General features: G+C 50.6%; 2 protein-coding genes and 1 non-coding gene across 3 annotated transcripts; all 3 read right to left on the reverse strand.

Moving 5' to 3' along the window:
- Positions 1–4,283: 4,283 nt before the first annotated feature.
- Positions 4,284–11,262, reverse strand: LOC129673363 (apolipoprotein L2-like). The gene is made up of 4 exons (XM_055603127.1): positions 11,219–11,262; positions 7,701–7,787; positions 7,296–7,422; positions 4,284–5,330 (listed from the first exon to the last, which is right to left on the reverse strand). The coding sequence occupies exons 2-4, from the start codon at positions 7,756–7,758 to the stop codon at positions 4,454–4,456; spliced, it is 1,062 nt and encodes a 353-aa protein (XP_055459102.1). The 5' UTR covers positions 7,759–7,787; positions 11,219–11,262; the 3' UTR covers positions 4,284–4,453.
- A 3,246-nt stretch (positions 11,263–14,508) lies between these two features.
- Positions 14,509–97,943, reverse strand: Myh9 (myosin heavy chain 9). The gene is made up of 41 exons (XM_055602932.1): positions 97,715–97,943; positions 68,420–68,771; positions 63,427–63,583; positions 52,161–52,188; positions 51,259–51,352; positions 47,535–47,627; positions 46,931–46,994; positions 46,304–46,402; positions 45,883–46,026; positions 44,993–45,088; positions 44,071–44,189; positions 42,580–42,732; positions 41,532–41,705; positions 39,848–40,021; positions 38,056–38,170; positions 35,942–36,135; positions 35,736–35,857; positions 34,575–34,644; positions 32,390–32,550; positions 31,514–31,622; positions 30,416–30,547; positions 29,429–29,635; positions 28,887–29,024; positions 28,223–28,346; positions 27,551–27,722; positions 26,025–26,237; positions 25,352–25,496; positions 23,646–23,852; positions 23,380–23,484; positions 23,065–23,217; positions 22,642–22,890; positions 21,214–21,426; positions 20,896–21,108; positions 20,514–20,675; positions 19,300–19,428; positions 18,356–18,444; positions 18,151–18,274; positions 17,669–17,877; positions 17,088–17,196; positions 16,830–17,002; positions 14,509–15,948 (listed from the first exon to the last, which is right to left on the reverse strand). The coding sequence occupies exons 2-41, from the start codon at positions 68,750–68,752 to the stop codon at positions 15,831–15,833; spliced, it is 5,883 nt and encodes a 1,960-aa protein (XP_055458907.1). The 5' UTR covers positions 68,753–68,771; positions 97,715–97,943; the 3' UTR covers positions 14,509–15,830.
- On the reverse strand, positions 96,403–96,505 carry LOC129673377 (U6 spliceosomal RNA). Its single transcript, XR_008719651.1, has one exon. It is a non-coding gene; the product is annotated as a U6 spliceosomal RNA (small nuclear RNA).
- Positions 97,944–142,304: the final 44,361 nt, after the last annotated feature.

A 142,304-nucleotide genomic window follows, 5' to 3' on the forward strand; every position in this document is an offset into this window, starting at 1 on the left:
AGCCCTTGCTCACTGTTGTCTGTGCGTTTCACTCATCACACTCTGAAACCCAGATGGCGAGCTGGCTTCTGGGGTTAGCTGCCCTGCTGCTCTGTTTTTATACATCTCTTTATTTATTCTTTGGCAATTTTATATGTGTAGACTATTATATTGATTATATCCGTCCTCAGTCCCCTCAACTCTCCCCAGACACCCCAACCACATACCCCTTCTACCTTTGTTTTTTTTTTTAACCCACTGAGTCCAATTAGTGCTCCCTGCTGGCACCTTGACTGAGCTAACAGCTGCAATGAGTTCGTGAGAGCAACAGCCCTGTCATACGTCCAGAAGAGAGCATTTCGCAGCTTCCCCACCCCCAGCCCTTTTCTCTTACATTTGTGGACCCAGTTCACCAAAAGTCAACTGAGACTGTGACTCTCAAGTTCATTTTCTGACGTCGATAACGATTAATGACATGGGCACACACACAGGAGCAAGAACGAGCAGATTTTGCTAAGGAAAAGTTAACATGAGAGAAATTCCTGAGAATAGGAGGGGTCCCAAGAAGAAAAAGCAAAGAGCCGCTTGCTTGGTGTGTGGTGGGGCGGGGGGTGGGGCTTTTCATGCAACTGATGACAAGAACTGGACAGAACTGGATGGGAGGAACTGAGCTCATTTTTCTTGAGATTGGTTAATTTCCTTGGCATATCAAGGGCCAAGCCAATGGTGTCCCAAATGCTCTTGGCATGCCCCCTTGGCCCAATTGGAGAGATAGATGATTACACGGTGTTGTCTCTAACAAAAATGCCTAAAACAAAATTAACAGCAGCTTGATTGACAGGCTCATTGTATCAGTGAGGCTCAAAAGGAAGTAACAGGGACACCCATGACACAGGGACTCAACTCTCTGGCTTGACCAGTGCTCAGCAGTGATGTGTCTTGGGAAACAAAGGCACGAGCTCATTAATGCCCTTAGTCTGAAGCAATACTCCAGTTACCATTCCAAAGTTGATCCTGTTAATTAGCACAAATAAGGCAGCCTTGGGCTCTTGGTGGCTACCAATCAGCAATCTTGGCAAGAAGCCAATTGACAAAATCGATTATTTTTATGAGGAAAACAGCAATAAATGTGTTTGGATGGCATCTAAGGTGCCCCGAATCAGCAGGAAGCTTGAGAAAAGGCTTGGGAAAGAAAGATAAGCTAAAAAAAAAAAAAAAAAAAAAAGCCACATGGAATCTAAGGCAGAACACAGACACCCCATCACCACCACCACCCCTTAGAGAAGGTCAGGCACTGTCACTGAGAATGTGTTCCAACACCCTTGGGCATTTCCATACTTGCTCCAGGTTTGGGAGCCCAAGTTGGAGCGGTCATTTACCCATTACCAGGACAAAGATGGCGAGGAGGCATCTCATTTGTTTTCACATAGGAAAAATGGGCCCAGCCTCTCTTAGTGACATCACGTGTCACTAAGAGGAGAGGAGAGCAGTGGTGGAACAGCTGTCGTGTGAAACAGACCCATCATACCCCGGAGCCCCAAGCATGAATGACCTTGCTTAGAATAGGCAGCTGCAAATCTTCAGTTTGAAAAACATTGAGTGTAGTGGAAATGTTAGATTCTTTATAAACTCAGTTATGTTATATGAACAGGTTTTTGTTTTAATCCCGAGTGTGGGGTATGCAGTTGTTTTTAGTTTGTCCACAGCTGAGAACAGCCTCATGTTGGCTTTGAGAGGGGCGTGGTCTTTGCCAGTTGGAGTTAGTTTAACTCTGAGGACTCTGAGAGGATATAAATACCAGTGCCCAGAGAGAGGAAGGTACTTCAAGGAGATGGATGGAGGAAGAAGGCGGCTGCTTATTCGTCCTTCTGTATTTGCTGTTTGCTGTTGCTAGACTGCTAGATACCCTGATGACTGACATTCATTGGTATTTTCCCAAAGAACCTGACAACCCTCACCAGCCAGAAATAAGTCTAAAAAGGGCTATATCCCCTGTCCCTTCTAACCTTTCTAACCTATGATCGGGAGGTTGGAAGGGAGGTAGAGGAATAAGTAACCCCAAATAAAATATAGTTTAAAAAGGATGCTACACTTGAGAGTTGAATGAGCGGGCACCGAGTGTCCTGAGAGAGGACCATGAAGGTTGGATTCAAATTCAAACACCTGGCTGCTGGTGTTCAGCCCTGCTCAGACACTCTGGAGTCTTGCCCCAACACAGGCTGTAGCTAGCACTGGCGAGCTGGGGTCACCAGCTAGAGGTGATCCTGATAAGCAGAGAGCATCTCCCCATCTTCTCTATCTGGAAGGGTCCTCTGCATTGTGTCCTGGATATCAGCAAAGGGTCTGGCTGGAGTTCAGCCCTCCAATAGGAATAGGTCTAGAGGTTAACAGAAACTTAGGGGAGAGATAATGGCACCAAAATGAGGCCAGAGTTAAAACAAAACAAAACAAACAAAACAAACAACCCTCCTGTCCCATGTGAATGCTCTCCTGAAAAGCTCTACTACCTAAGGAGCCCTTTTGTTGAGTGGTGGGTGAGACTGAGTCTCACTATGTAGCTCTGTCTGTCTTGAAATCCACTCTGTTGGCCAGGCTGGTCTCCAACTCAGAGATCCGCCTGCCTCTGCCTCTCAAGTGCTGGGATTACAGGTGTGTGCTACATGCCCAGCCCTATTAAACTCTTTATGCTCAGAGGAAGAACAAGCCTTTGTGGCCACCAGGCCTCTGCCCTCCCCAGTAGCCTGGTGTTTCCAAAGATGTTTTGGAACCACATGGCAGGGAGAGAGGCTGTGCTTATCCACATATCACGGCCCGCGCCCCACCAAGGCTGCTGCTTAGTGACTCTCAACCCCAGAAGTGACCACATGGGACACTACTGAAATGGCCAGAAGGGTATTCAGCATGGGTAAGCTGGGAGATGCCAGCTTGAAGACAGAGTGCCACCTTGTGGGACAGGCCTTTGTGGCGATCTCTGAAGCCACATGACCAGTAGAGTAACAATCCACAAGAGGCAAGAAAGGTGATTTGTCTCAGCACGACTAAGTAGCCAGGGTTGGTTCAAACTTCAGGAGTCTGACCCCGAAGCAGTTTATTTTAGGCATAGTTACACACAGCGCAGGTTGGTGAACACTTTCTTGGTGGTAAGAACTCAATAAAGCTTAAGACATGACTGCATCAGACTCTTTCTGTAACGTGACATCTTTCATAAAGATGGTTTCGACAGACGGACAAATTCACAGTAAGGGTCGGGGGGGCAGTGGAGGATCTGGTATGGTCTTGGGCACAAAGAAAGCACAGGAAATCACCAAACTGTTACAATTGCCTGCTTCCAACCTCATGGGCAGATAACAGGTTATCCCTTCCTTGTTGTTGAAGGAACAACCCTGATGCTAACATTCCTGGTCCCCCCACCCCCACCCCCATGCTCACCTGTGAGCGCAAGGACCTCTGTGTCTCCCGAAAGGCTGTGCTCCACACCTGAACAAGGCCATTGCCTCCTAGAAGGAATTGTGGATACAGCTGTTCGGAGGTTAGGATGAGCGTGAGTGCTCTCTAATCACAGGCCCTGAGCCATGTTCCAAGGTTTTGTTTTCCTTACCTGTGATTTTGGGATCACCAGGCTAGGAGGCCCCAGTTCCCTAGAATAGCTGGTTAATATTCATTGAACTAAAGTCTATGGAACACAAGATGGAAGAGAAAGATAAGCAGAGAGGTGGACTTGTCCACCACTCCCCAGCCCAACCCCCCACCCCAGCTGTGGCTCTGAGAAGGGGTATCTCTTAACCACAGGCTGACTGCCCTCAACACACCACAAAGTTTCACAAAGTTTCAGTTTGTTTTCACTCCCCTCTGTGCCACTCCCCAGCCCTAAACCAACCACTATTCCCAGCACTGTCTCCTGAGTGTCACTGGAATTTCACTGGTCCTCTAGGGTACCCTGGTCCCTTGACGACTGTTGTGCCCGCTCTGTCATCACCACCACCCCTGTTTCCACCACCCCTGTCATCCTAGGAAGTCTCTGCGGCTCCTCTACATACAGAACTCTCCCTCTGGCTTTCCCCATCCCCCATACTCTCTAGTCCCTTCTGGCCCCTTGTTTAAGCCTCTCATTGTTTTCTCTTTGCTCCAGTAGCTACCTGCATTGATCCTACAGTGGTCGGCCACAAAAAGGCCAAGCCCTGGCTAGAAAGGTGGCTCAGCAATTAAAAGCACTAGCTGTCCTGGTGAGGCAGCTGACAACCTCCTGTAACTCCAGCTCCAGGAGATCTGATGCCCTCTTCTGGCCTCTAAGGGCACCTACACCCAGATGCTCAGATACACACATACACATATAAATAAAACCACAACAAAGTTTTTGGAAAGAAGAAATGCCTAAGTCCTGAACACCATGGACTTAACCCCCTTTCGCAAAATGCCTCTGTCTCTATCCAAACACCTCCCTGGACTTCTACACTACTCCGGGAAAGGAAGGGTGTTACTGAGCTGAGCCTGACTGCAAACTGTCGTGGATCTGGATGAGCACTTGCAACTTCTCCTCCAGCTCCTGAGCCTGCTGCCTCAGCTCCTCAGCAGACTTTGCTTTGGCCCTCTTGTGCAGATGCTTGGACTCGTTTACAAGGTTGATCACATCTGAAATGAGGGACACACCTGCAATGGCTATACCCATGATCCAGGTTCTTCTGCTCATTGCCAGGGTGGTGCCCTGAAAGCCTTTCTTCACCTGCTTGCTGCTTTGGGCAGAGATGCTCCCCATGGTCATGAGGCGTTTGGCACTGGCTGCTAAGGCGGGGTTGGCTTTGGTGAGCTTGATGGCATAGATGCTCTGCTCAATGCATCGCAGGACTCGGTAGCAGTTCTCAGACAAGGAATAGATTTGGGATCCTGAGTGAGCCACGGCCCCTGCAACCATCTTCACTTTGGCCATGCTGGTTGACACTAGGTGGCTGGCTTCCGTTTTGGCTGATGACTCATTCACAGAGTCCACAATGCAAGTAGAGACACTAGTCACAGCTGCTGCTGCTCCCAGTCCCATCCCTGTTGCCAAGAGCACCAGACTGACCCCAGCTGTCACGGGTACCAGGGTGAGGCCAAGGAGGGTCAGGACCCCAGACACAGCACTGGTGGAGCCGGCCACCACCTTGGAGATGGTACAGTCTTTGTGAATCTTGTCAACCTTGTCTGCAAGGGCACGGAGCTTCCTGATGTGGGCCTCCAGCTCCATTTTCACCTGAGGAAACACATCCATAAACCTCTCCGTGTCCCGCAGGTCACGTTGGAGCCTATCCTGGTCTTCCACAGCCATGTTTTCTGTGAGTGAATTGAGGGCGTCCCGTAATTTACCTTCATCAGCTCTGTAATAGGTATCAAGTGATTAAGAGAGAGATAGTTTAACTAGAAATTTAGACCAATGGTAGAGTTCTTATGTAATACGTATGGGGCCCTCATTTCCATCCCCAAACAAACAAACAAACAAACAAAACAAAACAAATAAGCAGTTTGTTATAGGGCTCCATAACTTGTGGCTGCCCAGATGTCAGCATGCTTCCTTTGGCTCAGGAGGGGTTTTACAGACATACAGAATCTTTCTTTTGATGATGAACACGTGGCAATTATTAAGGGTCCTTTGTCAGTACAGGATAATGAGTAAGAAAATCAGAGGGGCTGAAGAACTGGCTCCCTAAATGAGTGTGCTTGGTGCACTTGGAGAGAACCGGAATCTGGAAAAGTCTTGTTTGTTGGTTTAAGATGCTCTTGCTCTTGCAGCTGGAAAGGTTGACTCAGCAGCTAAGAGCACTGTCTGCTCTTCCAGAGCTCGCAGGTGAGATGCCCAGTGCCCACGTGGGAGCTTACAATTGCCTGTAACTCCAGTTCTAGGAGCTCCAGTACCTTCTTCTGGCTTCTGTGGGCACCATGTCATGCAGGCATGACTCATACATATAAAATAAAAATAAATAAGTCCTTTAAAAAAAAGACTTTCTGTATGGGCAAGGATTAGCACAGTAGGTAAGGTGCTTGCCTAGCATGCATGAGGCCCTGGAGCCTAACACTGCATAAAAACATAAAAGCATAAAAGCAATACTGGAATTACACACCCGTAATTCCAGTACTTTGCAAGAGGATCAGAAGTTCAAGGTCAGCTTTGGTTATGTCTGAGTTCAAGGCCAAAGTGGAACACATCAGACCTTGTCAAACAAACACTCTAGTGTCAGGCATTTGATAAAGATGCCCTCTTACCAAGGGCATCACCGTGGCCATCAGCACATTTGTTGGGGGTGGGGAGAGCAAAGGGGAGGGGACGCTGCTGCTGAACACAGGCAAGCCGGAATGGAGCGTAAGTCACGCTTAATTTGTGGAATGTTGGCTAGTGTGTCATGAAGTGTCTTCCTTTTGCCTTTGGCTGCTGAGATACGCTCGGGAGGCCTGCCAGGACTATCTGCCTGTGGCGGGGGACATTGGCTGGAGGCTCATTGGAGCTGAAAAGCCCTGAGTGAATATTCTGAATGTGGAAGGCGCCGAAAAATGGAGTCTTCCAAGCCATGTCTTGATGCCACAGTGGAAAGTCCCATAGCGGACCTCAAGGGACAAGCCACACTGAAACACAAGGGCATGAAACAGAGCAACGAGGACCAGGGTTCGATTCTCAGCACCCACATGGCAACTCACGACTGTCTGTGACGCCAGTTCCAGGGGATCTGGCATCCTCACAGTTGTACATGCAGGAAAAACATTGATAATAAAAATAAATAAAGATAATGATAAAAATAAGCAAATCCTAAAGATAAACATAAACAAATCCTAAAAAGAATTAAAAAGAGCATGAAAAATTAAGATGTGTGCGAGGTGTGAAAAAAAAAAATCACAGTTTTATTTCATGTTGAGACTTGGATCTCATCCCCACAGTATATCACAGTTGAAAACATTTTAAAATCAGAAAAATCCAGGGTCCAAAACATTCTGTTCCCAGGCATGTCCTGGAGAGGGGACTCAGTCTTTGCCATGCGGCATGTGGTGGGGGCTCGGGTGTCATTTCTGACCCCTCAGGGACCTGGAGACTAAAGGTGTTGATCTCCAGGAGAGTGAGAAACCCCGGGTCTGCCTGAGGGACAGTGTGTGTCCCGCCTTTGGATGGCCCTCAGCTTCACTGGGAGCCTCTGGGACATTCAAGAAGCACAATTCTGGGTGTGTGTGGAGGGCACTGGTGTGTGAACAAGGACACTGGGTGGAGAGGAGACACCGGACGGTGAACGAGGCGGTACCCTCCACAGGTAGGAGAAGAGAACCCACAAACAGGACGGAAGTGCCTAACCGCAGCTGACCTGGACAGCTCAGCCTCAGCCACGAAGGCCTCCCAGGCTCCGTCTTCAGTCAGCAGCAGCCTCAGGTCTGCCCTGCTCAACGTGTGCTGCAGATACTCCTTGACTTCCTCGATGAAGTTTCTGCTCGCTACTTGGAAAGGAGAATGGGGTCAGAGGACAGAATGGAAAAGCCCAGAGTCAGCCCCCCGAGGCTGTACTGGTCCCACATGAGGAGGCAGGATGGGGAGGAGGTGAGTCCTAGCTGTACTCCCTAGGATGGGGCCAGGAAGAGACCCCTGGAGAGCTGGTGTTGGGAGAATACAGTAGTCCCCCTTGGGAGGGGACCCCCTTTCTGTCCTCAATTTCTCCACACTCAGTATGGAGGTCTAGGCCACAAGCAAGAAGCAGCCAGGGGGATGTAACTACCTGGGGTGTCCTCGCGGTCTGATGGGTCCATGGTGTCCTCGCGGTCTGATGGGTCCATGGTGTCAAATGCAGGGTCTCTGGTCCAAGCTGCAGGGAGGAGGAAACAGAGTGTGTGGTGGGGGAAGTGGGAAAGGCGGGGAAACAGCCTCAAGGAAGACAAACAGCTAAGGGCTGCAAGCCACAGCCCCTTCCACAGTGTCTGCCAAGGACCAGACGGTATCCAGAGTGTTTCTCCTCCCTGGCCTCCGCAGAAACCAGCTAGTCATTTGGCTCTAACTGTCCACCCTGAGTCCGCCTCTCCAGCCAAGGCAAAGGCCTCCTGTCCCATTAGGACCAACCCATGATGCACCTGTGGGAAATAATTGAATTTGTATACAGAAGGCAAAAGGAGGAGGGGTGTTCTGGCAGTTGTCTGAGGAAAGGAACACATGGGAGGGAATGATAGGAACGGGTGTTTACCATCTGGGATGCACAGGGATCCTTAGATATACACCTCATTAGGTGATCACACACACAGACCATGAGATGAGGAGCACAGTGGCCCCATCTTAATGTAGAAGAAGGCTAGCCACCATCCCCAGTCTTCGAAACGGTTAGAGCCAGCACATGAACCCAAACCATTCTGAGCCACGTCTCAAGCTCTGGTAACTGAGCGTGGGTCTCTTAAACATTCAACAGGATGCCCTCCGTATGCAGTGTATTGCAAATGGCTTCCCATCCACAGTGATGCTGTGTCCTTCAGGGTACAAATTCACCAGCACCCAGGGCCCTCCCAAGGCCCTCACACTCTTCGCTTCTGCAGGATCCGGCATCTAACCGGGCCTAGAATCCTGCTGCATCCTGTCTCTTTTACTGTACATGCTCTGTGCTGCCCATCTGCCAACCACTGAACCTCATGTCATAGCCAATGCTTTGTGTAAATAGTATGGTGCAAAGAACATTCTCCTTGCATAGAACTTTGCCTGCATTTCAGCTTTTTTCCCCCCTCAAGATCTGTCTAGAGCTCTGGCAAAATGGTTAAGGGTGCTTGTGGCTGAGGCTGATGGACCAGAGTTCAATCCCAGTCCCACACAGGGAAAAGAGGGAGCTGACTCCCATAAGTGGTCCTTTGGCTTACACACACACACACACACACACACTACATATATGCATATTTGAAAAATAAGTCTAGGCTGCTGTGGTGACACATGCCTTTAATCCCAGCATTCTAGAGGCAGAGGCAAGTGGATCCCTTTAAGTTTAAGGCCAGCCTGGTCTACATAGCAAGTTTCAAGCCAGCCAGGGCTACACAGTAAGAACCTATTTCCAAAAACAAAACAAAACTAAAACTAAAAAGAAAAGTAATTTAAAAAAAATAAGAAGAAACTTACTTCCTAGGCAGAAAGCTAAAGTTAAAAGCAGTTCCATTCCACCAAGGGCGGCATGGCTGAGCACTCAGTGAGAATCACTTTTTAGGGTATTTTCCAGGCGCAAAAAGGCCTGGCAGAAACAGTGAGCATCCTGCACCCGGTGAGATGAATCCTGGCACTCCCTGCCCTTTCGGTGTGTCTGTCCCTTTTCTACCTTCTCCTTCAGACTCGATCCTGCTCTGCTCTGCATGTACACTTGGTGCACTGAGGCACATTTGGTCCAGCACTCCATCCCAGGGTTAACTTCCACAGGGCTAATTTAACTTGCCTAGTTCCCCCACCACCTCTTTGGAGCTGTCACAGGCTCCTACCAGCTGCCACGACAGAAAACCCCTATTCCTGCCAGAAGCAACAAAAAGAGGAGGCCCTAGAGTTCCTAGTGTTTCTCAGTAGGTTCTCAGAAGGTTCATTAATATTCTTCACCTTCATAACCAGATAAAGACTCCTCCCTTCTTGGTTATTCTTGTTTTTTCTGTGACGACTCAGTCTCCCTGAGCAGAGAAATTGATATGCAAGGAAAGGCCCCATTCTCCATTCTTTGGCCCCTCCGTAAAGCCTTGCACTAACCTCGTTGTATGATGCAGCTGGGTGCTAATGTGGGCACGGTGGACCTCTTGACAGGGGCTGTGACTCAGTTCATAGGAAAAACAGAGGCCACACTGGGGGAAGTGGAGATGGAGTTGGCCCTGCCCTTCTCCTGGCCAGATGTGCTGCCCTGATAGGAGCCCTCTTCTCCCCAGCTGGAGCCTGAGCAGAGTCTAGCAAAGCCCTGCCTGTCCAGCAACTTCAGGGCATCCTCCTTGGGCAGGGAAGGAAGGAGTGAAGACAGCCTGCTCCTTTTAAGGAGCCCTTGATGACTTCTCAAGGTCAAGTTGAAACTCCTTTTAGTCAGCGCTCCAGTTCTCAAGCCTGCTGCGGCCCTCCCTTCCTCCCAACCATACACCTTCAATGCCAGCCTGCCTCAATGACCATGACATCTCCATGTCTTTGCCACGGCTGACCCTGTAGTGCCTGTTGTTCCTGCTCCCTCACCTTCCCGCAGTCCCCATGGCACCTGGCTCCTGATGTCTCCAGCTCCCACTACAGAGACTCCAAACCCAGCCCACAGGTGGGCAGTGGCCACTGGGGGTCAACAGCACAGGTGACCAAGCCATCTATTAAAAACACAGGTTCACAGTGGAGGCCAGCACTGGCCCATTCACGCAGAGACTGAAGCACTAAGTGTGACCTTAAAAAGCCACATTAGTGGCACAAACCTAGAATCCTGGCACTCCAGAGGCCAGGTGAAAAGATGACGAGTTTAAAGCCAGAGTAGGCTACACGGGAAGTTCCAGGCCAGTCTGGGATTCCTAGGCAGATGCTGTCTCAAAAAAACAAGAAAACAAACAAACAAAAAAGCTTTATGTTGGCCCGGAAAGCCTCTCTTCACATTCACAGTCTCTCCCCCCACACCCATGGTCTACCCAGTGAGCTTAGATTACAGAGCTGGGATGGCTCTGTGGATAATGTTTGGCAGTGTGCCCCTCCAGTCCTACAACCTTGCCTCCTTCCTATCCAGATGCCCAGAACAGCTTCTGCCTCCATCCGCCACGTAGTGATGCCAAGACTCAGAGGAGATGCTGGCCTGTGGTCAGCTGACCAGTCTAGAACCCTTGGCAACTCACCCTACTATTGGGCCCTCAGTTTCCCCCACAGAACCTGAAACAGAGTAGATGCTCAAGAAGAGGACCGAATGTTAGCTCTCTGGGCCCTTTGTACCTCAGGAGTCAGACTCTGTCCCTGTCAGACAAGATTCAAACTGAGATAGACAAACATTCTGACATATGAAACTTGTCATTCCTCATTTCTGCCTATGGTTATTTGGGGGTCATTTTTTTTTCCTCTATAATTTCCCTTCCATCAAGTCTTCCCCCTTAACCAGGTTTGACATTAATATTAACTCAACAGCTAAATAAAACTACTTCAGGGTACAGAACCAGGTAAATGCATATATGAGCAGTGAGCCAGCAGTGGTGGGGACCTTCTGATCAGAGTGTGGAAGAGAGAGAGCTGAACATGGTCCCTCAAACTGTCTTGGGTGAAGCAGCCTGGACTGGACTGCAGACTCACTTGGCAGGTTAGGGCATAGAGATCTTGAACCTCAGAAACTCCCGGACATCTGAAGATCTGCTTACACCACAGCTCAGTTTGACGGGTGACACCCAAAGCAAGTCTCCCAGGATGTCCGCAGCCAGCACAAGGACCGGCATCTCAGCCCAGATCTTTGGCAATGACAGCCCTTGGGATCCTAACTGCAAAGGAAACAACCCTGAAACTGCAGAGCGAGTCAGGCAGAATACAGCACCACCTAGTGGAGGGTGGAGGGATCGGCAGCCAAAGCACCTGGCTGCCCTGGTCACCCCCACCCCAGCACACACTGCGGGGGACCCTAGGCTCAGACAAGCTGGATGCTACACAGGATGCCCCTGAGAATGCAGGAGAGGGCAGGGCTCGTCCAACTGAGCACGTGACACTGGGTGTCACCTCAGACAAACCTGCCAAGGACTGCAAAACACAGAAAAGGGAACCACATCCCTCACCGACAGCCCTAGATGACAGCCTGGGAGGGCAGCCGTTTGCTCCCAGCCTCTGAAGCCTGCCCACCGACCTCACTCAGAGGACGGTCTCGTCTTTGTTCAGATGGGACATCACGTCTCCGAAGATATTGGCTTCAAGGTTTAGAGCTAAGTATAAAGACGACAGGATCTAAGTCGCGGTTACCAAGCTTTCGTGGTGCGACGCAGGTAACGCTGCCCTCGGTTTGATGCGTCAGACACATCGGCTGAGCGAACACAGCAGCCTTGGGATTCTGATTTCGAACAGGACGAGTAACTGACTCAAGAGGCTGGAGTTCTCAAAACTCTGCTGAGTGCTGAGGGCATGGTTGCTGAGCTCTAACCGGAGAGGATCCAGCTTCAAGTTTAGCAGTTTCCCAGATAGGAGGTGGGAGGGGCCTGGGAGCCACCCCGCTAGGCAGGTCTGCAGTAGTGCTCAGGGTGTCACCAAGGAGGGCTGGCTGATGCCACTGTCGTGTTACAGCATGGCCTGGAGAGTCCTAGCACCTGGCTGCTATAGGCAGAATGGAGGCTGCAGTGGGATGTAGCTGGTCTTGGCTACTTTGTGGATTCCTCTTTCCCCCACCTTTTATCCTCCCTGGTTTTATCCCGTCACTAGATAGGAAATGAGGATAGAGATCTCTGAATGTAATTCCTTCCCTTTCATTTCTTCTTTGAGCATGACTACTAAAAAGCTGCACCCAAGGCCCCTGAATGCCCAACAACCTCCAACCCTACCTCTCAGAGACCTAGCATTTATGTACCCTCTGAAAAGTTCCCAGAATTCTACACAATCACAGAAACTATCTGCAGCTGGCAGAAACATGTCTTTGCCAGAGCACAAGGCAACTCATAATCCACTGCTATGAACAGTAAGGAGCAGTCCCATATCCCCATACCTGAGATTAAAACAAAAACGTCAGAATTTTCACTACCATGGGATGATGATAGAGCCTCTAAACTAAGAACCTAGTATTCCTTGTGTGGACTTTAAAGTGAATGCCAACTGCCCTTTTAACAGGCACACAAGAGAGGCTGGCAAGATGGCTCAGTGAGAGAAGACGTACACACACACAGATGGAGCAGTGGAGACCGACAAACAGAGACAGAGAGTCTAATTTTTTTAAGTTTTCAGGGCCTACAAAGATGGCTCAGTGGCTTCAAGTACTTGTCTTGCAGAGGGCTGGCATGCAATTCCCAGCACCCACATGGCGGCTGACAACCATGTGACTCCAGATCCAGGGGCAATCTGATGCCTTCTTCCGACCACCGTGGCACCAGACATGCAAGCGAAACACAAGCATGCCCAAGACAAATCATTCATACATACACGTACAACATCATTTTTTTTTTTTTTCGAGATAAGGTTTCTCTGTGTAGCCTTGGCTGTCCTGGACTTTGTAGACCAGGCTGGCCTCAAACTCAGAGCAGTGCCTGCCTCTGCCTCTCTGAGTGCTGGGATTAAAGGATATTTTATCTTTTAAAAAAAAATTCTTTTTTTGAAGCAGGCCGCGTGAAGACAAAACAGATACTGGAATGGCGCTGCTACAAGCCACAGAATATGTGGACCAACCAGACTCTCCCTGGAGCCGACACCTTGGCTTTGAACTTGAGAGCAGCTCTGTTGTAAGCTACCTGGCACGAGATAATGCTATGGTAACCCCAGGAAAGGAAGAACCAACATGGGCTATTCTGGGAGTACAACTTCCCACTTCGTCCAGCCTGGACACCCTTGAAGGTCCCACCTGAACCCTCTGGAGGGCTGGCGGCACCCTCCGCCATGGTTAAGAACGTACACTCTCAGAGGGCAGGAGAGAGTGCTCGAGAGGCTAAGAGTACCGGAGAACACCGAGGTTCTATTCGCAATCGAACAGCACACAGCTGCCATGAACTCCAGTGTCAGGGAATCTGATGATCTCTTCTGACCTCCATGAAGACCAGCTACATACGTGGTAAACAGATACACATGCAGGCAATAAAATTCATACAATAAAATTAAAAACAAAACAAAAAAAAAAGGTTATGTCAGATGTGTGGCCAGGCTGGGGCTCCACACAGAGCTGCTGGCTCAGCCAGGCCAGCTCTCACCCGCCAAAAACTTCCTTCACAGAACTTGACAGGCGAAATCAACACTCCACTCACAGTGGAGGGTTGGAGAGCTGATCTTGTGAACAAGCATGAAGCCCAAGATTCCAAGCCCAATGCTGCAAATAAATACAAATAACAAGTAAAGGCAGAACATGAAGAGCTGCGTTTAGTAACGAGCCGGTGACTTGTGAAAATAGCAGGGAGGAGCGTAAAAAGCCTCTTGTAAATCCAGCAGGATCCAGGCTGCTCTTGGGCGTGGCCATCAGAACTCGATGGTCTGAGGGAGTGTCTCCCAGGCTTTCCCGTTTCTCCACGGCGGCACTGTTGATCTGACACATTCTGGGTTCTTATAGCTTTCTTTCCTGTAGCATGGATACTGAGTGCTGGGCGCACAGCACTCCTCCCTGGAGACTTCTGCTCGCCACCCACTCCTCCCCCTTTCTGCCTCTAGAGCTGCAGCACCTCAGTCCAGAATCTCGGTGACCCTGGCATGTGGAAGGAGAGGGGTGCCTGAGCCAGCCCAGGCCCATGGCTGCCCAGCCTCTTAGCCCGTGTGGAGGGTGGTCGCCCCTGATGTCTAGGGCTGTGAGCCCCTGACGCTGCCTGGGATTTCTCAGAGCCCTCTTGGTCAAATTGCTAACTAAACAGGCCCAACTGCGGCTGGCCCAGCCCTTCCAGGCCCTCTTCTGCTGTGGACAGACACCCAGACACCAGAGAGAAGGACATAGTACTTTTTATTGTGACGCTCAGTGGAAACATCTGTAAACCAGCTTACTGTGGTGGTGACAGCTGCGACACATGCTAAGGCACTTTTATTATATAAAAAAAGGGGTGTGAGTCCCACTCACTCCTTTGTGGCAGCAACTGGAACCTGAATTCAGAGCTTTTCTGGCATATGTAACTTCATGATTTGAATGTTTTGTTTTTCCTTTAAAAAAAAAAAGAGCCTTCTTGCCATAAGGGAGTCTAAATGCAAATACAGCATTTACAAAACAGTGAGGCGCACAGGGAAATTCAGTGACCAGTGTAGACCGTTGTGGGACAGGCTACTCTTTTCTAAACATGGTTCCATGGCAAAGGCAGCATAAACACCCAGAACTGTAGCACTTACTACAAGAAGGGGGAAAAAAAAAAAAAAAAGAAACCTTTTTTCTCTCTCTCAAAAGCATCCATGTAGAAGGCAGCTCTGAAGCTGTGGAGTGGGCTGCGCAGCTCAGCCACCCTCGGCCCCAGTCCTAGGAGAGGCACAAGAGCACACAGTGGGCCCAGCCCTTTGCTATTCTGGCTGCCAGGCCTGCGAGTCCCTTAACCATTAAATACATTTGGTCCCCTAGAGTGCTGGGAGAAGCCACCGGAGGACTGTTGGCCTTTCCAGAGTGGCCCTGATGCCCTGTCTGGTTTGCTTCGGTGCCAGGGCAGTCTGCCCTCGGCAGGGGAGGGGCACTGCACTGAGACATTTTGCAGAAGGAGCACAGGCACCAGTGATACATAGAAGGGAGTGGGGGAGTTCCCAGAGCACCCCATGCTCTGCACCCAGCACAGAGGCGCAAGCCCTAAACTGCTCCTTCTGGACCAGGAAAGGCCCAGGGAAGGGGGCCACAGGGCAGGCGTGAGGTCACCATGTGTGATTGCCAACAGCAGAGGAAGGAGTGGGGAGAACTGGCAGCAAAGGTAGGGGAAGTAGACGGTACTTCTAGAGCGCCTGAGCTATCAAAATCTTTATCTGACGAAAAAAATAGATTCATAGAAAACTCTCGTGCCCGCTCCCATGGCCGTCCTCTTTGCCCACCAGCTGTGTTTTTTTCAGCAAGTGGGGTAAGACCTCGCCGGTCATCCGGCTTGAGCCAGCCTGAACTCTTTGGTATCAGATTCTTGAAGGGTATGGAGGACTGAAAGGGCTGCAGCAGAGGAAGCCAATGCCCTCAGTAAGGCGTGGGAGGAGGGGGTATGGTCAGAGCAGTTTCGAGGTGGGAATGTGGAGGGCTGGGGAGGGGAGGTGGAACCGTCTGTCCATCTGTCTTGAGCATCAGGAGAAGATCCTATTCAGCTGCCTTGGCCTCAGCCCCATCTGCTTTACCGTCGACCTCCTCATCTGAGCAGTCGCCAGTGCCTTTCCGGACAATCCGGCGGCTCACGACAAATGGCAGGTCCCCACGCCTGTGGACAGAGACAGAGGATCAGTAAGGCCAGCTAAGGAGGGATGGGCAGCCCAGTATGTAGATTTTAGAGGGACCAAGGCCAGGACGACCTCTGCCAGGGGAAGTGAGCCATCGGAGCAATGGCAAGCTTCCACCTCCCAGTTGTCTTTACTGCACACCACCAGCAGGGGGCAAGTGAGCGGAGGCAGGTGGAGCTGTCTTCTGCAGCAGGCCGGTGCTCAAGCCTCAAACAGGCAGAGTGAGTTCCGAGCAGCTCAGGGGCAGAACACATGGCCCCCAAGTTCCATCCCAGCGACATAAAACAAAACAAGTGGACTCAGAAGCTCAAGGAACAACTGTTCACACAGAAGTTGGGGGCAATCATGTTAATAAACACAAATGGAATTCTCAGTGAAGTCTTACTGTCATGCTTCCGAAAGAGTCCCTCTGATTGGAGGATGAACAGCGACTCTGACTCTCTAAGATCTGCTGCCGTCGGCGAGGCTCTAACACTAACAGGACCTAGTTTCCCTTCATGCCGGATAGTGATGCCACCATTCCCTCTTGGACATCTCCTGGGGGTGCAGGCTCAGGCCACAAGGCCTCTTGCAGCCATTTCAAAAACCCCAGCATGGAAACACCCCCACAGGGCTTGGAGCTGCAAGATGGGACTAATAAAATAGGCTGGAAATGAACTGCCAAGAATCTGCATTTCATTCAAGAGCCTGGCTAAGTCCCAGCGGGAAGGAGACCCTGAAAGGGCACGCTAGGCTGGGCGCCCTCTGCATCTGTCCTTTGCCCCTCCGCCTTGCCCACTGGCTCTAGAAGGAAATGACTTTCTGCCATGTGCTCACAACTAGCCTGACAAGAATAAGGTGAGGGGATAGGAGGCTGGCTCACCTCAATTTGTTCTTCAGGGAGCTGACCTCCCTGTTCATGGCATCCGCTGTCTCTGTGGCATCCTCCAGCTCACGCTGCAGCTTCCGGCGTGAGGCGTTGGCCCTCTGGGCCTCCTCTTCAGCCTCCTCTAGCTGCCGCTTAAGCTGCTTCAGGCGGGTGGACGCCTTGTCGGCCTGCAGAGACAGGTGGCCAGGGGCCCTGGTGAGAAGCTCTGAGAGCGCAGCCCACCCGGAACCGGGAATCTGCCTGAGCACACACCTGGTCCTTGAACTGCTCCGCATTCCTCCGCTCGTCTTCCACCTGCAGCAGCACATCCTTCAGCCTCTTCTCGGTCCGGCGCACCTGCTTGGAGGCTGCCTGGCGCTCCCTGGATAGGACAGAAATGGTGACTGAAATAGTGACCTCCCACAGATAGCACAGGCGGCAAGATGGCAGCTGGAACCTCCAATCCCTGGGGCCACACGGAGGCCTGGAGGCTGGGGTGATCAGTCTTTTCGGGACACCCAGGAGCTGCCGTCTCGGGATGGGACCTGGGCTGACCCATGAGGCCAGTGATCCAGGAAGCCGGTCTGTGGAGAAACCTACTGAGGCTTGGGACCCAGAATGATCCTACCACCTCCCAGTCTTAGTTCTGCTGAGCCCAGAGACAACTAGACAGGCTCTCTCACTAGAACCAGCTCTCACAGACCCCAGTTCTGGGTGTGAGCCACTGGTTTCCATTCAGATGCCACATACTTCTCAGCAAATGAAGGTGGCTTGTGGGGCCTGGAAGACAGAGCTGGCTCCTGACCCAGCCTGAGTGGACAGGAAGACCCCCATTGTGCTGGTGGGCCACTTACTTGGTCTCGTTGTCCAGTTGTTCCTCCAGCTGTGCAATCTTGGCCTCCAAGGCAGCAATGGAGGCTTTGTATTTGGACTTGACAGCACTCTCCATTTCCTGAAGCTTGGCCCTGAGCTCCTTGTTCTGGCGTTCTAGCTGCTGCCGCGCGTTCTCGTTCTTCTGCGCGTGGCTGCGCTCCAGGTTCAGGTCGGTGTTTATTTGGTCGATCTGCGGGAAGGGAGCACGGTGACCTCCAGGGAGCCGGATCCCAGCTGCAGGGGCATGCAGGGGCCCACCAAACATCCCAGTTCTCTAGGGAGAGGCCTTGCCCGTGAATAGGACCCAGAAGATCCCTGAGACCTAGCCTTGAAGGCGCAGGCCTTCACAGGGTCAGAAGCAATCCGAGCGCAGTGGGCGCTCGTCCTGTGTCTGCCCGCCATGGCCTGCCTGCACGCTGTCTGGGGCCCAGCGTGCATGGCCGGCTGCCATCCTGGGGCTCACCTGCAGGTTGGCCTTCTTCAGCCGGTCGTTGATCAGCTCCGTGTTGCCCTGTTCCTCCTCCAGCTCCTCCTCCAGCTGGGCAATGCGGGCCTCTAGTCGCCGCTTCTCCTCCAATGCTAGGGCCCTGGGGAGGACACGGGGAAGTGAGTGCTTGGACAAGCGGAGAGGTCCTCCCTGCACCCCGGGCCTTCTCCGTCTGGCTCACCCTTTGCCACTGCTGTTGGCGATCTCGTCAGCCAGCTCATCCCGCTCCTGTTGGGCCTGGCGCTTGGCACGCTCGGCAGCTGCCAGTTCCTGCCACAAGGACCCCAGAACATGATGCACTGTGACCAACACAGCCTTCAACGGCAGCAGCCCACACATATCCTCTCTGGTCCCTAAGCACATGCCTGTTCCTCCATGAAGCCCTTTCCCAGGGACTTCTCCAGCTCACAGGGTCAGCTCCACCCCGGGGCATATTTAGGCATGTTGGAGTCAAGCCAGGAGCCAGGGCTAGAAACAGGAAACACCTAGGCCTAACAGAGAGGACAGTGCGAACAGGTCTGCAGCGCTGGTCCCTCTGCAAATGGTCAGATGCTGTGCTTTATGAAGCAGGCTTGAGTCCAGCTGAGGGTCCAGGATTCTGTGCCCTGTCCCCCAAGGGCAGCAGAAGGGCTGTGGTAGCCTTGAGAATGCCATGCATGATGGTGATAATGGAGGGAGCCACGCCAGACCCAGCAGAAGAGCCGTGCCAGAGCAGAAGGTCGTACTGAGCATTTCAGACGCCACCCCTCCCCACCACGTGCTCCACGTGTCACCAAAACAGCAGCCCAGGGGACACTCAGGCCCCACCTTGCCCGGCGCAATCTATAGAAACACATAATCAATCCAGCATCGATTTGTGAAGCAGATGGGGGACGGCAAGAGACACACACATTCAAGTAAGAGGTGGGGTCTGTTGCCAAGTTCTCGAGGGCTGAATCTCATCCTCTTCCCCCATTGCAGACGCACACGTGCACAATCCTACACGCCGCCACGTGCTGCGGTGTGCAGCTGCAGGGTGAAACTCTAGAGGGACCCTTCCTGGAGTTTCTTTCTGCCCTTCCCCTCCTTGCTGACCCCTGCTGACAGGAAAAGGGCCCCGGCCTGCCGCCTCTGCCCTGCGCCCACCTCCTGCAGCTGGATCATTTCGGCCTCCATGCTCTTGAGCTTCTTCTCATTCTCCTTGGCCTGCGCCAGGATCTCCTCTCGGGAGGCCCGTGTGTCATCCAGCTCCCGCATGCAGTCCTTCATCTGGGCCTGTGTGAAGGAGAGGCTGGCATTGCACCTGCTTCCCACATGCTCAGGCCCTCTACCCCTTAGGGACCACGTCCCTAACAGGGACCTGCTCTAAGCCTCGCACCATTTTAGCCAGCCTCTTTGTAAACGGGGAGGAATGCAACCAGAGGCAAGTGGCTCTGCACCCGTGTCTTCCTGTCTGGATTTACACAGTGTCTCTTGACAGCACACGCCCCTGGATAGAGGGCCAGCTCTGCTCTTCGTTTTATAACTTCCTGCTGACTTAAAGCTGATGCCAGCGGAACCACCCACTGGCAGCCATGACTCAAGTCAGAGACCAGGTGTCCCTGACTATACAGGTCAGTGACATACACTCAGGGACAAGACAGTAAGCCTGCTTCCTGCTGGGCTAGGCAACACGGCAGAAAACTCGGTCCTCTCTGCCATCTTTCTGCGGTCTGTTCCCAATCTGAAGATCCTCTGTAACCCCTTTTCTTCCTCAGACAAACCTCTCACAGTGGCACTCACAGAGGCAGAGTTTGACTCCTGTTACACGCGGTTCTGGAAAATGCCATCCAAAAGCTCACATTCTGTGCCTCACAACCCTGCCCATGTGATACTTAATTTACTGCTGGTGGGCATGATGGGCCATTCAAGAGCTTTGGTTTCTCCAGGAAAGGTTTCTCTGTGTAACTGTGGCTGTCCTGGAGCTCACTCTGTAGACTAGACTGGCTTCGAACTCACGGAGACCCACCTGCCTCTGGGATTAGAGGCATGCATGTGCCACCACCACCCAGCTGAAGAGCTATCCTTATTGTTAGTCTTTAATCACTGGTTAGTGAAAAGTCCCAAGTATATGGCCCATACACTGAGCCATTTCTTAGAAGCATCAGCTTAGACAGTCCGTTGCTAAAACTGCCAGTAGCTGGTTTCTTCTGGAAGCCTGAGTTTAAGTGGCCACCACCCCTGCTTCTTCTGTATGTCCATCTACCTTCTCCTTGGTTTAAGGCACTCAGCCCCCTCTTGTCAGACAGGCTCACAGTGGAGCAGGCCCACCCTGCTTCCCAGCCTCTACCAAACTCTGTGGCCAGCCAGGTCTGCCTGACCTGGAGCTTCCGCAGCTGTTTGATGGCTTCCTCCCGGTTCTTATTGGCTGTGTCGATGTGTGCCTCCAGATCCTTCAGATCCATTTCTAGTTTCTTGCGTGCTGCCATGGCCATTGAGCGCTGTTTCCTCTCATCCTCCAGCTCTGCCTCCATCTCCCGGACCTGAGGAACACCAGCAGCTCAGGAGGCGGAGCTCATTCTTAGAGCTCACTGCCAAGCGCTGAGCCCAGATGAGCCCAGGCCAGTTCAGGGGTATCCGTGGGGCCACCAGGGGCAAAGCACAAAGTAAGTCGCTGAGCCCTGACACAGAGAACTGAGAAGCGAGGCAGTGGCAGGGTGGTCCAGGAGCCCCTCCCAGGCCCAGGTGTCTCCGAACACGCACCTGTCTGACCAGCTGCTTCTTCTTCTCCTCGCTCTGTTCGTCCCGGCCCTGCAAGTCCCGTTCAAACTGGGCCTTCATGGCCTGCAGGTTGACCTCCAGGCGCAGCTTGGCATCCTCTGTGGCCTGAAGCTCATCCTCCAGCTCTTCCAGCTGGGTCTTCATCTCCTCCACCTGCTGCTCTAAAGCCCTCTTGGACTTCTCCAGCTCATGGACCTAGCAGAGAGCCCCAGTCAATGACAGGCACACAAAGCAGGCAAGGGGCCCTGAACTCAGACACACCCTGGCTCTCCTGAGCCCCGCACCCTAGCCCAGACTCACACTCTTGCCCACGTCATCCTTGGAGCTCATGAGGTCCTCCATCTCCGTGCGGAACTGCTTGTTAAGCCGTTCCAGCTCTGCCTTCTGCTCCATGGCCTCCTCCAGCGCCCGGGCCAAAGACAGTGCCTTTGTCTCCTTCTCTCGGGCCTCAGCCTCAGCTCGGTCGCGCTCCTCTGCGTACTTGGCAGAGATGGTCTTCTCCTCGGCCAGGAGCTGGGGAAAGAGGTCTTACTGTGAGGTTGAGACTAAAGACCACTGGGGTCCCATAGCCAAGCCCATGACAAAACAGGCCAAAGGCTGCTGCCCAGGGACTAGCTGGCTCCCAGGGTGCCCTGGCAGAGGAAGGCAAGGACTTCTCTAGCACTGTACTTTGATCTTTACTGGTTGGATTTTCAAAGATGGATCTTCAACTGTGTGTGTGCAGGTGCCAGTAGAAGCCAAGAGAGTGTGTCGGGTTCCAGAGCTACAGTTCAGGTGTTTGAGCTGCCTGGCTTAGGTGCTAGGAATCTCTTGAACTGGGGTCTTCTAGAAGAGCAGTAACTGTTCTTATCAGGTGACCATCTAGCTTGGCAACTCCTCTGCTTAAGTTTATGATGTGTGTTCCACGGTTCCCCATCCCCAAATCACCACCCACCCTGAACCTGGCAAAGCCTTGATGCTCAAAAAGAGCAGGTTGACCAGATTCTTGAAAAGATGCGGGCCTAGCTGCTTAAGAGCTAAAATCCCATGCGTGGGCCTCCTCCAAAGATGGCTGCATCGCCTGCGCTAGTACTGTGTGAACCCGCCCTCACCATCCCTCGCCTTCCAGCCTTCCTAGTCCCTTAGCCCCATTCTTCACCTGCTCCAGGGATTGGGCCCTTTTATGAAAAAGGCCAGAAAGGTTGTACTGAAAGGTCGCACATTACTGAGAGGTTGTAGGCTGTACAGACTCTTGTAGCAGCCAGCCGGCTCTGCCACTGTATCACAGAGAGCCAGGGCAGCATGGAAATGAGTGTGGCTATGTATAGCGAAACTTACATATATACTTAAAAAAAAATGGGGACAGTGAGATGCCTCGGCAGGTAAATGTCAAGCCTGTTGACAGAAGATGGACTTGTGCAAATTGTCCTCTGGCCTCTATACATGCACTGTGGTACATGCATGCATACACACACACCAAATAACTACAGGTAAAATAAATACAAGTTTCAAAACTTGGTGGGCACTGGATTTGTCTCTCTTGCGTTGACCCTGTTATTCCATCTGGCCCTAGTGTCTTCATCTCCATCATGGAAGGAGGACTGCCAAGTCTAAAACCTGCTCCTGAATCCTCTTCTGGTTACTTCCTCCACAGGCCCCTCACCGAGCTGCAGACTGGGAGCCTGGGCGTGCCCACCCCACCCTGCTGCCTAGGGGAGAGGATGTGAGGAACTGGAGGGGAGGCCACACCTGGTCAAACTTCTTCTGCTTCTTCTCCAGGTTGGAGACGCTCTGCCGCTGGTGGTCCAGGTCCACCAGCAGGTCGTCCAGCTCCTGCTGCAGCCGTGTCTTGGTCTTCTCCAGCTTATCGTAGGCAGCCACCTTCTCCTCATGCCGCTGACTCAGGCCTTCCAGGTCCTTCTGGAGCCTCCGCTTTGCCTCCTCTGCAGTCTCTAGGCACCCTACGCCATCCTCCATCTTCTTCTTCATGTCGGTTACCTGGGCAGGACAGGGAGGTTAAGCAAACATATACACACTGGCCCCCAGTCTGGACACATCTTTCTCCAGGACAATGGGGGAGACAAACCTGCTGCACCCTGAAGGGGGAACAAGGGGTCCAAGCCAGTTTTAGACCCGTCTTACTCACTTCCCAAGAGGGAGAGGGCATCGCACCTGGGCATGGAGGGTGGCGATCTGCTTCTCCAGGTTGCGCTTGGCCTCCTCTTCCTCCTCCAGCTGCTCTCTGAAGGAGTTCTTCTCATCCTCCATCTGCTTGAGCTTCGTGCTCAGGCTCAGCTTCTGCCGGTTCTCCTCCTGCAGCAGCTCCTACTCAGAGGACAGAGGGGCTGCTCAGGAGGTGCAGCGCCACAGCCTTGAGCATCCCACAACCCCGACACAGGGTGAGGAAGGGATCCGTGACTGCAACCAAGAAGCACAGGTGTGGCAGCTAAGGCTCTTGTGACTCTAGGCTCCTGACACTGTCCTCACCTGTGTGTCCTGAAGCTGGGACTCCAGCGCAGAGAAGTCCTTCGTAAGCTTGCTGGACTTGCTGTCGGACTGGTTAAGGAGATTGGTCACACTGTCCAGTTCAACCTGGGCAGGGAAGAGAGAGGCAGTGAGTGCCCAGAACTGTTCTGGCGAAGCTGGACTACTCTTTGAGTTGAACCATGAAGGCCTGGCTGATGAGCTATCATGAGGAAACATGCTTATCGGGCAGCAGGTGAGAAGGGCCCACGGTCCAGCAGGAGCCTCACCTGCAGCTTGGTGACCCTATCGGCCATCTCGGTGCGCACACGCTCTCCCTCGCTGAACTTGACCTGCAGCTCCTGCAGCTGGGCCTCCACCTTCTTGCGCTTGTGCTCTGAGTCGCCCTTGCCCTGCAGCAAGGCCTTCACCTCATTGGCCAGCTCTCCTCGCTCGTTCTCCAGGGTCTGTTTTGCCTTCTCAAGCGTAGCTTTTACCTGGAAAAGGAGGGCAAGGGTGTATTGAACATTCAGTGTCCGGTATGTGGCTGGACTGTCCCTTTTTTTTTTTTTGAGCTTTTCGAGACAGGGTTTCCCTGTGTAACCTTAGCTGTCCTGGACTCACTTTGATGTAGATCCTGCACACACAGCAATTGAGTTGCCCTGCGTGTGCCACTCACGACAGAAGCCCTTCCCCCCACCCCCTCCGGACTCACTTGGTAGACCAGGCTAGCCTCAAACTCACAGAGATCTGCCTCCCTGAGTGCTGGGATGACAGGCGTGCACCACTGCGGCTGGCCATGCCTGGACTTTCTAAAGTCACTGAAGAGGCAAGGACTCAAGGTCCAAAGATTGCTGCCACTCTCAAGAGTCCTGGAGAAGGAAAGCCTCGGCTGCATCTATTCTCAAATCCCTAAGGGTGTGTGGAAGAATACTGCCAAGCTTTCCCTCTCCGAATAGATGGAATAGTCCAGTATATGAAGTTTCGTGAGTTATTTATAGATATTTTAGCAAAACTCATAATACAAGGAAAACTGTTTCTAGACTTGAAATCTGATGTTCAAAGCAATAATGTATGAAGTATGAAGGTGTCAGGTGAGGTGGCCCATGCCTTCAATCCTAGCACCCCGGAGCTAGAAGCAGGTGGATCTCTGTGAGCTCTAGGCCAATCTGGTCTACATAGTGAGTTCTAGGCCAGCCAAGATGATATAGTGAGACTCTATCGCAAAAAACCAAACAACCAACCAACCAAAGAACAAAACAAAACTATGAAAACGCAACTTAAAAAGTGGGTGCAACAGCCCCAGTCCACACAGGACTGAGTGGGCTTCCCGAGGTCAAGGGTAACAGGGCCCTGAGCGAGCACAAAGCAATGCTGTAAAAACACTATGTAATAGATTGCACAGTGTGAGTGGAGGTGGAATGAGGTGTTTCTAAGCGTCCTAGACGGCCACCTGGACAAAAACTCTTGACTGCTCTAGCTGCCACAGATAGTGACATGAGCTAGAAGCCAAAGAGGCAAAATTTGTCTGGAAGGAGCAGCCAGCTATCAATCGCCTGGACAGACAACACCAGGCTTTCCCAGTAAGACGCCAGCTGAACATTAGCCGGGAGTGTATAAGAAAGGACCTCCCAGTCAGAAGAGACCACTAAGGCCCCCTTTGGTTCAGGTCAAGCTCATGTCCGTTCCTTGAGTTTTCTGGTCAGGTAGGGCTTTACAGATAAACACGCTTCATTGATGAAGCATCAGCCATCCAGACCCTTTACAATGCGATTAATTCAACCGCAGGTAATCAAGACAGCCACCATTTACTGACAGAGAAACTGAGGCATCGAGGATCTCATTTGCGCAGCTCATTCTGACAAAGCTGGGCCAGGCCTTGGGTGCGGGGCAGCCTGACACTGCACCCTCCGCTCTCCTCTGCAGTGGTTTAGATGCAGCAAGGCCCATCTGGTCCCTCCGCAGGCATGGGCCACCTTCCCCAGACCTCCCATACCCGCTTAGTCTGCTCCAACTGCTCAGCCAGCTCCTCCACAGCCTGCGAGTGCTTCTGCCTCATCTCCTGGATCTGGGCCTCGTGGGTCTTGGCCTCGTCCTCGAGAGTCTTCTTTAGGATACTCACTTCCTGTTCACGTTTCGACCTGGACAGAAAACATGCTCAGAGTGAAGGCCAAGCATCTCTCGGGGTGATGCTGACCTTGGCTCATCTCTGACGGCAGAAGCCTAAAAGGGGCAGAGCCACTTCACATAGCTTCTCTCTCCCCTAGTTTTTAAAGACAAGTTCTCACATTGTGATGCTGGCCTTAAACTCGCTGTGTAGCCAAGAGTGACCTGAATTCCTGACGCTTCTGCCTCCATCTCTCAAGTGCTGGATTACAGGTGTGAGCCACCACAGACAGACTCCCAAAGTCTCCCTAGCACTGCCCTCCTTCCTTCATCCTCCTCCCTCCAGCCCAACCTATCATGCACACTGCAGAGACTTGTGCCTTTGGAGCCCTGGGGTCCACCCTGTCTCAGCAGGGCTTCTACCCAGTGGAGGAACCCTGGACATGCATGCTCCCTGATTCATGCACAGTCAAACCAGTGTGCGCACGCGCGCGTAGAGGACTGCACCTTGGCCAGCCCTCCCCAGCTTCACCACCTCCCCATCGACATGCCAGGTAGCATACCTCAGTTCCTGCTGGGCAGCTGTGGAGTCCAGAGTGTCCTCCAGCTCTGTCTTCAGTGCCTCCAGCTCTTCTCCAAGATCCCGTTTCTGCTTCTCAGCTTTGTTCCTGGAAGCTCGCTCAGACTCCAGGTCTTCCTGGAGCTCGGAGATCTGAGCTTCCAGTTCTCGAATCTTCTTCAGGGCCATGTTCTTCTGGGCAGCTTCTTCCTCCACTCTGCCAAAGAGGTCAGTGGCATCAGTATGAGGCCGCTCTCACCGGCAAGGAACAGAAATGCGCAGAAGAGCCTTAGGAAGGTGGAGCCGAAAGCAGCGCCTGGCAGTCACAGGCATGGACTGAGGATCAACCTCAGCAGAGCGGAGACACCCCAGGTGTTTAAGAGCAATACCATCTGGAGCTGGAGAGATGGCTTGGAGGTTAAAAAGAACACTGGCTGCTCCTTCAGAGGACCTGAGTTCAATTCCCAGCACCTACATGGTAGCTCACAACTGCCTGTAACTCCAGTTCCAGAGGATCTGTTGCCTTCTTCTGAACCCCACAGAGACACACGAAGACACACACACATAATTTAAAAATATATATTAAAGAGACATACCAATTGAGAACTAGACAACAGAATTATTTCATTTTTTAAATTAAGATGGCCTTAAATATATAAAAATTCAAACATTTACTGAAAAGATACAAAAAAATAAAACACAGGTCATGATAACTATATTTAAGTAAAAATGTGGATGTACTATGAATTCACATGATTAAGAAGAGCTCTTAAGGGGCTGGAGAGATGGCTCAGTGGTTAAGAGCATTGACTGCTCTTCCAGAGGACCCGGGTTCAATTCCCAGCACCCACATGGCAGCTCACAACTGTCTGTAACTCCTGTCCCAGGGGATCTGACACCCTCACACAGACATACATGCAGTCAAAACACCAATGTACATAAAATAAAAAAATAAATGTTAAAAAAAAAAAAAGAGCTTGTGGCAGATGGAGGGAGAGAGGGAGGGGCTGTACATGCAGGACAGGGCATGAGAAATCTCAACCTTCTGTTCAGTCCTTAAAGGAAATGTACACAGGGCATTGTGGCTCAGCAGGCCTGCAACCAAACCTGATGGCTGAGTTCAATCCCTGGGGCCCACAGAATGGAAGAAGAGAACTGACTCAGGCAAAATGTCCTCCGACCTCCACATGTGCACCACGGCACATAATCCTTGTCCCCCCCCCCCCAATAAATAAATATAAAAAAGTATTAAAGAAAGAAATTGTTTTTAGTATATGCCTATAGCCACAAAATGAACTAGAAAGAAAAGAGCAGGGGGCAGGAAACCTGAGGGGAAGTGGGCAAGGAAAGGGAGAGGAAATGGGTGGAAGAAGGGTAGGGGAGGGAGGACAGAGAAAGGGTTGTAGATGGCTCTTTGGGGGATTAAACCCCGGGACCACACTGTTTGTTGTGGATCAGAAGGGTCTTGCCTCACTCTCACTGCAGTACCAGGAGGGGTTGGGGAACCACTGCACAGTAGCTGGGCCTCACCTGGCCAAGGCAGCCTGTAACTCCTCCTCTTTCTTGGCCAGCTGCATCTTGAGCTCCGCGATCTGCGCCTGCAGCTCGGCGATCTGGTCGCTGAGGTCGGTGGAGTCTCCCTCCAGCTTGCGGCGGGTCTTCTCCAGCTCCTGCCGCTGCTTCTCCTCTCTACGGAGGCGCTCTGCCAGGGAGGGCAGGAGGGGACACAGAGCCCTCAGTGGCCACAGGCTCTCTGACTGCTCTTAATTACTTGAATGACCCCAAACACTGTGCACTTGAAGGACACACGGACGGTTTAGAGGTGCTCATGCACTCAGTCACACCCAGCTCTGAGATGAAGCTACCAAGGCCTCTGTGTACCCAGGGCAACACGGCACCTGGAGTTTGCTGCTTCTTCCCATCACAGCTGCCAAAGGTTCAACAACCTCTGAAATAGCGGTGCCTGACATATGCCATATCAAAGCTTCATGCTTATCACTCCTCACACAGGCAACCGTCCACCCATACAGTGATGAGTCTGCAGCACAGACTCCCAGGAGAACCAGATACTTATGTTCCTAAAGTCCAATGGCCCTGTCTTAAGGCAACGGCCTAGCACTGCGCTGGGCCCAGCTTGTGCACAGCTCACGTGCACAACTCCACACTCTGGTGGACAGGACACTCATGGCCGGCATGCCTCACCTTCCAGGTCGGTGATCATCGCCTCATGCTTGTTCTTGAGCTTGGCCAGGCTCTTGGACTTCTCCTCCTCTTCCATGAGGTTGGTAGTGAATTCAGCTATTCTGTCTTCCAGCAGCTTCTTCTCCTGAAGGTGGAGGAAGAGTATCAGTGTTCAGCGTTGGCTAAGCACACACTTCAGCTCCTCCAAAGACTCGACCAGAAATGTATGAGCCAAAGTTAAAGCAGGGCCTTAAACACTGAGCCAAGTTCATAAGGATTTACTGAATCAAATAGGTGGCTGACAGGTCACTTACTGACCTGAGACATCTGGGTAAATTCACATCCTTTGAGACTAAAAATGTAGGCACCCAAGACCTCCCTGGAGTCAGGTAACAAGGACTGCTGGGTGTCAACTAGTTTAGGGAATGGACAGTGGTCCTTCCCCTAACCCGTAAGAGGTGTGTCCTCAGTCCCAAAAGCTGGTGAAGCGCTCCACCAGGGCAAGCCTCTCCCTCAGCCTCCTCATTCAGGAGAAAACCCCTATGTACAGGGTGCTGGTGTACCCTGGGAGAGGCAGCCTACTGCCGAGCAGAGCCATGGCACTGCGGGTGAACAGGCAGGCAGGCATGTCTTGGTCTGGCTCTGCCCTGCCTTCCCCAGGACTGCGTGGATCACCAGTCCCCACCTTGGCCAGTTTGCAGTTCTGGTCTTCCATGATGATCTGGTCCTCCTCCAGTTTCTTCAGCTTGGCCTCGGTGGTCACCTTCTCCAGCTGCAGCTTCTGCCGGGCACTCTCCTCCTCCTCCAGCTGCTCCTCAAGTTCCTGAAGGGAGAGGCGACATGAGAAGGGCATAGGACACACACACTTGGCTGGCCCCTACCCGGGGAACCTGTATGTGAACTGGGGCACATGACTGATGTAGCATTACGTTGTTACCAGGGCTGCTTTAGCCAGCATGCCACAAAGAGGGCCACGCTGAGGCTGAGGCACAGCTATTTCAAAGAGAGAAACTCGATGGCCTCAATGTCTAACTGGGTAGAGCTGGTGGGGATGGAGACCCGACTTTGTGAGGGAACCTCGCAAACAGCAAGCCTCCACAGAGATGCCCAAGCGGACAAAGTGTCAACTCAATCTGTGTGCCTGTCTTGTGCCACAGGTTGCTCATAGCTGCCAACCCCTTAAACAGCCCTGTGTGCCCTGCCCTGGCTGGCAGGAGCAGGTGGTACCTGGATGTTCTGCTGCATCTTCTTCTTCTCGGCCTGCAGGTGCTGGCAGCGCTCCTCCTCCTCCTCTACCCTAGCCTCCAGGTCATGGCAGATCTCCTCCAGCTCCTGCTTCTTCACTGTTAGGCGGGCCCGAAGCTCCTCAGCCTCAGCACACAGCTCTGTTTCCGCCTGCAGCTGCTCCTGAAGCTGCAGCTTCTCTGCCATCAACTGCAAAGGACACGAGCAAAGGCTAAGTTCCCTGTGTCCTCCTTGTAGTTCAGATGGGAAATGTCCCCAAGGCAGGCACTACAGGCTCGGTTGCCAATTGATGGCATTGTTAGCTGTTGGAAACTTTAGAAGCAGAGACCTAGTTGAAGCAAGAAGGCCACTGGGCCATGCCCTGGGAGGGGATACAGAGGCCCTGGCCCCTTCCTTCCTCTGCATCTGCCACACAAAGGAGTGAGTGGCTCTGCTCCACCACACTCTCTCTGTGACGGTGTTCTGCTTCAATCAGGGTCCAGAAACAACAGAGCCACTGACCACAGGCAGAATCTCTTCATTCCCTTTTTCAAGTTATTTATCTTAGGTACATTGCCACCGCAACAGAAAGCTGATATATACTCTTTAAGCAGCTCTAAGGTGGGTGCTTATGGCTCAGGCTCCCAGCCCTCTAGGACATGGACAAGACCCGCTTCTACCCAGAAGTGCTCAGGCTCCCACACGGCCCCTAACATCCTCTACCTTCCCCCAAGAGCTTCACACTCCCATAAAATGGGCAGAAGGGTTATATGGCAGGTTGGGGGCTTAAACTTCAATCTCCACCCCACTGAGCACCCTCCCTTTAAAACACATGTCTATGTATCAGGGTGGTGTACAGAGATGCTGATTACTGCTCTCCCACTGGACCGTTTTTTTTTTCCTAAGCTGAAACCAGCCTGCTGGCTGCTGGCCAATAGGGGGCAGCACTGAGAGCAGCTGGGCTTGATGGCTGTAGCCTCTGACAGCTACCTGTGACTGCAGAGTCTCCATCTCGGTCAGCCTGTTCTCCGCAGCTAGATGCTTTTCTCGAACCTTCACCAGTTCCTCCTCCTTGGCTAACAGCTCATCCTCATGGCGCTTTGAGTTCAGCACCGGCTTGACCTAAGAGAAAAGACAGAGGCAGAGTGAAGCCTGGCTGCCCTAAGTTCCCTCAACAGACCAACTATTGGGGGAGGCGGGGAGGGGGGGAGGGGGGAATCAGGTACAACCTTCCTAGAGGTCAGTCTGGTACAACACGCCACAGACCTCTGACCCGCTCAATTACACTGCAGGACAATCATCTCTACTATGTGCATAAAGATGCTCATGACAGCACTGTTTATAGTGCCAGATTTAGGAATGATACACAGATCCAACTATCCTCTAGGGAATGGCTCCCAAAAGCTGATGCTGACAGGAATTTTAAATAGAAAGACTGTGTACACAAGTCAAAGCTTAGCTATGTAGGAATGCATACAGTTTACATAGCTGAGATTTACGGCAAGTGAGAATAAATACTGAAACATCACAGCGCTGGCTCAGAGTGAAGGGCCTATGAGTGAAGTTTTATGTTCTTCCTAATGCTTTTTGGTATTTAACATATGTAATACATTACAAACTAAAGCAGCCAGAACAAGTTGCAAAGGAACTTTTTTTTTTTTTTTGAGTCAGGGTCTCTATGCAGTCCCTCGCTGTTCTAACTATGTAGACACACAGATCCACCTGCCTTTGTCTCCTGAGGGCTGAGATTAAGGCACATGCCACCACACCCAACTTGCAAAGGCAGTTTTAGAGATTGGGGATGCAGAACTTCCAAGAAGCTAGCTGCCACAGGGCACCTCAAGAGGCTAATGTCTTCCACATGGGGCCAGGTAGGACAGGCCCTTACCTAGAGGTGCTGCTCTCTAAGGTGGCCTAGCCCAGGCATTGCCATCCACAGCAAACAACTGGTACTGCTGGCACACACTCTGGACAGGAACAGGTTAGGTTCATATGGCTGGGCCCACTGGCATGGAGCTGCAGAAAGCTCGTGACGTGGGCAGCAAGCCTACATGATTGGAAGAGGCCGAGTGCCTGTGGAGAACCCACCTTGGTGAAGAGCCTCCACCACTGCCAGTTGCGCAGCCTGAGGTAGGCGGCACAGTTCCTCTGTAGGACCTTCATGGCAGTCAGCTGCTGCTGCCTCTTGGCGAAGGCCCTGCAGGTGAAGAGCACGGTCAGCAACTCAGCATTGGAGAAAGCGCATACACACACACACACACACACACCAACAACTGGCTCATGAGTCACTGAACACACAAGGAAGGACAAAGGCTCAGCACATCCAGCCACTGCCCTCCAATGGGGCACTCACAGGAATAAAGGACGACAAAGAAGCAGACCCCGCTCAGCGCAAGATCTAACTGTGGCCTTGGTCATGAGTGCCATCTGTGCCCAGGGGACGTGGGCCTGGGCTATTCATCCCTGCTGCCTCCCTGCCTGAGCCGCTGGTGGTGCACAGGGTCGAAGCTCGGCTGATGTGCTTCGAACGTGGGTAGTAGGCTGTGTGTTGTGTGGGAAAGCTCCATTTCTCCCAGCACTACAAACCATGTTCGTCTTCGGAGCTTATATTGGGGCATGCCCTGAAGCTGAGCAGAGACTCAAGGACCAGGATACTTTGCCTGCTGCCCTGCAGCAGGGGAATATAAACATGCTGATTTTACATTCTGACCTAGGATGCCTCCACGCAGCATAAGACTCCATGAGGTCAGGCCCGGAGAGGCCTGGGAGTCATCCTACACAGTAAAACGTGAGGATTACAGTAGGGAGACACTTGGGACAGATCAAAGCTCAGTCGACTGGCTCCCATTTATCCCTCTAGACTCCTTCACAACAGCCATCTCTATGTATCAACAGGAGAAATCCAAGAAGCAGGGAGCCAACAGGAGCCTAAGGCCTATCCCCAGGCTGGTCTCTGCAACTTACTTCCTGGCCAGGTAGCCTCTGCAGCACGCCTGGAAGCCAATGATGACGTCGGTGATCTTCAAGTCCCTCTCCTCCTCCAGGTGGGCTAGCACGCCTGCCCGGAAGAACACTTTGCTCTGGCCGATGCGGTACAGGTTGCTGTCAAGCTCCAAGGCTTTGATCTAGAGGGAGGAAAGCAGACGGTGTCACTCTGTACACTAGGAGACGGTGTCACTCTGTACACTAGGAGGGATGGCCAGGCCTGCCTCTGCCCAGCGGCCCAACGGCCCTCAAAGAGTGGCTATACCTCCTCTAGGAGCCTTCTGCCTCGAGACCAGAGAACATGGGACTCGAGGACAGTGAGTAGGAATAACGGAAGCAAGGTAACAGACCAGACTGTCAAAGACTCCCGAGACCACGTCTATCTCCTGCCTCTGCACCCTGAAGTCACAGTCCACAAATGCTTGACCAGGACACACTTCACTGTGAGGCAACTAAAATTCACTGGCACCAAGATTAAAGCAGGGGCCCTCTGGGTCTCAGGACCCAACATCACCTAGAGACCCTGGTCTGTACCCTCTCCAAAGCCACTTCCCTCAACTATAAAAGGGAGTGATGCTTCAGTTTGAAAGAGAAAACAGACACAAAGCAAATGATAGTGCCTGCTTTCTGGCAGGACTGTGAACTACCCAAGAGAAGGTCACAAGCACTCAGTACAGACAAGTCTTGGTCATCACGACAAACTCTAGGAACTCCAGCCAGGGCAGCAGCATTCCTTGGGAAGCCCATATGGTAGGGTATTCTCTGCTGTCAACTGGCTGGGCTTAAAATCACTCAGGAGATACAGCTCTGGGTGTATGTGTGTGAGGATGCTTCCAGAGTTTACCTGAGGATGGTATAGGCGACACCATCCTATGGACTGGGGTCCTGAATGGAAAGGGAGAAAGGAGAAAGCTGCAGGGCACCATTCATTTCTCCTGCCTGATGCGGATGCCATGTGACCGGCTGCCTCGCTTTGTCGTCCCCAATGCATCCTCTTCTCCATCGTGACAGACTCTACCCTCAAAATGTGAATCAATGCAGACCCCTCTCCCTGAAGTTGCCTTTCATCAAGTAACTAATACAGGTAGATAGGCGTTAGATAGGCGTATCAGCCAGCCTGTCTGTCTGTCTGTCTGTTTGGAAGGGATTTAGAATAAGGTCTCATTGGCATTGTCAATGAGTAGTTGGATTCTAGAAGACACTTGTTCCTAAATAACCTTGCTAGTCTGCAAAGAAGTCCTGCTAGAAAGTCAGGAAACTAGGGATGGGGGCGAGCCTGTCCCCTGGCTGTCCTTAGCTCTCTTACAAAGTGACAAGATTTTTTTTCCCTGAAAAGCCAGAGAGAGGACTTTGGTCCCTGTAGGAGGCACATAGCCCACCTCACAAGAAAGTGGCTAAGGGTCCATGGAGACTAGGTAAACCAGACCCCAGGGGAGACTTCCCCAACCCGGACCCGCCCACTACTGGCTGATAAGCATCTTAACAGCAGGCAGTATCCACTTCCCCCTCTCGATCTCTAAACCTCTGTTTGTGAGAAGTATTAAAGTTTCTGTTTCCTTCTTCTAACTCCTCATCCAGGAGCCCTGTCTCCGTGACTCTTTGAAGCCAACAAGCAGTGGCTGCTCACAATGGCCAGACTAGGAATAAGACGCATAAGAAGCGCAGGAAAAGGCCCAGGGGGAGACTGAGTCCCAAGTGTGGCTATGGAGCACTGGGACCACTGGTCACTAAACTAAAACCCAGAGTGGGCATTGCACATCAAACCAGGGCAGAAGGGTGTAAGGCGGGGAAGTCCAGATGTTGGGTTAACCCCAGGACCACTCACAGTCCCGGCTGCCTCAGTGGACACACTGAGCACAAATGCCAAAAGAGGCCAAGAAGACAATAGAACGTTCCCCAAATAGAACAGACCAACTCTTGTCAGAATCCTATCTCCTATGGCCTAGTACTTGGCTATTTGTCCTGGTTCCAGCATATCCCTGACTACCCAAGACCTTTGAGGGCAGCCTCTCAGGGGACCAAGGATGATCAGAACCTGAGCACATGCAGAGACCACACAGCACAGGTGTCCACAGGTCAAAATGACCATCAGACTCTAGTCATGTGAGCAGCTGTCACCCAACATTCAAAGATGGCCACTCCAGGGAAGTGCAGCGGGACTCACCATGAGCACGCACGCCTGCTTCCCATCCATGAAGCCCTTCGGGATGGAGTTGGGTGTGAGGATCTCATACCTGAGGAAGGAAAGAGAAGTTGGTCTTCCATCCATGCTTCACTTCTGCATGGACTAGAGCTCCGTCGAAACCTAAGTCCGCCCTTCTGGTATAGCAGGGACAGGGTGCTGCTCAGTGAGTCTCCCAAAGACTCACCAACCCCAGCCACACCCTGCTCCTTCTTTGGCTTAATGGCCGAAAAGCGAGTGAACTTGGAAAGATGCTGGACTCCAGGAATAAGCTAGGGGCTGTGCTTTTGCTCCCTGTTATCTGCAGTCCTCATCTGGGACCCAGGGACAGCCATGTTCACAGATTCCCTGGACACCAGAGATTGGCCAAAGGAATAAATGGCTGCATCAGGGCAACCATCAGCACCCAACAGTCACTAGGAAAGAAAGCACAGACAGTGGGGAGCTGCAGCAGTCCCCACCCCACCCCTCCATTCCATAAAGTCTCTTCAGTGGCCAAGCACATGGCGCTCCCTTTGCCACAGCACCCGCCAACCATCAGTCCTGGAAATGAAACCCAGCACAACGTTCCTTCTGGTGATATGATGGGACCACTCTCCTCGTGTCAGCCGTTGTGCTGGGTTGGATGAGATGTCTCCTGGACATTTGAATGCAAGGTCCCCAGCTGGTGGCCCTGTTCGGGAAGCTTAGCATGGCCTTGTGAGAGGAAGTGTGTCACTGGGGATGGGTTTTGAGAGCTTAAAGACTTGGTGTCATTTGGAGTTTGTTCTGCTTTCCATTTATACTTCGAGATGGGAGCTCTCAGCTTCCAACACCAGTAGGGGCTGGCCTGCCTGCTGCCACACTTCCCTGCCCTGATGGCCATGGACTCTTTCTATGAAACTATAAGGCCCAAGTAAGCTTCTCCTGCTTTAAAGTTGCCCTCATGGTATCTTATCACAGTAACAGAAAAGTCAGCAATGGCACTGGAACTAAGAACCAGCTCCCCACAGGGCACAGAGGAAGGGTGCATAGAGAGCCGGCCAGACCCTAGTGTTCATAGAGGGTAACACGGCCCAAGCTGAAGGTTCCTTCAGGAAGCAGTCCACATGATGCTTATCCCACATGTGGCCTGGGCCAAGCAACGGGCTCAGGCCAGCTCACCTCTGACGGAACTCCTGGAAGACCACTCTGTTGGGAAAGCCCTGGCGGCAGATGCGGATGCCCTCAAGGACACCGTTGCAGCGCAGCTGGTCCAGTACCAAGTGTGGGTCCAGTTTGCCAGCCTGGGGAGGAAAGTGCATTAGATGATCTCACTGCTGTAACCCGGGAACAGCTGTGTCCTGACCCGCCGGGCCACGTGTCCGCACCTTCTTCTCGTGGTTGGGAATGATGCAGCGGACGAAGTTGGGGTTGGTGTTCCTCAGCGTGGCCATGAGCTTGGCCAGCTGCTCCTTGTACAGCTGTCCCACGGTACGGAACATGCCCTTCCGTGTCTTGAACGCGCCAGGTAGTGCCGTCTCAGACATCCCGGCCACCTGGTCCAAGCCAATGATTCGATCCACTGTGAAGAGCAGAACGCTTGTGAGTGACAGTGCCACATCAAAGGCTCAGGGGGCACAAAAGAGACAGATGCCACGACGAGGAGGAGGGTCTGTATGGAGCTACAGGAACCTTCTGCTTGGGGCTCAGAAGTGCAAAGGTCTCTGTATAGGATAGACCTGACCTGGGCAGGAGGCACAGGAGAGCAAAGTACCGAGGCATATCTCTAGGGCATCGCCAGGGATGACCTTATGCTCATGTCCCCTACCCTCGCCAACTCTGGAAGCCCCTCCTCTCAGGGAGAATCAATGAAGTTGATAATGTGTTTGGAACAGAGAGAATTCCCTGAGGCTGACTCTGGGAAGGTGTTAAGCCTGGCTTAGCACATGTAGGTTCCTGTGGTCCTAGTATCTCGAGTTCATGGCTGCCTTTGCTTCAAAGCACCGGACCAGGAGCCAAGCACTGGGATGTCCAGATATGCTTGGCCGTCATAGACAGGATCAGGGGATTTATTACATATGGTTCTCCCCCAGCAGACATGTCTAAAGCAGGTACCAGGACAGCCCACGGCAACACTGGAAACCAAAAATCCAGGGCTGGCCCCACGTGGTCCCAAGGGTCTCCCTGGAACATTTACACAGTATCATATGGTCCTTGGGAGCTGCCCACAGGTCTTCGTCCTCCAGACCAACCCCAAAAGACATGGGAACAACAAAAACAAATGAAACCAAAGTCAAAAAAGAGCCACTGAGATAAATTTTGAGCAAGTGCTAGTGTTCTGAAGGCTTCTGTCACTAGATGGAGGTTATGCGCTCTCTGGCAAAGCCTGGTTCCGACGCCTGTGTCACCAGAGCTCTCGTATTTACATAAGGACAGTCTAAAAAAGGAAAAGAAGAAGGGGCTTAAAATGGAAGCCACAGTGGAGCTGCAAGCCATTTGACCTTGGTACCTGCCATGGGGCTTATTTACTGGCCACCAAAGCCTGGAGGTGAGTGGCTGGAGGAAACACTTGGTCCTAGAGAGGAAGGGAATGTGGCTCCATGGCAACTGTCCCTGTGTGTACCCTGCTGCTGACCTACATGGCTAGTGCTCTCTGGATACCTGTTGAAGGATCATACAGCTGCCCTTCAGCTAAACACACAGCAGCACACACTGCACCTGACCCTCATGCAAGACACACAGCTGTCCAAGCAGAAGACACAGCCTCTAGCGGGAGCTCTGAGGATGCCAGCGCTTTCATGGTTTCCCTACCTGTAAAACTCATCCCAACAGAGTCCCTCAGAAGCTTGGCTTCCTGACAAAGGCCTGTGCCAGGCATCCTGAGGGCAGGAGCCCAGGGCAGCACAGGGAACACAGCCAGGCAGGAGCAGCCATGGGATAAGGAAAGCAAGACAGAAACGAGCAGAAACGTGCACAGCCCTGGGTATGCGACACAAGAGACCACACTCCGGGCGGCCAGTCACCTGATTCTAGGTGGAGAATGGGAAAGCGGCGATAGAAATAGGCTCTCTGAGTGTTCTGCATCTCTGCAACAGAGAGGTTAAAGCAAGACCCAGGCAGAGGAGAGGAAAAAAATGAGAAACAGAAAAAGAACAGCTTCAAAGCAACCAGTCTACCAAGAAAGAGAAGCAGAAATGCTCGGATGCTTGGGGACCGCAGACCTGTATGGCAAAGGCTGGAACCACCTGGGGGTTGGCCACCTGTGGAAGGTTCTTGGCCAGACAGCCAGCCCAAAGGGGCCTTTGCCCTGGAGGAGACAGCTATGGTGCTGCTCAGGGCAACCTGTCCCTTTCAATTTAGACAGACCTTCCTTGTGAGAGTCACAAAGAACGAAAAGCACCAGGCTTGTGTCAGGCTCTGTGTATAGTGGCTGGGTTCTCTGCAGACTGAGAGGATGATGGCCTACTACGTGTGAGGCAGGGGTGGAGGGCAAAGGGCGTACCATCCTTCCAGAGCTCAGAGACAAACTTGTCTGAGGACTGGTGAAGCAGCGTGGCGATGTTGTCATTCAGAGGGTCCATGTTCTTCATCAGCCACTCATCAGCTTTATAATCCACCTGGGAAAGGCAGAGATCTGATCATGAGGCGCTCTAGGGACACACTCTCCTAACGGGTATCAGGGACAGGGAGATCCCTTGTGTGAACACCCTCTGACCTGGTACGGCTACCCCCAAGAAGCAAGCTGACAAGTGACAGAGGCAATAAGATGTTCTCTGAGGTTGTAAATGGAAGCCAACCGTTAGGAACACTACAAGCCAACAAGGGACAGCTGAGAAAATGATGTCACAGCTAGACTCAGAACACCGTCTTCTTTAAAGTAATAAGAACATAAGCACAAATCCTTTTTATGTCTGCATCACAACATACTCCGTGTTGACATTTTTTTTGTAGTCATAAGACAAGCTATTTCTGCTTTTTCTTGTCTCCTTGGAACACCCACGTTTTCTATAAATGCATACATTGTTTTAATTTTTTTTCAAACACATGCTCGGTAACACAAGTCCTACTCTCATTGAAGAAGGTCCCAGAACAATACAGGCAGAGCAGCTGGCCTCTTGGCCTCCCTGTCTCTAGTCCACATGGCAGGGGCTACCACTGAGGAACAGAAGATCCTAAGATCTGTGCATACGGGCTGTAAGATGGCAATCCAGAGTGGGTGCTGAGCAGCTGCCCTGGACACAGATATGGAGCAGCTAATTCCATCATTCAGACCCTGGGTGGCAGGCAGGGTGTCCCTCTTCCCATGTGATACATCACAGGGCCAGAGACATGTCCTTTGAGCTTCTGTGCTGGTAGCTGGGCACTGCTGGGAGGTGGGAGGGAGCGTAAGGCCAAGAAGCCTTCTGTGGGCAGCTGTGTAAATAGTGCTTTGGGTTTTACTGTATTTTTCTGGGGAGTTTTAAGAGAGTTGCTTCAACAGTCTTAGGAAGCACACAGCAGCCTTCACAGGAGAGGGCAGGCCAACGGGCCAGGAGAGCACGGGAAAGGTTCGAGGTCACCACTGAAGAGGTGCCAACTCAGTCCAGACCGCGTGTTTCAGCTAGTACTGAGGACTGCAGAGAGCAGGGACTGCTGAGCGAAGCGAGGCTTCACTCAGCACAGACTAGGCTAGGCTGAGGTCCCAGCGACACACAGACTGGGATGAATCCTAGCCAAAGGCCAAGTGCAGCTCTATCACAGACCAACCGTGCAGCCCCACGACAATGGCTATCGACAGCAGGGGCAACTCCTTTCCCCCGGAACAGAACACAAATGGCAATGTCTGGGGACAGTGTGGGAGGGTGCTACCGCCGGAATTCTTGTAGGAGAAGCCAGAGGTGCTGCTCAGCACTGCAGCGAGCACAGACCAGTCTCCATAATAAAGACAACTGGGTTGCCAGAGGCACGGAAACCCTGCCCTGGAGCACTGACCCACATGAGCTCACTTCAGGAGATGGAAACTCAGAGAGATTTAAGCCCCTTACCAAAAGCTACTCAGTTTGTAATCACCAGGCTCTCATTTCAGCTCCAGATTATAGCCACAGCCCCTCCCCGGCTAAAACACATTACACCGCAGCCGTGACACCCCAAACATATTCTACAAGCTTCCAAAGCCACAGCTAGGCCTGTGTGAAGGGGCTTTGAATGGCTTACTGCTGTTACCAGCACATTCCCGAAAGCTGCTTGGGCCACACCTCCACCCAGGCTGCCCTGATTCTATGCTCGTGGCGGAGAGTGGCCAGCTCCTGTCTCACCTTGCCAGCATAGTGGATGATGCAGAAATCCGCTTTGTCCTTCAGCTGCTTGGGCTTCTGGAACTTGGGGTGGGTGCCCTGCTCCTGCACCACCTTCTCCACAAAGCTCTTGTCGGTGGCTTTAGGAAACCAGCACTCCTCGTCCAGCAGGGCCAGGATGCCTGGGGGACCCGCCTGGAGGAAGGGCAGCACGGGCACAGGGTGAGCAGGATATGGAGCTATGCCCACCCACGGGAGAATCTAGGGTTGCTGTGGGAATCCTCAGGCTTCTCACACAGAGGAAGGAGCACTCTCCAAAGGGGGACAACAGTGTCATTAGCAAAAGGACTTGAGTTAAGAATTCTGTTTCAAGACGCTTCTGGAGTCTGGACTACAGCTGAGAGATGATGCAGTGTGGCGGGTCTGCAGCCATGGCCATCGCTAGCAAAGCGGCAGTAAGAATGACAAAATGGGGGCTGGAGAGATAGCTCAGAGGTTAAGAGGACTGGCTGTTCTACCAAAGGTCCTGAGTTCAATTCCCAGCAATGGTTGTGAAATGGTGGTTCACAACCATCTCATCTACGGTGAGATCCGATACCCTCTTCTGGCGTGCAGGTGTATATGTAATAAGCTAAACACTGCACATATAATAAATAAATAAAAATCTCTAAAAAAAAAAAAAAAAAAAAAAAAAATGACAAAACGTGCAGCCCCACCGCCACACACAGCCCAAGTATCAGATCTGGAGTGCGTGGCGGCTGCCAAAGTGACTGTCCCTGGATTAAAGGCCCCTCTGCCTAAGCCCTGGCCCCCACGCAGTGTCTACACCACTGCTTAAAGGAGCCAAAAGGCCTAAGATAGCTCCTGGAAGAGAAGAGGGGCCCAGAGACCCAATGGCCTTCTGGACACTGAACTTCTAAGAGGTGACGGTTACTCCAGACATCTCAGCAAATGTATGACACTTTAGAGTCAGGTGGGTTCCTGACAACTATGAAATCAGTTAAGGAGAAAACAAAAACAAAACCTCAAAAGGACAGCATTACCGAAGTACGTTTCCTGTTCCACATCCCACTGCCACTAACGGTGTTTTCAAAGCGATCAGACTCTCTCCTGGGCCTTGTGATTAGCTAACTTTCTCTGTGACTCAATGTCCAGGACACTACAACCAGAGCGTCCACTACAGTCAGGAGGTGACCCAGAGATGGAAATGTTAGGCTCGTTATAATGCACAGACCCAGAAAACCCAACCAGGTGCCCTAAACTCTGCCCGGCAAGAGCTAGAAACATGACCTGCCTTGAGGAGGAGGAAGGCCCCTTCTCGCTTCAGCTATCTCAACAGTCAAGGCCATGGGATAAATGCTGTGGGACTGTGTTGGGACCAAGCAGACAAAAGCTAGGTTTTCTGTGTATGGCTGCACAGTTCTGGGCTGTAGCAGGTGGGGGTGGGAAGATTTTAGTTCACAGAAGCATGCTGCTTTTTAAAGACAAACAGGTCAGTGTCTGCCGAGTCTGAGGAAAAGGGAATGCTCGGCCCCTGTCCTATCCCCCTTCAATCGGCGATGTTGACAAGGGAGGCACTAAGGCCTCCCAGGCACTGAGTCAAGGGCTATAAACACGCCAGACAACACTGACAGGAGGAGGAACTGGGTACCAGACAGCTGGACACTGCAGAGAGGCACAAGGATCAAACCAATGTGGTTCTTACAGGCTTCTCAATGAGATCGATGCAGGGCTGCAGGTCCAGGCCGAAGTCGATGAAGTTCCACTCAATGCCCTCTCGCTGGTACTCCTCTTGCTCCAGGATGAACATGGTGTGGTTGAAGAGCTGCTGCAGCTTCTCGTTGGTGTAGTTGATGCACAGCTGCTCGAAGGAGTTCAGCTGCAGGGAGAAAGAGGCATCACAGAGGTCCCTCCTGCCAAGGGCCCAGGACCACAGCGCAGGAGAGCGCTGGGAAGGGATGCCTGTAAGCAGTGTCCAGGATCTGCCGTACATGTGCCCTACTCCACAGCAGGAAGCCTTTGTCTTCTGAGGAAGGCGGCACCCTCTAGCAGGTGCACCCTCTGACAAAGCCTTGCTCTACATGATGATATGAGATACACAAAGAGACTTAGCGAGAAAAGGTGTTTTGCTGACTACCTTAATCGAAACACCAGGATATGGAAATACATCTGTGCTCATCATGAACAAGGATTAGCTGTAGGTTTCCTCTCCAAAACTGACACACAGATGAATATAAATGACCGCAGCAGATCTCTGTGACTCGACTGTGGATTGGCTACATCAATCTGCTGCTGATACCATTGTGGCTGTGGACTACACTCAAGCCACAAGCGAAGAAGATAAAACACTTCAGTGAGAAGTCAGTGAAAACTGAAGACCCTGTTTCCCAAATCTAAGTTCTTCCCTGAGCTCTCCAGTGGGTGGCAGATACAAGATCTCACTAGCTCTTCCTACTAGATCTCAAAACCTTCATGGACAGAAACAATGTGTGGCCTCAAAGTGTACACCTTGCCTGGGAAAATAGGTGAGCAGGCAGCATCTGCCCATTAAGTCTCTAAGTGCCTAACCTGAAAGACCCGCCCTCTAAAGCTGCTGGCTGGCAATGAGCATACTCCTGTTTGGTTTAAAACACACACCAACAGTGTTCCAATGCAAAGAAGATGGCAGTATGAGCAGCTACAGGACCATGACAGAAAACAAACAAACAAACAAACAAACCACTTATGGACCCAAGGAGATGGCCAGAGCTTACATCAAAGATCTCGAAGCCGGCAATGTCCAGGATCCCAATGAACGAGGCACCCTGCCTTTTGGTCTTGTCCAGAGCTTTGTTGATGCGAAGCACTAGCCAGCGGAACATCCGCTCATAGGTAGCCTTGGCCAGGGCCTCAATGGCAAAGTCAGCCTAGGGACAACATCCAGAGACATGGAGGTCAGAGCCCAGTAACTTCACTGTGAGGCTTTCCCCAGAGAGAGCCTAAGCACAGAAGATGGGGAAAGCCTCATACAGATTCTCACTACTGAGCAATGCCAATGGCTGGAACGCCTCTATGTCCCACAGCACAGCAGACCCAGATATCTGCGAAGACCGTTGGGTTTGTTTGCTTGTTTAAGGGGGTTTCTCTATGTATCATTGACTGGACTGGACTGGCTTTGTAGACCAGACTGACCTCGAACTCAAGAGATCTGCCTGCCTCTGCCTCCCCAAGTGCTGGGATTACAGGTGTGTGTCACCTCACCCGGTTTGCAAAAAACCTTTATTAAACAGTTGCATAAATTTTTTACAAAAGCAGTAAAATCCCAAATAACACAGGTGGGAAGGAGGGTAAAGATTAACCAAGACTGGCCATCTGCTTAAGTTGCCTCAGGACAGGCACAAAGGGGTCATTCCATTGTTCTCTTGTTTTGCATGTTTCAAAACCTCCATAATAAAAAGCCAGAATTGAAACCAAGTAAAAAGGAAATAAGTCTGCAGGAAATAATAATCCTCATGGGTAAGACAATAACCACTATTGCTGAATTTTCTGAAGTGTTTGCGTAGCATTTTCTAATGGGGGGGGGGGAAACAAGGTTTCTCCTTAATTATTATGGACACAAACAGTTGGCAGCAATTACACACTCTGGCTTTTGAAACAGCCTTCTTGTCTTTCCCACAATGGCCCTATGCAGGAGCAGCCACAGGCGCCCAGGTATCCAGGGGGCTCCTTTAGGAAGAGCCTTGACCAATGCCATCTTCTAAGAGTTCACTCAATCAAACCCCACGACCGGAGCCATGGGAGGAGGAGGAGGTCTAGCCTTTGAGGCCATCAGGCCCAGGAATGACAAGCACATTTGCTTGGCACAGACAGGAAATCCCCTGCTTGTCTCTCAGCACATGTGGCAAGGCAGCAGGTGGTAGAGAAACAGCCACTTGGCCTGAGCCTCAAAGATGATGGGGTCACTGCTGGCACCAGGAACCACAGAAACAGTAGAGCCTCATTTTAAGCAGAGACAGGATGTGGCGTCATCTTGAACACCAAGCTGCCTGAAGGTACACTTTCCAAAGGTGCCCTTGGGCATGTCCCTCAGCCTCTTATGTCTCCAGGAGAGTCACCCTGATCTCTGAAATGCTAAGGTCTAAATAACAAGCCTAGTGAACAATCTTCACACAGCTGGCAGCCCAGAACAGGCCTTGCACTACACAGCTGCAAGAACATCTTCCCACGGAATGTCCAAGTCATGTGACAGAGGGGAGACAACATACCTGCTCTTTAGTCTGTGCCTTCTGCACATAGTCTCTCCCCACCTTGATGCGTGGGGTAAGGATGCCTCTGGTGAAATCAGTCACGTTGATCCCCAGGAGATGGGACACCTTCTGAGCAGCTGATATATTGAAAAAACAAGGAAAGGAGTGAGAAATGGTTCAACTGAGCCCGTGGGTAGCCTGTAGCCTGCAAGTAAAGAAAGGTGCAAAGGCAAACGCACAGTCACTGACTGAATCTTGCCACAGCGCAGGCCATGGACATGGCAACAACACTTTTGGCCCAAACTAGCGTTGATGTAGATCTCTACCCAAAACTAGGCCTTCAAGGGGGCAGGCCCACCCAAAGCACACCCAAAGCACAGCAGTAAGGATCCAGTACTGGCCACACAACACGCGCTGAATGCTTTTAACAGGCTGTAGGAGAAGACAAGGCTGTAAGACTCAGTAACTTGAACAGGAAACAGCAGTGGCTGACGAGGTGAGTTACATGGTGTCACATCCTGACCAGCGCAAGGACAAGGCTCGGGTTACTCTGTCCCGCAAGCAGCAATGGCAGCAATGGCTTTTAGCACCAGGACAAGCGGTTTGACTTCAGAAACAGATGAGCAAAGCTCAGGCCAGGAGAGAAGGTCCCCTAGCTCACTGATGCTTGCTGTGCATTTTACATCTGTACAAATGATGCAGCTGGAGGAAGGCACAATAACGCACAGCTGTAATCCCAGCCACAAGACCAGGGGACAACGGGATATTACAAGCTCATAGCCAGCCTGAGCAACATGGTGAAATACAACTCAAGAAAACCCCCAAAGTCAGGGGGTTACCCACCCACAAACACAGACAAAGTTTAAGGGGGGGAGGGTTTGGAATTTCTGCCAATGCTCTCCTAAGCATACCCACACTTCAGAGGAGAGCCTGGTGCTACCTGTATTGTCCGGCATGGACGCCTGGTCAGTGTTCCGCTCCTTCTTGAAGACAATGTTGCCAAGCTGAAGGACTCCTGAGATGACCCGTAGCAAGCCTTTGTTTGGGAGAGACAGGTCAGAGTGGACACAGGTTAGAGAAAGCTGGAACCAAGGGTAAGCCATCCGCAGGGATCCTTGCCTAAGCATGGGTACCGCACTTGGTGGGGTGCCTGAATACCAGCACCCCATCTCTCAGTGGGGAGTTTACTGCCTTGGGGGCTCACTCTACTCAGGATGGCCCGTCTCTCCCAGACCTCAGCTTGACAGCACTGTTCAGACATGAGGACTGAGACATGTTTGACCTTTCTTTTTCTTGGGGGGGGGGGTGCGCGTTTGTTAGTTTTGTTTTTGTTTTTTGAGACAGGGTTTCTCTGTGTAATAGCCATGGCTGTCCTGAAACTCATTTTGTAGATAGATCAAACTCATAGAGATCCACCTGTCTCTGCCTCCCAAGTGCTGGGATTAAAGATGTGCGCCACCACCACCCAGCCCATGGTTCAACCTTCTAAACTTCCAGTAAGGACATGGTTCTGGCCCAAGGCCCATTGCCTGTTTTACTGGAACACAATTATACCCATCTGTTTAAATAGTGTCTGCCACTGAAGAGAGATGCCTCTTCCACATATCATCAAACAGCCAGAGCTGTTTCCTTTGCTTGCCTGTGTAAATGCCTGTGGTGTCACCAGGAGCAAACCCTCAAGCCTATTCCTTAAAGACTTCCTTCCACTACACAAGGATCCCCAGCACCAAAGCCAACAGGAAGTTCTCCAGGGGCCCCTCATCTGCCTCAGTGCCCCAGGGGCAGGCCAGCCCATCTCACCACCTCTACCACAGGAGTCCCTGGCCTTACCCATCTGCTCATCCTCTGGGATGCCCATAATCCTCATGGCCTCCATTGTCTCCTGGAACATGTCCTTATCCTGCTGCCCAGGGATGGTGACGTGCCCATTGGACAGGAAGCGGTATTTGTTGTATGGCTCCAATAGGAGGTCGGCTGTGAGGAGGAAAAGAGGCATGGGTCAGTGAGGCATGAGAAGCACATGCTCCAGGCAATGCTGTGACCTCAAGACTCGGGGATGTGATCGGCGGGGACCACTCTCTGCTGACTCAGCATGTGCAGCTAGCATTTACACAATGCAGAGCATCAAAGCTCTGAGACCAAAGCTCTGCCTGTGAGGCGCCTGAAGACAGAAGCCCTCCCCGTTTCTCTTCCCCAAACCAAGTCATATTTCCACACCCCAGTGGCATGCAGCCCATCCCAGCTGACTCACTCTTCAGGTGCTCCCCGGCCCCGGACAGCAGATAGTAGAAGATGTGGAAGGTCCGCTCCTCCTTGGCCTGGCGGATGGCACGAGATTTCTCCAAAAGATCTTCGAGTATGTTAAAGAGCAACACACGCTGGCGGAAAGGCAACCCTCTGCCTTACTCCCTTCTCCATCAAAAAGAACTGAATATCACCCGGAAGGAAGGCGTAAAACAGCAAAGCAGGAAAAAGCCAACTACCTTGCCTCCAGCCTTCAGACAGGCTGCTGGATGAATAATGCACTACACATACTGGGGGAGTCATGTCTGCCTAAAGGGACCCTGCTGACGAGTGACATCGGAGTGGAGCAGTCCCCAAAGGCCGTAGGATGGTGCAAGGGAGACACAAAACAGCAGGCACCATGTGGCTATCACCCTTTAACCCCATTAGTGATTTTCAGTAGTTCTCTCCTAATCCAAGAGGAACCTATCCTCCGTGCTTCACATCATAGTTCTGGTCAGCACCTTCTTAATATTGTCCCTGTGCCACACAAGCCCCAGAAGGGAAGGTGCTGAAACTGGGAAGCAGCCTGTCTTCTATGAGGGCTGCTACTCCCCCCAGGCCCCATTTCTTATTCAGTCAGCCATAAGGATACAAGTCTCAATGTTGGCACCGACGATGTAGCCATTGACATCAAAGTTGATACGAATGAATTTACCCTGAGGAGACAAATACAGAGGAGACAAATCTCAGAGAGGGGGGACAAGGGGCCCCACCTGGGCCTGCTCCTATACCCAGAAGGCTGAAGAAGGCCGGAAGCTCTGTGTTTAAAAGCTGAGCCAACACAGAAGACTTAGAGGCACTATGCTAATCAACGTGGCCAGCCTGGGGTGGGTTCCTTGCAGGAGGGAAGGCAGAGGGGAGAGGCCTGTTGTGCAGAGGGGAGAGGCTCCTTCCCGTGTGACCTGACCTCAGGAACCAACTGGTCATTGGTACGTTAGGACACCCTGGGTACCAATAAACAACACCCTACTTCCTCACTGGCTTTTCCCATCTTCTGTAAGAGAGGTTATAGCCATCAGACTAAGAGGGGGAGGGGCAGGGCCATGCTGACAAGAACTTGTACACCAGCTGGAGGAGGAAGCAACAAACTGAAATCCTTGTTTAGGGTGAAAACACCAGGTGAGAAGTTATGGTGCCAAAACATTGGCACAGCCCCTGTTCTCGCACGAACCAGAGCACCACTAGCCAGTACTCACGAATCGTGAGGAGTTGTCATTCTTCACTGTCTTGGCGTTTCCAAAGGCCTCCAGGATAGGGTTGGCCTGCAGCAGCTGCCGCTCCAGCTCCCCCTGTGGAAGAAGAACCCAGAGTCTCATGAAGGCCAGGGAGCAATGTGGGCTGCTAAGCCCAACCTTCCAGGAACAGAGAGGCCTGCAGGGCCCATGGTAGCTGCCACTCTAGCCTCCTCCTTCCTGCTGGGCCTCTGCAAACAGACGGATCAGAAATTGACCTGAGGGGAAATCAGGAAGCTACCAGCTCTGGGAACTGAGCCTAGAAGTGTGATGAGGGTGAGGAGATTAAGACACAGCCTCTCTCTGGGACAGCCTCGCCCTGTGTCCACTGGCCTTCTGCCCCCTCCTTGGAAAGGCACCAGGTCCACAAAAGACAAGTTATCCCATCCAGAGCAGAGTACTGTCCCTATGGGCACCTACCTCCAAACCTTCCCTGACATTTATACATGGGATCGGTGAGGGCCACTTTGAAGGTCCAGATATTTATCGATAACTTTCACAAATCCTATCAGTGGAATCCTGGTGTTTGTTGGACACTAGAAGAAACCCTTGTGCATCTCAGCCCTGGACCTGTGGTGCTTTGGCAGACAGAGAGCTGCCCTGTTTCACAGGAGAGGGAGCTGAGGTCGGGGAAGGAGGGACAACCTGTTCAAGATCATGCAGTCAGGAGTCAGCAATGCTGGTGGTCAAACTCAAGACTTCTCCCTAATCGTCAGTCACTTTGATATCCCCTACCCCCGCCACTGTCCTACACAGGGGAATCTGCGTTGCCAGGCCAAACCAACTCTGCAAGCGGCAATCAACAACAGCCAAGACCGGCTGAGGACACAGGGCCCTGTTCCTTGGAACCGTCCGACCTCTAGAGGGGAAAGGCTTCACTCCCACCAAGCAGGGTTAATGCCGATCATCAGTGCTGGGGAGTGGCCAGGGCTTTATGGAAACATGGGCCCCTGAGAGGAATGAAGGGCAACCTGGCAGGGGTGGCAGCAGCTCTCCCAGGAGTCCGCTGTACAGCAGCCTGCCTCCCAAGACGCCCGCTGCTGACACCAAATGTCTGCAGGGCACCAGGGAAGTTCTGGAGTCCACTGGAGCCCACAAGTGAACCAGGCTAATCCTCCTCCTGCTGCCTCAGCCAGGGCTCCTCCTTCCTTCTGTGGAGGCTTCCACAGCCCAGCCAGGTAAGTGGAAGAGTCACTCTGCCTTGCTCCTGAGAAGAGGGTCAGCAAGGCCAGCTGTGCCCTGAGAGAAGGCTCCACACGTGCACTGGGTGCCAACAGTCACCAAACACCAGGCTCCTCCCATGAGCCTCGGGCCAGCCTGGAGTCAGCCCACAGGCAACCCACATCGCCAGACTTGGCCAGGAACTGCTCCCTGCCCAGTGACACTCCTAGCGAAGCAGAGGCCAGACTGCCAGGATGGCTGGGCCACTCCTGTTCCCTCAGACAGCGCCTCTGCCTGCCTGCCTGCCTGCCTTAGAAGCAGAACTCAGGCATCTATCTGGACCTACACACGGCTGCTGTGGAAAGTGGGGTCACTGAGCCAAGTGGGAGCAGTTACAGAGCCCGTTCCTGCTGCCAGTGGCCAGGGTTTGTCTTCCGGACATTCAACTGGGCGCAGAGAAGATTTTTGTGAATGAAATCTGCACAATATGAAATGTGCTGGTGCCTGAGCCTAAGTCTGGAATTACTAGTCCAGTTTTTTGAAAAGCTTTTCCTGGGTGGTATTTTTCAGGCAGGAGGCTCCAACTAGTACATTAAAAAAAAAAAAAAAAATAAGACAGGACAGAAGTCCACCCTGTCCTAAGTAAGCTGAGCTCTGAAAACCCACAGACTTAACCAAGGCCACATGTCCTGTATGGTGGACTTGGTTTGGAGAAAGAGGAGTGTTAAATCAGTCACTGCAGGTTAAGAGCTCACTCCCAGAGATGCTGGGACAGGCCTCGCATTGCGAAACTAGCCTGCCGAGTGTGGAGATTCACAGTACAGCTTCAGGCATGGTCAACAACTACTCTGGTCAATGGCCTCAGCTGTGACTGAACACCAGGGACTGAGGCGGCCAGTCACTCTAGCCAGAGGAGGAGCTGGGCGCAAGCGCCCACCACAATCTGTGTCTTGACAGCTTTCCTCCCACTGTTGCCCTGAGACCCCAGTTATTTGTAGGCCTGAGGCCTGCCCTCCATCTAAAGTTGGAACCTAGACATGTGGCACCTGGGGTCCTTTTACTGCTCTCCAAAAGGGGTCCTGTCTCCTGTCCTCCAGGGCATAGACTCCAGTGACACCTCCTAAAAATCGGGCACATACCAAGCATTCAATAAATAGCTGGGAAATAGATTTTACTCCAAGTTCAGAGGCAGAAAACCACAGCCAGAGACCTCCTAACCTTGCAGCTCTGTTTTTAAAATAGGTCTCCTATAAAGAATGGAAAACGGGGGTTGGAAAAAGAAAAAGAAATTTTATTAGTTTCTAAATATAATTCCTGACGCCCCATGGAAAAAGTTTCCGAAAGTCTTGAGAAGCTTGGCATGTGGAGAGCTGTTTCTGGTCTGGTTCCAGAAGACGGTACACGGATGTCCTGCAGCTACACCACCCCGTTATGCATGCAGAGACACACCCCAACTTACTAGTGAACACAGTGCATAGAACACCAGTAAGGTGAAGCCAGTGAGGACACTAGAGCACCCCAATGGCCTCGGGGTGACGTCACTGGCACCCCGGATGACTCAGGGGAGCCTAAGTGGGGTGGGGGGGTGCTCCTCCACCATGCTCAACATTAACCAATCCTTTCCCCAGGAAGCTCCGATCAGGGACCTCCCAGCATCTCTCCCAGCTTGTGCCGGGAGACAAGGAGCCAACCATCTGTGACTAGTGTGCACCACCAGGCATGGGGGACTCTGGGAAGGCAGGTGCGCATCCCACCATGCCGAGACCAAGACTGGTCCCACCCGGAATTCAGGCACGTCTGAGAGAAGCCATGTGACGAGGCTGGCCCAGTCAGGAAATGCCGTGTGCTTCACACCCAGCCCTCCTCCCGAGACAATCAGTGAGCCGAGCCTCTAAGAAAAGTTCTAGCTGCAGAAAGTGACAATGTGTGGAGTGAAAAGCTGCTCAGAAGAATGTAGAGAATCCAAGGGCACACGATGGCAGAACACGCATTCCCGGTGCAGAACGTGCAGTAAAACGTGCATCTCACCTAGCCAGGGCACTGCTGGGTTCCACCAAAATCCACCAAGGGAGGAGGGAAAAAAGGAGGTAAGATGACTTTCCAGCTGTCCTTTCTCAGGGAGGGGGACTGTCCACCCAGAGGCATTTATTCACTCAATAGAACAAGGATACGGGGATTCAAAGGCAGGTCAACCCGAGTCCTTCTGGCCTCCATCAGCTTGAGAACCACGTCTCAGGCTGTCTGTTCCCGGCCTCAGAGGTAGAGTACATGCAGCGATTAGCTACATGCCAAGCACTCCACTTAGTAAACCTTGGGATGGCCCCAGTCTTCAAAGCAACTTGGAAAGCTTGGAGGCCGAGAATGGACCGGACCTGCTACTACCCAACCACTCCCAAGACCACTAAGCTGCTACCTAGGAAAGCAGGGTAGGCCTCTGCTTCATTCCCAAGAGCATCATCATTTAAAGCTGGGCCTCCTCCTCCTTCACCACCCTCTGCCAAGGCCCAGCAGGGCACCAGGCACTCACCTGGTCCTTCTTGCTCTTGTGTGAGGAGGCCACGTGTGCCAGGTACTGGATGACTTTCTTGGTGTTCTCCGTCTTGCCTGCTCCAGACTCACCCCTGCCAATAGAATTGAGGGAGTCCTCAGTAAAATGTGGCTATGTCCTCACCCCACTGGTAGACAGTGCTGCTGTCTATCACTCTGCTCTTCTGTGGGGTACCCATGAGGGAGCCAACACAAAGAAAAAGCAACAGCAAACCAAATGTGAAGCTCCGGAATCTTCTCTCAGTCTGTTTCCCATGGCCCACCAGAGGCCAGACAAAAGTCGATTCATAACCACTGCCTACCCTGGTCATTTGGCAGCCTTGAGGGCCAAATGTTTTAGACATCAGGGGGAGGCAGCTGTCGACCTGGGAGCCAAAGGCACTTATGTGTGTTCCCTTGAAATATCCCTGGGAGGCAGTTTCTGTTCCATGAACTCCCCCACCTCCTTATTAAGATGGAAAGAAGCCAGTATCAGTCTAAATCTGATAAGGAAGGCCACCATTCAAAGCCAGAAGGCATGCTGGCAGTTCTGAAAAAGCCAGTTGGTGGAGCGTGTTGGAGCCTATGGTGGTCCTTTGCTGTCACCCACACACCCACACTTGAGTACCACTCCCCTGAGGAGGCAAGGGCCTTTCACAAAGGCCTTAGCTGTGACAGGAAAGCTCACTGGGACCACTGGGCAGAAGTTAACTAGTCTTGGGTTCTGTCTCAGGGGAAGGGGAGGGATATGAACCGGGAATGAACCTACCAATCTGCTCTCAACAAAATAAAAATATTCTCTCCCCAAGAATAAGGGATGAGTTCAATCCCTGGCACCACAAATAAAAACATCAGAACAGTGAACAAGCCCAACCTCCCCACACACACTCAGAAAACACTTACGTGCACAGAATGGACTGGTCTTCCCGGTCTGCAACAAAGAGGACATCAGGTTACCTTGGATGGGAAGAAGAAACCTCTCTCTTCCCACCTCCATGAAGAGTTGCCAAAGTAAGGAACGAAGACTTAACTACTTCTCTGACGGGACCTTTCCAGGCCTCCAACCTGGGCTGGCTATGGACAGCCCTCCGAGGAGGGGCATCCCCAGTGGCAGAGTCCTGGGGAGCTGACCGCCCCTAGCTCTGGCTGCACACCCATGCTGCCCACGCCATCCCATGAATATTAGAAAAAATGTGATTGGCAGGCACTCCTAATACTGGCCATATTTAAACAAGGAATACTGTTTAAAGGGCCAGAAATCAGAGCAGGCACCATGACAAGACCTAGTGTGCAATGGGACGGTCCCAGCGTGGGACACTGCCTCACAGAGTTTAAGACCAGAGACAATGAATGGACTTCACTAAGCCCCAAGCACTACTCCAAGTCGTGAGGCAGCACCTGTGTAGAGGACACATGCAAACATGGCCGCATGGTGCTTGGCTCATAGAAGGCACACAAGGATGACAGGATAAAGGGAGCTGGGGTGAATGAAAGCTTCTGGCATGTGTCTGAGACGGCCTGCTCTCTCCACCAGGAACTTCCAACTGCTACCCTAGCTTCCCTCTTCAGCAAGGAGGGATGTGAATGCTCCCCCTTTGCATGGGGGACAATGGAAGTGCCCTGCACTCTGAAAGCTAAGCTAGACGGCCACACTCCAGGACAATCTGCCGAGCTCAAACCTTACAGAGTCAAAGAGTTGAACCCAACATCGGGCTATTTGGTAACATCAGAAACGCGGAGAGGTACACTGGCTTCCCCTGTCGTAAAACAGACCTAGTGCTGACCCTGTGAGTACAGTAGACTCCTGCAGGGCCACTATCATCTCTGTGATGGAGCGGCGGTGGCACGGGAACCAATCAGGGGGCACTGGTGGCTGCTGGCCATTCCCAAAGGGCACTCCTGGCTCTCACTCTGGCCGAGGGCCCCATGTGACAAGGTGCTGAGAGAATGACTCATGGCTTTCTGGGCGCCTGGCCTCAGGACATGGAATTCGCCCTCTAACGCCAGACTGACCAGGCAGAGCACCTGCCCTCCTGTAGGTGAGCTTTCCAGCCGGCCCGATCTCTGCGGCACATAGGGCCGAGCACACGTTGCCGCCCCCACTCTGTCACCTGGCTGACAGGAGGGAAGCAGGAAAAGGAAGCCTCACACTCCACCCAGGCAGCAGCTGCCTCTGCCCTTGGCTGCAGCCTTCATTCTAATCTCCCAAGAAACAGCCACCAAGCCAGGAACTTGGAGACTGAGGCACAAGTGCTGTGGACTGAAGGCCAGGGTGAACTATGTAACTGACAAACCAGAAGACATGAAAAAAAAAAAAAGAAAGAAAGAAAGCACCTCAGAATGGGAGTAAGGGAGAGCCCCGTCATAGCCATGCACACCAATATCACCCCACCTCCCTGAGAACCGCTCAGGGAGACGTCAAGAAGGCGGCCCACAACCTTCCTCCCTCTTGCCCTGTTTTCAAAGACATTCGGTCATTCTTCAAGGCTGCCAGGCAAGGACTGAGGCAGAGAGGAGCAGAGCCTCTGCAGGATATCAGGAAAAAGGAAAAAGCAGAAGGTGGCTGGGGACAGGCTGGAGAAGTGCTTCCACCCCTTCTTCCCCAACAGCGGCGTAGCCATGAGGCCGGAGCTGGCACTCCTGTCATCCAGGGCCCTGCCCTCCCCCAGCGGCTCCCTGTGGTCGGCCCCAGCTGTGGCTGCGGGCGGGCATGTTTAGTCACCACTCCAGAGCAGGCAAGAATGTACCTGCGTGTGCTGGCGAGGCATGAGGAGAATGGGCCTGGTGCTACCATAAAAGGAAACATTCTCCATTCCTTCCAGAAGGAACTGCTTCCCAGGGCTGTCCAGGCCCAGTCCCTGGATGACTGGAATTCCTTAACTGTGTGAGGAGGAGTCAGAGACCTCACTACTGAACAGGAAGCAGGGTGGCCAACACACACACATACACACACACACACACACACACACACACACACACACGCACGCACAGAAGCAGACACATGCAGCAGCTGTGCTCGGTCCTGTATGAAGCACGCTTGCATACACACAGGCGCGTGCAAGAATGTACGCACAAGCACGTGAGCAGGAATACAGTGCTCGGAGCGGCACGTGATACAGGTACTCGTGTGTAAAAAGATCCACAGCACATGTGTGTACATATGTACACAGACATACACAGAGGCCTGAACATACTCCAAAAGCTTACAGCCAGCTGCACCATGACACGTCTGCCTAGCTACTATCCTCGGCTCCGCCCCCTTGACCTGTTCTACTTCCACGGTCATCAATGGGGACCACACTCAAGTTCAGAGGAATCCCAACCTGCCTTATCAGACTCTGGTGAGCCGCTGCTTTCACAAAGAAGACCTGCCAAGAGGCCCCTCCTCCCCTCGGGTAAGGCCCCCAGTTCTTAGCATGGCAGAGCCACCTGCACAGAGTAACTCACACTCTTAAATCCGATCCTTAAAACACTTTCTGGATGTTTCAGGTTACAACCTAACCTCCCGGCTAGCCAAAGGAAGCCCTCACCAGTCAGGTAGGGCAGGTGTGACTGCCTGTTTTGTCTAACTTTTTCCACAGCAGTTTGTCTGAGGTTTGCTCTTGAGCTCAGAGCATCATCCCTTACAGAAAATGGCATAAAGTGCCAGCAAGTGGAGGGCCTGAACCAGTTCACCCTGCTGTCTGCCGTCCTGTGTGTTCGGACAGGGACCCTCTCTGGTACTCATGCCAACAGCCTTGCCTCACCCTGTCATTTCAGTGGCTGAGGACACTTGCAGGCTGGCTGAAGCCGTTTGTTTTGGCTCAAGTCCTTATTTGATCCTATGGGAACTAACAGTTTATCTGAAATGCCTTTTTTTTCTGCCCTGGGACTTGGGGCGTTAACAGCCACCAACATAACCTTATTCTGACACACAGGCTCTGAACCACCCAGGACCCCATCAACAGCCCATCTCAGAGGATGTGGGCTGAGTGAGGCAGCACTGTGAGCCGTGCTTCTAAAACTCTCAGCAGCCTCAGCCTTTCCTCAGACAGAATCCTGACAGCCCTGAGCAGTGGGCAGTGGCTGGCAGAGGGGAGTCTCACTACCACTGGTCCATACTCCCAGAGTAGTTAGAAAGGAAGCCATTGGTTGTGCCACTGCAGCCCTCGGCCCTGCCTTTGACCCAGGGAATGAGCAGGGTCTGCTCTGAAGCCCTGCAGAGATAAATGCCTGAGGCCCACTCAGGATGCTGTCCTTAACCACCCCCACCCTGGAGCATCTCCAGGCTCCCAACGGAGCATTCCAGAACCACAAGAAAGGCTCTCATGAGTTAAGCACTCAGCAGTCAAGCTCTTCCCGCCCCTGACTTGACTTTAAACCCAGAAGCCCCAAGGCTGAGTGAGGCCACAGAATGAGGTCACAGAGTTGATGTGGCCACCCTGAGTGGACAGGTTTCTAGCCAACTCAGAAGGATGTGTGAGGCCCGGCTGCAGGTGTTTCATCCCAGGCATTTAGGTTCCTACACATATGGGGAAGGGGGTGGGGGAGAGAGAGACACACACACACTATGGCTCACTTCCTCTGTGAAAGGAGCTATGGCTGATTCTTGTCCATAAAAGGCTATGAGGCTTGAGAATGCTAGCACAGGGGTGACATCAGCTAGACAGGAAGTAGAGGAGGAAGGGCGCAGGCCTCTACTAGAACTGACTCATGGCCAGGCTCAGAGAGTGTACCTCCCAGGAGGTACTGTCATAAGGCCATAGCTGAGTGAGTGCCTGCTTGAGGGACCCCCATCTCCAGGTCCACTGAGTTCTCTGGAGCTGAGAAGCAGATATGGTCAACGTAGGCCAAATAGATGGCATTATTAAAGCAGGCAACCCGTCTACCTGACTCAGGACCGTGACAAGCAGCCCCCTGAAATGTGCTCTGGAGAAAATTACACAGCAGACAGACCTGTGTAACCTGGCTAACTGTGTGCAGACTGTGTGGGCAAAGTGACTTCTGCACTGGGTCACCCTGGGCAGACATTACAACTCCAGTCATGTCTCCGGACAACATCTAGGTCTTGGGAAGCCACAGCACAAAAGATTTTGCAAAGCGTATAAAATGTGGAGTTCCAGTTCAATTGCGAAGGCCCTCAGTGTGGAGACAGGGCCACAGATCCTGAGGAACCTGAGATTTGATTCAAGTCCAGAGCGGAGAGCTCAGGTCTTTGTCCCGGCAAAAGCCCCAACAGGCTGGGCCCAACCACTACGCACAGAGACCGCAGCCCTTCTCATGATGAGAGGCTTTTGAGTGGCTCTGATGCCATCTCCACAACAGGCCCAATCACAGCTTGGGTGACAAGTACTTAGGAAGCAGGCAGAAAGGTGAGACTAGAGGGTGCAAAATACCACTTCCTACTTATTAGCAGAGGTCGCAGACAGGCTGAAGAGAGGTCTTCTAGCTGTCTCCGGCAAGTTTTTAAGAAGGAAGCCCCTTGCCAGGGGCCCCAAACATACAACATGGGCCTGGATACACAGGAATCCAGCAATCCCTGATAGAGACAGATGGACTTGGCCCCTTGGCCTGTGCTCCTCAGGAAGACCTGATCCAAGAGCCGGGGCCCCGGGCGTAGGAGTCAGGCAGCGGCCCCACCAGGCCCTGGGTGATTAGAACAAAGCTGCAGGGATGACTCTTGACTTCCACTGTGCTCAAAGTGATGAGGTCCCAAGCAAGCCTTTCCTTGACCAGATGCACCAGCAAAACCCAGGCGCATGAGCAGACTTCCCACCTCTCTGCCAGCAAGGCTGCGACAAAATGCTCTTGACTGGCAGCTCACCAGGCGGCTCCAATAGGCTTGTGGCCTGAAAATCCAAGATGACGTGAATGCCCACCACCCATGGCAAATGCCTTTGGGAAGCCCTGCCTTGCTCGCTTCCAAAAGTCTCCTTGGGGAAAAGAAAATACAAGGTGGAAAGGGAGGCCTTGCTGGGTCCCAGACAGAGGGTAAGGAGCCATAGGCCATGGCTCTGCAGAGCTGTGCTCTTGGGGAAGGAACAAAAGGAGAATAGGATAGAAGCAAAACAGGACACACAGGAGCCATGTGGACACACCCAGGCAAGACTCAGGGACCGCTGACACCCAAAAGACAACTCCACTGCCCCCAGATAAGCTCAGGAGCATCAGTGACAGTATGACATGAGGGTGGGGGTGCTCTCGAAGATGCCCAGGGCCTCTAGCAACCTTGCCAGTCTAGTAAGAAGTATGCTGGAGGCTGCCAAGCAGAGCGTGCCACAGGAGCACCGCCGCACACCCTCTCCTTTCAGCCTGGACCTTGGCACTACTGTATTTCTGGACCAGCTGAAGGTGGACAGACAAGACTATGAGCAGGCTATGACCCCCCCCCCCACCCCCAAGCTGTACTGTCTGAATGCTAAAAACATCTTAGGTCCTTGGGAGTCAACCCTGAGCCAGTACCGCGGGTCAAGACCGTGGGAACTTTTTATGTACAGGACCTATATATCACACATTCCTCTTTGGGGAGCAGAGCCTAGATGTGAGGACAATAAGACTGGCGGGATTATAAGACAGTAGCTCACTTCAGGAGCAGACCTGCCATCCAGGGAACAGCATAGAGAAGTGGGTGGGTGCTTGTGTGTCTCAGGGCCTCTACTGGCCCATCAGCAATAGGGAAGGAAGAGACACCCTGGAGCAAATGACACTCTGCTAGAAGACCACAGAGGCCACTCTCTGGAGATAGGGTGAAGTCAGTTCTGCGCCTGTGGCTCTGAGGCTGAGAAGCCCCTGGAAGGAATACCTGCTCATTTACCAGCAGTAAATAGGCTGCAGGGTAGCATCAGGACTGGGCACTGGGAAGGTCCCATGGGCACTGCGTACTCAGTCTCCTATTGTCCCTTCCTCGGGTACCTGCCACACAGCCTTGCACTGCTCTACAGCCACTCCTGGAGCTCTTCAGCCTGCCCATGTTGTGTCAAGCTTGAGAGGCAGAGAAATCAAAGGCTCCCTCAGCCAGGCTAATTAGCAAAGGAAAAGAGCAAGAGTCCTACTCTATCCCGTCCAAACCCCATATTCTTCCCGAGAAACAGCTTCTCCCTACAACAGGCTGAGAGGCCCAGCAGGCCCTTGGCTGTAGCCTACGAAGTGCTAAGTGGTTTAGAAACCCCATGCCGATCACAGCAGCCCTCAATGTTCCTGGGCACATCACTTCTATGTGGGAACCCTCACTGTCACCTAGTGCGTCTGGGCACAATCAACAATCCTCTGGGCGGGACCTCTGCTCTGCTCTGCAGCACACAGCACACAGGAAGCAAGAGGCTGGTCCTGGGCAAGGACCATGTCACACAGACACGGGGCATGGCCCTCTTCAGGGAAGCCACTCTGCCTCCTGAGGCACACAATCAGGCACAGGGCTGGCTCCATACCTCCCCAGCGGACAGTGGGGCCTTTGTGAGAAGGCTGGCAGGGCTCAGGCCTCCTGGCCGGCACATTCCTGCTTAAGTGGAGTCATCACATCTGTGGCTTCCCACCGCTCCGGCTCCTAGGCTGCCACTCAAAAGCTGAAATACTCTCCTGGCCTCTGGTGAGCCGGGGGCTTTTCCTCAAGAAGACCTGGAACCAACTGAGCAGACACTCAGTGGTGCTGGGAGCTCTCTCTCTCTCTCTCTCTCTCTCTCTCACCAACTGAGCAGACACTCAGTGGTGCTGGGAGCGCTCTCTCTCTCTCTCTCTCTCTCTCTCTCTCTCTCTCCACACACACATCTAACTGCTAGACTGAAAAGAATTCCTTCAAAGACTAACCAGAAAAGAGAGCATCGGTACTCATGTCCTCCTTGTTCAGGGAATCAAGAGACTCCCAGTGCCAATGCATGACACATCAGCATTTAACACACCTGAGCCCATCCCTTCACCTGTGAGCAGGCAGACCCTGCTTGGATATGAAGGTAGCACACAAACCTCAATGCCATTGTTTACCCAACAAGGTCAGTCAACCACCAAGAGGAATGTGGTCATTCACTGGGCACTGGAGCAAGTATTGAGTGACCAACCACTTCCAGGAAAGCTTCTGAAGAGAAGCAAAGAGATGGAAAGAAGGGTAGCACAGTACAAAGGGCAGGCCTGCAAGGAAAGCGAACCCTGCTGCCTCCCCCACAAACCTGTGAGCTCATTAAAATGCCAGCATCCCAGAGAGTGAACCTGGCCTAACTCTGCGCTGGGAAGCACAGCTTCTTTCCTACCTGTATTGGTAGATAACTGAGCTCCAGCCAAACTCTCTCACTGATACCAACAAAGGCCCCAAGCCAAAAGCACCCTTCCTCCAACCCACAGGGGTGCTGCTGCCTGATTTCCACATGCAGCCCCTGTGCCTGACCCGCAATAGGTACACCTACGCCCTGCACGCTGTATACAGAAACACAAGTTCATGCTCTCACCTGGCTCCTAAGGCTGAAATGTCTCTTGATAGCCAAGACGGCAGAAACACAACAAACGGGAGAACCGGAGATAGAGCGGTAAGTCAGCCGTGCCAACACAACTTTAATTAAACCCGAGGCTGGAGATTGAAACAACAAACGAAACTGTGCAGGCACGTCTGGGCTGCAGCACAACCACTTATTAACACCAACCGGCCAGGTTTCCCATGGGCTCTACCTCCACGGTGCCTTCGCTGCCATACCAGCCTCAGCAGCCACAACTTCCTTCAATTCCTAGGCACCTGACACCTGCTGCCACTGAACTAACTGGCCTGCAGCAGCAGCAGCAGCAGCACCTTGCCTTGTTATGGAACTATGACCCCAGATCTGTCTTTAGGATGTAACAATAACAAGAAAGTGAGAAGCCCTTCTGGTATGCCAGCATTTCCTATCACCTGTTTGTGTGGCCTGAGCTGGGCACCATACCCTTCAATGCCCTATCCTGTGCCCATAGCAGACAATATTCATCTAGCCCAGCACTCTTTGAGATTGTGTCTCAAACCCTTGACAGTACAGGGTCCAGACAGCCACTGACTGACCATCTGTAAAGCTCAGTGTAGAATTTTCAATTGGGGACAATTTTTTCTATCAGGGAACATCTAACAGAAGTGGCTGAGGGCTTTCACATCTGTGGATGATGCCCCCAGAATTGCTATTTTTGGTCAAACCAATACAGTCTGAACCCTAAAAAAAAAGAAGTGGCTGAGGATAATTTTTTTCTGTTCACAAATAGAAAGAACGAAAAGAGGCCAGGATACTACAATGCGTCATACAGTATCCCAAACGCCTTAATCTGACAAGTAGGTAAAGTAGCTTATAATCTATCATCCAAAGCAGGATGAAACTAAAGTGCCACAGGTAGTGACCAAGACTGTAAGGCAAACCCCAGCACCAAAGGGTTAAAAGACAAGGAAGGGGCCTGGAATGGGACAAAAAGCTTGTCTCATAAAAAGTCCCCAAACAAAGCCACCAACTACCCTATTTGGTAGAATAAATGCTAGTATGTCATAAGCCACAACCAACTCAGGAAGGAAATTTTTGTCTAGTTCTTGGGGGAGGGTGGAGACGAGGCCAGAAAAGGAACCATCTGGCCATACCTTTTAAGAAGCAAAAAACAAGCAAAATTGCCCCCTCCCCCACTGGGTGGACAGCAAGCCCTAAGGCTTCACCCCAAAACAGAGAGGAACAGGCTCCAAAAGCCTAAAGACTAAGGTTCCACCTACAATCCCTGGTTTAGGGCAAGGATCCAGGGTCCCTTTAGGATACACTCTCTCCTAGTGACACACAGTGACACAGGTAAGCTGTGTAACTAACTTCCTTCATACCCCAAGAATACTATCACTAAAGGCTTTGTGGGTCCACTGGGTACAGAGAACTTTTCAACAGCCTAGAATGTGCTTAGTATGGCCACATGGGGGCTAAAGATTTCCAGCAAGCCCAAAGAAAAACAGAAAGCAATGTGGGGGCCTCTCAAGCTGAGGGTGAGAAAACATGAGGCCCCAGCAACTGCACAGACCATTCCCAAGAAAGAGCCCAATGCTTTTAGAGCCCCACACTGCCCTCGTGGTCCAGGACAGCTCCTTCCCTGCTGAGGCTGCTCTGCTACGGACAAGGCATGCTTTTTATCTCTTTCTCTTAACTCCAACCTATGTGACTTTCAGGAATCCTCCCCAAACTTCCTTCTTGTGAATAATTGAAAATGGGAACTCTCTTGGGAAAGAGCCCTACAGGTTATCTGATGAGAGTCCAAGAGTCCAGCTCCAATGACTGGCTGCTGGGGCCACTCCATCGCTCTCCCATGACAGACTAGAAGAGGGTGGCTTAAATCCTGCAAAGAATGAGAGCATGCCCTACTCAGAAAGACCCTGAATGCACTTCTCGCAGCACGCCGGGGAAGGCCGAGGGAAAGTGACTCATAACCTCTAGAGACAGAGACTCAGACTCCTCTGGAACATCACAAAATGTTCTCCCACCACACTGCTCTCATTAGCACTTTCAGACAGACATCCTACTTTAAAACCAAAGGGCTGGCTTCCATATGGAATTCTGAGAGACGTGAACATAAGCCAAATGCTAGGCCAAACTTGCACATCCTGCCTAATTAATAACCTGACCAAGAAATACCTTCATGCATAGCACTGTGGGAAGAGCAAAGGGTGCACACTGCCATTTTGAACCACTAAACAAGGGCTAAGCTAACACCAGGGGCATCACCACTACTGACTGATGGACTACAAGTGCTTGAAAAACAAATGCAAAAGAAACCACTATCAAAACAGGTCAGAGTACTGCTGGGAGTTGGGTCTGAATTAGGATTACATATGCCAGGGTTTAGCTATGTTCCAAGAATATATGGGCAGCATGGGCCTCATCCATACTGAGCAGAGAGAATAAAATGCCTGAGTCCAATCAATCAGAAATTGCCAGGCTCTGGTGGAAATCTAGTGTGAGTCTTTCCCTGCGTGGCGGAGGGCCGAAGAGAGTAGCAGTGACCTGCCAAGCACTGTATACAGATGGGGCAACTGTGCACTCAGGAGCAGAGAGAACTGCTAGAGAAACACATGGACTGCCCTGTGGGCAGTGCTATGAATGTTCTGTATGTGTCCAAGTCCGAGATCTGTACTCTAGAAAAGTGGTCACCCAAAGAGGCAGAGGCTCTGCTAGAATGAAGGTTAAGAGGTCAACAGTACGAAACGTTGCAAAGCCAGACCTAAGGCCACAGCTGTGAGAGTGGGATGAAAACAGGATCAGAAACATTAAGAAAAAGAACGAGCATGGGGAAGCACAAGACAGGGAAATTCTAAGTTTAAGACCATACTAGGTTACATAGTGAGGCACTGTTCTTGAACCCAAAAACCCAAAAAAATGAAGGTAAGCGTTGGTTGACTTGGGAAAGGGCTGCTGACAGGAAAGTGTGTGAGAAGCCTAGGTTCCAGGCTCCAAGTTTAGCAACTTGGAGGATGGACTGACTGGTAGTGATCAGGGACGTAGCCAGCACTGATGGCAGAAGCCACTGCAGTGGCTGAATGAAAGGCCAGGGCTAAGGACGAGCCCTGGCCTTAAGACGAGCACCCATAGGCAGAAACAAGAGAGCCATGGAGGCAGCCAAGTAGACAGGGGAGGAGGGAGCCTAAGAGAGCAGAGACAAGTGAAGGAAAGGCAGGGAGTGGGAGACTGCCCCACACTAGGGAGAAGGAAGAAGCAGAAGGGAGAAGGAGAACACAGAAGGAGAAAGGTAACAGGGGAGCTGTCAGTCAGTCTAGACAGGAAGTGGTCAAGGGGTGTGGCCAGAAGAAGGAATTAGTGAACAGACATCCTCCCAAAACACTTCACTGTGATGGGACAGAGAATACAGGCAAGTGGAGGGGTGTAGTCACCGGGGCAGACTTCACGTCTGTGCCCTAAAAAAGAAAAGCACTCCAGCGTTATCACCAACTGTGTGCCAGCAATGCTATGCACGGAAGGGAGAGAATGAGGAACTGGGAGAAGAACTTAGAACAGTTCCAAAAACTGATGTGGGTGACTCTTAGAAAGATGAAAAAGTGGGAAAACAATCTTCTGATCTTTAGTCTCTAGAACATTCTATCAATACAAAAACATGTCCTTTATATAGCCATTAGCCCTGGCTCTCAGATGATGATGCAGTCACCAGGCACTGGGTAAGGATGGGACCCCTGGAGAGGCCAGGCAAGCACGTCACTACCCCAAGCACTCACCCTGCATCATGCTCCTGTAGGCAGTATCTGTGATGGCGTAGATGTGGGGCGGCATCTCGTGCCTCTTCTTGCCCTTGTACATCTCCACGATCTCCTCTGAGTAGATAGGCAGGTTCTTATAAGGATTGATGACCACACAGAACAGGCCTGAGTAGGTCTAAAGAAAGCAGCAGAGAGGATATGTGTTAGCAAGTCATTCTCGGCAGCACTCTACCGTTGTGTGCCTGCATGTCCACAGTTTTCAAGGCCAGAAAGCAGCCGAGGGTGACAGTGTTCTCTGGTGTGCCTGCTCCTGAAGCTCCATGGTATGCTAGCACTCTCTCAACACAGATGGCTGCCAGCTTTGAATGTTAACAAGCGCGCATAGATAAGGTCCACACCAAAGCACACAGACATCCAGTCACAAAACTCAGATTCCAGCCAGTCCAGGGGCACACACCTTTAATCCTCTTTAATCAGGAGGCAGAGGCAGGCAGATCTCTGAGTTTGGGCCAGCTTGGTTCTACAGAGCGAGTTCCAGGACAGCCAAGGCTACATGGAGAAACACTGTCTTGAGGAACAAAAAACTCAGATCCTAGGACAATAAGGGATGTGTCTGTCATTGTAAAAAGAGATACGTAAAGATGAAGAAGTCAACTGTATCCCAGAAAACTGCAAAGAAACACAGCTTATTCTACATTCACACGCACACCACACACTTCACCCTCTAACACTGGAAAAGCCCATCCTACTAAATCAAGTAGATCGCAGTTGCTAAAAGCTAGTTCAGACCATGCATTCCTGTGCAATCTTTGAAAAACATAAAGGCAACTTTTGGGTCCTCCAGAAGCCTTCTTCAGGGGCAGAAACTCAAAACTGTCAACATCCTTAATGCCAGACAATGACAACACACCCAATGTTCCAGGTCTGCTTTGACCTTAAAAGAAAGCCCCTGGAGTCAGATACCCAAGGTTCAACTCCCAGGCCAGGGGGTGGGGGTCCTTACCCTTCTCCTTCCACTTTGCTATCTGTGGAGAGACGGAAGGCTAAGGTTGTCACCTTACTGCATGGTAAGGAGTAGGAATACATGTGTGGAGAGCTACACGGCTCTTTCCTCCACAATGCCTTGTGACCAATTCTAATAAATTTTCCTGCTTCTTCTAGACACAAATGGCAGGCTCCTAGCCAACACATAGGAACTGTCCTTGCCGAGGGCATCCAAGGACACTCAGTTTGGAGGATGTGTCTTCAAACAGTGACAGTAATCCCAGCACTACGTTCTTAGAAAAATAGACCCCAAGCTGGAGGGAAGGCTGGAGAGCAAGGCTCAGCATCCCAGGCACCACACCAAAACTAGCCCTGCCTTTGCTAAGGGACAATCAAAGGTCACAAGACATGAAGCCTCACTAGGAACAAACTCAGGCCTCAAGAAGATGAAGGCTAACCTCCTTGGTCTGGAGGGCCAATTCTCTAAACATCCTTTGCTTTCCTCATTCTACACGTCCTCCATCTTCACCGTACAATTCTATCCCCTGACCCAGGGGTAGCTAATCTGGGGAGCTGATCGTGATAGGCGTCCAGCCCTGTCCATCTGTGCTCTCTCTAGTAAACTGCAAGACTAAACCCAGAGGTTTGCACAGAAACCAAGCATGAAGACAGGCCTCTTTCCCCCTGCACTGCCCAAAAGCTTTCTCCTTGAAACTGCCAACAAAAGCTTGCCGAGGACAACGCTCAGAGGACCCCACCATCCAGACACTTGTCAGCTGCTTTCCGGAGTGCACTGGTCTGCTCTCCACTCCTAACCAGGTGCTCTGGTCTGCACTCCACTCCTAACCAGGTGCTCTGGTCTGCTCTCCACTCCTAACCAGGTGCACTGGTCTGCTCTAGGACAGCAGATAACTTGGGACGCTCACAAGAGGGTCTAGCTGCAGGTAAAACTGCAAAGACTTCCTTCTTCCCAAGGAGTTATGAGACTGGGATAGAAGACTTCGCCATGTGTTCTCCTTCCAACTACTCTATTCTCAAGGGACCAGGAAGATCAAAGCAAAGTCCAATGTGACAAGGGCTTGGGTGCTGCAAAAAGAAGGGAGCAAGGTATCCCCTGTGTGGATGTCAGATGGTATCAGGTGGGGATAGGCTAGAAGGCCAGAGGAGAGTGAGGTCATCACAGGTTCTCCAAACACTTGGACTTTGTTCTCAGCCTTGGAGAAAGCCCATACTCTAGGAACTCTGGCCCAATAAAAGCCGAGGACACATGGTCCCACATATAGGGTGTGCCACAGAGCCAGATGTTTGAAACAGCTGGCAGAAAGAGAACAAGACAGAGGGTCAAGTAGGACCATTCCTTTGGACAGCTGGAGGGGCAGACGACATTGCAGAGGGCTCTAAAGAATTCTCTGGAGTAATTCCTCTAAGCCAGGAACACTAGCCAGCTGAGCCCTGAGAAGGGGGCACACAGCTCAGGTGGGAGGAAGGAACACACTAAACGCTCATGGAGGCAAACACCGAGCAAGTGGCTCTGCTCCCACGCGGCCACACCAGGGAGCTGCTCCATTCACAGGCCACAGAGGCTCTTTGTGCCTAAGCGCCCCCTGTCCCAAGCCTCACCTCCCCCCAGAGGAAAAGACAGAGCAGCTGTGGTACAGAATTGGCCGTGCCGCCCACAAAGCTGGGCAAGTGCAGCTCGAAGGTTCCTGGAGTAACAGTGTGGAACCTTGATGTACGCATATGGGACGTGAGGGAGGCTGCAGCCCTGCCTAGCCAGCCACCAAAGGCTTTTGATCACCCACGGTTCTGCATCTGCAGGGATTTCCCTGATCAGCCCCTATGGATGCTACTTGGGGGATGATCTGTGGCAGGAGCAAACCCGGAACTAGTGCCTGCCACCGGAGCCCTGGGCACACCACAGGGCTTCTGTATACCACATCCACCTACAGAAGCCCTGAGTGCCACTCACAAGAGTATGGTGATTAGCACCAAATGCGCTGACAGCCAACATTACCGCTGTGTGTGAAGAAAAGGCCCTCTGCAGCTAGCCAGAGGCAAGGGCAGGTGATCAGCCTGTTTCCCAACAGAAGCTCATTTTAATGGAGAAAGCAGGAAGAGGCCAAGTAGAACTTCACTTAAACAGCTGCAGCCAGAGTCCAGGCCTGGTGTAGGTCAGGAGCTCTGGATGCTTTACAGAGAAAAGTGAGGCTGTATGGTGCCATGTGAGCCAGGGAGGGGTAGACTGGCACAGTGGAGTGACTGTACCATCAGCCACAAAGCTGCTGAGAGAACCCTGCTCCCAGGCAAGGGAACTGTGGCTTCCCTGTTATCTAGGCAGACACAAGGCCTCCTTCCTTCCTTCCTTCCTTCCTTCCTTCCTTCCTTCCTTCCTTCCTTCCTTCCTTCCTTTTTCTGCAAGTCCCAGTTTGAACTTCATGTTTGATGCTTCTGAGGGGCAGGAGTTTTGAATTTGTTTAATGCACATTCTCATCAAAAACGCCAGGTTTCAGGACTAGAGATATGATTTGGTAGATAAGAGCGCTGCTCTTGCTATGATCTGGCCCGCTCGGGAGACTTCCATATAATCCCAAGTGGCCATACCCCAACTGGGGGCTTTGGCGCGTGGGGTGGCAGCATTCAGTGGAGTAGGAAGCACCCTGTGGAAATGTGACGTTGCCCTGACATCTCATAGGAAACTCAACGGCTGGGCCCTCGGGAGCTCTCAGACCCCTCAGCACACAAGCCTTTTAATGACACGGCTGTATCTCATTCCCTTGGGCTCTGAACTCTGTTACTCGGCCTTGAAAGCAAGACTGTGGTGGCTGCAGCAGCGTCAAACAAAGAGCTGTGTTAGGAAGAACAACCACCACATTATATTTCTTCCTAAACATCCAAACTAAAAAGAGGAAATCTGGCCTTCAGGCCTCTTTGGCCTTGGCAGAAGCAAGGTGACAATGGGAATGCTGTTTGGAGAGTGTCACTGAAGATGGACGATTGTACCTCTGCTGTGGTTCTAACGTCCACCTCCTTCAGAAGCCCACCTGTGCCAAAGGCAAGGAGAATATAACCTGAGTGCCAAGGCTGGGAGACAAAACGCCCCAGGGACCGACAAATGGGGCGCCTAAAAGTTGTTTAGGGCAGATTCAGACATGGACTTCATGACAAAGAAACCTAAGCTCAGGAGGGTGGCGGATGCGGCATCTGGCCCATCCTGAGGATTCCAACTGATCACTCATAAAGTAACATTCTGTTTTCAAAGACTAGTTAAGAAAAAAAAAAAAAAAGAAGAAGAAGATAGGTCTGAGGTTGACACTAGAAAGAACCTTGAGACCACAGGGCCGGTAAAGCTCATAAACCCACAACAAGGGTTGGGAAAAGGCTCTTCTCTCAACATCACCCATGTGGTGATAAAGCTGTCCATCTGAAACCAAATAAGTCCCCTCCCCCCCCCAAAAAAAAAACCACTCCGTGTCTTGGTGTACTTGGGGCCTTTGCACACACTGCTCTCACAGCTCCAATGCCTCCTTTTTTGTAGGGCCTGGCATGGAACCAACAGTAACGTGTCGGCGTGTCATATCCCACTCTTGGCAGCTCAGCTCTGTCCCACATGTAGACCTTAGGAAGGAGGCTTTACCAACAGGATTCTACAAGGAAAAAAATGGCAGAGATACCAAGAGGGGACAGAATCAAACTGGTGGCTGTAGGGGTTGACCGGGTGGTAAGGGAAGAATAGGGAGCCAGGAGAGAGCAGTACTCCATTAGTTACTGTGTTGGCCTGAACCCACAAGTCTCCACACAAATCTGAGGTCAGAGGCCAGCAGGTGGGGGCATGTTCTTCCTACATGTGGCCCAAAACAGGGTGGGCAGGGAACAGAAAGGGTGATAATGAACATTCCACCAGGATGCCCAGGTACAACAGCTGTGAGCATGTCCCCTGGCACTCCTTAAAGCTTTCTCCTCGTCCAGGGAGCCGGAGCCCCGGCACCCGGGGTAGAGACACCCCCAACCCCATCTCGTGGCCACTCACATAGATGAGCCCTGAGTAGTAACGCTCCTTGAGGTTGTGCAGCACCGAGGCTTCGTTGAGGCACGTGAGCTCTGCCATGTCCTCCACCTTGGAGAACTTGGGGGGGTTCATCTTCTGGATGTCATCCTTGTTCACCTTCACCTTCTTCCCATTCTCCACCAGCTCCACGATGGCCTCTTCTCCCACCTCCTCCTTGAGGCTGGCTGGTTCAAAGCCATTCTTGTCAGAAGGCACCCAGACCAACTTCTTGGCAGCCCAGTCAGCCTGGGCCAGCGGGTTGTTGATGAAGTTTTTATCCACGTAGAGGTACTTGTCTGCAGCCTGCTGCGCCATGGTGACTTATGGCCAGGACCTAAGAGAGGAACAGTGACAGAACATGAGCCACAGAAGACTTCTTCCTGAAAACGCTCATGCAGTGAAATTCTACAGAATCAGACTGAGCGATTGCCAGGATTTTCTTACTCTACACAGCTGAAAGAAAACAAGGTTTGGTTAGAAGTGAATAAGTAAGTGCATCACTCTATGGTGAGGACGTAAGCAATTCTATTAACAAAACTACCATGGGAAGGGAGGAGTGGAAGAGTCTCAACAAAGACAGACTCAGCCACAGTCCACTGTGGAGGCGGCGAAGCAACCACACCACTGAACACTTCCAAAAACCCAGGTATCTAATTAGCTAAAATGGCAATGCACTACAAATGCACGACGGCAGAAGTAAAAACAGAAGCCTGGCTCTGGAATACAGCATGAAGAGAAAGGGAACAGGCATGACTGATGGGTCAGGAGGACACCAGCACTGCCGTATCTTGTTCTTTTCCAGGCTCATTTGCAGAATAAAGGTGAGGAGCTAATACCACAAAATCACAAATGGCATAGGCACACCTGATGACCCCCATCTGTGAGCACGGTTCTCTGGGAGCCAGGGGCTTGTGCAGAGGGCCTCAGGGCTCCAGGTCCTGGTATATGGCCTCCCCGGGTTTAGCAAGGGAGTGACTGATGTCCAGGGGCGCAGGCTGGATACCTGGGGGGCTGTTGCTCTTGGTGAACCAAAACCAGGATCTGAAACCCCGGTGTAAAGCACTCAGCCTAAAGTCACCAGAGGAAGTGACCAGAAGCTGCTCCAGGGCTCCCAAAGGACACAAGTAAGTGCTGTTCTGTGAGATCAAATTCAGCCATCCTACTCTGGAAAGCCACAAAGTTCCCAGTTTTGAACCCAGGGTTGCTCAGCTTCCAAGTTTCCTGATTCCAACAGGGACTTGGATGCCAAAGAGACTGGAAGGCTTTGGCTGCCCCAGCTTCTTCTCTGGCTTGTTAAATGGTTTCCAGACCTAGACTCAGGGGTTCCCTGCTCACTCCACCAGGGGCCGTTTTCCTGGAAACCTGGTGCTCCCAAACTCCCTCCCAAGAGGAAGCAAGTTCGGGGAGCCCTGCAGCCTCCACAGCTCCCTCAGCTGGTGGCTCTCCCTATCTGAGCCTGCATCAGGAAACTGCAGTCCTTGCACCCCCTGCGCAAGGGGCCATCCACCTTGCAAGGACTTCTGGAGAGAGTCTAGGGTCCAGTGTCAGCAGAACCAGGTAGCTGTGCAGTGCCTTCAGCTTTCACCTTTTCTGTGGGGTGAACCCCAGCATCCCAGCACTTGGTCCAGGCACTGCCCGTTAGAGCAGGCCACTGGACAAACCTTCCATCTGCCACAGTAATGCCCAGTGGTTCTCTATCTCCCAAAAGACACCTGACCATAGACTAACAGCCTCCCCATCACCCTGCTCTACTCACAGAAACCAGCTTTTCATCAGCTGCTGGTTCTCAACTTCTTCACAACTCAGCTCCTAAAGAATAAGATATCTGTTACTGCGCTTCTCTAAAATCCTAAGTATGTGCCTCGGTGACAGTTTCACTGAGCGCTAGCAATAATCCCAGCCCTTGGAAGGCTAAGGCAGGAGGCTCGTGAGGTAGAGGCCAGCCTGGGTTACACAGTGAAACCCATCTCATGCGGTGAAGATGCCTGAGGGTATGCACCACCGCCCTGCACAAGATCCCTACACTAGGAGGTGGGGCAGTTGTCAAATGCCTACCACCAAGCTAACCACCTCACTGCCAGTCAGTCTCCCTGGAAAGCGGCTTTTATTACCTTCAATTTATAGGAGAGAACAGGCTCAGAGAGGGTGAGTCACTGCGAAGGATCTGCAGCTCAGACATGCAGTGATCTCAGACCTGCCTGCCTCTGTGGCTACAGTCCTAGAATGGGGCTGTCACTGTCACAACTTGGTGTGACCTGGGGGAAGGGGGCAGAGTGCATACTCATATTCTTGAAGAATTTTTAATAAAAAGATCATCAGTTTTCTGGGAACTCGAGAGATGGCCTAGCAGTTAAGCACAGTTGTTGCTCTTGCAGAGGATCAAGGTTTGGTTCCCAGGATGCACATGGTTCACAACCCTCTAGGTGACACTAGATCCAGGGGTCCAATCCCCTCTTCTGACCTCTAGGGGTTACCAGGCACACTCACTGTGCACAGACATATATGCGGGCAAAACATCAATGCACATAAAACATCACAAAGCCCATTTTCTCTCTTTTTACTGGTCCTCTCTAATTTTGACTCATGAAAACAATGGTCTGTCATAGGCAGAGAAAAAAGATCCACTTTTTTTTTTTTTCTTTTTTGGCACCTCCTTTACGTACTGTGACCTCTTCCCTCAGGGTTTTGTGCTTATCCCAAAGCTTCGTTTACAAGTGATGGATGCAACTCTCCTAGGTCACAGGAGCTGAGGGCTGACTCAAACCTGCGGATCATTCAATGACCACATAGTTTTCTAAAGCTGGTTTGGTTTGGTATGAAGTGACGTACCTGAGGAGAGCTAGCTTGGATTTGGTTTGGTGTGGGTTTTTTTGTGGGTTTTTTTTTTCCTTTTCTTTTCTTTTCGTTGTTATTTGGGATGGAATTGAACCAGTGCTTCCTGCAAGCACCCTACCACCAGGTTAGCCCCAAAACAGTTTTCAATACCATTTCTGAGAGATTTGGTTTCCCAGGTTACCTACAGACCTCTTTGCAGTGAGGGAGGCCTCCATGCAGCCACGCCATTCCTGCGGTGGAGAAGTATGGGGATGCATCCGTGGCCTAGGAAGTGTGGTCTAACCGTCTCTAAGAGGGCTGCTTCCCTTGGGGAAGGGGTACATGTATCCTGGAATGTGCCTGCCAACAGCGCCTGCCCCGGCACTCACAGGCACGCTCCTGGGACTGGGCTGGGTACCTCCTCGGAGGGCCTGGCAGGCAGCACTGGAGGAGTTAAGGGACACGGCAGCTCAGGCCCAGTGGAGACTGGGTCGGGTTGGGCCGCCCTTCCCCAGCAGCTTCCTGCGGGTGCCCATCCAAGTCCAGAAACCCAAGCTGTTGCCTTTTTAGGCCATAATCGAGCAGGACACACCAGAAGCTAAATCAGGACTCTCAGGAAATGATGAAACTGAAAGCAAAGAGGTTGACCAAAAACTTCTTCTTTTAACCCAGAATGCAATTCCCTAGCTATCGTCTTCCCAAGCATCCACAAGCTTGTCTCCCCCGGCCCCCTCCTGCTTCTCTTTTTACTTATTTGTGTGTTTATTCAGAAAGCAAATTGCTGGCCCAGTACAGATGGGAATTACGCTGGTAGAGACACTGTGAGCTTTTTCCACTCCTAGACAACCAGGACTGGTCTAACATCCTCCAAGGCCAAATTCCAGGCTGGCAACCCTCAAGCTGTCACACTCATCAAGCCACTCGGCGCTCCAGGATTGTTAATGAGTGCTCGATTTCCACTCTATCCTGGCGTCTTTTCATAAGGGTTACTTCATCACAACTATTTCACGGGTGAGGGAGACGAGGCTCCAACAGGCCTCAAAATCCAGGTTAATTTAACCTGTGTGGCCTCCAAGCACTGTGTCATTTTCACTTGAGCAAGTGTCCCCTGAGTCATAGAACGGAAACAAACGGAGAAGGCCCTGGTGAAGCAGACATGAGGGTGTTCCTCAAAGTTGTGGGCCTGGCTCCCTGCCCTAGCTTGCACCACGATTCTGATTGAAAATGGAAAGGGCCAGAGCTAAAGTAAGATGACAAGTGTAGGTGGTTGGGCTCAGCAGTCACCAATGGCCTAGAAGGCTGAGATTCTGGTCCTGACCTGGCAGCTTCCACTCAGGTTCTGTGTTATGGTTTGACATCAGTGTCCCCCAAAAAGGTTCAGATCCCCAAGGCAGGAATGCTCAGAGGTGGGACTTTGGGGAGGTGACTGGGTCACAAGGACTCCTCGGTGGAGTTATAATTTGACGTCTTTAGTGGGAGATGGTAGTCATTTTCAAAGGGGGAGCCCAGTGACTGCAATTCACTGAGGGGAGTGGCCTCCAAGATCATTTCAGGCCATTGCTTGCTATATCTGTGCCTTTTCACTGCCATGAGGGGAGTGGCTTTCCTCCACACCTGCCATGATGCTGCTCTACCTCACTCAGGCAGGCCCAGAGAGGCAGTGCCAACAGAAGACAGCCAAGAACCCCTGCACCGGCAACCCAAAGCCATCTTCCCTCCTTTAAAGTATTTCTACCAGGTAGCCACCACAGGGACACACAGCTGGGGGGCACACACTGGAAGACACAGTCCAGCTTGATCTCCCCATCTTCTGAATCCCACCATTAATGACAACAGTTCTATAAAATAACTGTTATAACAACTTCAAAGCCATGAGCTTCATTTACTTCAACAAATACATACTTGAGAATCTACACATAAAAAGTCACTGCAAAGGTACAATAGGGGTTTTACAATGAAGAGAGACACATCGCACACTCAGCTCCCTGAGGTGCCGATGTGGACGAAGGAGGGCAGACAGAGCAGACAGAAAGCGGCTTTCTTCGATTTTGGTCACTAGGTTCCCAAAACCCAAATAAATGCAGCAGGTGCCCACGAGACAGATTTGACGACTGAGGACGGAACTGCTTGCCATGTTGGCCCTGATGACACAGACACCACTTCATGCTGCTTTCCCTATGCACGGGTTAGTTAGCTGTGCAGACGCTCCTTAAAGCATGCACACCAAGGAGCACTCACCATGGAGCACTCACCATGGAGGGAGAGTGCCACGTCAGCAACCAGCTCCAACACAGGCTCAGTGAAAGGAAGCCGAAGAAGAGACAAGAGCTCGGGGGGGGGGGGGGGGGGGGGGGGGGGGGGGAGGAGGGGGGGGGCCTCAAGGGCAAGCACAAAGGCTATGAAGCCCTTCACGCTGGGTACAATACTGACTGCTTATGCAAAAGGGGAAGGGGTGGCTCAGGCTGAGGTGGAGCGGCCAAAGCTTGCACACAGCAGTGATTCATAAACAAAAATGGTATGCTTGGTTATGGTGGTATTTTTCTACCTTGGCGGTTTTCTAGAGCCAAACCATGCTTGCAGGGGTGACCTGTGCATTGTTAAAATGCTTAGGAGCACCCCTGGCCTCTGCCAACTAGGTGCCAAGGACATCCTGTCCCCAGTGTAACAACCAAAAAAAGCCCCCAGACATCAGCAATGATGGGGGAGTTGAAAGGCAAGCTGAGTTCTGTGCCAGGAGTCTGGCTGGCATAGAACCCAATGGTAGAACACATTTGCTTAGCATGTGGGAGGACCTATATTCAATCCCCAGGACAAAAAGAAAAACATTTTTTCCACAGAGCTAGGCATAGTGAATCTTTAATCCCAACACAGATCTTTATGAATTCAAAGCCAACTTGGTCTACATAGCAAGTTCCAAGCCAGCCAGGGATACCTACTGAGACCCTTTTCCAAAAAAAACAAAACAGACAAAGAGACAAAAACTTCACAGGTCTCTGCACGGAGGCTCACTTAAAAACTCATCTAGCAGGGTCCATAGCTGACGGCCTGTGGCTATGATCCTGGAGTGCTTAGGAATATACCAGTCCAGGTTCAGGGTTACACAGCAAGACCCTGTGTCCAAAGAAAGTAAACTTCTGAGACTAATAGGATTCTAGGATCCAAGCAGTGTGAGTATGGATGGCAGTCACCAAGAAAGGACTGTTCTTTATAACAGGCTGTACTTCAAGGAAGTCGCTTGGTTGTCTGCACTTTAATCCCCTGGGACCAGGGGATGAGCTTGTCTAGTGTATCAAGTCTCGGGTTCAATCCCCATAACTAAATAAATATTTTAAATATCCTAATTTTAAAGCAACGCAAAAGAGGCAGCGTGCCTCCCTAGAGGGCACAAAGCTCCCTCAGAACTTCCAACACAGCAGCTCAGACAGTGATTCACAAGCAAAGTTCACCAGCATCAAACAGCCCGAGTAGCACGGGGGAGGGAGGAAGGAGGGCAGGAGTTGTTCCATATCAGTGCCAACTCATTCCATCTGGAGAATTCCACAGCAAATGGGATTCACTGGGCAATCCTGTGGGCCAATCAGGATTAGTCTGGGGAGCCCATGGCTTCCTCCCTGAGGTACCCAGATCCCAGGTGAGTACTTCCCTTCCCACTCAGGCTTCTCTTCCACACTCTTGATTCATCTCAGCACCTTCCAATGAGCTACCGAGCCCTCTGCCTGAGCTCTCCAACTCAGATGCCCTTTTCTGGGTCTCTGTCCACCTGGCTACCCAGGTCAGTCACTGTGAACCCCTCCAGTGGATGAGCAAGCCCTTTGTACCCACACTTATCCCTAGCCTCCTTTCCAGCTTCAGACTCCCCAGCTCACATTGCTCCTTACACGTTCTCCCGTTTTATTAGCAGAGTAGGTTTACTGGATAGGTTCAAACAGAATGGATAACTCCATACCCTCCTCGGGAATAAGGCTCAGCTTGTGAGGGGGCTGCCCTGACCCTCCCCTCTCCACCGTCCTTCCCAGCTCTTCATGCCAACTCCATGTGCATGGCCCAACTGATCAGGACCTCAAGAGGCTGAGTCCTCTGCAGCAGCAAGCCGGCAGATCTCAGTTCCCTGATATAGCAAGGTTCCCTGATATAGCAAACCTCCCCTCTGTGGGTTCATGTCCACCACAGTGACCAATTGGCCAAAGTGTAATTACTTACAGTTTCATCTGAGGACAGGAATTGGGTCTCAGTCATCTCAATGCCAGTGTTTAGCATAATGCTGGCCCAGGGCAGGCACTCAGCTAAAGTTTTGTGAATGAATAAATAAATGAATAGAATTGTCTAGGAAATCACCCAAGCTTTGCAAGGTGGCCAGAGTACAGAAAAGAGGAACAAGACATACTGAAACAAGGAGTGAGGACTAGTTCATTTTTAGGAAAACTAAGTCATTTGTGGACTGACTGTCATATACTCAAAACAGAAAGAGAAATCATAATTGAGGCTCCAATATGCAAAGAAAAAAATGAAGTGGAGGTAATTTAGTGACTCCCCCCCCCAAATAAAAAGCTTTACATAAACTACACTATCTGTTTTCTAGAACCTTCTGGTACCCCAACATATCAAGACGAAGTTGAACCTACCAGACCAATATGCCAGAAAGAATGTTGACAAGCACAGCCTGTGCTGCCTTTGGGTGCCACAAGGGAGCTGTGAAGGGCTGTCAAGCAGCTTGGAACTTAACAGTGGGGGCATCTGTTTAAAGCTCACATAAATGCTTAGAGCGCACCAAACACATAGAATGGGTATGGTATGAGGGCCAACAAGACCAAGACTTGAATTCCACAATTTTCTGTCCTCTGCTCACAACTCAGGAAAGCTATTAATACCACAGACTTCGATTTAGAATGGGGGTGGGGTGGGGGGGCTATTAAAGGAGCTGCAACTCATGCTCCCACACAGACTCTTCACATTCTTCTACTTTGTCCTGTTCCCTGAATGACTCCCCCTCCTCCCCGCGAAAGGGCCCTGTGCCTCCCAGGTTCTGCTCCCCTCAGAGGAAGTGTGCACTGCCACATCCTCCTGCAGAGCCCTGATACAGGCAGAAGGAAGCCTGCCTAAGTCCATCGGATTAGACTTGGCACTCAGGAAGGTCCTGTGGGGGAAAAGACTGCTCCAAGCTCATCTGGGAAATGCTGACAGGATGTGAGCGCCGGCTGTGCGCAAGCACTTGTACCAGCAGAGCTGGACCTGAGCCTGGCCTGGCACTGACCACCTGTTTGTTACCTAAGCCCAGGTCTCAGCTTTCATACTTGCAAGATGTCTACTGGGGCTGCTGTACAGCACAAAGCTGACAAGGGGCCTGGCACAAACACCCAGGACGATGGCTATTTACAGGGAGGGCCCACCAAGGGGCCACTCTGCCTCAGAGGCAGTCCCTCAGTAGCCGCTGGGGCAGCACTGGCCTCAGGTTGAGGGATGAAGGAAGAAACTGAGCACCGGGCAGGCCCCCCACAGGAATGTTGTTTGCTTACAAAAGAAGCTAGGATCTGTTTGTATTAGCAGTTTTCCAACCCAGGCCCAAGCTGATGCTCAACAGATAAGGAGAACAGATAGGGTAAGACCCAGAGGAATTCAGTCCAAAGCCTGCCTGACTGCCTTCTTCTAAGCTGAGACACGTGGCCTATGGTGTCCTATGCCCAGCAAAGGACACCAGCACATATCTTTAAGGCATGAGAATTTCATGTGTAGATTCTATCCTAGGCATTAAAAGTGGGGTTAATTCACAAGGGGCTGTAGGCATCACCAGCTCCAGCTTAAACAGGATCTTATCAGCCATTTAGGAATGTGGACTTATTCTAGGGACAGGAGGGAGGGGGAGCTGACATCATCAGCTCTGTATTTTAGAGTTCACCCTACACACTTCACGGAGGGGGTGATGGGCAGCTGGAAAGTCCTAGACCTGGCAAGGAGGGTACTTCCAGTGCGGCCAGAGTAGGGGACGGGGGGGGGGGGGGATTCAGCAACCAGCACAGGAAAAGTAGGAGACTCAAGGGATCCCGTTCCCAGTTTAGACAGGGTAGGGGACTCAGGGAATCTGGCTCCCAGTTTAGGCAGGGTAGGGGAGTTAAGGGGGATCCAGTTCCAGAGAAGGCACAGCAGGGGATTAAAACTAGGAGAACAAGATTAAAGCTGCCAGATTTTATCTTCTGACCCCCTCCCCAACTCCCTGGAGTTCTACAGTTCTAGCCTCCTGGATAAGAAGCGTCCAACCCCGGACTCCACGTAGATGTTTGCAGTGTCAGGAACAGCCCCGTGGAGCACGTGTCACAGGATCCACAGGGTAATCTTACTGGGTGTCCTCCATTATGATAGTTAGCTGTCTCGGGCTCAGGGCCTCAGCATGCCAACCATTTCTAAATGAATGAATGAGTAAGTCAGTCAGGACAGAAAGCAGTATGAGCCACTCCCAGCAGCACAGTGGTCCACCCTGAGGACAAACTGCCCACACACGCCTCTGGTGCCCAACCCATCACCCAGCGCCTTCTATAGAAGCCTTCCTCTTTGCTCTATGCTAGACACCAGTGTCGGCTCCCCAGACTGTCTTTCCTCACATCATACCCTCAGACCAGCTGTATACCCCCAACCCCTGTTCCTGCTGACTGGGAGCCTTCCAAGACCCAGGTATGGTCCTCACCCAGCAGCCCCTTCCTAACACTGTATATCAACTATCGTGTCCTCTTCTCCGGGGCCCAGCTTAGGCCTGCCCCAGAACCCCTGCTACTCTGTTTATTTTTAGGGGTGCAGAACTGTTTCTTCTGTCCTTCTTTACAGACAGGGTCCACAGGTCACTGCTGTGGGAGAGACCAAAACTTTTCAAAACACTTGAGTGTGTCTTCTGGGATCTTAGTAGCCCTCAGTGACCATTCCAAAGGTAACTAACTACCTACCTAGGGCCTTGGGTCTAAAGCCTCCAGGACAAAGGGAGGGAGAAAAGGAAAGGACAGAGAAGGGAAAGGGGGAGAAGGGGCAGGGAAAGGGAGGGAGAGGGAAGGGGGGACTTCAACAACAGGTTAGGCAGCCAGGCAGCAGGCAGGGCTGGGGCTGCAAGATAAGTCATTTACATTGGCCTCTGGCTTGAATTTTAATTGGTTCAATATTTGCACAGTGAGATCACACAGGAGTCTCACCTGCATGTAATGAGCTTTCACTCAGCCATCCAGGAGCTACAGGGAAGCAAGTTATTCCAGGAAGAGATTCCCTCCAAGCAGAGCTGGGCAACTTGTCCCCTCCCCCTATCCTCAGGTCAGATAGGTTGACAGAGCACTTCCGGGGTTACTTTCTCCCTGTGGGGCTGTTCCCACATGTACACTGGTAGTGACCTCTCACAGACAGCTTCTCCCAGTTGGCTGGCAGCTGCCCACACATGCCCTGGGGCAACTCGGAGCCCTTCAGACAGTGAGGTTCCTTCCTTCTTCCCCTTGGTTCTGCTGAGAGAGAGCTTTTCTCCCCTCAAGCATGTGAGCATGGTTTGCTGAAAACCAATGAAGAAAAATAACCATACTCGAAAATTCTAATTATATGCCACTGTCTCTGGGAAAGTGTGGAATGCCAGTCTCCAAGCCCATATCACGGCTGCTGAGCAGCGCAACCCAGGGCCAAAACAAGGCGCCCCTGGGCCTCGTGGTAGCTCAGGCTCAGGCCTTCAATACCCACCCTTCAGAAGGCAGAGGCAGGCAGATCTGTGAATCTGAGGCTAAGCTGGTCTCCATGGCAAGTTCCACACCAAGGTCCTGTCTATAAATAAGTAAATAATAAACCAGATGGTTTTTGAAAGCCACTCAACCTCAAACCCACCAGGAATTCAGCATCATATTCTCTTTTACTGACAGTTAAATAAATTTTTTCTTGTTTTATCTTTTAATTTTATCTATGGGTAGTGCTGAAAATTCTAACCCAGAGCCAACACACAAGGCAAATCAGCACTGAGCCAAACCTCCAACCCCTAAAAAATAATTTTTTTTAAGCTGAATTATACAGCCACTTCCCCAAACAGCCTCATTCTTCTATCCCTGAAGGGCAAGGGACTCTGGTCACTACTAGGCCCTAGATGCCCAACACAGGAGGGTAGGTGTTGAATAATGCCTGGCCTGAACTGTCCATAAGTGGGGAGGATCTACTCTTCCTTTCCTAAAGGAATCAAAACTCCAGAAATCAGGTCCAGTAAAAATATCTATCTCCCATTCCCACTCACTCTTGTTCCATGTGTGTAAGTATGCCAGAGACAGAGGAGACGGAATGGACGGCAGAGGTCGGTGTCCAGTATTTTCCTCTACACTCTCCACCTTATTTTTTGATAGACTCTCACTAACCCTGGAGCTGGCATTTGTCTAGACTGGCGGGCCAGCAAGCCCTGAGCTCTGCCTTGCAGACGTACATAGCCACACCACATGCCACACCTCACTGTCCAGATACCACCGTGACTACGCGGGTAAGCAAAGGCCAGAGTGCACACAGAGCTCTGGGGCCACAGAGGATCACTGTGGCCATAGCCCCCACCTTACTGCCAGCGGTGTGACATACACTAATCTTTGTTTCTAAGACCGATCCAGTGACTACTTGGTGTGAACTCTGACCGTGGCACCATCCCTGAAAGGGAGGGACATAGTATGCCAAAGGAGAAATCAGACTCAGCAGGCTGATAATTCAGGAGACCCAGGGGCCTCTGGGCAATCCCCGCCCTGTAGAGGTGACTGGAGGAGAAGAAGAGAGGTGAGAAGGACATGGCAGGTCTGGCGGACAGCACCAACTCCAAACTACTGTTGAGGATACAGGGTCACATGGCAGTGTTTGGTGGCACCCCAGACAAGCAAACCCTCCCCCTACAGTGTGGCTTGTCCTCTGTCGTGGCTGAACTCACAATGAGTCAGTCATAGACGCTGTATACTTCAAGGGCTTGGAGTCACACCCTGCCTAACCAACTCAACATGCTTTATCCCCTCCAAGAAGGCAGTTCTTTCCCAGAATTTTGTCAAAAGCCCTAGTCAGATTTTGGCCTTCCCCAGGGCTTGCTAAGCTTGGCCTGGAGGAGCAGATCAGCTCAGACCTGTGGGAAGAAACCCCACAAGGTCAGGGCTGTAAGAGGCCCCCAGAGCATCTCATCCAAAGAGCTCTAGTTCTTACTCTTCATCTCAAACCACAGGTGGATAGACACACAGGCAGACACACGCCTGCACGTGCACACACACACACTTTTGAATTTTTTTTGACAAACACCAACCAGCTTCATGAAATGATGGCCAGTAGTGATATTTTTCGCTGGAATGAACTTACTTCAATACCAGTAACACCCATTAAAAAGCCACTTCAAGATCTACCCTAAGAGATGGGTAGGGAAAAAAAAAAAAAAAAGACTCTCCAGGCATAACGGCACATGCCTATAATCCCAGCACTCGGGGAGGCAGAGGCAGGCGGATCTCTGAGTTGGAGGCCAGCCTGGTCTACAAAGGGAGTACCGGTCAGCCACGGCTTCACAGAAAAACCCTGTCTCAAAACAAAAACAAAAACAAAAAAATCTACTCTAAGCCTAAACTGACAGTTTGAAAACACCCACCCGACCCAAACATCACTGGGTAAGCACACTAGCCTAGCCACCTGCCGGACCAAGCCCCACCTTCAGTTAGGCCAAGCAGAACTCCTAGTCCAGAGCCAAAGGAGGCTCCAACCTCTGGCAGGTCAGAAGACAGCAACAGCAACCAAAGCCTGCTGCTTACCAGACACATGTATTTCACCATATTCCCATGGCCTGATCCTGCCAACCTTGACCGAGCCAAGGCAAAAATCAATGACCTTTCACCTTTAAACAAGGGGCTCAGGAAGCTCAGAGGCACCGGACTCACCTTCTGGAGCATTCCTTCAGAATCAGGCTAGGCTGGAGAGACGGCACAGAGGTTACGAGCACTGGCTGCTCTTCCAAAGGTTCTGAGTTCAATTCCCAGAAACCACATGGTGACTCATAACCATCTGGAATGAGATCTGTATACATAGTAAATAAATAAATCTTTAAAAAAAGAAAGAAAAGAATCAGGAAGGCAGCAGATGGCGTGTAGTATATATACTGCAGCCCTGGATCTTGGGAAGAAAAAATAGGACTAAGTTCGAGGCCATACCAAGACCTTTTCTTTTTCTTTTATTTTGAGACAGGGTTTCTCTGTGTAGCCTTGGCTGTCTTAAACTAGCTTTGTAGACCAGGCTGGGCTCAAACTCACTGAGATCTGCCTGCCTTTGCTTCCTGAGTGCTGGGATTTAAAAAGTGTGTACCACCATGCCTGGCCCAAGACAAGCAAGGGCTGGAGAAAGGGCTCAGGGGTTAAGAATGCTTGCTTATTCTTCCAGAGGCCCAGAGGACAGTTCCAAGCACCCATACAGGGCAATCACCTGTAACCCCAGTGCCTGGGAATCTGACACCCTCTCCTGAGGTGGTCAGGCTGCATTCCAGAGCCTCTTACCTCTCAGGAGAATGATCAAAGTAGGAGCCATAGAGTAAGATCAAACCTTATTTGCTTCACACATGAGGGGGGAGGGGAAACCCAGTTCCTAGGGTAGGTTACATAGTACTCTTATCTAAAGGCAGGCCAATCCCAGCTGCCCTTGAGTAGGGAGTCCGGCTGGCAGGATGACCTCACCATGTCCTTCACCAGAACTGCCCCTTTGCCTGAAACACAGCTAGGTTCCAAGGTGAGCAAGGCTGGCCAAGCTTATACATAAAAAGCAGGGACCCAGTATTAGGAACATTCAGGCCTGGCCATCCTGTTCTGGGGATGTTCTGAGCCCTGTACCCACAGCCTTCATACACGTGTACCCATATATACATAAAGACCTAGATGTATAACGATGAGATGGCTCAGGGGCAAAGTGCCTGTCATTAAGCCTAGCTAGCACCTTGAGTTTAATCATCAAAACCCACACAGTATAAAGGAGAGTGCCAACTCCCATAGCTTTCTCTCGCCCCCAAGCATATTGCACGCTAACATACATACATACTGAAAATAAAAAGACCTAGATACAGACAGAGCTATGTATATACAGAGACCTGTCCAAACAGATACATACACACAGACACATACCCAAAGACCACAGACCTTTACATACACTCATACTCAGGCACATTCATGTATATAGAGACACGTACTCACAAAGACCTGGACACACAAAGACATGTACAAACACGTATATGCACAGATCTGGTCAGAGACATATACAGATCTCGATACACAGAGATACAGGCTCGCAGGCATGTGTACCAGATCTGTGCTCACAGACATGCACATACAAACATGCCCACAGAGATGCCAGCACTGAGGTGCCCCTAGGAGATGCCGGGATGAAGGAAGAAGGTGAAGTTCCTGGATACAAGCACTGGATAGTCTCTACTGTCTGGGTGAGGGAGTGTGAACGAGCTATTTAATCACTGAGACTCTCCCTTACAACCCACCTCAAAAAACACACATGGCCGTGAACTTGATCCTGCCTGCTTCTAGAGCAACTGTCCTGACACACAGCAGCCCCGCCCAGCAGGTAACTTCTGTTGCTATCCTGTTTTGTGAAAGACACAACTGGTGCATGGCTTGCTACTGGTGTCTGTATGCTGCAGTCTCATTCCGGGCTTCAGGGTCCTGCATCTAACCCTGCCTCCTTGATGCACTAAGGCAGCAGCGCAGATCCGGAGGAAGAAAGCACGTGGGTGACTCTGCTCTCCTTGTCCCACAGCTAAAGCAGCAGAATTGGTTCTCGGGTCTCATACTGACATTTCCTGCACCACAGTCTCCTCCTGGCAATCCCTGTGAACTTGATTCCTCTGAGGACAGACTGCTGGAAGAGGGTCATCTCCCTACTGCAGTTCCTCCCAGCTGTCTCAGAGGGGCCACACACAATATACAGGAATTTAATAAGCCTGGAATTGTCATGACTCTAAACAAACCACAACCAATCCGGAATGTCCCCCCCGTCAGTGTAGGCCTAACAAAGCAGCCTGTAAAACCCAGAAGAGCCTTTGAGTCCCACCCCGGAGTCCAGATGGCCTAGGCACCCAGATGGCCCCAGCACCCAGACCTCTCTACTCAGGTCCACAACAGAGGACCACATTCTTCACATTCTTGTCTGCGAGCCAGAAGAAAGGGGGTGGGTGGAACTCGGGGAGGGGGCGGACGCTCTGCTATTTCAACCTAAAGATAATTAAAGCCCAGGACTGGTTTTCCAAGGGGAGAGGGAGGGAGGCCCACCTCACAGCAGCCTCAGGCGCTTTCACACAGTGCTCCCCAAGTGCACGATAGTACAGAGCTCATGACAGAGCATCCCCAGTATCCTCATGTGCCGGACACACGGCTAAGAAGCAGCAGGAGGGCCTCTCTGTGACACTCAAGTTGGAAGTTCCAGCCAGAGAAGCCTGGAACTCACCACCTGTGCCCAGGGTTCGGAGGAGAAGACAGAGCTGGCTTGAGCAGCACGGTGCTGCCAGGGCAGGGGAATGCCACATGCTCCACACAGTGTGGGATGATGAGGCATTCCTCCTGAGCACTCGGCTCCACATCCACATCCTCCTCCTCAGCCTGACAGGGACAGGAAACAGTGCAGGCAGCAGGCAGTGGGCAGAAGGCAGACAGAACAGCATGCGGGGGGGGGGGGGGGTGCAGGAGGAGCCATGCTGGGAAGAGGGGCAAAAAGGCTGTGTTCTCTAAAAAAGCAGGCTAAAACTATCTCCTCCTTCCTAACCACACACATCTGCCCTGGCCTGCCCACGCTCACCTGAGGCCAGATCTTATACTCAGTACCAAGAACTCGGTAAGCAATCGGAACCCAAGAGCCACTGGCCTACAGAGCCCCTGTCAGCACTGCCCATACCATGGTGACACGAGAAAGCGGGGGAGGCCATGGGAACCCTTAGCTCTCTTGTTGTCGGGTTCTTGGAGTCTGAACATGCCCCTATAAAACGAGAACACTAATCCTGACAGCCTTCCTCATAGGAGACCTCAGCCACAATGACCTGGATATGACTTCAAGCTCCATACAGTCATAATGAAAACATTCAAAGGTAACACGCAAAATAAATTTCTGTATGTGTGTGGTGCTATGTGTGTGTTCCTGTGCGTGCAGAGGTCGGCACCGGGTGTCCTCCTCCACTGCGCTCCACCTGACTTGTTTTATTTGCATGTGCTTGCCTGCACGCACGTCTGTGTACTCCACAGAATACAGAAGCGGGCACTGGACCTCCCTGGAACAGGAGTTACAGACAGTTGTTAGCTGCCATGTGGGTGCTGGAAATGAAACCCTAGTCCTCAGGAAGAGCAGTCAGTGCTCTTAACACTGAACCATCTCTCTAGTTTTCCATATTATTTTTTTTTTAACAGAAATTTGTCACTGAACCTACAGTTCCTCGAGTAGGCCCCAGGAACCTTCCTATCTCTGCCTCCTCTGGCTGGAATTACAGACAGGCACCAATATATCTGACCTTTTTTTTTTTTAATGTAATTGCTCAAGATCCAAACTCAGTTCTTCGTGCAAGTACTTTACCAATTGAGCCATCTCTCTAGCACATAATTTTTTTTTTTTTTTGTAAAGGAAAAAATGTAAGAGATAAGTTGCCACTGTGCTGGGCAAACTATATGTAAATAAAAATGCAAAAGAAACAAGGCTTCACTGAGCAACAAAATACCCTTAGGTATTCTTCAATCCATAGATTAGGAGATAGAAACTGTGACACAGTGGTCCAATAGCTTACCCAAGGTCAAAGAGCTTGCAAGCAAGAGAAAAGGGATAGATTGGGTCAGAAGCCAGAGCCCCGGCCTATTTATGTGAGCACTAGACAGTAGAAGTCCTCAGAAGCCAAAGAAATACAGACACCCACCCAAGGTCACCAGAGCCAAGAAGGGTGCTGAAATTAAACGTGTGTTTGACTAGTCAGGTAAAAACATGTTCTCCAGTTTTCCCAGTCCTCCACGGGCAAGGGACTTCATAAGGGGCCTGAGGGTGAGGTGAGGCAAGACCAGACTAAGGCCAGACCTTCCCGGAGAGATAGGAGTGGTGCTCAGTCTGGCTAAGTCCTCAGCAAGGAAGCTTTAATAGTGGCCACTCAGCACTGGCCAACCCCAGGGATTTAAAGTCGTGGTTCTGAGCCACCTTTCTACACTTTGCTCATCTGGAGATCTGGAGAGAGCACTGGGTGAAAGGCTCAACCACCTGGCGCTGAAAGGACCAGCCTGACCAGATCAGAAGTGCAAAGGGGACAAGGAGGGCAGGATTGGGATGGGGGCTAGGGCACCTGCTGCTTAGGGTTCATCCCTACAGGGGCCTACAGAACACCAAGAAAGAGTCAGGTTTGAGAGGTGCAAGGGGGTAGTTGTTTTGTTTGACACGGTTCCGTATGTCATCTAGTCTAGCCTTCCTTGACCTTCTCTTATGCCCAGCTAAGACATACTAACCCAGTGGCTCCCAGCCTTCCTAATGCTGCCACGCTTTAATGTATATAGTTCTTCACCTTGTGGTGAAATTATTCTTGCTACTTCATAACTGTATTTTGGTAGTGTTATGAATCGAATACAAACATCTGATATATAAGGGTGACCTGTTTACATGTGAAAAAAAATGAAAATCAAAGCAAACTATGAAGGAGTAGAGGTTGAGGGAGAAAAGCCCTTTAATCCCAGCACTAGTGAGGCAGAGGCAGAGGCAGAAGCAGGTGATCTCTAGTTCAAGGCCACCCTCATCTATATAAGGATTTCCAGGACAGCCAGGCTATATAGCAAGACCCTGTCTCACAAAAAAAAAAAAAAAAAAAGGCAGCAGCTCCTGGAGATGCTCACCCTCCCAGACCTGAAAAGGGTCAAAATGTCTGGGCTGTACTGGGCTCCTCCAAGTTCATGCTGAAGAGACACCTTAGATCCATGATGGACACAGCACCTTAACAAAGGTTGTCAAGTACAGTTGTTGGAGTTGGCTCAACCCAATGACTGATGTCCCCTAAGAGATTGGGACACAGATCTGCAGAAGATGACCATGTCAGGACACAAGAAGACAGCCACCTGCAAGCCAGTGGCCCCACTGTGACCTTGACCTCCAGCCACCAGAACTGAGAGAATAACCGCCTGCTGCCTACCAGCAAGTCTGTGGCACTTCTCTGCAGCTTTTCCAGCAGCCTCGTTTAGTCCCCTCTCGTGTCTTCTCCACTGTGCAGACTGAAGACAATGAACCGGGTCCTGTGTCCGCTGTCTGCTGCCTCTGCCCCTACCATGCACACTGCAGAAGCATCCAAGGATTTACTCAATGGTGCAGCCCCTGAACCCAGAACAGCCTCTGAAGTTCATCCAGCCTTCAATATGTAGCAGGATAAAACATTGGGATCCAAACTCAGCTGCGGCCCCATCACCCCGCTCCATGTACCACTTCCTCCTCCCACTTTCTATTCCTTACATTCCCTTCTCCCAGCTCCAATATGACAGTTAGTAAATAATGTAAAATAGTATAAACTCAAAGATAATCTTTGGCCTGCAATTACCAAACAGCAGTGAAAACAGGAAACGATAAAGATTCTAAAAGGGGGAGGGGAGATTGTGAAAACAGGAAGTGAATAAAGATACAAAGAGGGGACTGGACAAATGGGTCAGCCATCAAGATCACCTCCTGCTCTTGCAGAGGCTCCAGAGTCAGTTTCCAGCACCCACATGGTACTCCACAACCATCCATAACTCCAGGGATCAAATGCCCTCTCTGGACTGGGTGGGCACGAGGCATGCATGCAGTACACACACCGTGGCAGGCAATACACACAAGCTAATCTTTTTGAAAAGTGCCACAAAAGGGTCTCTCCTTGACTAGGCGCATTATAATTTACTAGCTGCTTTACCTTCAGTATTTTTTTATTAGTACCAACTTCAGCCCATGTGTGAAGAGGAAGTTAGAATAAGCCTTGAACTGTGTTGCTTTGAGGGGTAAGAAGGCATTGAGAACCATGAGAACAAACTTCAAACCCAAGATGCCAGATGCAAATACAAACTGCAGAGAGGACGTAAGAAGGTAGGCAAAGCTTGCAATGTCTGAGAGCTGTCAGCATTTCTGAGGCCACCCCAGCACCCTTCATTTCCCCAGTGGGGCAGGTGGCAACAAGTTTCTGGCAAAAAAAAAAAAAAAAAAAAAAAAAAAGTTACCTCTCCTGCTCTCTAAGAAGACCAGACATTTCAGAAAGCCTTGAACTGGAATGGGTACTGAAAGGAGGAGGCAGAGAGCAAAGCCAATGTCTGCCCTCCCTGATGAAGGCAAGCAACTACTACCTTCCGGATGCCTAGCTGCACGCAAATACTTCCCCCACACAACAGATAAAGATCAGTTCAAAAGCTGCAACAAGGGTTCTGAAACTTTTTCACAACAAAGCCAAACTGTTGCAACTTACTGCTACAATTCTTACTCCATCTCCACAGACTGGACCACCTGACAGCTACCGACATCTTTCCAGACCTCCCCAAACTCATCAAGAGGGGCCCTGCCCCCCTTCCTTCCTCGCCCTCCCGTTCTCCCTACCCTCAGCAGTCTCCTTGCTACTCCGCAGTGACCACCCTGGGAACAAGGCTCCTTGTTCTGGTCCCTCACCTCTTCCAGATGGATTTTCTGACCCAGGTCTTTGGAATACACCTGAGACAGCAGAGCTGGGAGGCAGCAGGTGGAAGACCTTCCTCCACAGAGCCTGGAAAGATCTTCCAGCTGTTGGCTCCAGTTCGGGAGCTTCCGACAGCTCATGAACGACAAAGTGGTTTTAGCAGCTTTCTATGAACTGGACTGGGCCCCCAGTGGCCCCATCTCCTCTGCAAACCCCCAGGTCACAAGCCACAGTACCAGAAGGCAGTGACCATTTATGTTCCTAGGGCCAGATCTGAGCCCAGGGAGCAGCCCAGTGATCTCAGACACCTGCATTTTGATGTGCAACCATCTCTGGACAAGACCTACAATAGATGCTCAACGGATACTCACCGAGTGAATACATTTTAAGAGTCAATAAAACTCATGGTACTTTCTGACAATGTAAACAATAGTTCTTCCCCTTAGTGGACTAAGGCCACTAAACACCCATGTGGAGAATGTGGCAACATAAAAAACTTCAGATTACAGCACTGCCTAAGAATTCAGAGTACACAGTATCACTCCTCTGCATGGTGCATGTGTGCATATGTGTGTATGCATGTATGTGGGGAGCCCAGAAACTCCAGTGCTGGGGTACTTCTTGCCAGCATTGTCATATCCGTGCTGTAAACAACAGACTCCTAGTTTTTCTTTTTAACTTTACTAAGACACTGTTTCCAATAGCAATGGTGTTTCTCAATACTCTGTGAAAAATCTCACCTCCAGTCCTCCGATTGGCAATGACATGATGCCTGACCACCAACCAGAGGACATGGGCAGCCTGCCCAGCACCCAGCCAGAAGTTAATGACCTGGGAATGGTACACAGCATTCTACTTCCTAGGAAATGGTGCAAGGACACGCACAGGCCCCCACCTTCACAGGCTACCTTTGGCTCTAAAAGGGTGAGGGCCTATAGAGAGGTTCGGAACCTTTCACCAGTCGTGTTAGTCACAGGGCCTTCCCCAACCTTAATCACTCCTAAACAAAGCCAAATGTCTGAGTAAGCTCCCAACCGTGCTCCCTGGACAGGCCATGCCCTGTCCTCTACTTCTGCCATCATCTCAAATGCCACCTCCTCCAGGCGGCCTTCTCAGACTCCTCAAAGTCTGCTCCCCTCTATAAGCTAGAGACCATCAGCTCCTACAAACAGAAACCACGCTGCCTATACCTGTTCTCCCAGCACCTGGCCCTGGGGTCCATCTTTATACATGGGAAATCCGTGTTATCCAGTGTGGTTACTGCGTCACTAAGGGTTGGACAGGTGGACAGACAAAGGAAGGAATACAATAGTGAATGGTGCACAGGCATCAGCAGTGGGCTTCTAGCCATGGTCACCAGTGAACACCACGGGGACCAACAGCAACAAAGTCATCCTGGGCTGTGACTTCCTGCTGGCAGCCATGGCCCTCTCAGCTGCCCTCCCCACGCCCCCTGAACACCACACTCATGAGAAAAGTGGCTGAAATAAACACCATGGCACAGGAGGCCTCAATGAGCAGCCAACAGCAATGGGATGGCAACGCTCTTCAATGAGCTCCCAGCTGGAGAAGGAGAAAGCAATAGGGACCACCGGTCCATCCTCTTCGTGAGAGAGGCCATGGACACCCACAGTGAAGAGTGTCTGCAAGGTCACAGGGGCCAAGGCAGCTCCCCACCTCACCCCCCAGTTTGAATCACTGTAAGGCAACCTCATGAGCAAAATGAATGTGTTTCTACTTCCTGGGGGGCAAGAGAAGACTTCATCAGCACATAGACTGTTATACACAGGTGCTCAATAAGAACTAATCGCAGTCACTAGCAGAGCTGGGACTCAACTCAAAACATCCCGAGTCTCCTCTTCCTCCTGGAGCCGCTAGTTTTCTGTCAACTTGACACAAGCTGGAGTTATTTAGGAAGAAGGAAGCTCACCTAACAGAACACCCACCAACCCAGACTGGCCTGTAGGCAAGTGGGGGGGCATTCCCTTGATGTGGGAGGAGCCAGCTCCCTGGGAGTAGCGCCACCCTGGGCAGGTGGGCCTGGGCTCTATGAGAAAGCAAGCCGAGAGAACCATGAGGAGCAAGGCAGTAGTGAGCAGCATTCCTCTGAAGCTGACTAGGTGCCAGGCCCTATGCTAAGGCAGGGATCACAAAGGAATGGGACCAGCCTTTCCTTCCCAGGCCTCACAGTATAGCGAGCACTAAGATTCCTAACTCCCCCTCCCCATTCTGGCCTAGTTAGATTAAGTCATCCAGTGTTCCGCTGCCCTGCTCCTCATGTTTATCACACAGGAAGCTGCCTTCTCCAGCCCAGTGACTTCACGTAAAACACAGGAAACATTCTACATAGAGGTGCCTCTGCTGCTTTGTAAACCCTTTTCTCTTCATGCTTAACCAGCTCGGATCAGAGTAACAAGGCGGGCCGTACATTGTATGAGAGGGAGGATACACAGGAGCTGGCCTCAGAAGCCTCACCGGCAGGCCTAGAATCCTGCCCGCTGCTTCCTTCCTGCATCACTTCGCCACCACACCTTGTCACTGAGGAGCCGCTCTGTGGAGTTTTAAGGAGTTTAAACTCCTTAAACACGCATTTCCTACCCTCTGAGGGGAAATGATGTCAACAGCAATATGTAGAGGGGGAGAAGATGAGGCAAAGATGAAGAGCGCACCATTTCAAAGCTGGCCTCACCATGCTGCAGATGAACTGGGGTAAGCGGCAAGCAGGAAGGTCGGCCCCGAGCCAAAACACCTTGGTTAGAAATTAAAAAAAAAAAAAAAAAAAAAAAAAAGGCCTGAGACTTGGAGCCAAAGTTGCTAGAAACTCAGATTGGCTGGAGGACTGTGAGTGCCAGTGTGGCTTTCTGGATGGCCCACATGGCCCACCCTTCTGCTTGGCACTACCCTATAAGAGATACTAATTTCTTTTTTTTTTTTTTTTCTTTTTTATTCTTTTGGCTTTGGGAAGTTTTTCAGCCCCACCCAACTGGAAGAAGTTCAGACAAACTCAACGCCTCCCCCATTCTTTAACTTACTGACTCTCAAAGGAGAAGATGTTTTAGGGGAGGGAAGAAGGGTTTTGAGGGAAGGCTAAAGGAGCTGACTGTGCTTGGCTAACCAGCCCACGAAAGCCAAGGATGGTGCCATTCAAAGGCACTTTCTCCCGACTGAGTCACTCATCAACATGGGGAAAAAGGAAAACAAAAAACAAAAAACACTTCTTTTAAAACTCCACCCCTTCAGTTCAGACACTCCATAATTCTAAGCAAATTCAACAGAAAGGGAATTTTTGGCTTGGTTTGGTTTCTTTATTGAAAGACAGGGTCTGTCCATATATGTAGACCAGGCTGGCCTGGAACTCACAGAGACCTGCCTGCCTCTGCCTCCTGAGTACTGGGATTAAAGGTCTGGGCCACCATATCCAGCACTGATGGCGATGGGTTTTTTGTTTGTTTGTTTGTTTGTTTGTTTTTAATCAGGACATTGTTTACCATTAGACTCAATATTCAGAAATTGGAGGATAGCTCTGGAAGACGCTCAATGGCAAAGTCGTTGCCTAGCAGCTAAGCCTTGGGAGTGACTGATTCCCAGCACTGCAGAAGGGAGAAACTTAAAAATAAAAAGAAGAAAATCTAAGGGTCAAATTTCTAAATTGTAAATGTCCTCTTGGTCAGGGACACCCTTATAAAAGCAAGGAATTTGCCTATGTCTATTTCAACACATAAACATTATGGAGACAGGCATCTGGCCCACTGGGACCACAGAGGCCTCTCTGGGAGGCCCGTTTTCTCCTCTGCAAATCACCGTAAGGAGCTCGAGATCAGAGAGGCCACAAGGAAGTAACTCAGGGGATGGAAAAGATTGGCCACCTGTACCTCTAGGCAGCAGATCCGCTGCAGCCCAACCTGTCCAGCAGGAAACCTCACCCTTCACCAGGGCCTTCCTTCCAGAGAGCACTGCAAGCTCCTGAGCCATAATCAGCTAGAAAGAAGACAGCTGGAGACCTCGGCCCCGGCCAGGCAGGAGCCTCCTTCTCCAGCCACCTGCCCAGTGCTGAATCACCTCGGGCTCAGGAAACTGGTCAGAGTGGAACCTGACTAACTCTAGCACAAGCCTGCCTTGGGTCCTTTTTAAAGAGACTCACATCAGATCCCCTTCAGCCGCCTGCCCATGCGGTGGCAGGCCTACTTTAGAGGCTGGCTCACTGTACTGAGCACTTGGCTGACTCATGCCACTCTTACTTTCCACACAGTCTGGCAGGGGACAGGTCCTGCCTGGAACCCGGGACGGCTCTTTCTTCCCCAGGCTTCACTGGAGAAAGGGCCCCAGGGTGCAAGGATCGGAGCTGAAGTAGGACCCACAGCATCCAAGGCTGACATCGGCCCTTCCTAGAGACCAAGGTTCCCCCCCCCCGCCAAATTACTCTGTGATCACACTGCCTCAGAAACCTGAGCAGTTCCACCACTAAGGGAAAAACAAAAAAAACAAAAAAACACCAGACCAGATGTCTGAACAATTGCTGGGCAGAGCAGAAAGGGATGTGCTTTCAAATGCTATGACCTGGCACAAGAGGCAGAGGCAGGCAGATGTCTTCTGAATTCTAGGCCAGCCTAGTCTTGACAGTGAGCTCCTGGCCAGCCAAGGCTGCATAGTGAGACCTTGTCTCAGTAACAAAACCCCACGCAAGTTTCTTTTTCTCATAGCAAAAAATAAAATAAAGTAAAATAAAATAGGGGGGGGGGCAGAAAGATAGCTCAGTGGATAAGAGTACTGTCTGCTCCTCCAGAGGTCCGGGTTCAGTTCCCAGCAACTACACGGTGGCTCACAACCATCAATAATGAGATCTGGTGCCCTCTTCTGGCATGCGGGCATACATGCAGATAGAGCACTCATACATAAATAAATCTTGAAAAAAGAAAAAATAATCACACACACCCCCCCCACACACACACACATTTCCCAGGCTGGGGTGGATGATGGGATCATGATCAGAACAGTCCATCTATCACTGACACTCTAGTGAGACTGAGGCGAACTGAGGAAAACAGGACCCAAAGTGTTCCAAGCCAGAAGAGGAACTCCATCCAATTTTTAAGCCCTTTCCACCTAAGCCACGTGTGATCGCACAGTCCTGCAATGCCAGCGTGCAAGAGGTCAGGGGTGAACCTGACCCCAGACAGCGAGACCCTGTCTCCACAAACGGGAACACTGCACACAGTATCTAGCTGTGCTTTCGTCCCCCTCAGAGAACATACCCTGTGAGCACAGAGATCATCAGCCTGTCTTTTCAGGGCTGCAAGGATTTCCGCTGTACAGCAGGGCCATGATTACAGTGACCTTTCTTAATGGACAGCGAGCTTGTTTCCTGCCTTCTTCTCTGACAATGCCACATCGACTATCCTTAGACGTTTCCTTCGGCACAGTCAAGTTTATCTGTGGGCTAAATTCCTAGAGCACAGTTAGACTAAACTAGACTGTTGAAGAGACTACGATTCAACAGACGCTGTCAAACAACCTTTGGGAACAGAGGTGTGCCTGGAGCTGGAGAAACGGCCCAGTGGTTAAGAGTGTGTACTGATTTGGCAGAGGACTGGAGGGGTTTGGCTCTCCGTTTCCACATCCTGTAGCTCACAACTGCCTGTAACGCCAGCTAAAGGGGGAAATCACACACTCACACACGCGCTCACAATTTTTTAAATCTCTACCTAAAAAAGGTGTGCAACATACACCACATCTGTAAAGTACTCAAGTGGGCAAGCAGAGGTATTTGGAAGGAAGGCAACTAGTTTTCAGGCACTTAAACTGCTACCATCTCATAGGGAACTTGGTCCTCCCTGACACAGTCAAACCTACTTCCTACCAGCGCCACAGCTGGAAGCCAGGTCTTCAGACACACAAGTCCAATGTTGTTCTTTCCACAGTACCCTTGCCTATCACCTAGAACATGGGAAAACATGTTTCATACACACACACACACACACACACAACCCACAGCCAACATGAGCAACTTCTGTCTAGGCCAGCAACTCAGCAGCAAGTCATCAGACCCACATTCTATTAAGTACACCCAAAAGCATCAGCAGAGGAGCCTTAAGACCACTGTGTCCTCACCATTTGGGGGCCCCAGGCAACCACAAGCACCACATGATGGGTGCACCCCTTTTTAGAGGTGGGAAAAAAATGCTGAGTTGGGAATCAAGGAAACGGCCTACCCTCCACCCTCACGTAACCACCTAGGGAAGCTGGTAAAATCCATGATTAAAAGAATAAAAAATGTACACAGCCACTATATACCAGGCCCTTCGCATTGATTACGCCCTCTAGCTCTGGCATCCAGCTCTGCAGAGCAGGTCTGATTGATTCCCATGTTGCAGATGAGAAAACTGAGGCTCATGGAGTTAGATGACCCGTGTAATGTCTCAAAGCTAGTGGGGTGGGTTAAGATTTGAACTCTGCCTATAACAGCTCTTCCCAACTTTAGAAATGGGGTTCTGGGGCCAACTCAGTGGATTAAAGACCCTAGCCACCAAGTCTGAGTTGTATCCCAAGGACCCGAATAGTGGAAGTGAAAGACCAACTCCCCTAAGTTAGTCTCTGTCGCTCTTACACACACACACAAACAAACACACACACACACTTTCATTTATTAAAAAAAAAAAAAAAAAACAGAAACAAGCACGGAACAAACCGAAAAAACACACAACCACGTAAGTTTGTGAGCCAGCTGCCTAGGCAGCCAGGGCTCTGCTGTCACCAGAGGACCTGAGCCCAGGGCTCAGAGCATCAAGGGTTAAAGCTGAGAGGCAATGATTCTCTGGGGCAGCACAAAAGGAAAATGTACTTCCTGCCCTTGAGGCGGGAGATGCTGTTTTATGCTCAGTAAATTAGGACGTTTGTTTAATTAAGAGAACACACAGATTTTGTTATTCTAAATATTTTTGGAACATGATGCTTTGGAGGAAACTGTCAAGGCGAGGATTTTTTTTCCCCCTTGCTTTAGCTTTCTCCCCCTCCAAGAGAAGGAAAACAACAGCTAACCCCTCCTCTCCTTTTGAAATAAAGATGTCAAGCTGGTAGGGGCTGTCGTAAGTGCTTTATTGAAGGATTAGTGAGAAAAGGAAGTGAGAACTCAGGCAATACCCTACCAGGCTAGGGACAATGCTGCTTGGTTTTTTAGTTTTTTATTTTTTTTTTAACTGTGCTTCTCTTCCTTTAAAGACCTAAGAGATGCTTGTTTTGTTTTTTTTCTAGAGCAAGACCAGGCAAAAGACAGGCTGTGATTAACATGCACCCTTCATTCCACAAGAGAGAAGTTGCCTCTCCACAAACCCTTGGATTAAAAAGTTCAAAAAGTGAAGAAGAAAATAAAAACTAAGAAACCAGGATCCTGTCCCTGCTTTCCACTCCCACCTCAAGCCCTTCAGACCGGCAGCTCCACTCAGGGCTGGACAATGCCTCCCAACACAACTTGCTCATGCCGGTTTGAGGGGAACCTGGGTTTGCCCACCTGCCCCACCAGGACCTCTGTGCAGGAGCAAAGCCAGCGTCACCCACACGGCACACGGGCTCTCAAACTGCACGGGCAATCCCTCGATGATTTTAATGACTCCCCGCTTTCCTTCACCACGTGCTTGCCTCAGTTTGCCAAGCCTGAAATGTCCTCCTTCCTCGTGGTGGCTTCCCCTGCCCTGCCCTGGGGAACCAGCAGTGGCTCTCTTAGCTTAGGAATTCCTTGAGTCCTTTGTCCGTGGCTTGTTGAGGAAGGACACAGCATAAGCTGTCTTTGTATCTCAGTCTACCGCTGTCGGTTTTTAAAGCCCTCGGATTTCCCCAGGACACAAGTCTCTTCAAGAGGCCAGCCAGCACTCACAGGGTAGTCCCATGCCTCACAGTACCTTTCTGGAGTTCCTGTTATCTCCATACTAGAATCAGATACTGATTTGTCTCAGTTCTCCCCTAAATTGCCCGTGGGCCCAGGGGCCAGGTCTTACTCAACTCACACCCACCCCACCCCACCCCCACACACTCCACCTGGCAAAGTCCCTGGCAGGAGAAGCCAGTTAAATATTTGCTCAATTACACATCTATAAGCCCTTCCCCCCACCACCCATAGCAACCTTGTATATAAATTGACTGATTTGGGGTGATTGTCTAAACTGGCCTTCCAGCAGCCTGCCTCCTAAACAGAAAAGGACGTAGGGCTCCAGGTGAGGTTACTGGCCTGGATTCTTAAAACAGTGGAGTCAGAAATGGCTACAATGTTGCAGTGAACAAGTTACCTTTCATTTATTTATTGCTGTTTCAAAAAAGCTTTGTTTTTACTTGGTCCAAGGCTTGGGAGGGGTTCCGGGGCAGTTACAAAGCTGCTTAAGTGGCTTGAGAGGTTCAGGTGTATGTAGGTCCTGAGGCTGGCTGGCACACAGCGGATCCCTTGGAAAGGCAAGGAGACCTCTTCCGTAGTGCCCGAGCATAAGCCGCTCTTAAAGATACTTGCCCAGAGATGGCTGGAACACGACAGTCTGCGTCGGCTAAAAATATGGGACGCTTTAACGAATTTGCGTGTCATCCTTGCGCAGGGGCCATGCTAATCTGTATCGTTCCAATTTTAGTATAGGTGCAGCCGAAGGGAGCACGCAACAGTTACTTTGAAACCTTGCTAAATCCAGAAAACCAAGAAGCCACTAGACCTCTCCAACTCCCGCCCCCTCCACCAGCCGAGGTCTCTAAGACTTGGGTCTTCCCAGGAACCTTTTTCCTAACACCGCTGGGTGGGGCCTCAGGCACTCGCCCGGGCCCACCTGCCCTCAATTTCAGTACGGTCCGCAATCAAGTCCTTAGGCGGTTCAGATTCTTGTTGCCTGGGAGAGATGGAGACCGACCCATATAGGAGTGGGGTGCAGTTCCTGCCCTGGACGCGGCTCCCAAACAGGACAGGCTAAGGACCCTAGCACCGGGGAGTGGAGGATTCTTCAAAACTCCGCCTCTAACAAAAACATAAAAGATGCAGCAGCCGGGCCTGGTCCTAAAGTCCGGGCCAGCTCCCAGGGACCGGCCCGGGCGTGGCAAGCCAGGGTGCAGTGGAATCAGGTGCACGCCTGGGCGGCCCGACGGCTGCGGGCAGACCCAGGCCTTCTGACCTCCTCCAGCAACAGAAATCCAAGGTTCAGTGAGGACAGACTGGGGTCTTTCCGGCGCCCTGGGATCCGCCGCAGCTGGGTCCCCTTTTCCCACGCACCCAGCACACCTCTCCCCGCCCCCTCCCGGCCCGAGGGATGCCGGACAAATGAGGAAGTCCGCGGCGGAGGGCGGAAACCGAGCCGGGCGCAATGTCTGCGGCGGGACCGACCGACCGATCCTGACTCAGGAGGACCCCCTGACAGCTGCCGAGCGGTCCCCGCCTGCCTGTTACTTCCCTTTGCCAAACTTCCAGAGGACCCGCCGGCCCGAGCCCGCAACCTCGTGCCGGCGGGCTCGGCCGAGGGCTCCCGGACTGCGGCGTCCCCGAAAGGGTTAAAAAGTTTGCCCGAGCCGGCCGTCGGGGAGGCGGGAGCGCACAGGCGACGGGAGCAGGCCGAGCTCCCAGCGCCCCAACCGGGAAGGCGTCCGGGCGGGCTGGAGACTGGATCCCCCAGCGCCCTAACTCCGGGGCCCTTGGTGCCCAGATCCCCTCCGGCGAGGATGCAGAGCCCGGTCCAAGGCGTTCGCGCCCGACCGCGCCGAAGACGGCCACGCGGAGGCTGAGAACCACAGGGCCGCCGGCCCCGAACGCCCAGAGTCTTGCCGCGCCCGCGCGCGCGCGCTCGGCAGCCCCGGGGCGGGACACACCGGCAAGGCTCGCTCACCTGAACCTGGGTCTGCCCGGGGAACAGGCGCTGGTTCTTCCGAGAGGACTTTCTCGAGCGCTCGGGCGGCGCGACGGGGTGGGGCGGACGCAAGAGCGGAGCTGCAGCGGGTCAGGTTCTTGAGCTTCCCGTGCCCTGCCCAGGAACCGCGGTGATCTGCGCGCCTCACCGCACCCAGCTCTGGTGCTCGCCGCTCCCCTCTCCGCCCCGCCCTTCCAGAGGAGGGCGGGTCCGCCGCCGGCTCGGGGGGCGGAGCTTCCAGGAGCGCCCGCCCCCATCCTCACGCCGCCCAATCCAGCAGCAGTCTGACCTAAACGGACAGATTTGGGCCTATAAGAAAACAAGGATTCTTTCTTTTCATCCGACCCCCCCCCCACTCCGCCCACCCCACCTTCCCCCGCGCTTCCGAGGCGGGAGCCACGCCTTGTGGGGCGGGGCCAACGGACAACCGGGTTCCTGGATCAGGATTGACATGGACTTCACCCAATCAGAAACGGGCGGCTCCGGCGCGCTGGGCTCCGGGTCCCGGCTTCTGGTGCGCAGTCTGGGCCGCGCCGAGGCCGGAGGGAACGCGCTGGGAAGGTCTGCGGCTCTGACACTCCGCCCCGCGGAGCCGTGTTTTCCCTTCGTCCTGTCCTACCAGGAGAACAGATATTAAGTACCATATATGGGAAAAGTGGTATTTTACATAATTATGATGGCTGTGGGGGCGGGCATGGCTTCAACCCTGCATTCCGTGTGGGCGTCCTGAGTTCGATTTTGGAGCCTGCTCGCGGCTGTCCTCCAGCCTCTGAACCTTTGCTCTGCCTTGAGTGCGGTCTATAAGCCGCGCTTTACCTCTGAGTGATTAACTCGCGTACATCTCAGATATTTGTCACTAAATTATTTTTAAGGGTGGACCGCATTTGTTTTATTTATTTTAGTTACTAACCACGAGAGGATTTTTTTCCATCAAGAAAAAAAAAAGTACTTCTCTTTTAATGCATCGGTAATCTCTCTACACGTTATTTTCCGTTTCCGAGTTGTGTCCGTTGATCTATGTGGTCGATCCTGCTACAGTACGTCAATGGGGATAGCTTTCAAATCACTACATGTGGGCAAATTTCTCGTCATTGCTCTTAACTGTTGGAATGTTCTTGCTAACACAGCTAAAAAGAAAAAACGATCCGTGCGAATGAACTTCAGGGAAAACTGACATTCTAAAGCCAAAAGATAGCTAAAAGAAAGAAAGGGAAGAAAAGATTTTGCAGCCCAGGTGACAAATGATTGCTACCAAAGATAAGGACGTCCTGCTTCCCAGTTGATAGCCCAAATCCAAATGCTCCAAAAGAAAAATGGCTGAAACATCCAGGGGTTGTGGGTGATACACCAGAACTCAAGAGGCTGAGGTGGAAGGATGAATTCGATGACAGCCTGAACTACTACACAGACAAGCAGTCCAAAGGTGTGAAATATCAAAAGTCGATAATTACTTTTAAAACTGACCATCCAGAGACTGGAGATGTAACTCAGCAATAAAGCATTTTCCAGCATGTGCAAGGCCTGAGTTCAATGAGCAGCAACACACACACAACTTACTAAAGAAAGGACAGATGCTTTGTTTTGTTTCTCTGTGTAGCCTTGGCTGTAACGGAACTCACTCTGTAGACTAGGCTGACCTCGGACACACAGGGATCCCCCTGCCTCTCCCTCCCTGAGTGCCGGGATCAAAGACATGGGCCGCCACGCCCAGCTGAAAGGACAGACTTTAAAAGTGGGTCAAAAGAGAAGTGCATCATTAATTATCACAGAAAATGCACAAGAACATGGGGAGGAAGCCCAGCATGGTGACACACACACAGCAATACATACCTAGCAAGACCTAGTCTCAAAAACTTACCGCTCCTGAAAGATAAAATATGGTGCTATAGCAATGCAGACACACACCCTGAGTGACTAGCTAAAACTAAAACGCCCAGCATTATTAGCGATGGGGAGAGAGTGGAACTCGTCAGATGCTTGTTGGAGAGTGTGCTTCTACAGCCACTTTGGGAAAGTATGTAAGCCAGGTATGGTAGTACACACCTGTGATACACACCTGTCCTTTCAGCTCCGGGGAGGCAGGAGCAGGAGGCTCGGGAGAAAAGCTACCCTTGACAACATCGTTGCTTTGCGGCCAGTCTGAGCTATGTGAATCCCTGCCTCCAAAAAAAAAATAAAAAAGAGAGAGAGAGAGACAGAGAAAGAAAAAAGAAAGAGAGAGACAGAAAGAAAGAAAGAAAGAAAGAAAGAAAGAAAGAAAGAAAGAAAGAAAGAGCCAATCCTTGGCTTTATTTACTAACGCTTAACCTCAAGAGTCAGCAGTAGTCCCAGTCTTGAGCATATATCCAACAAGACTGACTACTTAGCTCCATCAAAGGATGTGCAGAAATGTTCACAGAAGCTAAAGAACACCCAAAAGGGAACAGCGAGATGGCTCAGCAGATAAAGGTGCCTGCTGCCAATCAAACCTACATTCTATCTCTGGGACCCAGCTGGCAAAGGAGAGAATCTACCTACTCCCACTCGTTTTCCTCTGATGTACACACAAAAAAAAAATTTTTTTTCAATTAAAAAAAAAAGCCAGGGTTGGTGGCATATGCCTTTAATGCTAGCACGAAACACTTTCCAGGTAGAGGTAAGGTTGATCTCGTGAGTTCCAGGATGGTGAAGGTTGTATAGTTAGACTCTACCCTCCTACCCCCTAAAATTCAATCAACAGAAAAATGGAACTAGGTGAGGTAGCTCCTGTCCGTAATTCCAACACTGGTAGCATTCAAAAGATTGTAGCAGTGAGTTTGCAGGCCAGCCTAGGCTACGTAGTGAGACCCTGACTTCAAATAATAATAATGATAATAATAATAATAATAAGTGAATAAGTTGGTCTACACTTGATTACTATGCAGACATGAGAAGAGAGAGAGAAAATGAACGCCTTAGTGTCCGCCCCCTAAAGATGTTCTAGAACCCCCCAGGAACTTGCTGTCTTTCTTGTTCTCCTGCAGACTGGCCCCTAGCCTGGTGACCTAGTGGGTGGACCCTCTGCAGGAACGCAGGTTCAACTGCTTTGGTTCCTCCTGATTGTTTTCAACTGAAGCTACCCATGCCCCCATCAGAGCCGCACAGTGATAGATTTTTTTTTTTTTTAAACTGTGTGGCAGGGCCTATATTAAGCGCCTTATTTAAGAGTTATCTTATTTCCTCCTCACAGTGATATCCCCACTTTGCAGGTTAGAAAAATGCAATTCAGCCACGCTAAATGACTCTCCAGGCCCACCCACCCACCTGCCGAGCGGCAGAACTGGCCTACAGACCAGTCCCGGGCAACCAGCGGCGCAAGCGCTTGGCGCTGCCCTGCCCACGGTGACCAGCACACGCTCCCTTCACCGCGGCCTGCGACTCCTTTCCTGGGCTTCCATCCCACTCTGCCACCTCCAGCTGTACCAGCCACAGAGGCAGCTGCCAAGTCGGTGGGCCACCCACGCCTCCCCCCTCCTGTTTAGCAATCTTCTCTTTCTTTCTTTCTTTTATCCCCCTCAAACTTTTAAAAATTGTAACAAACAGCCAGGCAGTTTAGGTGGCACACGCCTTTAATCCCAGCACTCAGGAGGTCGAAGCAGGTGGATCGCTGAGTTTGAGGCCAGCCTGGTCTACAGGGAGAGTTCCAGGACAGCCAAGGCTACACAAAAACCTTGTCTCGAAAAAACCAACCAAACAAAAACAAAACAAAAACTTGTAATAAACATTCTGCAGGACTCTAGGTCAACCTGCCACAGAGATCCTTGCACCTCAGTATTTACTCAGGAGCCAGCCTGATGCCCACCGCCGGGGAAAAAGCAGAAGCAAATGTGCTTTATATACACAATGGACTTTTAGCCTTAAAGAATTGCACAAGATGGCGCCTTCACAGTTCCAGGTAGAACTGGAGATGGTCATGTTACGAGAAATAAGCCAGGCTGAGAATGACATTACCATACATTGTTTCTCATTCTCAGAATCTACGTTTAAAATGTGTGTATTTAGGTGGTACCGTGGGTACGTGCCCATAATTCCTGCACTTGGGAGGGGGAGGCAGAAGGATTAGGAATTTGAAGCCTAATTTTCTAATTTCAAGCATGAAAACAGGAAGGGGGCTAAATTGGGCAAGAAAGAGGTCTAAAGGATGGGGACAGGAAAAAAGGAAGCGTAATGGGGGAGAAAGGTACATATTGCATGGTTTCTCTTTTTTATCAGTGTGTGCGTGTGTGTAAGGACAATTTGTAGAAGTCAGTTCTTGCCATCTACCATGTGGATGTCCTGGGGATCAAATTTGGGTCTTCAGGCTTGGCAATAGGCATTTTTACTCACTGATCCATATCTCTTTTTTCTTTATATGTAGAATCTAGATTAAATAATAATAATAATAATAATAATATATGTAGGGGTAGACAGGAGAAGGTAATAGAGGAGTGAAGGAGCAAAGTGAAATTATATGTGTGTGTAATCACAAAGTCCATTATTTTGTGTGCTGACTAGAAAATCAATTAAAAAATATAAATTATAAAAAATAAAAATTGTGTTATCCAGGTGTGGGGGTGCACACCATTAATCTGAGCAATCGGGAGGCAGATGAATGGTGAATTCCCTGAGTTTAAGGCCACCCTGGTCTACATAGCAATCTCCAGGGCAGTCAACACTACATGGACTCAAAAACAGAAAATGACAAATAAATAGATAAATATGTTAAAATAAATAAATATGTTAAAATATGCACAATAAATTTACTGTTTTAAAGCTTTACTTCATTTTTATTTTATTCCTGTTAATGTTTTGTCTGCTTCTATGTATGTAAACCTTGTCTGTGCCCACTACGCAGGGACACCTGAAGAAGGCATCAGACTCCCTGGAACTGGGGTTACAGGTGGTTGTGAGCTGCCACATGGATGCTGGAAATCGAACCCAGGTCCTCTGGAAGAGCAGCCAGTGTTTTCAATTACTGAGCCAGCCCCACAGTCTGGACCATTCGTAAGTGTGCAGTTCAGTGGCTCTAAGTGTGTTCATCGCGCCGCGTCGCTCTCATCCATAGACTCAGCCCAGCAAAACTAAAACTTCGTGCTCATGCACAGTCACCACCCATTCTCTCCTTCCCCAGCTTCTGCAGCCACCGTGTTATATTCTCTCTCTGACTTAAGGAGCTGGCCACCAGGCCCGACCCTGTGCACATTTTTAATCAGGTCTTCTGAATAGGAGTTGTTGATTTGTAGAGTTCTATGTCTATGTGTTTGTCCCTCAGTGAGTCCCCACACAGCCCCAGATCTGAAACCCAGCAATGAGCACATAAATAAAAGTGAGCCAAGGCCAAGAACCGAGAAGAGCCCTGATCCACGGAATCTGAATTGGATTGCTGGGGCCAGGTTCTGATGTAGTCTGAAAAGCAAGCCAGCATTGGTGACTGAAACATATAATCCCAGTACTTGGGAAGCAGAGGCAGGAGGATTGCCACAGGTTTGAGGCTAACCTGGGCTACATATTAAATTCCAGGCCGGTCAGGGCTACTGAGAAGACCTTGTCTCAAAACAATACAAAGGAAAAGCCATGAGTTTCATCCAGGCCTCTGTGGGCTTGCTGAGGAGAGCCTACTGTGTAGGATATTAGGATCTCTGTAGAGTTGGGGTAGATCACTTGCCTAGCATGCACAAGCGTGTGCTCCTAACTCTAGGGCAGGCAGGGTAGTACATGCCGTGATGTCAGCACTCCTAAGGCAAGAGGATCACAAGTTTGAGGCCAGCCTGGGATACATAGTAAGAACCTACCTGGAACAAACCTTCAAAAGTCTCAAATTTCTAGAGGAAGTTCATTAAAACAGTGAGTCCAAATTCTTTCACCCCATTTATCATTCATTCAGCAATCACTGAGCACCAACCACAAGGACTACACCAGCCTCTCCTGCCCAGAGAAAGACGCTCACTAGCATTCAGTCAACAAGTATGGTCCCACTTCTCTAGAACAATGGCTCCTCTATCTGCTTGGCCGCACTGCCTAGAGCCCAGCTTGGCCTCCGTGTTCCTGCCCTTCCCCTGGAGCCTCTGCATGTGGCTCTCCCTCCAGAGATCTCTCTGCATCCTCCCACCTGGCGTGGTGCCCTTCTCTTCTCTCCCATAGCACCCTGGGCTACCTGCTCTCATAGCTCTCTTCGGCCTTCCAGCTTGCCTGCCTCCGGGTGAGTTTCCTAAGAACGTATCAGGGCATGTGTGTGTGCCTCCTTGGGACCAGATGTGGAACTCAGAAAGACCTGCACTAAGTGTCTGTAGAGTGAACGAACAAACAAACAAGCCAATAAAAATCGCAAGAGTGCATACAAACCCTCTACACTGAAGCCACGATGGAGAGTACAATTCTTCATTTGTGTGGGCCTACACACGGGTGCTGGGAACCCAGTTCACAAACATGCTGCTGGCTCTTCTAAGTAGATTTATTGGGCTATAACTCCCATTCCATAGATTTCACTCACTTAAAGAGTTCGGTTCTGTAGATATTACTTTGCTTAAAACTGTGCAATCGTTATCATCGTCTACTGCTAGAATACTTTCATTCCCACATCCTTGCATCCCGCAAGAAACCTCATACTCATCAGCAGTCACTCCCCATTTCCCCAACCTTCTCCACCCCCAGCCCATGTCAGGAAGTAGACAACCATTAATCAACTTTCTGGATGGATTGGCCTCTTCAGAACATTCCACAGAAATGGCATCACAGCGTGTGGGCTTTTGTGTCTGGCTGCTTCTATTTAGCTCAGTGGTTCAGAAACGCGATTGCATCAGAGCATCTGTCTGTAGTTCGGTCTTTCCTACCGACGAGCGGTGTCTCCTTCTACAGAGAGACCACGGTTGATTGACCCACTCCTAAAATCCAGTCATAAGCAGACTGCAGGAAGGTGTGCGGCGGGGAGGCTTTGCAGTAGTGTTTTCACGCTACTTCATCTTGGTGGTTAGCATGGGGGGGGTTGTCTTCTCTTCAGAGATGAGTAAACTGAGGCCTGCATGACTCATTGAGAAATGCCTAAGATCCCAAGCAATCAGAGGGCAGGGGCAGAATGCTACGCCCTTTCCAGGTGTCGATTTTTGTTTTTCCCTCTTGAACCCACTCAGCTATGTTCAACCTGATCTTGGATTCCCAAAGGCTTGGGTGTGTGTTTGGGAAAAAGGGACTCAAGCCTACATTCCATCTGGTTTGATTGGCTGATTGATTGATTGATTGATGATTGATTGTGTATGTGTGTCCTGGTCAGAGGACAACTTGCAGGAGTAGGGTCTCTTCTTCCTTTCATCACATGAGTCCCAAGGGATGGAACTCAGGTCCTTAGGCTTGGGGGCAAGTACTCTTATCCTCTGTGTCATCTTGCTGGCTCCTGATCTTCTGGTTTATAAGTCAAGGGCTGCTCCATTTCCATCCTCAGTGGAGACAGGCATGGGTGAAAGTAATCGAACCAAGAGGAGACTCCTCCCACTCTAGGAGGCCTTGGCCCTTCCGTCCACCCAGCAGAAAAGGGGCCCCTGCCACCTGCTGCAGAGGCAGCCAGCCCTTTCCTCACCACTTCCTTCTGCTTGAGCCATCTTGCCACACCCTTCCTCTCTACCTGCAAGGAGCACTAAGCGTGACTCTGGTACAGTGGTTGTGACACCAGGGCATGGCTGACCTCTTCATGTCTGGTCCTCTAAACCTGGCAGGCAGCTGTGTGCCTCCCATGAGCTGCCATTGCATTAGCTCAGTCTGGAGCGGTCAGATGAATGCATTGTACTGTTTTAATGACAGTGCAAGGCACTGGCTGAGTGTTTTCTAAGAGCCATATGATCCTGATAGCCCCGTCAGGTGTGTCTAATCTCCTTTTTATAGCAGAAAAACTGGACACTCGGCTGAAGTTTACAACCCAAGCCCTGGGGGCGGGGGTCAGTGCTGAGGGAAGGAGGGAGATATAGAATCTCTTGTATGTTCAACCTCTCCTTCCCGGGTCTCCCCTTCAAGGGCAGTGAGTACCCACTCCCACCCCCAGAAGCAAGTGTCAAATTTAGAATCAAGGGTGAGGGCTGGGTGTGGTGACCCATGAATTTAACCTCAGCACTCAGGAAGGCAGAAGCAGGCAGATCTGCCTGATCTGCCTAAATTCAAGCCCTGTCTGGTCTACATAGTATGTTCAAGGACAGACAGACAAGGCTACATAGTGAGACCCTGTCTCCATAAAAACCTAGAAAGGAAGGAAAGAAGAAAGGAAGGAAGGAATTACTTGGGAAGCAAGCCTTTGAGAAGGGGTAGCTTTGTAAAATGGACAAGGGAGCTCATACTGACACCCAACTGTCCTGTGGTCACCTTAGATCCTGTATCAGGCCTAAGAGAAAACTAGGGCTGCAGTGGAATTATTGGCAAAGCATGTGCTTAGCAAGAACGAGGCCCTGAGTTCATCCTCGGCCCCAAAAGAAACAGAGAGAAAAAGAAAGACAGAGGAGTGGGGAGATAATGAGGCAGAGAGAGAAAGAGAGAGAGAGAGCTCAGAGGTTAAGCAAAGGAGGAGGAGCCAGGCCTGCCTTCTCCAGCCACAGTCACTGCAAACTCAACCCTGCACCGCTTGGGCAGAGTCTCAGTTTCCACAGGGAAGCTTTAAAAAGAAACAAAGAAAGCAGCCTCTTCCACAGCATCTTGAGAGGAACAGAAAGGAGAAGGATGCTAACTCCTCTTGATTCTGATGGTGAGCCAAATCCACCGACTGGTTGTTATTATAAGACTAAGTGGGTCCTCCCTACCTCGAAGATTAGTCATCCACAGATTGCTCCACAACTTATGCCACAGTGGCATGTTTGTCTTATGTATTCGAGCCATACAATCACTTTAAGTAAATTAAAAAAATACATAAAAATGGTGGGTGGGAGGCTGGGGAGCTGGTCAGCAGTTAGGAGCATTTCTTCTTGCAAAGGATCCCACATGTCAACTCACAACTGTCTTTGATTCCAGTGTCTGGGGAGCCAATGCCCTCTTCGACATTTTATGGAGAACCAGACACAGACAAACATGCAGGCAAAACTCCCACACACATAAAGAATAACCTTTTAAAAATGGTGGCTGGATCGCCAACAATGCAGAATAAACAAACAAACAAATAAGGAGAATCCATTGGTGACAGCATCCATCAGCACAGGACAGGAAGTCAGTCCAGCCACCTTGGAGACAAGCCTTTAAGAGGCGCACACCTGTGATCTCAGCATTGAGAGACTGAGGCAGGAGGATTGACATAAGTTTGAGGCCAGCCTGGGCTACAGTGTGAAACCCTGACAAAATAAAAAGGTGACATCAGGTACCTTTAATCCCAGCACTGGGGAGGCAGGGCCAGGCAGATCTCTGTGAGCTTAGTCTTCATAGTGAATTCCAGGACAGTCAGGGCCTTTATATCCCCACTGGAGCTGACTTTTTTAAAAATCATTTATTTACTTATTTATTTTATGTGTATGAGTGTTTTGCTCACATGCATTCCCCAGAAAATCAAAACTGTGCGTCAAATCCTCTGGACCTGGAATTACAGATGGTTCTGAGGTATCATGTAGGGGCTGGGACTTGAATCTGAGTCCTCTGGAAGAGTAGCCAGAGGTCATGAGTTCAATTCCCAGCAACCACATGGTAGCTCACAACCATCTACAATGAGATCTGGTGCCCTCTTCTGGCATGCAAGCACACATGCAGGCAGAACACAGTACACATAATAAATCTTGAAAGAAAGAAAAAAAAAAAAAGACCTAGGGCCACCACTTTTTTTAACGACGTGAATGCTCACAGCAATCTTGCATAAATCCAAATGTTTATGAACTGGCGAACCCAAAACAAACACCAACTTGATGAGAAAAGTAATAAAGCCAGTGTGGTGGTGAATGTCTATCACCTGAACAGTTGGGAAACAGAAGCTGGAAGATCAGAGTTCTAGGCCACCTTCAGTACACAGCAGCCCTACTGATTGACGGACCTGAAGCAGAGGAGTAGATAGTGACTGCTAATGGATAGGAAATTCCTTTTTTAATTAAATGGTTTTAGTCACATTTATTTACAGATGTGCGTGTCCTTGTATGTGTACCTGTCCATGTGCCTGTGTGTGTGTATGTGTTCATGCCAACGCATGTAGAGGTTAGAGAACAACCTGAGAGAGTTGGTTCTCTCTTGCTACCATGTTGGTTCTAGGGAACAAAGTCATGTTGCCAAAATGGGCTGCAAACTCCTTTGCCTGCTGAGCTATCTTGCTGGCTCTGAACTTTCTTGAGGGTAATGAAAACATTTAGGAATTGCATCACGGAGGTGGCCCCGGGGCTCTGCGAGTCTCCTGAAAGCCAGGAAACGATACAGTCTAGCTGGCGAACTTGATGGCGTGTGAATTTTATCTCAGTAAAACTGTGGTTTGAGAGACCGAGAAGACAAAGTAGAGCAGCCCTCCTTGGTTCTGTACAAAGGGTGTCTGAAAGCGAAGCAGCCTACTTCTACCACCCCACAGCCTGTGACTAAGCACAGCGCCATGATCACCACACTAGGCATGGTTGGCTCCGTGTGCCAATGGCTCTCGGGCGCTTCCCTAGGAGGCTGCTTTTCTTACATAAGGCCTCACACCACTTCCCCACGACTGAGGGCTGTATGTACAGTCAAGCCCTGCCAGGCGAACTCAACCCGTCTGAGCAATGTGGAGGAGACAAAACTTAACCCCAGTCCAGAGCAGCCTGGACCTGGCACCCCAACACCTGGGTTGGAATCTTAGCTCCACCGCCCACTAGATGGGTGCCATTAAAATCACACGGGTACGAAATCCAGTACACAAGGCCTATCATAGTGGTGCACTAACCAGGGAGGCCTGCAGAGCTCTGTGAATCTGAGGCCAGCCTAGTCTGTGCGGTGAGTTCCTGCTGACCAGCCAGGGCTACATGTCGAGACCCTGTCTCAAAACAAACAAAGCAAACAAGCTTTAAAAAAAGAAAAGAAAAGAAAGAAAGAAAGAAACCCAACACAGCAGGGTTGAGGTTGTAACATATGTTAGTTTTTAAAAAAAAAAAAAAAAAGAGCCAGTTTTTTACATGTGATGTTAGGCTAACCACTTAACTACTCTGGGCCTTAGCATTCTCCATCTATTAGAAGATCATAGTGTAAGCCAGGTGTAGTGCAAAATACCTTTAATCCTAGTATTTAAGAGGTGGAGGCATATGGATCAAGAGGTAAAAAGGCCAGCCTCGGCTACATGGCAAGTGCAAACCTAGTCTGGGTTATGTGAGGCTCTGCCTCCAAAGAAAGGAAGGACAGTAGCAAACAATAAAGGAGAGAAAGAGAAAAAGAAATGACAATAATGTACTATGCCTCACCAAGCCACTGAGGGAGATTTGTGGGAACGCAGCTTACAAACTTGAGCGGCCTGTGTTATCTTGACTAACTCAGAGAGTGACTTGCATGACTCGCGTGATTCTGGAGGTCAGAGGCTCTGGAGGGAAGGGCTGAGAGGAAGAGGGACAGAGACTGCACCACTGTTGCCCAAGAGAAGCCCCTCAGCTTCGAAGTCATTCAACCACGGAAGTGGGACAAAAACCATCCAGGGTGGTTGGGCAAGAGAGGGAGGGGCCCAGCCGTAAAGCAGGCGGCTCAGTGTCTCCCAGTGAACAAGGGCCAAAGTCTCAAACTGCCTGGAGCAAGCCTGAGGGTCAGAGACAGCCCTCCTGTAAACACCCTTGACTCAGCTTGAGGGCTGAGGGCTCTCAGGGTTGGAGGGACTGACTGTGTCTACAGTCTCTCCACCGGTGGCTCCCTACTGCTTCAGAGGGACAACAGCAGCTGGCCTTTTACAGGGACATGCAGAACATGCAGGCATTTCCTGAGACCATTTCCATGTCGAGTTGGCCTCTCCTATCTGCAGGTTCTACCTCAGGGGCTAAAAATAACTGCAAAATAATGTGAATGTGTGGGCCTTTTTTAATATTATTCCCTAAACAGGACAGCCTGTCTTGGAAGTGAGATGGGTATGTGAAAAGCTTAGCCAGATATCACATGTATCGCTAAGAGGGTAATGACAGAGCCTAAAGTTATGGTTTGGTGGTTAGGGGCTCTGGCCACTCTTCCAGAGGATCTGAGTTCAGTTTTCAGCACCCACGTCAGGCAGCTCACAACAACCTGTGACTCAGGTTCCAGGATGTACCAGCAAAGGGGGCTGTTCTTATCCTGCCTACTGGTGGAGGCTCAGACTAAGTAGACCAAGCTGCTTCTAAGGTCACGCTGATGGGGCCAGATCAAGAATTCTCTTTCCTGAAGTCCAGTGCTGCCTCTCAGAAGAGGCAGAACTCACTGGGCGTGGCCCCCAAACATTGCACGACTCGTTACAGCTCAGCTCAGTGACCAGAGTAAAGGCAATGATGGCCACTCCTGGGAAATAGAAGATCCCACACTTACTCTTCTCTGGGCTGTCTATCTTCCCCTCCTCTGTCCTTAGTCAGTCAAAATCCATTTTCTAAGTTCTGATAAGGAATAGCTGCTGCTCCCCCTTGCTGACCCCAACCAGGAGTACTCTTGTCTCAACTACTGACTCCCTTATACCATTCAGGCCACTCCTAAAATACTACCTCTACTCAAAAGTTACCTCTAAGCCAGTGACCCTGATCCCAGGCCACCACCCCTTTCCAGGGGAGACTTCCCTGCAGCTGCGCCTTCCATTTCCTCCTGTCCCATCATTGCCTGACAAACTGTACTCTTTGCCAGAGTAGTCACTTTGTCTTCATTAAACTATAAACTCCAAAAGATGGGGGACTTCCAGCCTTGGCTCCCTGCCCTAGCTCCAGTGCCGCTGAGAACAGCAGCGGACAGACAGCGGGTGAGTGTTCCGTATATGTGACTCAAGAAATGACATGGAGCAGGAGGGCCTGGGGAGGAGGCTCGGTGGATAAGCACACTTGCTCAAACGTGCGGACTTGAGTTCAAATCTCAGTACCCACATGAAAATCTAAGCATGGTCCTAGAAGCTGAAGTATTAATGTGGCTTGAGGACTATCAGCCTAATTCCAGATCCAGTGAGGGGGGATGAGGTATCAAGGTAATAAGGCAGACAGTGATAGCGCAGGACACTTGAGCTCTTCCTCTGGCCTCTACAGAAGTGTGAATCAACAGCCACAATGTGCATATACCACACACACACACATACATACATATATACATAATAATAACAGATCTCTGAAGACAAGAACTCCATGTGGGAGGCCCCACAAGAGCAAAGGAAAGGGACAGGCTACAGGGGTGGGGAAGGGGGCTTGGGCACTGACCACCAGCATGTGTGTTTGCAGCCTTGGGCTCAGGGTTCATGGGCAGGTGGGAGGGAGGCTAGAGTTGGTTGCAGAGGGCTTTGAATGACAAGCTAAGTCCGCAGTTTGTAAACTGAGAGGTCGAGCTGGAGAGATGGCTCAGCAGTTAAGAGCACTGGCTGTCCTTCCAGGAGACCCAGGTTCAATTCCCAGAACCCACACGGCCGCTCAGAACTGTCTGCAACTCCAGTTCCAGGGAAAATCTGACACCATTACACACACACGCAGGCAAAACATCAATGTACGTAAAGTAAAAAAAAAAATAAGGCAGGATCTCTGAGTTTGAGACCAGTCTGGTCTACATAACATCGCTGGAAACAACAAACAGCACTGAAATAATCCAAAGGAAGTCTCTATACTTTTAAGATTTTATAGGCCTTTTGGCTAAGATCAAGAGTATATACACACGACGCATGAACACACACAGTTTGGTAGGGCCCCATGGTTCCGTTTGAGCGTGAAATGTTTTAAAAAGAAACCCGCCTCTTGTGCCTACCCTCCGGCTCCCAGAAGTAACCAAGTAATTGCTGTGTCTTGCTCCAGTCGGTTCACACCCACAAGGAGCGGCGAGGGTGCAGTGCCCGCGGTTCCCGCCTGACTCCTGAGCTGAAGCCCTCTTGGCCCTGGCAACTTTGCTGCGGAGAAGTCGCCCGCCTCGCTCCAACCGCAGGCAGGTGAAGTTGGCTGGGCCCGCCCACTTCCGCACCGCTAGCCAATAGAGGACGTGTATGTAAATTGTCCCGCTCTGTAGTTGAGAAGGCGCAACAGGTCCGCCAGGTTTGCACTCTGAGCGAGCTGGCCCGGGTTGGCACATTCCTACGGGAATCTGAGAGATCCGGGTGCCAGAGACACCGGGGCAGTTAGAGAGAGGCCCTCGGAGGCGGGGAGGAGGCTGGAGGCCGCAGCCTGACCTTGGGCCTGCCTGGCTGCCCCGCCCCGCCCCGCTCCCTTCCTGCCATGTGCTCTCTCGGGTGGACCTGGGAGAGTTGCTGTCCTGTCTACAGGTTAACCCTGTGACCTTTCTGGAAGCTTCAGTTTGGGAGCTGGAAAAAGGGTGTAACAGCGCCCTCCTAGTCCGTGGATAAGCCAAATGGAAGACGCTGGGGAGCTCCACCTTTGCAAACGATTGGGCATGTCAGTTAATAAAGTCATCTCCTTATAAGTGGACGCGGGAAAGACGCTTTGGAACAATTAATTTTGGTTTTTCGAGGCAAGGTTTCTCTGTGTAGCCCTGGCTGTCCTGGGTAGACCAGGCTGGCCTCGAACTCACAGAGATCCACCCGCCTCTGCCTACCTAAGTGCTGGGATTACAGGTGTGCGCCACCGTGCCCGGCTTGCAAATGGATTTTTTTTTTTTAAGTTATTATCTGACCTCCACACGCGTGGTATGGAATACACACACATACACACGATTATAAAAAAGAATGAATTTAGGACAAAAAAAAGAAAAGTTATCTCTGCATGAGTGGCTGCTGCGCCCACGAACTCACACCACAGCAGTAGCTAACAGCCCAAAACTCCGCTCCGCAACATTCCACGCTGGATGGGGCAGGGACTCATAAGGCCCCACCCCATCCTGAGGAGTTACAGGCAGATACTGTTTACTGGGATTATATTCGTTCAGTGGTATAGACACACATAAATCGCCCTTGCTCAAGTACATCATCCATTTCATCCAGGCGACCCTAATTGAACACAATGGGCAGTTCACAAGAGGAGGAGGAGAGGCTTGTTGGGAAAGAAGGCTTCAGAGGGAAGGAGAAGAGAGGATGAGAGGGAAGGGGAGGGGAGAGGAGAGAAGAGGAGGGGAGAAGAGGAGAGGAGAGAAGATAAAGAAGAGAAGGGAAGAGGGCAGACAATGATCAAAGTGTAATGTGTAGTGAGTGTGTGTGTGTGTGTGTGTGTGTGTGTGTGTGAAACTGTAAAACAATAACCAAAAAGAAAAAAGAAAGAATGAAGTCTAGGGGCTGGAGGGATGGCTCAGTGGTTAAGAGTACTGTCTGTCCTTCCAAAGGACCTGGGTTCAATTCCCAGCACCCACATGGCAGCTCACAACTGTCTATATCCCAATTCTAAGGGATCTGACACCTTCATACTAATGCACATGAAATTAAAAAAAAATTTTAAAAAAAAGAATGAAGTCTACAGGAGCATGTTGGCACACACGTTTAGTCCCAGCACTCAAGAGACAAGTGGGTCTTTGAGTAGTTCAAGGACAATCTGGTCTTCATAGTAAAATCATCTTTTAAATAAAATAAAAAAAAAAAAAGGAGGGAAGCTAAGGCTACACAGAGATATCCAAAATAAAAAGAAAGAAGGAAAGAGAGAAGGGTGTGGGTGTTGCCAGTTGCTTGTGGTAGGACCTGAGGGACGTCTTACTACCCTCTGAGTCTTGCTTTTTCAGTGCTGAAGGCAGAATGGCAGGAGCCGCTGGCAGGATTTCTGAACAGCTGCTGACTGTTTTCTAAGGGACAGGAGGAGCTAAGTGGGGCTAGGACCAAGCGGCCACCCAGAGCTTCATTTCATCATCCACCTTTCAGATGCCACATGCCTGGCAGGGTGGTAAAAGTCTTATGTGACTTGAGACACATTTATAAACAGAAAAGCATGACGCTGGTGTTAATTAGTGGGGTGTGAGGTGGCGGGCACAATGGAAAAGCACAATGCTGTGTGACCTTAGGAAGGTTAGCTCACTCGTTGGAGGGTCAGTCATGCGGCATCATTGATAAGATGGTGTATGGGAAACACTTATACCATATCCAGCACACAGCAAACTTTAATAAGTTACCTGACATTCTTTCTTTAAATTGCTATGTTATTTCCTTGTTACTCCTATTTAGTGGCATTAAGATGCTATTTTAGGGGGCTGGAGAGTTGACTCAGTGGTTAAGAACACTGTTTTTTTGTTTGTTTGTTTGTTTTGTTTTGTTGTTTTTTTGAGACAGGGTTTCTCTGTGTAGCCTTGGCTGTCCTGGGCTGACTTTGTAGACCAGGCTGGTCTTGAACTCACAGAAACCTGCCTGCCTCTGCCTCCCGAACACTGAGATTACAGGTGTGCACCACCTTCCCCGGATACTGGCTATAGGACCTGGGCTTGGATCCTAGCACCCACATGGTAGCTCTCAACCAACTGTAAGCTGAGTTCCAGGAGATCCAATGCCCTCCTCTGCCCTCTGTGGGCACAAGGTACACATGTGGTTTACAGACATACATGCAGGCAAAGCATTCATACAAATAATAGTAATAAAGACATGTTTTAGGTGATTCTATTTCAACTCACATTTAGCAGGTGTAATAAAGAAAAAATTTATTGTACAGTAATTAGAGCTCTTCATTAAATATGAACTATTCACCAGGAACTTCGCCCAAGAAGATAGTATTATCAAAGAATTAGGGATCCCTTTTAGATATTTAGTCTTGGTAATAAATGAATTTAAAAACAGACTCAGAAGGAATCTCGTGGATGGTTTTAGAAGAGCTTGAGAGAAAAACAATAGGGCATGCAAGCTGTAAATCTCTGAAACTGACATGTGAAAGAAGATCAAGAAGAGGAAGAAAGCAATGGATCACTGAGATGGCCATTCACTACCAAGCCTGATAGGACCTGAGTTCACTTTCCAGGACCCACACGGTAGAATAAAACCCTCATGCCTATAAGAGGTCCTCTGACATCCACATATGTCTTGGCATTGCTATGTCACTCCATATATATATGTGTGTGTGTATATATATATATTTTATTTTATTTTATTTTTATTTTTTTTCAAGACAGGGTTTCTCTGTGTAGTGCTGGCTGTCCTGGAACTCTCCTTGTAGACCAAGCTGGCCTCAAACTCAGAGATCTGCTTCCTAGTGCAAGGGTTAAATACATGGGACATCACCACTCAGGTAAATAAATATTACTTTTTTTTTTTTTTTAAGAAAGCAAATGATAACTTGAATTAAGGTCCAAGAATACCTGTATGCTCAGCAATGGAGGTCAGCAAGCAGCCATATAATGGAAGAGGGAAGGGGCTTCAGAGAAAGTGAGAAAGCCAAAAGCGTCAGGGAAAGCATGCCTAGGCTACTGGCCACTATCCAAAAGAAGACAGAAACTTAAAATAAAGAACAGTTACTCTTTAGAGCTCAGAAAAGGGAGCAGGCCATGTGGCAGTGGCTCTGTAAGTGGGTGGACTGACAGAGGCTTCTGGGAAGAACAGGTACATTTTCTCATCAAGGGGATAATTATTCCTCCCATTTAGATGCTTAGCATCCCTTCAGCTTTTCAGAGATGTAGATTCCCGTCCTGGTGATTGACAGGCAGCTGGATTAACACCCTAACACACCCCCATCTCTTTTCATTTTCTTTTAGATTTACTTTATGTGTAAGTGCTTTGCCTGCCCGAATGTGTGCTTGGTGTCTGCAGAAGACAGAAGAGACTGTCAGATCCCCTTGAACTGGAGTTACAGATGATCGTGAGGTGTGGGTGCTGAAACTTGAACTTGGGTTCTCTGCAAGAGCTACAAGTTTGCTCTTAACCACTGCGCAACTGTTCCAGCCCCGTCATCTTTTTAAAAATATTTAGCTAGGCGGTGGCAGGCAGTGGCGGTGGTAACAGCAGAGGCAGCGGCAGGGTGCTGATCCCAGCACTCAGGAGGCAGGAGGATCTCTGAGTTTGAGGCCAGCCTGGTCTACAGAGCAAGTTCCAGGACAGTCAGGGCTATACAGAGAGCTCTCTCCTCCCATTGGGCGTGTCCTGGAGATCAGGAACTCCTGTTGCCAGGCTTATGGGCAAGCAACCCGGATTAACTCTGAGAGGAGGAGACATTTTATGTAATGTCTTTAATTTTGGAGCAGATCAGAATGGGTCCTCTACACCCAAGTCCAGAAGTATTCCATTCCTTCGACCAGGAGGCCAAGGGAAGAGCAATTGTGAGACTTCTAGTGTTGCAGAAGATGGTATACAAAGCTGACCGTGAGGGCCTCCAAGGCTACTAAGCCTCAACCAGCCACCCTGTACTAGCAGAATACATTTATTTTTTTGAAAGAACACGAAAAAAATGTCATGATTGTAGTTTTATACACAAAGTTACAGATGTGGTAGAACACTTATCTGGCATGACCGAGGCTTTGATTCCTAGCACCACAAATACACGCACACACTCACCTCAATACATCTTTATATCTCAGAGGAAAGACACTCTTTCACTCCTCATTAATCTATTCTTTCACAATTTTTTTTCTTTTTTTTTTTTTTTGCGACAGGGTTGGCCTCAAATTTAGAAACATGCCTGCCTCTGCTCAGTGCTGGGATTAAAGGCATATGCGACCACCTACCAGCAAATAAACAATTTCTGATGGGCCGAGAACATGAATGGGCAATTCACACAAAGTATTCGAAGTGTAGGAGGAACTGGATGGATGTGATATGGATGCCTGTAATTCCAGCACTTGGGAGGTAGAGACTAGAGGATGGACAGACTGACACCAGCTCCCCCCTAAAAGTCAGATGAAGGCCAGCCTGAGCTAAACTAAAGTGAATTATTTATTACTTCCATAATTTAAGTAACACTGGGAATCTGCAAGCCCTCAAAATAAAATACAGATTGTAATAAATGTCCTGATCACTGAAACCTAGAGGAAAATTTTATGGAAGTGTTTAAAAATTTAAAATATATTAATCCCAACCCTTGGGAGACAGAACCTGAGCTACAGAGCGAGTTCCAGGACAGCCAGGGCTACACAGAGCAACCCTGTCTTGGTAAACAACCCCCCCAAAATGTGTGTGTGTTGTATGTAGGGGTAGGGTGGGGTATGCACACATGTAGACAAGAGCTCAGTAAACAGGCCAAATCTAGCCTACCATAGTGTTTCTGTGTGGTCCATGAACTAAGAGTGTTTTTCTACATTAAAAAAAAATGCAAAAGAAGAATATAGTGAATGAAGCTGGTAATACAGACATGTAATCTCATCTAGTACTCAGGAGGCTGAGGCAGGAGGATTCCAAGTTCAAAACCTGTCTGGGGAATGCAGCAAGACTGTCTCAGAAATATAGTGCTTACACCGGGCATGGTGGCACATGTCTTTAATTCCAGCACTCCGGAGGCAAAGGCAGGCGGCAGATCTCTGTGAGTTTGAGGCCAGCCTGGCCTACAGACTGAGTTCCAGGACAACTGGGGCTGTTAGAGATAGGCAGAGAGAGAAACTCTGTCTCAAAAATCAAACAAAAAAAAACTTAAAAAAAAAAAACCTTTGGGGGATTCTATTTCTATTGCAAACAGGCACACCTGTCTTTGCAGCTCTAGGTATGGCTTCCCTAGCCTCATAGAAAAAGCTTTAGTGACTCTGGGAGAGACAGAGCTCTAGAAGTGCACAGAAGAGGGTTGAGGGGAACCATGAGCTCTGGGAAGGAGCCGGGGTGCTAGAAGGGACCACCTCTCACCATACAGCCTCTGCTCCTTTAACATGTTAAGATGGGGCAGGAGAAATCGCTCAGGAATTAAGAGCACCAGCTGCTTTCCCAGAGGACTGGCTGTCTTCTGACCTCTGGGACCACCAGGTACGCAAGTGGTGCAGACAAAACACCCACACACATCAAACAAACAAACAAACAAACAAACAATTATTTTAAAAAGTCTTATAGTGGGCATGTTTTGCATTTGTTTTTGTTCTGTCTTCTGAGACAGGGTTTCTCTGTGTAGCCCTGGCTGTCCTGGAACTCCCTTTGTAGACCAGGCTGCCCTCAAACTCTGAGATCAGCCCACTTCTGCCTCCTGGGTGCTGGGATTAAAGGTGTGCACCTGGGTTGGAATTCACGACATAAAGCTAGAGTCATGTTTTGTCCTCAGGTTAATGAGGACTACATCAAGCCCCATCAAAGGTCACCTCTGGAGGGCTGAGCAGGCATCGGTGTAAACATTTGGCATGCCTCTGAAGTCAGAGGCTATGGAAGGAAATGAGCTGTTTGGAAGTCTTTCCGTGGATTTCCCCAGCACTGGAGGTATTCAGAGCTGAGTCACTCTTCCCCTCTGGGCTTTCTCTGACACTCCAGTAAGGTAAGGAGAATGTTCCCTGAGGGGCAGCGGCTCTCCCTTCACCCTAATGCCCTACATGGGCAGCTACTGCCACCGGCCAGGAGCCACTCACTTCCAAACATGTTCTAGGACACCACTGACCTCAGACAAGTTTCTAGTTTCTCCTTGGCTGGGCCTGGAGTAAGCCCAACCGCCACGCTCCACACTAGAGACCTTGTTCCACTGATTACCAAGTCCCAACCATTCTCCTGTGCCTTCCTGGTACCCCACAGGTTGGGCTGGGTGTTAGCTGGGTTTTCTACTGCTGTGATGAAACACGATGACCAAAAGCAGCACGGGTTGGAAAGGATTTGTTTCAGCTTACAGGTCACAGTCCTGCATGAAGGAAGTCAGGGCAGGAACTCAGAGGTAGGAGCTGAAGCAGAGGCTATGGAAGGGTGCTACTTACTGGCTTGCTCACCAAAGCTTGCTCAGCCTGCTTTCTTAAGAACCCAGGACCACCAGCCCACAGGTGAGGCCACCCACAGTGAGCTGAACCCTTCCACAATAATCATCAATCCAAAAATATGCTCTACAGGCTTGCCCACAGGCCAATCGGATGGAGACATTTTCTCTGTTGAGGTTCCCTCTTCCCAAATGACTTTAGCTTGTGTAAAATTGACATACAATTAGCACAGACTGTGACATCAGTCATCAAGCAGAGGACAGAGGCTGCACTGTGGGACTTGACTGTCCACTGACCCAAGTTGTTTTCACTCACATCAAATTGCCTGGGACTCCATCCAGATACTTGTGTCCAGTTCATCCTGGAATTTTCACTCTGTGAGCCAATGGACTCCTCTTTGACTTCCTGGCATTGGGTTCACTCCTTGCAGTGGGAAACAGCTGGGGACAGAGCACTGAGCTCCGGGGGTACCACTAGTGAGATGATGCCTGTTTATTACAGGGCTTCTGGGAAGGCCAAATGCAAGATGCTGACCTGTCTGTCTCAGGCTGGAGGTACCTAGACAGCGTTCCAAAGAACATTCTAGGTTCCCAGGATCTAAACTGGGAAGTATAGTTATCTCTGTGCCTGAACTCCACTCACTTCTCATCATGTCAAAGTTTGCATCCCCATGCCCAGCTTTGTCATCCCGAAACAGAAAGATCATGCTCACACATGGGACAGTGTGGGGTACTCTGAGGACATTGCGCTAAGAAAAACAAGCCAGGCACAAAAACACGCACACCATGATTCTTCCTATATCAGGGTCCTAGTAATAGTCAAAACAGGAAAGGCAGGAGGATTGCTGAACCTTCAAGGGCTACATAGGGGAGATCAGTGCAAAAATACAAGACAAACAACAGCAGCATAGTTGGCATACAGACAGCAGAGAGCATGATGGCTCCCGGGTGGAAGGGATGGGGCTTGATCTCATAGTGAGTTAAAAAAATAATAATAATAACAATTTCATAGAAAGATAGATAGATAGATAGATAGATAGATAGATAGATAGATAGATAGATAGAGCGAGCCCAGGTTGGCCTTTAGTTTACTGTGTAATTAAGGATGACTTTGAACTCCTGATTCTTTTGCCTCTCTCTTCTCCGTGCTAGGATTATGGGCATGGACCATCAGGTCTACCCTTCCACCCCGCCCACTCTGTTTGCAAAGCTGAAGATGCAACTGAGGGCTTGTTGCATGCTCAGTGAGCGCTCTACCAACTGAGCAGCACTCTCCCTCCATCACCTTTTTTTTTTTTTTTCCAAAGCTTAATGGATTCCAGTAGAGAATAGGTAACAAGAAAATGTTTATTTTCAACAAGTGTGGCGATGCACATTTGTAATCCCAGCACTCCAGAGGCCAAGAAGTAAGAGCTCCAGGCTAGTTTGAGACTCTGTCTTTGGGAACTACTTGCTCTCAAATCCTAACTCCGATGCTCACAGGCTGTGTGTCCTTGGTCGAGTTGGTCTCCTTTTCTGTGTCTCATTTCTTCTCCTATGCAATGAGGACTCACTTTGAGACCAGGCTGGCCTCGAACTCACAGTGATCCTCCTGCCTCTGCCTCCCTGAGTGCTGCGATTATAGGCTTGCGCCATCACACCCGGCTACAGTGAGGATATTCATGGCACCTCTCAATAGTGCTCCAAGCAGCACCTAGGACAAAGCATGTCCTCAGTACCGTTAATTACTATTTTTCCACATTGGTGACTTTGGGGTGAGGCTGACGGGAGAAGGGGAGCACAATAACTCCCTCTTCTCTGAGGTCCCAGGGTTTTCTTCGGCTTTTATAGCCGTGGATAGTCCGTGCTCCTGCCCTCAGGGTAAGGTAGGAGAAAAGCTAAAGGAGCCAGTCAGCCAGCCCCTGTGTGCTGCTGTGGGACTTATAACTAGTGAGTATATTTTCTCTCCTAATTTGCCTGTCCACGAAACAGGTGAGCTCCTCCTATCTTACAGGCAGACTTCAGGATTGAAAGAATCTGTGGAAGTGGCCACAAGAACGCAAATCTGTCCCTATCTTCTTCCATTAAACCAGGCCTCGGGGCCAGAGCTGCGCTGGCTTCTTTCCCAGGCTGTTGCTAGTCTGTGAAGGACCAGAAAATGCTGTCTCCAAGGACTTCTGCTTTGGTCCACGTGACCAGGATGAAAGTCCTTAACAAAAGGCCACCCAGGCCTCTCATGTTGGAGGAAGAGCCTTTGCCCTCCTTTCAGAGCCTCAGCTGGGGGGCGGTTGGGGGGTGTGTGTGTCAGGGGGATGTCCAGAGTGATAAACAAAGGGGGAGTGAAAATAAAACCCCAAACGTGTTTACTCTGAGATGAGAGAGCATAGCTTCAGGCTGACCGCAAGGGCCTGTGTGTACAGAAGCCACATGTCTGGGGACATTCTGGAATGTCACAAATTACAGGGACAAGCAGAGGCTTCTGGGGCCAGGGCAGGCAAGACCAGGACTCCACTCTTGAGGATCCTTCCTGGTGCCTTCTCTGATTCGCAGGTGGACTGAGTCCTTGACTCTCACACACCCAACATCACCTAACCTGAGCCAACCCCTGGGTGCTCCATGTAGCTGGGGTCCTTGTCCACTGGCTCTTCCTGCCTCCTCCTCTGCTAATTAGGACCATGTGTCTGTCATCCTCAGTTCAATGTCTTAACTCCAATTTATCCTTTTTTTTTCTCCTCTCTTTCCCTCCCCCTGCTTTTTTTTGAGACAGTTTTTCTTTGTAGCCCTGGCTGTCCTGGAACTTGCTGTGTAGATCAGGCTGACCTCCAACTCACAGAGGGTCCTCCTGCTTCTGCCTCTTGATTTCTGAGAGTTAAGACATGCGCCACCACACCCAACTCTCCAATTTATCCTTTTGTTTGCTTGTTTTTATTTTTCAAGACAGTTTTTCTGTATAGCCTGGCTGTCCTGGAACTTGCTTTGCAGACCAAGCTGGCCTTGAACTGTACCTGCATCTGCCTCCCAAAAGCCAGTTCATCCTTAAAACTGTCAGGGCCAGAGAGAGATAAAGGCATGGATAAAGGCAATTGCCACCAAAACTGACAACCTGAGTTCAATGGCCAGGACCTACATAATAGAAGAAGAAAACTGATTCCTGAAAGGAGTTTTGTGTGGCACAATGTACCCCAGCTTACACACACACACACACACACACACACACACTCAAATAAATAAATAGAAATTCAAAACAAGACAAACCAGCAAAAATATTGAAGCACCTCAACTGCTGAGGACCCCCGCTAACTCCATGCCTTCATCACTCTTGACGCAGTTCCGCACGGGCTGCTTGTATCCACTGACCCACAAGTAAGGCCAATAGCATGCCATCATGGTGCGGTCAAGGATGTGGACTTGGAAGCCAGGCTGTCACCGGTCACGTTTGGATCTCAGTGCCCCAGCTGGGTGACCTTCAGTAGCAACATCACTCATTCTCTACAGTTCTGTTCTCTCCCCCGCCTTGTCGATAGGATCTCAAGGAGCCCAGGCTAGCCTGAAACCCACTGTATAGCTGAGGATGACCTTGAGCTTTGGATCATTCTGCCTCTATCTCCAGAGTGTTGAGATTACAGACATGCCTCACCACGCCCTGCTTATAAACAGCTAAGGACCAAACCCAGGGCGTCATGCATGCTAGCTAGCCACATCCCAGCGCTTTTAAATCTCACTTTTTAATGGAGATTTGGAGCTATAGAGGTAGCTTACTGGTTAAGAGCTCTTGCTCCTCCTGAAGGGGACCTGGGTTGGACCCCAGCACCCACATGGTGACTCATAACTGTCTGTAACTCCAGTTCCAAGGGATCAAATGCCCTTTCCGGGCCTCCATGGGCACCAGGTATACAAATGGTGCACAGACAAACCACCTATATGCACAAAATAAAAGCAAACAAATCTGCCCGGCAACCTTTAAGCCCAGCACTTAGAAGGCAAAGGCAGCCAGATCTGAGTTCAAGGTTAGCCTGGTCTATAGAGGGAGTTCCAGGACAGCCGGGGCTACACAGAGAAACCCTGCACTGAAAAAAAATATTTTAAATATTTTATTTTTAATTGTGTGTATACATAGCCGGTATTGCATCAGATCCCCTGGAGCTGGGGTTATAAGTTACAACCATAAGCCATCTAACACAGGTGCTGGAAACCTGACTGAGGTCTTCTACAAGACTAATATATACTCTCAAGCGCTGAGCCATTTTTCCAGCCCCGCTTTTTAATTTCATTTCTTCCTTTCCTTTCTTTCTTTTTCTTTTTCTTCTATTTCAAGAAAGAGTTTCTCTGTGTAGCCCTGGCTGTCTTGGAACTACCTCTGTAGACCATGGCGGCCTCAAACTCAGAGATCCACTTGCTTCTGCCACTATTAATGATACTTTGCTGTGCCTCAGTTTCCTCATGTGTAGAGTAGGACGAGAAAGTGTCTACCTGAGTTCATCTGTGGAAAATGCACGGCTGTCTCCCAGCATAACAAAGGCTCAGTGCCCACTGGCTTTGAAAGACGGCTCTAGAGCTCAGTCTTGGAGGTGATAACTGTCATGAGCACCCAGGGCTGGGACATAGTCTGACCTTCCTCAGGTGAGAAAGACTGTCCCTCTTTCTGTGGCCCTACTTCTGGGAACTCTCATAAGACCTTCCTATGACTCAGTAATCTCCCCTACTCTCATTCATTCATTCAACAAACTCTTAACACTCAGCAGGAAGACCAAGACTCTGCTGTGAGGCCCATGGCGGCCAGGGATGCTGGAGAGGCCTGTGGGGCCAGGGATATTGGACAGAGAAACAGGGCTGTGATCAGGAGAGCCTCATACCCCTACATACTTCCCCCTGCTCCTCACCAGCCAGCTCTGCTTCAGCCTTGCCTTCCTCAATCAGAAAATGGAGTTTACAAGATTATTTTCAGGTTCAGATAAGCAAACGGATCAGTGAGAACTTTCTAGACTGCTAAGTACATCTAGGCGGACTTTCAGGACCATCCATATCCAGAAGGAGGGTGGTGTTAATGGCTTGTCCTAGGGCAGTTTAAAACCCTTTAGTTTTCAGAAGCTTAGAAGGCATGAAGCTCTTCACAGAAGATCTGTTGGCTGTGGAAAAAAAAAATGGTGCCCGTTAGGAGGTTAAGGATGGTGGTTCATCCTGTTTTCCATACTGTTGGGTCTACCTGGGTGACAAGAGGGTCAGGAGCAGAAGCTGGGGGGGGGGGGAACAACAACCCGTGTTCAGTCTCCAGTCTCTAGGACCCTCCCCAACAAGCCTCACATAGACCCAGAGGCCAAGGAGCTTGGAGTGAGAGAACAGTCACTGTATGGGCAATGAAGCTCTACAAGAAGACAGGTGAAGCCCTGTGACAACAGTGAAAAATGCCTTTGCTTTGCTAAGACTGAGATATCTGCCTTCCCACCAAGGCACCAGAATTCTGGGCTCCAAGCATCCTTATATTCTGTTGCTTGGTCACACCTAGAGGGCCACTTTGTGCTTGCACTCTCAAGACACAAATGGCCATCTGTTTGTCATCCAGAGAGAGGAGAAAGCAGGGGCCACACTGCCTTCCTCATCAAAGGTGCAACCTGGCTAGCCCCACAGGCTGTCCAGAGTGACCTTCAATTCTTGGAACTCGTGTCCCATGCAGTCCCCTCGTGTGTTAAAAGGGGTAATACAGGTGACTCTCTTAGCTTCTTTTCAATTGTTGTGATGAAACAGACTGATGAGATGAAAGCAATTTATGGCGGCGCAGTAATGGCACCTTTAATCCCAGCACTGGGGAGGCAGAGGCAGGTGGATCAAGGAGTTTGAGGCCAGCCTGGTCTACAGAGGGAGTTCCAGGACAGCCAGGGCCACACAGAGAAACCCTGTCCCTAAAAACCAAACCAAATAAACAAATTAAATAACTAAAGATAAAGCAATGTTTATTTCAACTCACAGTTCACATCACTTTGGGGCAGTGTGGGGGTGGGACACGTGAGTGGCAGGAGGCACAGGAGTGAGGCCTCTCTCTGGTCACACACATGTGATAAAAATGTACACCGCTATACACATGCACACACAGACAACGCATGCTTGACTGGCCAGATCCATGCGGATCAGGGCTGTGGCTTGCAGTGAGTGTGACTCTGTTTTCCCCGGTCTGACATTTTTCCTGCGCTATGCAAGCCTCTAACTCTGAGAGTCGCTGAGTTGAGAGCCCACTGCTCATCAAAGTGCTCCATTTCCTGTGTCTATAATTAAATCAAAACAAAGAACTCTATATCTGGTTGGTCTTTCATTACATTTATTGGGTGTGTGCACATGCACTCGAATGTGTGCCACAGTGTACATGCAAAGTCACACATGTGCGTATGCCTGTTGGAACACGTGTCAGTGTCTGACCGCATGTGCACTGGTGGAAGTGTGCGCGTGTGCGTGGAGAGGCCCCAGGTTGATGTTGGGTGTCTTCCTCCATCACTGGATTGACTGAGGCAGAGTCTCAGGCCCAGGACCTCACTAACTCTGGCTAGTCTAGCTAGCTGGCTTGCTCCAAGGATTCCCCGTATCTGATCCCTGAAGGCTGGCATTATAAGCAGCCTCCAACCTCTCCCAGCTTTAAGTGGGACCTGCATTTGAACTTGAGCCCATGAGCTTGCATGGCAAGTACTTTATCCAGGGAGCTATCTCCCTGGTCCGGTCACAGCCAGATCTTCTGTTTAAGGGTGAAATGAAGGCATGTTAACGTCACACTAAAGCAGGTAGACTCCCCACAGCCAGTACCCATGACCCTTTGCTTAGCTGCCCCAGCTCAGAGATGCTGTGTGCGGTGACCAGTGTCCTTCAGCAGCAGCTCTTGACATTGTGATGGGAGTCTGGCATCAGAGTGCAGCTCTCAGGCCACCAGGGTGGATAACCGGGAGCCCGTGTGCCCTATGTCCTTTGCTCCCCAGTGAGTGAAGCTGAGGGTACCTGTCTTGAAAATTGGCTGGGCAGTGGTGCTACCGTTCCCTCCCCTGTGTTGCCTGAGCTGACAGTTCAGTGACTCCCCGCATATTCAAATCCCCACCTCTGGGTCCACTTCCCTTGAAACCAAGTCAGAACCCCTGGGGGGGGGGGGTGTTGAGAAGCGATGTCCCAGCTGTGACCCCAGGAATAGTGGCTGTACTATTCAGGAGTTTCCAGAGACTGCTCTTGCCTATATTAAGCAAGAAGAAAACAAAACTGGAGGGAAGCCTCCTAAACCCAACGCACGGCCAGAGCACTCAGGCAACAGCTCTCTGTCTCTGTCCTCCACAGTGACCAAGCCCATCTCTTCCCCTTTCACCCCAGACCATGTTGTTCCTCCTTTGAGTAATAAAGTGACCCAATAAGGGTTGCGGTCAGCTTTTTAGCATGCTTGTGGAGGAGGCAGTGGACACGTCCCTGCCTCCAGCTCCCAAGGCCCCAAGCTTGACTTCCCCAAGGAGGACATCCCAGTTTTACTGGGGGCTGTGCTGGGTAACTCCCAAACCTGAACCCGTGAGTCATGAAGGAGGAGGGTAAACAGTGCCCTGAGGCCACGACTTTGGCCACAGAATGCAGGCTAGAAACAGCCTCAAGCTGCTGCCTGGGATTCTTGACAGCTGTAATAAAAAAAAAAAAAAAAAAAGACAGACTGGGCGTGGTGGCACACAGGTCTTTAATTCCAACAGTCAGGAGGCAGGGGCAAGTGGATCTCTGTGAGTTCAGGGCTAGCCTGATCTACAGAGTTCCAGGACAGCTACAGCTACAGCTACAGAGAGAAACCCTGTCCCCCCAAAACAAAACAAAACAAAAATGTTTTCAAGACAAGTTGATGTGAGGCAGAATTGGAGTTTGTTAGGAAGAGATCTTTTAAAACAGATTTGCTTGTTTTTATTTGTTTGTCTGCACATATGGACCGAAGAGGTTGTCAGAGTCCCTGGAACCGGGGTTACAGGTGGCTAGGAGACACCAAGTGGATGCTGGGAACGGAACTCAGATCCTCTGTAAGAGGTCCTAACTGCTGAACCACCTCACCACCCCCTAAGAAGAGATCTGAACACAGATTTAAGCACACAGGGGTTAATGCTAAAAGTAATACCAAGGTGGGTGTGTGCATGAGTCACTCTTCAGTTTTGGTGTGCTCTGGGTCCTGTTTAAGGGGCTTCCCAACAGTCATATACAAGATTTCCGTGGCTCCTTAAGTCACATCTCAGAGCTTCCTAAGGAGCCTTTTTTTAATTGTTCTCTTTTTAGTGGGTGAAATGACAGGGTGGTTCCTCAGGTGCTTCAGACAGGGTTGCAATCTGATGAGGAAAAACCCTTGGCTACAAAGGTTATGCCTGGGGGTTAAGGCCTCTTTTACTATAAACAGAGTTCACAGTCAGGCTTGTGAGATTCCTAGGAAGTTACATGTTTACATCTGGAAAAGGAGAAAAGCCATACTTGGTCATACTTGCTCATAAAACGTTATTGGCCATATGCATACCTGTTGACATTTGGGCATGACTCATTGATATTTTGACATTCTTATTTGAAATACCTTGATATGAAAGGAACACCATCTCTGCATAGACAAACTCCACATCACGTTTTATTAATTGTGCTGGAATTCTTGACTCCCAGAGGCGACACACAACAACCAGACTCGGGGATCAGGAACTCCCTTCCCTGCTCTGCCTTCCTGCCTTCACTTGGCCCTGCTGAGCACCAGGCAGCAGATCCTGGAGAGCAATACAGAGGGAATCCAGCTGGGGACACATGGTGAGCCCCACCCAGGGTCACTGTCCTTGTGAATATCCCCTGAGTTTCTTCAAAAGGTCCTTTACACGAGAGTCAGGATATGCTAGAATTCAAGACCACAGACTGTATAAACAGCAGTTCTGAGTTATGATTCCTGAGACTCTCAGGGCCGGAGCCCTGTCCTTACTTCAGCTGTGTCCCAGAGTCTGGCAAGGGCCTGATGCGTGGCAAGACTTCAGTTCTTGCTTGTTGAATGAATGATGAATAAGTGAGTGAGCAAACAAATGAGTTAGGATTTGTCATCTATCCCAGCCGTTCAGTAAAAGGAAGTATTGCTAAGGGCCCATAATATGCCAGTGCCAGTGGTTGGGCTCAGGGAAGACAGGTGACAAGATGAGACTTGTGTCCTCAAGAGCCGAGGGTGAGGCAGAGAAGCAACATCAGTCCCACGTATACTGTATACCTCCTTTCAGGCCACATCTGTTCCTCTGTCCCTTCAAGGTATAGCTCAGCTCAGCGCCGCTGCACACGGGTTAGTGGAAGCTGAGTATTAGGGCAGGCCCACAAACCTCATTTCCTGGTGACCACGCCCTTGGGTGATATCCTCCCCGAAGTATAAGAAAAGGCTGAGCTGAATGGGCTGATGTTACATGAAGTGGGACAGTCATCCTGAGAGGAGCCCCGACTCACTCGGGGGAAGCAGGCACCCAAGGAGTGAGAGACCACGGGGCAAGGAAGTGAGGGAGGCCTTTGGTTAACCGCTAAAGCTGCCAACCGCTTTGTGAGCTTGGAAACAGATCCTGTTCACATGAGGATGGCCAGCCTGGTGCTCACTGCCTTATGAGATCCTACATCACATCAGAGTTCCTGCCTGAGCCACCTGTGCTCCGGAAACATCCCCAGCCCTCAGAAACTGTGAGGTAGCAAAAGTTTGCTGCTTTAAGCCACTGAGCCTGTGGCGACCTATTCCGCAGCAGCTGGTCACAGACCCACCATCCCATCCTCCATAAAGCTATAGGCCCCTCACCCCTTCCTCCTTAAACTCGCTCTTACCAGTTTAACCACCTGGATATACCTTCTTTGGTGGAGTAGGCATGCTGCCTTTGGCTTTCTCAACATTCCTGTCTCTCTCTTCTTACATCTCCCATTCCCAAGCGGTAAACCAGTCCCCCTAGGCGGCTCTGGTACATTTCATTCCTGTGAAGCTGCCTTTGCTCTTGGAAATTCGTGTCTTGACACATGACCTTAGTGTCAGTCAGTCAAAACTCTTCCTTCATCCAGCTATGGTGGAGAGGCTCGAGGCTGACCAGGAGGCCCAAGCTGTGTTTTCAGAGTTAACTCTGGACCTCCTCCTGCACTTGCTAAACAGATAAGACTATAGAAGCATATCTCCAGGCCATCTGTGCCACTGTGGAGGAAGGACACACCTTAGCCTGGGTCTCAGAGAAGGGAAAGTGATTGGAGACATGAACAGTGGCAAAGGCCTCATAATTATTGCTCACCTAATTACCTGGTCACGCCCGAAAGTAAATATCTATCCCAGTGTTTCTTTGAGTTTATCGAATCTAGTTGCTACCAGCAGGGAAAAAAGAAAGTCTACTTTGGTGAATATCTCTCTACAGAGAAAAATCCCCTTCGTGTTAGTTAGGTTTCTGTTGCTGTCATAAAGACCATAGCCAAAAGCAGCTTGGGGAGGAAAGGGTTTGTTTCAGCTTACAACCCTTGCATCACTCAGAGAAGATGAGGTGGTAACTCAAGGCAGGAACTTGGAGGCAGGAGCGGAAACAGGAGCAATGGAGGAGTGATGCTCACCGCCTTGAATTCCGTGACTTGCTCAGTCTGCTTTCTTATACAACCTAGGTCCATTTGCCCAAAGGGTGGCACCACCCACAATGGGCTGGGCCCTCTCATATCAGTCTGTAATGAAGAAAATGTGCTCTCCCCCCCCCCCCCCATTGCCTTCAGGTAATCTGATGCGGCCAACCCTTCAGTTAAGGTTTCCTCTACCCAGATGACTCTAGCTGCTGTCTAACCAGTACACCCTTCTTAGGGTCACCTCCTTTGGTCCACAGTAGTTTCTCCCACTCAGCATCTTCGCCTCCCCGCCCCATCCTGGTCTTTAGTATCTCTAACCTTAATTGTTCCAAGGTTTGAAGCGTTCTTTCAAAGAATCTTTAGCTAGGCATGATGGTATCTGTCTGTAATCTCAGTACTTGGGAGGTGGAAGCAGCATGATCAGTCGTTCGAGATCAGCCTGGACTGCATAAGACCCCGTCTGAAAACAAGAGTCTGGAGAGACGGCCCAGTGCTTAAGAGCACTGGCTGCTCTTTCAGAGGACCAGGATTCAATTCCCAGCAGCTCACAAATGGGTGACTCACAAGTGTATATTCAGTTCCTGGGGATCCAGTGCCTTCCTCTGAACTCCCCAGGCACCAGGTACACATACATACACACACACACAAAAAAAAAAACAACCCACACATACATATACATATATACATGCAGGCAAAATACTCATACATATAAAAATTTATACACATAAAATAAAACATTTTTTTTCTTTTATTCAAGTTACATCTTAGTCATAGGTCCCTGCCTTCTCTCCTCCCAGTTCTACCTACCCTCCCTCCCCCTATGTTCTCAGAATAGGGGAGCCCCCCTATCCAGACACCCCAGCTCATCTATTCACATGATTAAAGCAAATCAGTCTTGAGGCTGGAGAGATAGCTCAGTGGTTAAGAGCACCAGTTTCTACACAATGGTTCACAACCATTTCTGTTGTTGTTTTGTTTTGAGACAGGGTTTCTCTATGTAGCCTTGGGTGCCCCGGACTCACTTTGTAGACCAGGCTGGTCTCAAACTCACAGAGATCCTCCACCTGCCTCCACCTCCCAGAGTGCTGGGATTACAGGCGTGCACCACCTCGCCCGGCTGTTCACAAGCCTTCTCAACGCTACTTTGAGGGTATCCAATGCCCTCTTCTGACCTCCACAGGCACCAAGCATGCATGTGGTATGCGTACTACATGCAGGCAAAACAGACATAAAATAATTTTTAAAAATTTTTAAAGAGCTGGGTACAGTGGTGAAAGTCTGTAATCCCAGCACTCAGGGAGGCAGAGGCAGGCAGATATCTGTGAGTTGGAGGCCAGCCTGTTCTACAGAGAGAGTCCAGGACAGACAAGGCTACACAGAGTGACTCTGTCAAAACAAAACAAAACTTAAAGAAAATTTAAACACACATACCAGCGAGATGGCCTGACAATGTTGCAGGATATTTGATTCCCTGTAAACCTCAGAGATTGTGAACTCTAAAATCCTGTTTTTTGTTTGATGGGGCTCAGCCCTAATACACACCTTTAATCCAAGAGCTGTCTGTACACAGGATTAAATAAAATTAGCCCTAGGTCAAGAGGCAGAGCAAGAACAGGAAGTAAACAGGAAGGAGGGGCATGGAGCTGAAGGGTATTTAAGACAGCTTGGACAAGGAGAAGAGGCTTTTGAACTGAGTAGGAAGGGCGTTTTCCTTCTGGGACTTCAGCTGAGTAGGAAGGTCTGCTGGGAGCTCTCTCTGCCTCCCTGAGCTAATAGGTTTTCATCCCAGCATCTGGCTTGTGAATCTTCATTGGTAAAATTGTACGATTGGAATTTTACTGTTTTAAAAAACGAAGTGACAGCTTGAGTTTAATTCTGGATCTACGGTAGAAGGACAGAACCGGCTCCTGCAAGCTGCCCTCTGACCTCCCTGTGAGTGCACCTTCTCATACCTGTGAGCACACAATAAAAAAATGAAATTAAAGCCTTTGTTTTTGTGTTTGGTATGTACGGATAGACCAAACCGAAAGTATCTTTTGAATCAAACTGCATAAAGGGATAGCTCAAAGCAAGAAAGGCCACTGGGGAACACTGAACCCCAGGGTGTGTGGGGAACTCATCAAACACTGCTCCATTAACCTGCAATCCCTCACCCTGCCCCCACCCCCAACATCCAGGAGGCATGAGGCAGCATTTTTCAGTTAGGGGACTCAGGTACAAAGGAAACCCTTATTGTTTAGGGAAGAGAGACAGACACACAGAGAGAGAACTGGAACAACAGTTTCCAAACTCCAGGGAGCACTTACTTCTCCTGGTGGCTTGTTTGTTTTGTGGCAATAAAGGTGCATTCCAGGCAAGCAATCTAGACCTGAGTTAGCTCCAGCCCTGTGCCTTACTTAACAGACTGCTCTCCCCTCCCTACTCTCTCCCTGGTGTTTGTTTGGTTTTGTTGTTGGTCTCTTCAGATCAAACTCTATGTAGCTGTGAATCACCTTGAATTTCTGATTCTCCTGCATCCATGTCTTTAGTACTGGTATTACAGGTGTGTGCCACCACACACCTGAGTTAATGGGGTGGTGGAAATGGAATCCAAGGCTCTGTCCCCAGTCTCTGATTGAGCCAATAGATACATCAAAAGTTCCTCTGGGGGCTGGAGAGGTGGCCCAGCTGTTAAAAGCACTGGCTGTTCTTCCAGAGGACCAGAGTTCGATTCCCAGGACCCACGTGGCATCTCACAACTGTCTGTAACCCCAGTTCTAGGCAACCTGAGGCCCTGGTTCAATCTCTAGCATTGAAGAGACACTGAAAATGTTGTGTTTAAATTGATTCTCCATGTGGCAGTGTTTGTCGGAGGTGTTTGAGCTAAGGCGTGGAGCCAGACCGATGTCTGTCAAAGCAGGTTGTTCTCCAGTAAGACCGCACTGCACCCAGTGGTCTTTCTCCTACCTGCTTTCTCTACAGTGAGTTGAAGGGATGCCACAGGGCCCTCCCCAGAAGGCCAGCAGACTCCTGAGCCATGCTCTTGGTTGTGCCAGTCTCTGCAGGATCATACTCCCCAGCAAACTCCTCTCCTTCCTAACTAACCCTGGCAGTTGTCACCGTAGCAGCCCAGTTCCTAGGGGTGGTGGGTAGTGGGGAGCAAGTGTTGGCATCTCTAATGAGCTCTTTGTAGTGCTAATAGGCTTCTAATTGTTGGTCTCTGGGTGACACTTTCAGAAACACTGGAGAAATGGTTTTAAGGAAATTAGAGAGTCAGCAAGGGGCAGCCCCCAAGGCACACTCCAGCTAGCCCACGGGGAAAAATTCACCAAGCTGCTGCTGGGTGTATGGCCACAAGAGCCCTAACACTAGACACACACCCATTGATCCACCTCTGTGGCTCATGAAGGCGAAAGCCCCTGCATGGGTACCTAATTCTGCTGAATGTTCTGAATGGCGCGGCCTGCTCTGTCCCTGCAAAGGCAATGATGGGAATCAGTGTGAGAGGGCCCTACCCAACAGAGGAAGGGCATCCAAATATGTCAGGCAGCCACAGGGCAGGCAGAACATCGATTTAGTATGCCCATTTGACATGTGACAGGAAAAATGGTTGCTGGTGAGGGGGAAAAAATGTTATTTACAGCCCTTTACTCCGAGCTAAGATGGTAGATCCCAGGCTGGGGTTGCAGACCTAGAAGGGAGAGATGTAGACCTAGGCCGTTAGTTAGCCTTCCTCCCAGCATTCCTTCTGCTGGGCTGACAGTTCAGGTGCTCCTGCCCTTCCTCTACCTCTGTCCTCCATTGTTCTGTTACCTTCTCTCTGGTCCTCTCCTCTCTGGATCTCCTTGTATCTCCCTCAAGCTCTCTCTGTCTTTACCTCCTTTCCCCTTACTCATCCCTCCTCCCCTCATCACACCCTCCTCCTCTCCTCTGCTCCTCTCTTTGGCCTCCTTCTCCAGGTTCCCTGAACCATTTGCTGGCCTCATGGTGCCTCACACACTACCCATTTTTGGACAGCGTATTGCCAGGTAAAGTGTGCCTTAACAGGAAGGGATGAGGGGAGGCCTGTGACAGGGGAGGAAAACCTCATTCTGACTGAGACACTGGGCTCTGAGGACACTTTTTGTTTTGTTTTGTTTTGTTTCTTGAGGCAGGGTTTCTCTGTGTAACCCTGGTTGTCCTGGAACTCACTCTGTAGACCAGGCGGGCCTTGAACTCACAGAGATCTATCTGCCTCAGCCTCCCTAAGTGCTGGGATTAAAGCCATGTGCAGCTACCACCCAGCCTCTGAGGAGGCTTCTAAAAATAAAGGACAAATGGGAGCTGAGGGCTGGGGTAGAGGCATGTACAAAAGAGAAGCAAAGGGCTTGGGGTGAAGTTCAATGTGGGAGCCTTTGCTCTGGCCTGGGTTCCAGCCCCAGCACCAAAACTTCAAACATGAGGTAGACGCCTGCACAACAGAATGGACAGGGTTAAAAGAGTTAGCGGTAAGAAGGGAACAGCATGTACAAAGTGGCCATTATGTGGATGGCTGGAGACAACACAGATGTTTCTGTTGAAGGGCAGAAGCTCAAGGCATCTATGGGACTGGGCTTCTCCAGAAGTCCTAGAGACAACCAGTTCTTCACCCTCTTCAGTCTCTCGAGATACTGCCTCCATCTTCAAAGCCAGCAGCAGCCTTGTACTCCCTCTGACCCATTCCCTCTGATCATGTCTCCCTGGCTTGCCTCTCTCTCCCTCTTACAATATTAAGGATATTTGTTTTGTTGTTGTTGTTTGAAGTAGAGCCTCACCATGGGTTCTGGGCTGACTTTGAACTCATGATCTTCCTGCTGAAGTCGCCCTGGTGCTGAAAGTACAGGCATGCACCATAAACCAACTCAGAAAACCCAGACAATTCTCCTAGTTTAACGAAGAGGTCATGTGATTATCAGTCTTAATCCACCTTGTTGCTCTCTTTGCATACTTATCTGACCTACTTTTTCTTTGATGGCCCACAGGTACCAGGGATTAGAACACAGCCATCTTGTAGGCTCTTCAGAAAGCTTTCAAAGGCCAGGCCCTGAGTCATTTTGATTTCCCCAACACGTGTGTCTGGGGAAGAGTGTGTGTGTGTGTGTGTGTGTGTGTGTGTGTGTGTGTGTGAGCTCTTAGTGCTGTTAACCCATTTTACTGATAAGGAGGTCAAGTCACCCTTGACTATCACCCTTATGTTAAGAAGCTGATGTTCAAGTCCAAGTGTGACTTCACTGTTGTCACAATCCTCCCAACACTCCCAGAATATTGTAGAAAAATATAATGACATTTCGTTCCTTTTATTAATTTGTGAAGCCCTCCCTATTCCATACAGAAAATGCTGAGGGTTGTGGGAGGATTCCCAGGGCATCAAAACGAAGGCTAGAAGAGTATGTGAGACAACGGAGGAGAAGAGAGTGAGACGGGTGTCCAGGGTCCTGGTGTGAGAACACTGGTTACGAACTGGAGCTCAGCTCAGCCTCTCCAGGGGGTGTGTCCTGAAATGAAGCTCTCCTTCCTGGTGTGTAGAACGGGAAGCACATCTCCGGCCTCACAGACAGACTTGCCGCGTGGAGTCAGTCAGATAGCATTGGAAAAGCTTGAAGCAGGTGCGGGGAGTAAGAGTGCCATCAAGGCAGGTTTGTTTTTTTTTTTTAGTTGATTCTTTGTGAATTTCACAGCATGCACCCCAACCCCACTAGTCTTGCCGTCCCTTCGTTTGTCCCATACCTTCAACCTTGTAAAGAAAATAAAAAAATAAAAAATAAATAAAACAAAAACAAAGAAACCATCTCCTCGTGGAAGCTGTAGTGTGTCACAGTGTGTCCCGCAATATACCCTTTTGTCCACACATCTTTACTGGTAAATGTTCATTGAAATGAATCATTGGTTTGGTTTGAGGCTTCTGGCTTCTGCTACACGATCAATACTGGGATCCTCATTGGGACCCCTCTCTGATATTCTGTTGTTGCCCTGTGTCATGGAGATCCTGTAGTTTTGTGTTTCAGACCTTACCAAAGTGGACTTGGCCTCCCAGGTTCTCCCAGCATTCCTTAGTCCCTACCTACTGCAAGGTGTGGGTGGCACACCCCATCCTCCACCCTGAACTTTCCAGCCCTGGGGCAGGGGCTTTCCTACACTATATAATCCAGACGTTTTGGCTCCCTCTTCTCTCTTCTCTTGCTCTCCTATCTCTCTCATGTCTCTCTCTTTGCATCTCTCCTCTTTCTCCTCTCTCTGCACACAGTTCTCTTTCTCGCTTTCTTCCTTCCCCTCCCCCTGCATGGCTGTCCAAAGCTGCTCCCAATAAACCTGCGTGTATATACTGTAACCTAGTCTTGCAATTAGCTCATTCTGGCTTTTCAATCATGTAGGACCTGCCCCTTCATGCGCCCCAGAAGTTCATTGATGAGGTAGATGTTGGGGTAGGCACCCTTACCTTCAGGGCAGGCTCTCTAGCACTGTCCTGATTAGCTTGGTCAATGCGGCAGCCAGTGAGGGGCAGGGCCAGCTCTCCCCACTCTAATGCCCTCCCATAGGCTCACCTGCACCCAGGCAACAGGGCCAGCTCTACTTGTGCCACCAAGGTGAGGTGCAGGGCCCTCTCCCTGAAATGCCACGGCCAGTGAGGGGCAGGAACAGCTCCGAACAGCCCTTGAACATCAATATGGTCCCTGGATGCAGCCCAGACCAGGGACATCAGCATGGCCTTTGGCGGTAACATGGACCACATTGAGGCAGACCCAGGCTTGGCAGCACGGGCCAGGACTTTACCATGGCCTCAGGTGGCAGCGCAGGCTGCTCACATCAGGCTATTCCTCGCCACCTTGTGTCTCCAGTTCTGCCTCTTTTTATAGTGCTCAAACGATTTTGCTTCTCCTCCTCTCCCATCTCTCCACCACATACTTGCTCATAGTAGGTGGCTCCTACTGGGGGCAGGTCACGTGTTGGGTGGGCCTCTGGGTGTCTTCCCACTATGTGGTGCTGGATGGTGGCAGGTGGGCCTCTGGGCCTAGTTAGTTCTTTTATAATTATTATAATTGTCTTTTTTTTTTTTTTTCAAGTGCTGGGGATTGAACCCAAGTCTTTACATGTATGAGGCAAGCCACGGAGCTACAGCCCCGGATTTACTTAGTTTTTGAGACATAGTTGTGCTGTTTTGAAGTCAGTATGTAGCCCAGGCTGGCCTCAAATTTGAGATCTCAGGACTGGAGAGAGGAGTCTACCAGAGGTGATTCCCAGCACCCACATAATGGCTTTCTATTGTCTGCAACTCCAATCCTAGGGGATCTGAAGGCATCTAGAGCAGTGGTTCTCAACCTGGGGGTCCAATGACCCTTTCACAGGCATCTCATGTAAAATATCCTGCACCTCAGATCTTTACATTATGATTCATAACGGTAGCTAAATTACAGTTATGAAGTAGCAATGAAATAATGTTATGGTTGGGGGGTCACCACAACATGAGGAACTGTATTAAAGGGGCACAGCATTGGGAAGGTCAGGAGACACTGATCTAGAGCATCCTGAGGGATGTTTTCTCCTGGCTTCTGTGGGTGCTGGGGTAGCCTGTGCTGCGCAGACATCCATGCAAGTGAAACACTCCTGCACATAAAATAATAACAAACAATAATCAGAATGAAACAACTTGAGATCCTCCTGCCTCGGCTTCTCAAGTGCTGGGATCACTGTCTGTTTATAATTCTTGCTCTCTTTTATTATTTGGATTCCAACCGGAATTCTGGGTCACCCAGCAAGCTGACAACGGAAAACATACTGCTGGTGTGAGAGGCAGAAGAGCCTGAGCAGGGAGCCAAGAGACCAGCGTGGGAGTCTTGTTGATCCCTCTGACAGGTGAATCCGGAGTAAGAGGCTTCTGCATTCAGAACTTCTGTTTCTTCATCTTTCCACCTAGGAGATGAACCATGTCCGGTTGGCTTCTGGGTCTGTGTGAGGATCAAATAGCATTAGCTGTGTAATTGTGTTCTTCAGATTGTAAAAAGCTACTGTAATCAGCTAAAAGGGCGTGGCTCTGGGTCACTGGGATGAATCAGCAAGTGATGGCTAAATTATGGAGTCAGATTGAGCCCTCTCCCTCCTCCCCCTCCGTGCTCCAGCTCCTGGCACATTGTTATCTGAGGCTCAGAGTGGTCTTGTGTCCTGCTCAGGGTCTCACTATTTGCAGAGTGGTGTTTAAGGCCCTTAAGTAGAACCAAAACTCCCAGACCCTGGCCCAGTGTGCCTGCTGTGCCTTTCCTTGCCCAGAGCAAGCTGCCCTGAATCTCACTGCAGACCTGAGCACCTACTGGCCCCAGCCTGATTAGAGAGGCATCCTGAAACCTTATAGAAGTTAGCTGATCTAAACTACTTCTCCAAAGCATAAGAAACTCAGAAAACCAGACACATGAGAAGGGGCATTCATTGCTGTGTCCTCTGGAGCCCACCTGGCCTGGTCCTGCAGACCTGCCTGGCCTCCTGCCTTCCTGTGTCCTTCCCTCGCCTGCCACATAGCCCCCACAGCCCTGTGCCTCCTTGTGTCCCTTACATATCTTGCTCACTGCTCTAACCTAGGCCTTTGCTTTTTCTTCCCCTTCCCTCAAGGTAGGGAACCCACGGCTTAAAACCAGCCACCTTGGAGTCCAAATACAGCTTTGTGCTTCTCTGCTGTGTATCCTTGGATGAGTCACTTACCCTCTCCAGCTTCAGCCCTTTTGCCAGTGATGTGTGCGGTCACAAGGCTGTGTGAGGAGTAAATGGGGATGTGGCTGGCTTATGCTTGAGCTCCAATAACCCTTTACTGGGGTCACAGCATTTATGTGGCCCTACACCCCATTCCCTGATGTTGCTCTCACTCATCCACTTTCTTAAGGATGGAATGCCTCCTTAATGCCAGGCTAGGCTGGGCATTTGGGGGAGAAAAGCAGGCACCAGGCCAGGACTGTTCTGTGGATGACCCCCCTTCCCCTCTTCATCCTCCCAGCTCCCCAGGGTTGGATAGGGTCAGACCTCTTCCCGAAGTGAAGTTCTGAGGGGCCCTCTGACCCCTCAGTGGAGAGCCTGGGAGGGGTGTCAAGTTCCTACTTCACATGGCTCCTCTGGGTCTTGCTGGTGCTGACCAGGAAGAAAAGCCTGGCCCTCTTGAGTGGGAATGCTAAGAATGTCTTAGCACCACTAAGAAGGAAGGGGCAGAAGCCTCCTCTCCCAGGCTTCAGAAGGAGCCAAGTTGTTTACTAAAACCGCAGCCCTGGACAGGTCCCAGGGCACGAGGGGGTCTGCAGAACTGGGCAGGTTTCCTGGGTCTGTTGATGGGGAAGGAATCAGGAAAGTCAACTAGGGGGGAAGGGTAGGTGGATGGATACTTAAGAGGGAGGGCAGGAACTCTGTCTGGCCTCAGCTATGGGCTGGGCTGGTGCATGCACAGGGCTGGGACTCTGGCTTTCCCAAGCCTCTTCTCTCTCTCTCTTCCAGCTTTGTTTGCCTCAGGCTTCACTAGTCACTTGCCGCCTTTTCCTTTCATGGCCTCTGTTGGCAGCTGAGGTCCCATCACTCATGTCACTCTTTTCATGCTTATCCTACTCCCTGGTATGGGGAGGAGATGGTGTGCCCCATGAGGACAGAGTCCTGGCATTTGCAGGGTCCCTAGAGCACAGAGGAACCAGAGGGCTGGTCAGATGACTTGAATTTTCCAGCCACTCTGGACACACCTTGTTCCCCAGAGACCTTACCCTGAGTACCAAGCTCCAGGCTTTGTCCCTGCCTTTCTGTCTTTTCTGTATCCTTCCCCTACTGCTGCTCCAGTACTGGCTCCTGTGTTTGCTCAGGTGCGTGGGGGCAAGGAGGTAGGGAGCCTGCTCTCTACTGCCTCCCACCCACAGCCAAGGTCAGCAGGGCTAGCCTCCCATCCCTGAAGTCATTCTTGCAACACAGGCCCTAATCCAAGGGCCCAGGCTTCCCGGACTGTTCTGACTGTCTTCCCTTTACTCATCATGGCCATGTTCTAAGCAGTCTTCCAAATCCAGACCCCACAGTCAGTTTTCCCCGGACTCCTGTATCAATCAAAGTGTCAAGCAGGGACTCAGAACCGGTAGGTCACACACAGACAGAGATGGGTAGGGGTGAGGACAGAGGAACAGAGCTGGATAACGCAGAGTCAGAGCATGGGATGTAGGACTTGGAAGGCAGGAGGAGCTCCTAGGCCTGGGCAGAAGTTGTCCAGCCCTGGAATTTCCTCCCGTCCCCAGGAGGTCCTTCACTTACTCCCATTAGCAAAGCCTCTTTACCATGTAAGGCAACAAAGCCATAGGTTTCAGAGATAGGACTTGGGCATCTTTGGAACATGATTGGACTGTCCCCAGGACTCATAGCCTTCACCACTCATCTACTCACTCATTTCTTGACGCACAGAACGCCTGTCCGGGCATGGCCTGTGCTAAGGGCTGGGGAACAATGGCGGCCCTACCTCTGACCAAGACCTTCCTATAGGGAGCAGGGGCAGCCACAGGAGCAAGCCATTGTGATATGGATTGAGTGGTTATCTAGTGGCAAGGAGGGGTAAGAGCCTTGCAGTGGCTCAGGGCTCTCCTCTCTGATCCACTGAGTTGGTGACAGTTGAGAGAGAGTCTGAACTTAAGCCCAAATAAAGCTCTTTGCTCTTGCATATGTGGTTTGGCTCCCGGTGGTCTTTGGGGACCCTAAGATCTGGGCTTAACAGTCCTGAGTTCTAATCCTGATTCCACCTGGAAAAACCTAGTAACCCTGGAACAAATGAGCTCTTTTCTCCTGTTAGATATGGATAATCTCCTGCCTCACTGCTGGCAGTCGCAAAGCTTCCGTTACCCAACCTCACAGTGCAGGTAGCCTCACCCTCACCAGGAGGCAGAGCTCCAGAGGCACAGTTCCCCATTCGGCCAGGCCCCCTTTGGTGTTCACAGAGACTTGAGTCCAGAGGGACCTGGCACATGGCAGCGGCCCCATAAACATCTTCTCTCCTTCCTCCAATCAACACATTCAGTCCCTGGGCTGAGTGAAACTCAGAAAGGTTAAGGGAGTTGTCCGAGGTCACACAGCAAGCAAATGCCTCAATATTGCCTCTAGTTCTTCTATTTGTCTTTTCTCCACTTGACCCAAAAAAGGGGGCTCGCTGGAGCAGAAGCCAGAACAACAGAATGAGCCAGGAGGAAAGGGCTGAGGCGTCACTGTCACTGGGGACACCAAGGTCAAAGAGGGACAAGCAAGGATTTTCCCCTCCTTCATCCAGTGAACCGTGAGGGGGCCAGAGTCCTGCTTTCAGTCAGTGTGAAACAAAAGTGGTCACAGGTAGATGTCTTTGTCTCAAGTGCTTGGTTCTCTCATTGGCGAACAGGCACCACACAAGGGTAATCTCGGTGGAAGGGCCTAAGGCTTGGAGCTAAACATGTCTGGGTTAAAATTGCACCGCCACCACATCCCAACTAGGAAACAGGCTGGCAAACAAGCCTCAGGGGGCAGTTCAGGGGAAAGAGCCTGACTCCAAGGTCTTCAGAGAACCACCATGAGGCTGCTGTTATCTGCTATACCCGTCACGAGCCCGGGCCCCTGAAAATCAGCCTAGTCCCGAGGAGCCCTGGCCAGGAAGCTCCACATACGCACTACATGTACAAGCCCACCCACGCAAGGGTGCATGAATTCATGCATGCATGTGTACACACACATGCTTTCACCAGCTGCACACCTTTAATCCCAGCACTGGGGAGGCAGAGGTGGATCTCTGAGTATGAGGTGGAGTTCCAGGACAGCCAGGGCTATACAGAAAAAGAAAAGGAGAGGGAAGAGAAGGAGGAGAAAAAGAAGGAAGAGGAGGAGGAAGAGGAAGAGGAGAAGGAGGAGGAGGAGGAGGAGGAGGAGGAGGAGGAGGAGGAGGAGAAGAGAGCATCAGCTAGGGAGTATCCCCTCATTGACTGAGGCACTCAGTTCCTGAAGCCACCCCCTACCTACCCTAACCCTACGAGGACAAAGACTTTTCCAGAAGGATAAGGGGCAAGGGGCGTACCAGTGCAATGGGGGACAGGTCATTTAACAAAACCACAAGATGCTGTTAAATTTGAGGTTCGGCTTTGGGCTAGGTCTATCCTGAATCTTACATGAAACAGATTAATACAAAAAAATTAGTTATAATTAAAATTAGTTATAATTAGAAATTCATAGCATTCAAATGCAACTGCACATCCTTGTACTCTCATTCATTCATTTGTTCATTCTCTTCTAGGTGCTGAGGAAGGAACCCAGGGCCTTGACAATGCTAGGCAAGCACTCTACCATTGAACCCAAGCCCTTGTTCCTATTCTGTATTCTGTCTGGCAACTTAGTGAAAACTTGCTTTCTCTGTTGCCATGACATGCTCTCTGCCCATCTCTTTAGGCTGCCGTAGTGAAACTCTTCAGGCTGGGTCATTTATAAACCAAAGTTGGTTGCCACGCTGGAGGTGATGAGATGCGGCAACAGCAGGTTCTATATCTGAGAAAGCCTCCTTCTGCACACGGTTCCTCTCACAAGTTCCTGTTCACACAGCAGAAGGGGCCAGGGGCTCACCAGCCCCATCAGTCTCTGGTATCCCGTACTAATCCCAAAGGTCACATATTGGGGAGTTTCATATAAAAATTTGGAGGTCATGGACACCCAAAACCAGCATTCTCAAATAAGTGTGATTTATTTTTATGTGTGTCCATGAGCGCCTACATGTATGTATGTATACCCGGCATCAAGTGTGTGCCTGGTGCCCTTGGAGACCAGAGAAGGCTTGGGGACCGGAGTTACAAGTGATGTGAGTCACCGTGTGGGTGCTGGAAACAGAACCCAGGTCCTCTGTGAGAGAAGCCAGGACTTTTAACCACTGAGCCATCTCTCCAGCCCCTCAAAGATATATTAAGGGAAGAAAATAATAATAATAAAATGAAGAATGGTGTGAATGACAAGCTTACCCGTGTCAGAAAGAAGATAAAATGGCCCCGGGCAGACTGTCTGCAGGTACAGGGCTGCTAGGTACAGGGGTGATGCTAGGCTGAGGTACAGGGTTGATGGAGGATGCCCCACCCAAATACCATCAAGGAAAAAAAAAAAAAAAAAAAAAATCAATAAGTAATATAACAGAGCAGTTTTCTCCCGACCCAGCTCCCCTACCCCACCCCCTAACCTCTGCATTCTAGAAATAACCCAGCAATTTTTTTTTTTAATGTCTTATCCTTATCAGAATTCCTGGAGGCCTCTGACTC

The sequence above is a fragment of the Psammomys obesus genome, unplaced genomic scaffold (genome assembly GCF_907164565.1).
Source record: "Psammomys obesus unplaced genomic scaffold, mPsaObe1.curated_primary_1811, whole genome shotgun sequence".
Classification (NCBI taxonomy): Eukaryota; Metazoa; Chordata; class Mammalia; order Rodentia; family Muridae; genus Psammomys; species Psammomys obesus.

Excerpts from the sequence above, each read along its gene's own strand:
- LOC129673363 (XM_055603127.1), bottom strand. The coding sequence starts at position 7,758 with ATGGACCCATCAGACCGCGAGGACACCATGGACCCATCAGACCGCGAG. Across the intron at positions 7,423-7,700 it reads AGACCGCGAGGACACCCCAG|CGAGCAGAAACTTCATCGAG; the intron begins GTAGTTACATCC and ends CTTTCCAAGTAG. Across the intron at positions 5,331-7,295 it reads GCTGAGGCTGAGCTGTCCAG|AGCTGATGAAGGTAAATTAC; the intron begins GTCAGCTGCGGT and ends TACCTATTACAG.
- Myh9 (XM_055602932.1), bottom strand. The coding sequence starts at position 68,752 with ATGGCGCAGCAGGCTGCAGACAAGTACCTCTACGTGGATAAAAACTTC. Across the intron at positions 45,089-45,882 it reads CCCAGAGGATGAGCAGATGG|GCTTGCTACGGGTCATCTCA; the intron begins GTAAGGCCAGGG and ends TCCCAAACAAAG. Across the intron at positions 23,485-23,645 it reads ATAGGGTCACCAAGCTGCAG|GTTGAACTGGACAGTGTGAC; the intron begins GTGAGGCTCCTG and ends TTCCCTGCCCAG.